This window comes from Nelumbo lutea, chromosome 8 (genome assembly GCF_056320005.1).
Source record: "Nelumbo lutea isolate HS-2025 chromosome 8, American lotus-T2T, whole genome shotgun sequence".
Taxonomy (NCBI): Eukaryota; Viridiplantae; Streptophyta; class Magnoliopsida; order Proteales; family Nelumbonaceae; genus Nelumbo; species Nelumbo lutea.
The window spans coordinates 55,498,541-55,642,719 of NC_142691.1; the positions used below are offsets into that span (position 1 = coordinate 55,498,541).

General features: G+C 38.6%; 5 protein-coding genes, 1 long non-coding RNA gene and 1 pseudogene across 7 annotated transcripts; 4 read left to right on the forward strand and 3 right to left on the reverse strand.

The window, feature by feature from the left end:
- Nucleotides 1-20,420: 20,420 nt before the first annotated feature.
- LOC148844273 (uncharacterized) lies at nt 20,421-22,279 on the reverse strand. Its single transcript, XM_088957044.1, has 2 exons — nt 21,710-22,279; nt 20,421-21,405 (listed from the first exon to the last, which is right to left on the reverse strand). Exons 1-2 carry the CDS (start codon nt 22,274-22,276, stop codon nt 20,521-20,523), a joined length of 1,452 nt encoding a protein of 483 aa, XP_088813170.1. The 5' UTR covers nt 22,277-22,279; the 3' UTR covers nt 20,421-20,520.
- A 19,466-nt stretch (nt 22,280-41,745) lies between these two features.
- Nucleotides 41,746-42,803, reverse strand: LOC148844274 (uncharacterized). The gene has a single exon (XM_088959528.1). The coding sequence runs from the start codon at nt 42,801-42,803 to the stop codon at nt 41,910-41,912; it is 894 nt and encodes a 297-aa protein (XP_088815654.1). The 3' UTR covers nt 41,746-41,909.
- Nucleotides 42,804-53,875: 11,072 nt separating this feature from the next.
- LOC148844275 (uncharacterized) lies at nt 53,876-58,357 on the forward strand. Its single transcript, XM_088959529.1, has 4 exons — nt 53,876-54,611; nt 55,834-56,805; nt 57,586-57,667; nt 57,823-58,357. The coding sequence occupies exons 1-4, from the start codon at nt 54,006-54,008 to the stop codon at nt 58,335-58,337; spliced, it is 2,175 nt and encodes a 724-aa protein (XP_088815655.1). The 5' UTR covers nt 53,876-54,005; the 3' UTR covers nt 58,338-58,357.
- Nucleotides 58,358-72,604: 14,247 nt separating this feature from the next.
- Nucleotides 72,605-75,659, forward strand: LOC148844276 (uncharacterized). The gene is made up of 2 exons (XM_088959641.1): nt 72,605-73,361; nt 74,585-75,659. Exons 1-2 carry the CDS (start codon nt 72,756-72,758, stop codon nt 75,500-75,502), a joined length of 1,524 nt encoding a protein of 507 aa, XP_088815767.1. The 5' UTR covers nt 72,605-72,755; the 3' UTR covers nt 75,503-75,659.
- A 5,330-nt stretch (nt 75,660-80,989) lies between these two features.
- On the forward strand, nt 80,990-83,557 carry LOC148844277 (TMV resistance protein N-like; the record flags this gene model as incomplete). Its single annotated transcript, XM_088959530.1, has 4 exons — nt 80,990-81,193; nt 81,440-81,724; nt 81,845-82,596; nt 82,696-83,557. Coding segments are annotated over 4 exons (2,103 nt in total), but the record flags the coding sequence as incomplete, so codon positions are not given.
- A 5,956-nt stretch (nt 83,558-89,513) lies between these two features.
- LOC148844278 (uncharacterized) lies at nt 89,514-93,887 on the reverse strand (annotated as a pseudogene).
- Nucleotides 93,888-136,496: 42,609 nt separating this feature from the next.
- On the forward strand, nt 136,497-142,555 carry LOC148844279 (uncharacterized). 2 transcript variants are annotated; one of them, XR_016103632.1, is made up of 4 exons: nt 136,497-136,701; nt 140,513-140,558; nt 140,932-140,973; nt 142,353-142,555. It is a non-coding gene; the product is annotated as an uncharacterized LOC148844279 (long non-coding RNA). The 2 variants fall into 2 exon arrangements; XR_016103633.1 differs by lacking the exon at nt 136,497-136,701 and adding an exon at nt 138,293-138,408.
- The last annotated feature ends 1,624 nt before the right edge of the window (nt 142,556-144,179 follow it).

Here is a 144,179-nt window from a genome sequence, read left to right on the forward strand (position 1 = left end):
AAATCTAAGAAGGGATAACTTCTAGTAACAACCATTATGGTTTTCATTTTGGGCTTGCTTTAATTACCATGGTATAGGAATTATCGAAGGAGAGTGATTGCGTGCTGCCTTGATATTAGAGTGAACAAACAAAAAACAATGAATTAGGGTGAAGGGGGTAATTGCAAGCAATAATGAGGCTTCTTTGAGAAAGGAAAACACCTCCAACTATAAATTAACTCTAAGAGTTTTAAACAAACAAAAATTTCACAGAATTACTGATTCTTTAACTTTTTGTGTGCACCCATGAGTTTTGATACAAATTATTCTACAGAAAATTGTGACACCACATAAAGTATAGAAAATTGTGTGCACCCATGATTCTTTAACTTTTCTTTGCAGGTTGTAGAGGAAGAAAGGATTGGATGAAGATTACAGAGAGCTTTTTTTTTTGAGATGTTAAAAGGAATTTCTTTTGGACTACTCTATATTTAATTAGTAGGTTGTTAAAAAAAGAAGACATCTAGGAAGAATGAATATAATGAGGGCTGAATGTTGTGTTTTTTCTTTTTTTGTTCTTAAAATGATGATGGAAGTCAATTGGAATTTTATGGATAAGGTGTGATGAGGGGGGATTTTGCCCTCTAGTGAAATTGTGACACCTGGCACCTCATGCAAACCAAGTGCAGCCTCTTGACAACTGGGCAGCTCAGGCAGATCGGCAAAGCTCGGGGAGTTCGGTATAGCTAGGGGCAGCTCGGCATAGGCAACTCGCCATAGGCAGCTGGCCACTCCGCAAGCAGCCTGGCATCTTACGAAGAGCTCGCCACTAAGGGGCAGCTCGGCACTTATAGGTAGCTCAGCATAGGTAGTTCAGCACTTAGGGGCAGCTCGGCGTATCGCAGGAAGATCTCCTGCCTGACAACCGTACCTGACAGATCCGGAGGCCTGCGCCCACGTCTCTCACTAGGCGGCGTCGTGCCTGCCAGTCTTGAGAGTTGTCCCTTGACTGGCAGAGCCGTACTTTGCAGCAGCCGCCTGCACCCGCCACCTCAGCTCTGGCTGTAACGACTGCGGCAGAGAGACAAAGGTAGTTACGCGTAACTTGACAGAGGCTATTACGCCTGATTTGACAGGACACCACTATATAAGGACTCCGACCCCCAAAGACAGGGGGGAGAGAATGAAAAAATGGAGGTAATCCCTACTCTCTAGCTCTCTCATTCCTCTAATATCATCTTCAAGCTCTCGACAATCAGAGTGCTAACTTAGGCATCGGAGAGTCCCTGTCGGGTAAATACCCCCGGGCCCCCTGGTTCAGTTCTCGTAGGTTCCTCAGCTGTCGCCGCCTAAAAAGAGGAGGAAAAGATGTAGTTCTCATAGGTCCCTCAGCTCCCGCCGCCTACAAAGGAGAGGAGATCACCTCATGCAAAGGGCAGTTGGGTTGCGCTACACCAGGGAGCTCCACCATCCTCTGAGTTACAGGCCGCGTAGGAGCAGGTCAAATGACGAGTCCACCAAAGTAGCTCTCCACCAGGGAGCTCGTCACCAAGTAACTCTCCACCAGGGAGCTCGTCACCAGGTAGCTCTCCACCAGGGAGCTTGTCACCAGGTAGCTCACCACCAGGGAGTTCGCCACCAAGTAGCTCATCACCAGGCAGTTCGCCACCAGGGAGATCCATCATCCTCTGAGTCACAGGTCACCTGTGAGCAGGTCAAATGACGAGGTACTTAGCCAAAAAATTGGTACATCACAAAAAAATTGGTATGTGACAAAAAACGGTTACATCTAGGTGTATCTTTTTGGATTTTATATATATTTTCATATAGGTTTTATGTTTTGATTGAATATATTTTCATACAGGTGTATTAATTGAATTTTTTATGTAGCAATATTCACAATATATTGCACTTTTAAACAAAATTTTGGAACATTTTTAGAGGCGGCCAAAAGTGCCTCTAAATATTAAAGCATACATATTTTTCCTTTTCTTAGATTTCTTTTAAAGGCACATAAAATTGCTGCAAAATCATTTAGAGGCATTTAAATGCACCTCTAAATTGAACTTTTAGAGGCACTTTTAAATGCCTCTATACAGGACTTTTAGCGTCAATGCAATAGAGGTAGTTGTATGTGCGTGTAAAAGTCCAATTTAGAGGCAGATTATACTAATGCTCAACTAAGCACCTCTAAAACATTTAGCAATAGGGCTTTTAGAGTCACTTACCTGGCCGCCTCCTATAACCTTTAGAGGCATTTTTAAGCTTTTTGAGGCAGTTATGGCCACTTCTATAGATGAATTTTCTATTAGTGAAAATTTGAAAAATCTGAATCTGAAATGTCATATAGTTGTCATTATAAGTATATTATAATATTAAGTCAAATCACTTTAAATGCCCAATCAGCCTGCATCTTGATCTTTTTAGTGTTTTTTCAAAAAAAAGGGGGAAACGAAACACTTGTGAATCCGAGCCCGCTTGTGAAACGAAACACTTGTAAAATGCTTCAGTGCCAAACAACCAATTAGTGGGCCCATTTAGGATTAGGAAGGTGAATTACAAAAAGAGAAAATGTAATGAGATTTGAGACCTAGTCTTCAGTTCCATGAAAAAGCATTTTTAGGGAAAATTGCATTTTAGTACCTATACTTTGGGCATAGTCTCACTGTGGTCCCTAAACTTTAAAACGTGCCAATCCAATACTTAAACTTTCAACACGTGCCAACTTAGTACCTACTGTTAGTCAACCATAAGTTTCGTGTATCACATGACATCATGTGGGACTTAAAAATTTTGGAAATGTCAAAATTACCCTTTTATTAAAACAAACAGGGCTTTCAATCTACAGCGGACGGAATTTCCCTTAAGTATGACCTGACCTAGGAATCGACACAAGTGGGATCGTATGTGTAAAATATCTGTGGATGGAAAGGGCTATTGTTGGGAGAATTCGATACAGTTGATAGAACCGGAGAAGTGGAACCAAGGAAATCATTCTTGTGAGTATTAGAGAGTTGGGATGACTAAACCACGTCATTCTGCAACTATCAATCTTGGGGCTTCACTCAATGAGATGATCGCGCTTCGAGGACTCATCCCTTTGTACTTGACTGTAAACTAAAGGCTCCCCATCTTTGACAATACTCTCGATCTCATCCACACAACAAGATTTCTTGATGGTTGGATCAATTTTGTGCTCTTGAACTTCATCTTGTAGGATTGGGATAGGATTCTGAAGCTCGGATGTCTTATCTGGGTTGACATTTTCTTCTACTTAAAAGAAGATTTGAATGATTGTTTGAAGAGTCAATTTAGAACATATGTCCACCAAGAATACGAGATATTTGGAGACCTCTTTTGAACAACATTCATGTTTGGAGTTCTAAAACAAGTGGGAACTAAGCTAGAAATGCAACAGGAATGAAAAGAAGCAAACCCATAACAATTCCATAAGCACGAGCAAGTGTTCAAACTGATCCCCAAAAACCAACATTTTGGACAAGTGGTTTAAGAGCTTGGGCAATCTATAAATATAGGGTGCTGAAATGAATGGAGCCCCAAGATTGACGGTTGTAGAATGACATGGTTATAAGGCAATCTGTAAACAAAGCTTGGGCAAGCTATAACAATTTCAATAATTTCATAAGCATGGGGAAGAACCATCATAGGCTTTGGTTACAAGGCAATTCAAAACACACATGGACAAAGAATAAACAATGCTGAAATGATTTACTGTTAGAAAATAATAAAGAAGGTAGAAAGGAATTTATTGGTAATCACTTTCCAAATTGAAAACTTGCAAAACTATAGTGTTGTAGAATTATGAATTAGAGAAATTGTAGAGAGAAGGAAGGCTGAGTCGTGCCACTTGGTCACTCTCCTTAAAACCACATTTGCCACCTACGGTGCAGCCGAGTGATTGTAAATTAGTTGCCCAGATAAAACAGCTCATAGGCCACTGGTAGGTATGCACTCACTTACCAAACCTCCGCAAACCACCAAGAATGATGCTAAAAAAATTGATAGTCAGCAGAGAGAGAGAAAACTGTGTTGTGAGAATTGATTTGTGTTTTTTGGGTCGACCAACACTCCTTTTATAGAGTGTTCTTAGTCACCCGAATGGACATAGAAGTGTCCTTTCAGAGAGATATTTCTTCAGAACAGTGCACATGTTTGTAGATGCATAAAACAGAAAAAGAAAACGTTTAAAAATAAACTTTGAAATTCAAAATTCAAACTGTTTAAACCGACCAAAACCAAAGTGATTTGGTGTAGCGCACATATACCCATACATGTATTCATGGTTTTCAAAACTGGACTGGACTAGACAGAAGGACCAGAAAAACCAGGAACCGGTCAGGTGACCTGTTCTGTTCTTCTCCAAAACTGGGATTTCTCAAAAAACCATTGATTTTGGTCAGCAAACCGCTGACCGGTTAGGTGACCGGTTCCATTCTTCCCCAAAACTAGGATTTCTCAAAAAACCGTTGATTTTGGTCAACAAACCACTGACCTAGGTGGTTAACCATTCAAACGGTTTTGACCTTTTTTATTTTTTATTTTTTATTTTTTGTCAGAACGGGCAGGCCTTTCAGTTCCGAACTATCGGACCATTCGACCTGGTAACCGGACCCCTGACCAGTTTAGTCTCTGTGTTGGTTTTAAAAACCATGCCTGTATTTGTACCCATGCCCTAATCCGTTGACTTGATGCACATGTGAGAAAAACACCCCCAACCCCCTCACATGCATGTGAATATCTATAGTTCTTTCCTGTGAGTCCCTACCTATAGAGAGAGCAAGTTTATAGAAATCTTTTCTTGCATTCAAAAGAAGGAAGAAAAAAAGACAAAACTCAAAGAAAACAAGGGAGGGAGGAGAGATTCTTGAAATTTTGAATCTCCCTCCAGCATTTACATACCAGAACCGCAATCACCAACCACGTGGTATGAATGCAAGTAAGTAGACTATAATGTCATGCAAGGTCGTGTAGAGAAGTGATATCAATGTGATAAGAACATAAACAAATGTCAAGAAAATAAGTCCCTCGAATTGAGTGACTATTTGATCATATTTAAGTGGCTGAGGTACAAGAAGCATAGGTGGGTGGTTGTACCAAAGCTGGACAAAGATGATTGAGAAGTGTTCTTTTCTGCAATTCTAGAGAAGCCATTAAGGTCATTCCAATAACCTCGTATTGGGGTTGTAAAACTTATTTAGGCATTCATTTGTTTGTTGCTCAAGGAAAAAAAGGAAATTTTTATTAAACATCAATAGCTCTGTTTGTAGATTGAGCAATGAAGAACTTTGCTTAATTTCATTCCCAACAAAAATTAGATACTTGTGCACTTTGTTTTTGGATTTTAATGACTAATGAGTAGCTTTGCTTAGTTTCATCCTTAACCAAAATAAGACATCCCTCAGCTTTATTTCTAGATTGACTAATGGGTGGCTTTGCTTAATATCATCTCCAATCACAATTAAACTCTCGTCAGCTCTGTTTTTAGATCAAGTAGCGAGTAGCTTTGCTTAATTTCATCCCCTACCAAACCTGCCCTGAGCCCACCTACCACGCTGAGTTTCATCACCTCACTACAAAAACACAGGTTTTTGCCGGTGGTCCCAAACTGTCGACAAAAACTACATGACCACTAGCATTGACCAATGCCGACAATCTACTGGCAGTCTTTCTTTCCCGGTATAGCCACCGTCAAGGAAACTCAAGACCACCATCAAAACTGTACAAAATCGTCGGCCTAGGTGTCATCAATTTGGACGATTAAATTAATTATTGCCGCTGGTACAAGTAAAAGCAGACCACCGGTATGATTTTCATTGTACATGTGTGTCAGCGGTGTAAACCACCGGCGTAGACACCATGGACAGCCGATGTAGGTTTTGGTAAAAAAGTCCTACTCTTTTAGGTGGCGGTCGGAACTGCCAGCTTTAGTTTTGTCAAAAATTGAATTGCTCCTTTAGGTGGCGGTCTGGACCGTCGGCCTAAATTTTGCAAAAATTGTCTTGCTCATTTTATTGGCATCGTGAACTGCTGGCTTAGATCATATTTAAGTCGCCATTTAGGCCTTATGTATAGTTACGCCGGCGATTAGGTGACTGCTGACTTTGATCACTATTTTTTTTATGATATGTTATTTTCTACACCCATCATGGTGGTGCTTTTAGAAAGCCACTGCTTAAGCCTGTGGAAATACAATATATCTCAACCAAGCAAGGAAAGGCATCCGAGTAGAAAACTTGGACTTCTCATGTGCCTATCTCAAGATGAATTAAGCTTTGAATGGGTATTCTGCAATTTCAGTCCCACTATTCAACTCAAAACACCACCATAAGTACTGTTACAAACTCAGTGGAGACCCTTCCTTTACACTCTATTTGGTTCCTCTAGCTAGCTCACTAGAATCATTTTCATGTTGCCAATCAGCTTTTGCATCTGTTCCTTGGAATGCAAGGGTGATGAATACCCACAAGCACAGTCCAACTGTCCATTGAGAATTGTATCAAATATAACAATGGAGGGACCAACACTATGAACTGAAGAGCAACCTATGTAATCTTCCAGTCCAACCTCTTGGCACTAATCATTTAAATCATCGACCAAAGGGTTCTCAAAAATAGAGATGAAGCAAATTCTCAACAACAAGGATGGGGTAAAGCCAGGGTTATCGATTGCCTTGCACATGAGGTAGTTATGGTCACCCATGTTTGAGAAATGCTTGTTGCGATCGATAGAATTACTCAAGTTCATGTAGCATCTCTTTGCCAATTCCCATAGATCTTCTCCTCTCTTTATGTCATGTGTGTTTAGGATGGCAGAGTGATAAAATCCTGAAATGGAGTAACACAAGTTTGGCTAGTTCATTATGCATAGAATATAAGTATTTCATAAATGAATATTTAAACACATCATCTAAAGGGCTAGTTTTCTTCTGACCGACCATTCATGCACCCAAAAATGCAGAAAGGATTATAAAGCCAATTCTTTACGGATTACAAGTGATTTGGATCCTGACAAGCATACAATTATATCATATTCTAAGGAGAAAACTTTGGCTATCCATATTCCACAGGGAGAGCCTTGTGGATAGCACGAGTTGTTGATTATTCCACAGGGAGAGTCCTATTGACAACACATGAGCAACTTTTTAATTTTCATCACTAGGTGCCTTGTTTCATTGGGGCTCACAAGGGAGTCATAGCAGCAGAGAATTCAAATCTCCTATGACCCATAAGAATCCTAACCATATGACACTACAGTTGTACACTGGGAACATCTCCTCATGAATGATAACATGCAAATATGAGAGATACTCTCAATGTATATCTATAGTGAGGCATATAGGTGCAACAATGTGTTCCGAACTCAGCAGCAGATGTGTTCTCAATTAGGATTTAGGAGGTGCATCAATTTTAAGAACACGCAATAGACTTTGCTATTTGTTCTTGCAATCAGACATTATTTTTACAAATCAATATGCATATTCATATTTCCATTCTTAACCTCATATAGGGATGCAAATAGATGGGATTGGATTTGAATCAAGGTATATCTGAATCAGATTTGACAGAAAATGTATATGATCTAAATTTTAATCTATCAGATTCTCTAACCCTTGATTTCGGCAATTAGATTCAAATCATTTTATCAGATATTGATGAGGATCCGAACCAATTCCCTTTGCACTCGGAACCTTATATTATGGCTGATAAGCCTATATTTGTACATATTTTCATACCTCTAACTTGATGATTTTGGTAATAATATTTTTATAATTAGCATGGTATTGCACTAATTATGATGAAATTGACTTGCAAGATGATTTGGAGCTTAATTGTGCAATTTTAAGGAGGAGTTTGATTTAGTTGATCAAGATAATCATAGAGGAAGAACCATGCAGCAATGATGTTCCATAATGTAGCCATGAAGGAGAGACTCCATTGAAATCGGATTTGATATGTGTGTATAAAAATCGGGAAATTCATCTACCTTACCTGTGATTATTTCTACCTACTTGATAGGTCTTGAAGAAGAAAAGCTGATAAAGGTGCTTAGAGAACACAAAAGGGTGATTGGATGGAGCATTAACGACATTCAAGGAATACGTCCATCAGTTTGCATGTACAAAATTATGATGGAAGAAGGATTCAAGCCTATGGTGCAGCCCCAAAGGAGGTTAAATCCTAATATGAAAGAGGTAGTAAAGATAGAGGTGATAAAATTGCTTGATTCAGGTATTATCTTTCCCATCTCTGATTCTTCTTGGGTAAATCCTATGCAAGTTGTGCCAAAAAAGGGTGGGACCACTGTAGTTGAAAATGAAAATAATGAATTAATCCCTACAAGGACAGTAACAAGTTGAAGGGTATGTATCGACTATATGAAATTGAATGATGATACTAGAAAAGATCATTTCCCCTTCCCTTTATTGATCAAACGATTGAAAAACTTGCTGGTTAGGAATTTTATTTATTTTCTTGATGGTTATTCTGGTTATCACCAAATTACATTGCTCTTGAAGATCAAGAGAAAACTACCTTTACATGCCCTTATAGAATATTTGCATTTAGGAGAATGCCTTTTGGTTTGTGCAATGTCCCTGCTACTTTTCGAAGATGCATGATGTTTTTATTTTCGGATTTCATTGATGATTTTATGGAGATGGTTATGGATGGCTTCTTTGTTTTTGGATCTTCATTCGATGCATGGTTGCATAGTTTGTCTTTGGTGCTTAAAAGATGTGATGAATTTAACATTATTCTTAATTGGAAAAAATGTCATTTTATGGTTAAGGAAGGAATTGTTTAGGCCATAAAGTATCTTCTAAAGGTATTGAAGTGGATAGAGCTAAAATTGAGTTAATTGAAAAACTTCCCCCTCCAAAATCGTTGAAGGAAGTTAGAGGTTTTTTGGGACATGCAGGTTTTTATAGAAGGTTCATTAAGGACTTTTCTAAAATTGATAGGCCTCTAACTAATCTTTTAGTGAAGGACACACCGTTTGTAATTGATAGTGCTTGTTGTTGGGTTTCCCTCTTATGTGGAGGATGGCTCAAGAAACCCATGTGGTATTTTTGAGCCCATGGATGAGGGTAATTTTGTCCAAAATGAAAATAGTCAAAGGAAATAACCTTTTAGTGGTGTTGGCTGCCAAAAAGATTAGAAGAAGAAAAGAAAAATGAGGGAATCCCATGCAAAAACGGAGAGAGAAAAGGAGCAGACTTTTCAAATTCCAGCATGCACATTTTCATCGTGTGCTTCGATCCTAGTTCATTTATGGTCCGATTGAGCTGAAATTTCGCAGGCATGTTCGCGACTTAAGGTTCTTCAATCTGAACGGTGGAGATCTGGTTTAATTCACTGGTTTGTGAGATCTGAGTCAGTGAACAGTACCTCCATTTTGGGTGAGATTTCTCCATTATCTTGAAATATTTGTTAGTTCCCAAGGAATATATTTTCTTAATGATTTTCTGATTGAATGCCTCTAGTTTTATCTAGAGAGAACCCTTGTACAATCACTTTCTTGATAGTGAAAGTTTTTGGGTGACCGTGGTTTTTCCTTCCCACACCGGGAAGGTTTTTCTACGTAAATTTGGTTGTGTTCTTGTGTGCTTATTCTTTGGTTTTAAGCTATACTAAATTGTTTCCTAATAGATTCACACAAAGAGGGAGAAAAATATTATTTCTGTTATTTTGAAACTTTGTTAGAGTTTGCTTGATTTCGTGATTCTCCCAACAAGTGGTATCAGAGCTTGTGGTTATTGTTACTGAATATCTTGTGTTGAATATGGAAACTAATTTGAGTAGAATGATTACTTTGAATGGTGCAAATTACCATACTTGGAAAGGAAAAATGGAAGATCTCCTTTATGTTAAACAATTTCATTTACCGGTGTTTGCCACTGAGAAGCTAGAAAATATGTCTAAGGAACAATGAACCTTGTCACATCGACAGGCTTGTGGGTATATAAGGCAGTGGGTAGATGATAATGTTTTGAATCATATTAGTGGAAAAACACATGCACGGACACTTTGTAATAAACTTGAAGAGTTGTATGCTCGGAAAACGGGAAATAATAAAATGATTCTCATCAAGCAATTGATGGCTTTGATGTATCGATATGGAACTTCGTTGACAGATCACTTTAGTATGTTCCAAGGTATAATTAATCAGCTAGCTGGAATGGGTATCAAGCTTGATGATGAGATTAAGGGTTGTGTCTACTGGGTACATTGCCAGACTCTTGGGAAACATTCAGAATGTCATTGAGTAACTCAACTCCGAATGGTATAATCAATATGGATCTGGGTAAGAGCAATATTTTAAATGAAGAAACGAGAAGAAAGTCACATTGATCTTCTCAGCAGCCAGAGATTTTGGTTACAGAAAGAAGGGGGCAGAGTAAGAGCAGAGATTCTAGGAACAAAGATAAATGAAGAAGTAAGTCCAACAGGTTTGCTAATGTTGAGTGTCATCACTGCGGCATGAAATGACACATCAAGAAATATTGTAGACAGTTGAAACGGGAGAACAAGAAGAAAGGCAAAGAACAAGAGGGTGATGATACCAAGGAAAATGATAGAGTTGCTACCATTTCTACTGAAGACTTTCTTGTTGTTTATGATAATGATGTTGTCAATATTGCATGTCATGAGACTAGTTGGGTTATTGATAGTGGAGCCTCCATTCATGCCACATCTCGAAAGGAATTCTTTACATCCTATACGGCAGGTGACTTTGGTACAATAAAGATGGGCAATGATGGCTTAGCCAAAGTCGTTGGTATTGGAGATGTGTGCTTGGAGATGAATAATGGCACGAAGCTACTTCTTGGAGGGGTAAAGCATATTCCTGATATTCGCTTGAATTTGATCTCTATAAGTAAACTTGATGATGAAGAATATTGCAACACCTTCAGTAATGGTCAGTGGAGCTTACTAGAGGTGCTATGATTGTTGCTCGTGGAAACAAGCATTCTAGCTTGTATATACTGCAAGTAGGACTCTCACAAGACATTATCAATGCTGTGAAAGATAAGCTTACATCAGAGTTGTGGCATAAGAGACTTGCTCACATAAGCGAGAAATGCTTGATAGTATTGGCTAAGAATAGAGTTTCTTTTAGCAGTTCCCCTTTTTCAAGAAAATGCGGTATACTTAATCTAGTACATTCAGATGTGTGTGGTCCTATGAAGACAAGAACTCTGGGTGGTGCCTGTAATTTTGTGACCTTCATAGATGATTGTTCAAGAAAGTTATGGGTGTACACTTTGAAGAGCAAAGATCAAGTGTTAGACGTGTTCAAACAGTTTCAGGCTCTAGTTGAGCGACAGACTGGGAAGAAATTGCATTGCATCAGAATAGATAATGGGGGAGAGTATTTAAGTCCTTTTGATGAGTACTGCAGGCATCAAGGCATTCGACATCAAAAGACACCTCCCAAGACTCCTCAGTTGAATGGTTTGGCTGAGAGAATGAACAGAACTCTAGTTGAAAGACACTACCAAGATCTTTCTGGGGTGAGGCTTTGAATACAATTGTACATGTTCTTAATCTCACACCATGTGCTCCTCTTCAGTTTGATGTTCCAAATAGAGTTTGGACTGGCAAAGATATTTTCTTATGATCATCTGTGTGTTTTCGGTTGCAAGGCATTTGTGCACATCCCAAAAGACAAGAGGCCTAAGCTTGTGTGAAGACACGACAATGCATCTTTGTTGGTTATGGTCTAGATGAATTTGGGTATGGATTATATGATCCAGTTGAGAACAAGTTAGTTAGGAGTCGTGATGTGTTTATAGAAGATCAGACTATACAAGATGTTGAGAAGACAGAAAAAATAGTCCATCAATATAGTGATGATTTGATTGACTTGGATCCGATTCCTTTATCAGCACATACAGAAAATACCCAGGATGATCAACAAGGTACTGATGATGTAGATGCTTCTATGCAAGTCGAGACAGATCATCAAACTATTGATCAGTTGCTAGAACCAGAAATTCAACTCAGAAGGTCTACCAGAGATCGACGTCCTTCCACATGGTATGATGCAAATGAGTATGTATTATTGATAGATGAGGGACAGCCTCAATGTTATGCAGAAGCCATGGAAGATGAAAATAGGGCACATTGGGTTGGTGCTATGGAAGATGAGATGCAATCTTTATATGACAATCACACGTTTGAGCTGGTTAAGTTGCCTAAGGGTAAGAGAGCTTTGAAGAACAAGTGGGTTTACAAGGTGAAGCAAGAAGAACAAACTTCACAACCACGATACAAAGCCAAATTGGTTGTCAAGGGATTCAGTCAGAGAAAAGGTATTGATTTTGGTGAAATTTTCTCTCTTGTAATTTTTTCCATACATGTTGTTTTATGCTTACCAGCTAGCCTAGATTTAGAGATTGAGCAAATGGATGTGAAAACTACCTTTCTTCATGATGAATTGGAGGAAGAGATCTATATGGAGCAACCAGAGGGTTTCGAGGTAAAAGGAAAAGAGGGTTATGTTTGTCGGTTGAAGAAAAACCTTTACGGTTTGAAACAAGCACCCAGACAATGGTACAAGAAGTTTGAGTCAGTTATGGGGGAGCATGGCTATAAGAAGGCTGCTTCCGATTACTGCATTTTTGTACAAAAATTCTCTGATGATGATTTTATTATCTTATTACTTTATGTTGATGACATGTTGATTGTTGGCAGAAATTCTTTAAGGATTGAGAATTTGAAGAAGCAGTTAAGTAAGTCCTTTGCCATGAAGGACTTGGGACCAGTAAAACAAATTCTTAGCATTCGAATTTGTTGAGACAGTAAAAAGAAGAAGTTGTACATGTTACAGGAAAGGTACATTAACAAGGTACTTGAAAGGTTCCATATGGATAAAGCTAAAGTGGTTTCTTCTCCTTTATCTAACCCCTTTAAGTTAAGATCAGATCAAGGCCCTTCAATAGATAAAGAGAAGGAAGATATGGAAAATGTTCCATATGTGTCAGTAGAAGGAAGTTTGATGTATGCAATGACATGTACAAGGCCAGACATAGCTCATGCAGTCGGAGTTGTTAGTCGTTTCCTTTCGAACCCAGGAAGAAAGCATTGGGATGTAGTAAAGTGGATAATGAGATATCTTCGAGGTACTTCCAATTTAACACTTAGTTTTGGCAATGGTAAACCAGTGTTAGTTGGATACACAAATTCAGATATGGCAGGAGATGAGAATTCTTGTAAGTCAACTCCAGGTTATCTGATTATTTTCTCTGGTGGTGTTGTTTCGTGGCAGTCAAGGTTGCAAAAGTGTATTGCTCTTTCTACAGCAGAGGCGGAGTTTATTACAGCAACAGAAGCTTGTAAAAAATTGTTATGGATGAAGCAGTTCGTAAGAGAGCTTGGTTTCAAGCAACAGAAGTATGTCTTGTTTTGTGATAATCAGAGTTGATGGTGCGCGATTTGGTCACTCCTAGATGGCACTCACGTGGCTTCTGAAAGGTACCTGAGATGAGGAAGAAGAAGAATCTCTGGGGGTTTGCCCGGCGGGAACACTCCGACGATTAAGTTAGTATTCTGTGTAAGAAGCAAGGAGATGATGAAGGCTAAGAGTGAGATAGCGCAAGTAATCCAGAAGATACCAGTTTTCTGAGAATAGGCTCCTTATAACAGAATTTCGTTGCATCAGGCCTACTAGCCTTTGATAGGGCGGGTACAACCGCCACTGTCGGCCTGCCACAGCCGTTACAGGCTGGGCTGAGATGGCACGCGCGGGGTTGATACTACCAGGTTCGTGCCTGTCACGTAAATTTGATTGTGTTCTTGTATGCTTGTTCTTTGGTTTTAAGCTCTAATAAATTGTTTCCTAATAGATTCACACAAAGAGGGAAAAAAATATTATTTCTGCTATTTTGAAACTTTGTTAGAGTTTGCTTGATTTTGTGATTCTCCCAACACTTGTTTGCATGCATTTAATTGTTTAAAAGAGAAATTGATCCAATCTCCCATAGTTTCGGCCCCCATTTGGAATTTACCTTTTGAGATCATGTGTAATGCAAGTGATGATACTTTAGGTGCAGTTTTAGGATAAAGAATATACATGAAATTTCATACCATTTATTATGCAAGTAGAACCATGAATGAGGCACAAAGAAATTATACAACAACAGAAAAAAAAAAAAAAAAAACTACTTGCTATAATATTTGCTATTGAAAAATTTAGACCTTATTTTATCTTGTCTAAAGTGATTGTCTATACTAACCATTCTGCAATAAAGTATTATTTGCTAAAAAAGATACAAATCCTAGGTTGATAAGATGGATTTTATTGTTGCAAGAATTTGACTTAGAAATCAAAGACAAGAAAGACATCGAAAACATGGTAGTTGATCACGTGTGTATATTGAACAGGGAGTATGTGGAGAGAATGGATGAACACCCTTTGCATGATTAATTTCCTTATGAGAAATTATGTTTTGTGCATGATTATGATGAACTGCGGTATGCTGATTTTACTAATTTTCTTGTAGGTGACGAGTTGCCCCCTAACATTTCTTTTTATCAAAAGAAAAAAAAATTTATCTGATATAAGTCACTATCTTTGGGAGGAACCGTATTTATACAAGATTTGAGCAGATGGTATGGTGAGAAGATGCATACCAAAGGAAGAAGTGTGGAATATACTTAGCTTTTGTCATGAAAAAGAAGCAGGTGGACACCATGAACCATCCAAGACGGCGGCGAAGGTTTTACAAAGTGGATTTTATTGGCCGTCATTATTCAATGATGCTTATGCCTATGTAAGTTATTGTGATCAATGCCAACAGACAGGTAATATATCAAGGAAAAATGAGATGCCCCTAAACAATATTCTTATTTGTAATATTTTTTATGTTTGGGGCATTGATTTCATGGGTCATTTTCCAAAATCCTTTAATAATGAGTATATACTTTTTGTTGTTGATTATGTGAATAAATGAGTGGAAGCAATTGCATGTCCCATTAATGATGCTAAGGTTGTAATCAAATTATTGAAAAAAATATATTTTTACTAGATATGGTACACCAAGGGCTATCATTAGTGATGGAGGTAAACACTTTTGCAATAAACAGTTTGATAATTTATTAATTAAATATGGTGTAACCCATAAGATTGCTACCCCCTATCATCCGCAAGCTAGTGAACAAGTAGAAATTTCAAATAGGAAATTGAAAAGTATTTTGGAAAAGACTGTGAATTTATTTAGGAAGGATTGGTCAATGAAATTTGATGATGCACTTTGGGTCTATAGGACAATTTTCAAAACATCCATTAGAATGTCTCCTTATTGGTTGGTGTTTGGTAAGGCTTGTCACTTCCCTGTTGAATTAGAGCATAAAGCATATTGGACAATGAAACTACTTAACTTTGACTTGCAAGTTGCAGGTGAACAAAAAAAGATGCAATTGAATGAACTTGAAGAATGGTGGCACCAAGCTTATGAGAATTTTAGAATTTATAAAGAAATAACCAAGGCATGGCATGATGCACACCTTAAAAAAAAAGAATTCACAATTGAAGACAAGGTTCTTCTTTAAGTTGATGACAATGTTAAATTTAAGTTTGGGGGGAAGAGATTGCAATATTTGCAAAAATTTTTGTGAACCCGAGAGCATAAGCATGGTATGATTGAACTAATTTTTTTTTTCGAAATATGCTTTAGCTTATGTTTGTGATTGCTGGATTTTTCTTGATGAATAAAAGCCTATGATAAATTCTTGATTGAAATCGAATATGACTTAGAAAAGGAAGATAAATGCTAATCATGAGGATTGACTGATTCTCGTGTTAATGATTATGTGAGTTATATGGAACAATATGATCATTATGTGATATTCTAGAACTTGTTTGATTGGCCGTTGAGGTGAAATCCTAGACAACATATTACTCTGGAGATGATTTAGGCCATATTTGGATCGTTTGAGCCTTTTCAAGCCAACCTTGATATATTTCAATCCTTAGTTACCCTTTTGAGCCTTTTCAAAGCATATGATTAGCCACCATTCGAATTATTTTCTTTAACACTCATTGTACTTAACCTGTCAAACCCGAAAAACCATGATCTACCCTTTAAGAGAGTTTAAATTTGCACAATGATGTTGATGAATGAAAGAAGGGAAGATGAAAGAAAAAGAAAAAAAAAAAGTGTTGAGGAAGAAAAAAAAGAGACTTCAGAAATATATCATGAGCCTAAAATTATGTGTTGAAAAGTTTATTCACTACCCAAGAAAATCAAAAGAAATAAGTTTGGGGGTTGTAATACATGTGAAAAATAAAGAAAAATAAAGAATATGGGTATATCTAGAGAGTACATTTTTATGTGCATATCCTTTTATGCTCTTTTGCTTTGTAATTCCTTATCTTTTCTTTGTTAGACCCTACATAGGCCTTACATTACAAACTTAATAAAGACCTATTGAAATAAAGTTTTATGATTGTCTATATTAGTGGAGAAGGACTATGAAGAGCAAGCCTATGGAATATCCAAAAATTTCAAAGTTCCATTGGTTTGCATAATTTAAACTAAGAAGCATGCATGACATTCGAAAATTGACAAAACACACACACATACACACACACACTTCAATTTTCATGATGAGATTTTTTTGGCTTAAGATTCATGATAATTCTTGGATGGTATTTTGAATGCTTTCTAACTTGATGATTTTGGTAATAATGTTTTTAGAATTAGCATGGTATTGCACTAATTATGATGAAATTGTCTTGTAAGATGATTTGGAGCTTAATTGTGCAATTTTAAGGAGGAGTTTGATTTAATTGATCACTCAACCTAATTGTGTTTATCACTCAGATTGGGGTTACAACTCTTGTGTTTATCACTCAACCTAATTTTGCCGCCAACCAAGTGCAATTCGAACTACAAGTTTCGGGTCTAGTAGTTGGCAGTGCAGAAGAGATAAGAATTCAACTGAGATAAAGACTAAGAGCCCTAATTTGTGTTGAATTAGGAATATGCATTGAGAAGCAATTGAGGGGAGGTTGCATTATAAAAATGACCATAGACTCAAGGCAAGGAGGCACATCCTTAGAGAGAATTTAGTAGACAAGAGAAGGGGAAGCAGGCTCAACATATCAGAAGAGAGGAGGAAGTAATTTCAGCATGCCAGAGAAGGAGAAGAAGAATCTGAATTCAAGAGGGAGAAATGCTTAGTTGTTGCACTTGTCTCTTACCTTCAAAGGATAAAGTTTTCTTGTTATTCTATTCATTCTTTGATGTGTTCGTACTGTGTTTCCACTTAAATTTCTTGAGTATGGTGAATTTAATGATGTCTAGTTAAATTTTCTTACCTAGAGTTTAGATGGATTTTGATCTTAAGATTATATAATTATTTGTTTAATTCAATTCAAGACATTTATTATTTGCATGAGGAATTATTTTTGTTATGCTTAATGCTTTAAAAGAACTGGCCAATCTTTTAATGATTTGATGATTCATGCAAGACTAACCAAAGAATTGTTATGAATTAGATCCCTAGGCAATAAAAATTGCATGATAGACTATGATATCGAAAGATGATTATCTCATGTGTGGGAATCAAGGAAGTTTAGTGAGTCAAATCCCCTTCTACGATTAGAGTTTTCCAATGAAAATAATGCTTATTTTTCCTTTTGATAACCACTTAGAAATTTGATGGTAGAATTGGATTAATAAAGGATTAATATAACTTAAAAAAGCTTATTAATTAATTTAGGAAAATCCACCATTACATGCAAATAACTTTATTATACCTTAGGATAATTTCGGTCTTGAATTGGATGAAATAGGCAATTATATAACCTTGATTTAATGAAATATAAACCCTATCTGCATTCATCCATCAATTCATTTTTTATTAAGTTCTTCAATTTGCATTAATTCTTTTAGTTTTATTCATTCAATTGATTCACGATTTCAACTTGTTTAAAATTGATTTGGTACTGTAATTTAGTCTCTGTGGGATCGACAGTTTTCTCATCATTATACACACATTTGATTAAGGTACATTTGCCTGAATTAACTGTGCATAAATTACACAACAATGGCCACTCAGAAAATATGAATCAAGATTGTTGATTAATTAAATTCCCAAACATTGCAAAAACAAGAATATTTATTTGTTCATAAATTTTCTATCATTTATTTTTCTAATTAAATCCCCAAACAGCCACAACCTTAATTTAACCATAATTTGTTGTTGCCAATCTCTATTCTTGGGTATATTTATCCTAATTTTTTCCAGTCTGTATTAATTGCTAGAGACATTTCAAACTGCTTTTATTCTTCGTATTAAACAATGCATGATCATTTCGTGTACTATGTATTTGAAGTCAGAAGAGCTTACGAAGATGACAGCTATGGAGAACTGGGTCCAAAAGGCTTCGGCAGTCAATGAGAGTAACAACAGCGTACTTCTCCGGGTGGTGATTGAGGAGGTCTTTAGATGAATGTGCGGCAATCAATCCAGCAGCGGCTAAGGCTCCAGATAATTTGATCCCTCGTTCCTTGCACACCTGCATTACAAACCCAATCCTTTATTGTCACTATTTATACAAGACTGGTGTTGCTCAAGGGAAGGTCTCACAAATTCCCTGTTGTCAACTACTCAAATTGGTAAGCCAAAATATTTAGGTATTAGCATATTTAAATGTTAAAGCATGGTTTCTTTGCAGTGCAAATCCATTTTCATTGGTGCAGATGTATGATAGTGCAAATGAAATGAGAATATTGAGCATTGATCAAGACTAAGGATAAACTTATCCTTCCACACATGAATCGGTATACAAGACTAAGGAACTTGAACATTGATCTAAAAATGAAAAGAACATCACTAAATAACCACCACAAAGTTAAGGATGATACGAAAATTCACAATGGGCTGCTGCTGATGGACCATTCAGTGAAAGTGATTCATATGCCATTTGAAAAAAGGAATGTGATAACAGTTTATCAACTTTAAGCAAGCACCATTTAACAATTCTATACATAGAATGCCATCTTAGTGTTCAAGTGTGTTGGATAACTATTATTCAAACTTCAAAATCTAAAATTTCCCAATAGAAAATCAAAGTAAAATTTCAGCCATTAATATGGAAGCAATCCAAATTTCAGCCAAAAGATCAAGTAACACAGAATGGATTGTCCCAAATGAATGTAAGTGTCCATGCTAGGGTGCATCTCAGATTCTGACACCCCATGGATTCTTGAGGAATCTCTTTGTTACAAAGTTTAACTTTTATACAATTTTCAGGGATATAGTCTGTAAGTCCTTTTTCAGCTTACCGAACTGGACTTCTAGACACACATCAGATCCTGATTTCCCAATCTGTGTTCAAGAAACATATGAAGCATGTATCAGAAATACAAGAGAAGACTATTGTAGAGACTATTGTAGATACTTGGAAGAAGTGGCTGGTTTAGCTAATCAATGAACAGCAACGATTCAAGAGAAGACTGCACCAGAAACTGGGATGATCAAGCTTAACTTCGAAAGTAGTTTTCTAGGTAACCCTAAGTCTACGGGTGGAAGGAGTGCTCAGAGATCACACTGGCACCATTTTGTTGGGTTTATGTGATCCTGTTCATTAAGGGAATTTTACTCGCCCCACACTGAGGACCGGTTGGTTATGGAGAATCTCCTGAGGCTAAAATATAGGCTGTAGTTGGAAAATCAATGCACTACAAAGAAATTTTGGTGGAAAGGAATTCTCGTTTCATTATAGGATGGCTAAGTAATTAAGCAGAATCCGCATAGATACATATTAAGCGAAATCACAACGGTAGCAATGGGAAAGGAAAATATACATATAGACTCCAAGATCAGTTAACAATATTGCTGATAGGATGGCAAATGGAGAGGTAAAAGAAGCCAAATGTATTGCAATCTAAACCTCCAAATTGTGGTACTAAATAGAAGTCCCTCTAAAGTCAATGCCTTGGTTTGGGGTTTGGGGCTAGATAGAAATCCCTCTAAAAAGAACCTAATCAGGCAAGGAATCAAGATACAAGATATGATGTGTGTGTTGTTTGGTTAAGAAGAAGTCATGTCCAACTTCAAATCTTTCAAACCAGCAACCAGGCTTTGGCAATCCGATTTATCCAACACCCTCGTGAAGCCACAAATCTTTCCTGAATGCAATTGCTTCTGCCTGTACATGAGAAGTATTGATTAACAAAGAAAATTAGATGACACCCGAAGGGCATTTGTGTCATTTTACATGTTTAACGTAGCTATTAAATTAGCACGTTTTGAAAATTTGATATTGGATTGACACATTTTAAAGTTGGGAGACGAAAGTGAGACTAGACCCAAATTACAGGGTACTAATAATCTGCAATTTTTCCTTTTTTTCTTACTGAACATTTGAAGAGATTAAGAAATAATTTTTGTAAAAGAGAGTGTTGACTGTTGATACAATTAGCTAGTTTCATTCAACAAGTAATCAAATAACTAAGGTACATAGCAAACAAGCTCAAGTTTCAGAACTACTCCTTTCCCGGACGAAGCATCAGACTCTGTTGCCATGGTTTCCACCTCTGCGGGATCTCCACATTCCCCAACTTTTCATCCATGTATATATCAATCGAATGCCGTGACTGAGGATAAGCAAGGTCATCAGGGCCAGCCAAGTGATAACTGCTACTTTCAGTTGACGATCCATGTCATGTATACCAGTTGGTGTCAAGGCAATTATGGAAAACAAGTACGTCAATACCATAGCCGTGATGGCAATCCACATTGTTCCAATCATCACCCACATGTAAATCCTATTCTTCAACGGCAACCCACTAATGATCAGTAGGATTACGCTTAGAGAGGCAAGGAAACCCGTGGTATTGCAGCGGTAGAGTCGCCGGAATTCTTTCCGAGGATTAGGACCATAGGCCAATATGGACTTCCCAGCATTGTATTGATAATCTGGTTGAGGTGGTGGTGCAATAATTCCAGCTGAAGCATCAAATTTCTGGCTATTGTCTTGCCAAACACCACCAGGAGGGTTTACTCCGACTTGAAAAGCGATGGTTGCAATCAATATTGCCACCACGATCAGTGCCTGCTCCACCTCCTTAACTCTCTCTTTTTGCTTTCCGTAATGGGTGGTAGTAGTTCCCTTTTTCGAGGCAGCTGGTTGGCCATGTGCAGGAGCTTGTCGATCATGTTCATCAGCCTGAAGAAAATGGAGGTGATGATTGGCCCATATAATATCATTGCCATTTCGTGCTGCCGGCGGGATTTCCCTAGCTCTTAAAGCTCCGGAACCTCGAAGAACCTCCTCTATCTCCATGTCTCTCATGTCTCTTGGACTTCTTGTCAGAACATCCAACGCCGTGACGGAGTTGACATTCAAAACGTTTACTTTATTTGCGGTTTCGCTAAGCAGATATCTAATGGTCTGCACAGTAAGTGTTCGACATTTCATCAAACATTATTAGCTTAATGTGAGTCTACGACTAGCAAGTATTACAACTTGATATATTTTAGTTTCAAAATCAAACAAATTGGGCATGTGCAACCCAGAAGGTCATAACCCGCTCTTGTTTTTCAAATCTGTTAGTGGAATCCACTTAATTAATGAATACTGGTTTCAAGCAATATGCCAATTGATATTGCTCTTGGAAGAAAATTAAACGAATGTCGTGTATATCTAACCAAAATCAAAAGCGATCGAAGTTAGGTAAGAAGCATGAAAAACTTACATCAATCTGCCGATCAGCTACTGCAAGATGCAGGATTGTGTTGCCATCATCATCTTTGGAGTTCACAAATTCGTGATCACCAGTTGAATTCACCAGCAGCTTAAACGCCTCTAAGCGGTCATGTTTCACGCAGAGGTGCAGAATAGTCTGCCGACAATCCACAAGGGCTCGGGTCGCTTGGGGTCTTAGCCGAAGTAGCTCTTTTACCACCTCCACTTGGCCTTGGACTGCTGCTAGATGGAGAGGGGTATTGCCATCCCGATCTTGAGCAAGACAAACATCTGGGTTGATGAAGAGCAGCTCTCTTACCAGGTGAAGATGCCCATTTGCGGAGGCCAAGTGAAGGGGTGTTTGTCGCCGTCGTATGTCAGGTTGGGTAGCGAGATCAGGCTTGCAGCGGAGAAGCTCTCTAGCAAAATCGAGGTGGCCGAGCACAGATGCTATGTTCAGAGCAGTCTCGGCGGCACAAACCACGCTGGCTCTATGAAGAATGAACTCGTCCTGCCAGGGCAATTCGTGCATGGAATTTATACTCCCTTCTAAGGCTGCTTCCCGAAGCCTCTGCATTCTCTTGATGTCAATGAACTTTATCTCAGCACTCCTGAATTCCATCGTTCTGACTGATTAACTGATCAAAACACTCACTATAACAGGTGGAGTTGTAATAATAATCTACTGCCTGCTTTGCATTAAATACTAGTCTTGTGGGAAAGACCGAGTCAAGTCTTTCTGCGTATTCTAAAAGAATTAGAGAAAAGTCTTGGAACTATTTTCTCTAAAATCCCCACTCTAGAGGAAAAGGGTAGAGGGGGCCCGGGGGGAGGGTTTGAAGAAAAATTGGGTGATTCGGGAACAATGGTTTCTATGCCCCTCTGTCACGGGCATTCAGTCTATATGGTTGAAGTAGCTTTGTTACTGCCCTGTTGAAATCTTCTACACAAACAAAAATAAGTCATTTAGCACGAAATGACTCCTATTTATCAAAAATTGGCATGTGCTCAACCCCAAAAGTTATTATAGTTAGTAGTTTCTAAGGCACACCATATCTTCTGCTCAACACAGTGCGCTTCACACCAACCTCACGGGCACATCTCCCATGTGAGGTCGGTGTGAGACGCGTTGTGTGAGCAGCAGATCCCAATTCTTTCTAACGTGGCATATTCTCATAGGTACACTACCACCTGGTAAGTAACTCTTGAATTTATCAATATTGTTGATTGTGAATCTTCGAGGAAGAAGAAAAATTCTGTAGAAATTGTCGTGGTACATGAATCTTCGAGGACAATTTGAACGTTTTGACCATTTGAGACAAGGAGGCAAGGCCAAGGCTAATCTCCCTTCTCAATGCTGCTGCCTTATCAAGGGGATTAATAATTGCAGGTTTTCAATCAATCAGAATCCTTAATTGACAATGCTGAACCAACCACGAGATGGGAACATGTCCTTTCGGCCGATGTTTATTCTATTTATTCTATTTAATAAATCTATGGAATTCCCAAAATAATTGATTTATGTTATTATTCTTAGCAATTCTTTTGAATGATTTTCTTCTTTCTTTGTCTCTTTGAATAGATATCATTTAAATGATTTTTATCCATTCATATGTCCCTATATATTAAGCAGTATTGGTGATATTTTTCTAAACATCCATCTAACTTTACTATTTTATAAATAGATTAATGATTTCAAAGTTATTGATGCTTTTTTGGGGTGGGTTGCTCAAAAGACATTGATTTTTTATTGTTAAATAGTAAATTTCAAATTAAATGATAGTGTAGTAGCCCCTTACTTAGTATGGGGTCATTGCCTAGATAAAACATGGTAAGTCTCTTAAATCAAATAAATAGACTACCCTAAATGTCTATTATAAATAATTAAAAAATAAAATAATTCAAATTAAATAAAAAATTACTTGCTGAAACTTACTGAATTAAGTAAATAATAATAACAATCAATTATTTATAGAAATAATAATAATAATAATAATAATAATAATAATAATAATCATCATCATCATCATAGATGTAACCGTTTCTGGTCACGTACCAATTTTTTGTGATGTATCAATTTTTTTTTGCTAAGTGCCTCGCCATTTGACTTGCTCCCAGGAGAGGATGGTGGAGCTCCCTAGTGGTCAGCTACTTGGTGACGAGCTCCCTGGTGGTAAGCTACCTGGTGACGAGCTCCCTGGCATGAGCTACTTGGTGAGGAGTTCCCTGACGGTGAGCTACCTGGTGACGAGCTCCCTGGCGGTGAGCTACCTAGTGACGAGCTCCCTGGTGGTGAGCTACTTTGTGATGAGCTCCCTGGTGGTGAGCTACTTGGTGATGAGCTCCCTAGTGGTGAGCTACCTAGTGACGAGCTCCTTGGTGGTGAGGTACTTGGTGACGAGCGCCCTGGTGGTGAGTTACCTGGTGACGAGCTCCCTGGCGGTGAGCTACCTGGTGACGAGCTCCCTGGTGGTGAGCTGCTTGGTGACAACCTCCCTGGTGACGAGCTCCCTGGTGGTGAGCTACCTGGGTGGACTCGTCATTTGACCTGCTCCTAGGCGGCCTGTAACTCAGGGGATGGTGGAGCTCCATAGTGTAGTGCAACCCGACTGCCTCTGCATGAGGTGATATCCTCTCCTTTGTAAGTGGCGAGAGCTGAGGGACCTGCGAGAACTCCATCTTTTCCTCCTCTTTGTAAGCGGCGAGAGCTGAGGAACCAGCGAGAACTGAATCAGAGGACTCTCCGATGCCTAAGTTAGCATTCTGATTGTAGGGAGCTTGGAAACAAATTGAGAGAGCTAGAGAGTAGGGATTACCTCCATTTTTTCATTCTCTCTCTCTTGTCTTTGGGGGTCGGAGTCCTTATATAGTGGTGTCCTGTCAAATCAGGCGTAACAGTCTCTGACAAGTCAGGCATAGCCGCCTCTGTCTCTTTGCCACAGTCGTTACTACCAGAGCTGAGGTGGTCGGTGCAGGCGGTTGCTGTAGAGTACGGCTCTGCTAGTCAAGGGACAGCTCTCAGGATTGGCAGGCATGGCACCGCCTAGCGAGAGACATGGGTGCAAGTCTCCGGATCTGTCAGGTACGGTTGTCAGGCAGGAGATCTTCCTGCGATATGCCGAGCTGCCCCTAAGTGTCGAGCTACCTGTAAGTGTCGAGCTGCCCCTAAGTGTCGAGCTCTTCGTAAGACGCCAGGCTGCCTGTGGCCAGCTGCCTATGCCGAGCTACCTGTAAGTGCCAAGCTGCCCCTAAGTAGCGAGCTCTTCGTAAGATGCCAGGCTGCCTGCGAAGTGGCCAGCTGCCTATGGCGAGCTACCTATGCCGAGCTACCCCTAGCTATACTGAGCTCCCTGAGCTATGTCGAGCTGCTTGTGGTGAGCTCTGTCGTGCTGCTTTTGGCGAGCTTTGTCGAGCTGCCTATGGCGAGCCATGCCGAGCTGTCTGTAAGTGGCTAGTTGTGGCAAGCTCTACCGAGCTGCTTGAGCTTCCCGAGCTGCCTAGTTGTCAAGAGGCTGCACTTGGTTTGCATGAGGTGCCAGGTGTCACAATTTCACTAGAGGGCCAAATCCGCCCTCATCATTTGCCCCCCACTCCCGAGCTGAGAGTAACTCAGCGAAGGGAGTAGATTTCTTCTTTTGGCTCGTAAGTCGACGAGCTAGTAAGTGCTGATCCAATTCCTTAAGCTTTGGGAGCTGCCAGTATGTGGCGAGCTGCCTGCCAATGGCGAGTTGCCTGTAAGGTGAGGAGGTCTCTGCCAGTTCAGTAGTGTAGCCCTTAGGCTCTAGGGGCAACTTATAGTTCACTTTTGCTGAATTTGGTCATGTTGAGGAAGCGATTGGGTATTTAGCAATAGTGTGGCCTGTAGGCTTTGGGAGTGACTCGTAGTCCACTCTTTTTGATTTTGCCCATGCCGAAGAGGCAACTGGGTCTTTAGCAGTAATGTGGCCCATAGGCTTTCGGACCAACTTGTAGTCCACTCTTCTTTGACTTTTCCCGTGCCGAACAGGTGACTAGGTCTTAAGTAGTAATGTGGCCCGTAGGCTTTTGGGAGTGACTCATAGTCCACTCTTTTTTGACTTTTCCCATGCTGAAGAGGCGATTGGGTCTTAAGTAGTAATGTGGCCCGTAGGCTTTTGTGAGTGACTCGAAGTCCACTCTTTTTTGACTTTACCCGTGCTGAAGAGGCGATTGGGTCTTAAGCAGTAATGTGGCCCATAGGCTTTGCATGTGAGTTTACAAACTGACTAGGTGTCGAGCTACCTGTGAGGTGTCAGACTGACTAGGTGTCGAGCTACCTGTGAGGTGTCAGACTGACTAGGTGTCGAGCTACCTGTGAGGTGCCGAACTGACCAGGTGCTGAGCTGCCTGTGAGGTGCCGAGCTGACCAGGTGTTGAGCTACTAGTGAGCTACCAAGCTGACTAGGTGTCGAGCTACCTGCAAGGTGCCGAGCTACCTGTAAGGTGTTGAGCCGACCAGGTGGGTGCCTTAGAGCTATGATTGCGCTGCCTCAGCTTCGTAATGTCGGTCACCCACTCCTACAAAAATCTACTAGGAGCTCGACCTTCGGGGGCAGCACTACTAAATTTAGGTCACCAACTCACACGGGAGCCTTGGAAGGCTTGACTAGAAAGGGCGCCTATGTAGTCTGTTGGCCGCCAACTCCCGCGGAAGTCACGAAGAGCTCATCTTTGTAGGGGGGACCTTGCGAAGAGGACTGATGAGGCTTTAACTGAATTGAAAGTAAACTTAGTCTGTTAGCTCCCTGCGTAGTCTTTGAGTTCATAAAAAATGTAAACTATAAAGCGAGAGCTTCAATTTCTACAAAAGTGAGGACTTAGCTTTCTAGGAGAAGAGGACTTGGCGTTTGTAGGATGAGAACTTAGCTTTTTGTAGTGTATTCCCACAGATGGCGCCAATTGATGTAACCGTTTCTAGTCACGTACCAATTTTTTGTGATGTATCAATTTTTTTGGCTAAGTGCCTCGCCATTTGACCTGCTCCTAGGAGAGGATGGTGGAGCTCCCTGGTGGTGAGCTATTTGGTGACGAGCTCCCTAGTGGTGAGCTACTTGGTGACGAGCTCCCTGGTGGTGAGCTACCTGGTGACGAGCTCCCTACTGGTGAGCTACCTGATGACGACCTCCCTGGCGGTGAGCTACCTGGTGACGAGCTCCCTGTGGTGAGCTACTTGGTGACGAGCTCCCTGGTGGTGAGCTACCTGGTGGTGAGCTACCTGGTGATGAGCTCCCTAGTGGTGAGCTACCTGGTGACGAGCTCTCTGGCGGTGACCTACCTGGTGACGAGCTCCCTGGTGACGAGCTCCCTGGCGGTGACCTACCTGGTGACGAGCTCCCTGGTGGTGAGCTACTTGGTGACGAGCTCCCTGGTGATGAGCTCTCTGGCGGTGAGCTCCTTGGTGACATGCTCCCTGGCGGTGAGCTACCTGGTGGTGAGGTACTTGGTGACGAGCTCCCTGGTGGTGAGCTACCTGGTGATGAGCTCCCTGGCGGTGAGCTACCTGGTGACAAGCTCCCTGGTGGTGAGCTACTTGGTGACGAGCTCCCTGGTGATGAGCTCCCTGTGGTGAACTACCTGGGTGGACTCGTCATTTGACTTGTTCCTATGCGGCCTGTAACTCAAGGGATGGTGGAGCTCCCTAGTGTAGTGCAACCCGACTGCCCTCTGCATGAGGTGATATCCTCTCCTTTGTAGGTGGCGAGAGCTGAGGGACCTGCGAGAACTCCATCTTTTCCTCCTCTTTATAAGCGGCGAGAGCTGAGGAACCAGCGAGAACTGAATCAGAGGACTCTCCGATGCCTAAGTTAGCATTCTGATTGTAGGGAGCTTGGAAACAAATTGAGAGAGCTAGAGAGCAGGGATTACCTCCATTTTTTCATTCTCTCTCTCTTGTCTTTGGGGGTCGGAGTCCTTATATAGTGGTGTCCTGTCAAATCATGCGTAACAGTCTCTGACAAGTCAGGCATAGCCGCCTCTGTCTCTTTGCCACAGTCGTTACTACCAGAGCTGAGGTGGTCGGTGCAGGCGGTTGCTGTAGAGTACGGCTCTGCTAGTCAAGGGACAGCTCTCAGGATTGGCAGGCATGGCACCGCCTAGCGAGAGACATGGGTGCAAGTCTCCGGATCTGTCAGGTACGGTTGTCAGGCAGGAGATCTTCCTGCGATATGCCGAGCTGCCCCTAAGTGTCGAGCTACCTGTAAGTGTCGAGCTGCCCCTAAGTGGCGAGCTCTTCGTAAGATGCTAGGCTGCCTGCGGAGTGGCCAGCTGCATGTGGCGAGCTGCCTATGCCGAGCTACCTGTAAGTGCCAAGCTGCCCCTAAGTGGCGAGCTCTTCGTAAGACGCCAGGCTGCCTGCGGAGTGGCCAGTTGCCTATGGCGAGCTGCCTATGCCGAGCTGCCCCTAGCTATACCGAGCTCCCCGAGCTATGCCGATCTGCCCCTAGCTATACCGAGCTCCCCGAGCTATGCCGAGCTACTTGTGGCGAGCTCTGCCTAGCTGCTTGTGGCGAGCCATGCCGAGCTGTCTATAAGTGGCAAGCTGTGGCATGCTCTGCCGAGTTGCCTAGTTGTCAAAAGGCTGCACTTGGTTTGCATGAGGTGACAGGTGTCACAATTTCACTGGAGGGCCAAATCTGCCCTCTTCAATCATCATCATCATCATCATCGTGTACTTAATTAAGTAAATAAAAACAAAATAACAATCATTAATTATCATTAATGTTTATTCAAAGCATGCCCCATAATAATTACCACCGAATACAATAATTAATCCTTAAATAAGAATCAATATTTATTACCAATCATTAAAATTGTTAAGCCAAATCATTAATGTTTATTCTTAAATTAAAAATATGAATTAACAAATCTATTATATAATAAAATATTACAAATTTAGTTAATATTATTACTATATAACAAAAATTTTAAATTAAATACTAAAATAATAATAATAATAATAATGGCTAAATTAAATTTATAAATGGTTCAAGTTGAATTTAGTGACCCATATAATTTTACGGGTTTGACAAATAAGGGTCAATTTATATGGACCCATAGACTGTATGTCTTAAAAAATGGCAGTTTATAAACAATAATAAAAAATGGTAATAAAAATCATTAATATTTATATATATCTACATTTATATATTAACTTTCACGTACTTAGTATGGGGTCATTCACTAGTTTGAAAGAGAAAATAAGCAGTTCATTGAAATGTTAAATACCCCCACCCTTTACATCAATGCCCGCCCGTGATATTTTGAGCTAATACCTACCCCAATTCTACATTGGGCCTAAGAATTCTGACATTGGCCCGAACCGTTATTCTCCCTATTTTAAATCTATTATTATGGGAGTTTGCGCCTTACAAAGGACACCCCACTGGCACCCCACAACACATACTAGAAATGTTTTCAATGCAATGCTAAGATGTGCATGTGGGGCGTGGTGTTTGGGGTGTAAGATAATTTTTTTAAGGTTTAATTAATTGACTAAGTGTACCCCTACTCTTTAAAAATTGACTATCGCTATTATTACTGTTTCTACAATTGTTTATTACTCCTCGTCAAGACTGTTTAAATGTAACTTCACGTTTTGACATAATATCCAAAGTACCCCACGCATTCTTGTACATCAAACCAAACCGGTGCTTGGACAGGCAATCCGGAAGCATCAGATTTCTAAACTAGAGAGGAGGGGGAGGGTGGCAGAGATCTCCGCCCGCCTACGCATGCTCCGTCGTTCGGTAATTGTAGCTGCCTTTATGATGTTCCTTTACGGGTGCATTAAGGGGGAAGAAGAGAAGGGTTACGGTTGCAGCTGCCTTTTTTGTTCCTCTCAAGTCTTTACCGTTCGGTAGTGATTAGACACAAGGAGAAAACCAAAGAGAGTTGGACATTTCCAAAAAAAAAAAAAGTGGTGAGATTTCAGACAAAGGTTCAAAGGGTCTGGGTTTTATAGGGAGACCGAGATTCCTCTGAAACCCACCACACAAACATTTAAGACCCTCTACATTCTCGTCCATCGAACCAAACTGACCTCTACCCAGTTCCTTTCCGAGCGTGTAATGAGCTTTAATATCTTCGAAAGGCTTTCCCAAGATCGTATCTTGCTGAACAAGGGAATGTGGAGAAGGCTTTACTGGCGCGGCGGCCGGCAGCTGAGGCTGGCGCCTTTCGGGTAATGGGTGGGTCTGATGGGCAGGAATTTTGGGTTGTGCATGAACAACAGGCTCTCGTCTTCTTTATTGATGCCTAACAACATTCGCTCCTAATCTATGCCCGTTAACATCTGGCTTCGGCACCTAACAACATTTTCTCATGAACAACATGCCATTTACATTCTCGTCCATCCAACCAAACCGGCGCTTGGACATGCAATCTGAAAGGATCAGATTTCTAAAGTAGAGAAAAGGAGGCGGAGGGTGGTAGAGATCTCTGCCCGTCTGCGCACGCTCCGCCGTTCGGTAGTTGCAGCGACCGTTGTCGTTGGTGATGGCGATGGCCGCGTCGATGGATGGCACTCCCTCCCTCTTCCGACGCGGCCATCCATTAGTCGAAATGGTCGCAAGTCATTTCCAACATTCCACCTTTCCCCTTCATCTCGCCGACGACCATTTCCAAATTACTCTTATCCCCTGTTCCCTGGTTACACGAAGGCAATAATATTATCACCGCATCTTCTCATATTTGTTTTCTTAGTTTTTGGTTTCATTTTTAGTCATTTTTCTATGAAGTAATGACCGTCTGGGTGTTCATCGGAGTCGGCAATAGAGCCTCTACCGAATTTGGCTTCTTTGTAGTCTTCGGATCCCATCTAGACAAGCTGTGGTTTTCTTCTGTTCTTTGGTTAGGATTTTCAACCTGATTTATTGCCCATAATAATACTCTTCTTTTGATGTTTCATGGGATCATCAACTTATTTTTTTTTATTTGATCGTTGGCCTCATTTCATGGCTACCGTTAATGAACTTTTCAGAGAAGCTATTAAGTGCCTGTAATTGAACCAAAAAGGGGTTCTCGATTACATGGTAAAAATGATAATTCAGCAGAAATAAGAGAAAGAAACGAAAAAATCAACAAAGAGAATTATAGACCTTTAAGGGCTTGAATTTGGGTTGCTAAACGTATTTAGAAGTAATAGAGAGTGAAGCTTCTATTTTGAAAAATTGAAGAAGAATAAAGGGTAAATTAATATTTTTTGTGAACACTAATGATAAAGGAAGTATTAGTCAATTGTCAGGGTAGCATTAGTCAATTTTCAAATAATAAGGATACACTTAATCAATTAGTTAAACCATAAGGGTAGTTTAAAAAATTTACCCTTCTTATTATAAATGTATAAGCTTGAAAATGATAGGCAAGTCCATTCTTGTATGAATGAAGATTCTTCTTGCTTTTTAGTATTTCTTTTGGTTTTGGATCAATTTATATCTATAGAAATGAAACACTTGATTTAGCTAGATTGGAAAATAATTGATTGTGCTGGTTGTTTCTAATTTAACTCATAAAGAAATGTTAGTGATTTAATTACATCTATTAGTATATATTAAAACAAAACATGCCATGTCGCATGACATCTTTCTCCCCTTACCCAATCGGAGTTTGGATCTTCTACCACACCTATCAACGCCTCACTATAGTTATACAGGAGATTTGAATTCACCAAGAGTTCGGATCTCCTACCCACAAGAACCCTACCTAATGTACAGATGAAGTGTCATTTTGGTAAGTGTAGGTAAGAGATCTGAATCAACCCAATTGAGGCTTCTCCTTGCTCTTCAAAGCTTATCCCTCCGTAGGACCTCTTTCCCTTTTCCACCCTTAATTTTTTGGTTTATACTGATTCATGCCTAAAATTGATAAGAATAATAATTTACTCAACAATCTCCTAAACTTCTTAGAAAACCTTCCTTCCCCACCTTATCCCCTTGGCTTCATCTATTCTTATTGTTTGTTATTGATGTTCGTTTGATATGTATGCACCCATTCCACAAGGGTGGTAGCTCTGATTTCTATTTGGTAAGGGTCAAGGGTTAAAGTATCTTATTGGACCACTTGTATATAGATACAAATAAGGATACACTTTGAAAATGCATGAATATGGATGAAAAAAAATGCTTGGATACACTGAAAAATGCATATAAATTTCATAAATATATTAATAACATTATGTTTAAGGTCAAAATGTCCATAATTGGTGTATAAATACATAGGAAAAGAATAAATAGCCATGTTGACTGGATTCCAATGATTTCTGATCTTTCTTTACTCTTTCTTTTTCTTAAATTTGACATGGGTACTATTCTTTTTGTTCAAAGACAGGGAAGAGATAGAATGAAAAAAAAAAGTGATCTAGATCAAGTGTATACCTATTAGGGGTGTAAACGGATCGAATTCGAATCGGATCAAGCAATATTTGAATTTGAATCAGATTAGAAAATCCAATATCTGAATCCGATTTGATATTTGGCGGATATTGAAAATTTATCTGAATTCGAATCCGATTAAATATTCAAATATTCGGTTCGAATTTGATTAATTAATTACTTTAGATAATTAGTAAATGTATAAAATAAATATTTTATTGATAGAGTATATAAATATATATATATATATAAACTATATAAAATATTTTATATATTATATAAGAATTAAATAATCGGTCAAATTCAGATATTTATAGAATCGAATTAGGTCATATCCAAATTCAAATCCGATTAACTATTTGGTATAAATAGAATATCTGAATTGGACAGTTAGATATACAAATTATCTAAATTCAATTCGATTATATTGAATATCTAATTTGAAATTGAATTTTCAAATACCGTTTATTACTGCCTATGTTCTCTACTTCACGCTTTGCCACCCTTATCTTCACCTTCTCCCCTAAACAAAAGTTTGTTTCAACTCAACATCATTCACTCTTCTTCACGGGAAATGAGAATAATGGGTCAGATTGAGTAGCCATCCTTTTATAAAAAAACCGTATTCTAGCCATACAACTAAAATGTCACACACGTTTATTAAAAAATGCTACCTTTCAATTACATTCCACTTTCCAAGCACTTGGATTGGATTAGTGGTGAAACTTATGACAACTTGTTCACCTCCTTTAACTGCTGTAGAAACCAAAAAGGCATGTTGCCATTGGTCACCTGAAAATGTAAAAGCCCAAGCACATTGGGACAAATCCCGTTGAAAAGTTTGTCGGAAAGAAACACCAAAAGTAGTAGTCCAAACGTCATATCCAGCATCATTTTGTTGTTGAGAACATTTATGATGCCAATACCGTCTCCTCAAATGCATCCTAAAGAACCAGAACAAATCAAGATCTAGCACTTCCCAAGTGTGGGCCAAGCGGAATATGCACTTCAAAAACCTTTCTAACCATTTTCTCTGACACCAAGAGAAAGGCTCAGTGTTTGCGTTGGCTACGTATACTTTGTTTGGCTTCTCGGAAACTGGTGAAGCTATGCCGGCCGCAGAGTTTGTGTTACCAGACTCGGGGTGAAAGAAAGGGCAGGCTGGCTTTGAAAGATGTTTGATAGGGGAAATTGAAGGGGAGAATCATCTATCATCAGATGTCGTTGTTGCCGGCTTAGGTAGTTCAGTTGTGGCATTGCTGGAGTTGCAGAGGAGAACCTTCAGTGCAGGGACCCCATGAGGCTGTGAGGCTAATGATTTGGGTGGGAGCGCCGTATGACATCTGAAAGGCCTTAACTGTGGAAATAATCGGGGAGATCTTCATGGTCAATCTCGTGGTAGAAAGGCTGGAGACATTGATCGATTGACCCAAGTGGGTTGCGGTGGAAGCTGAAACGGAAGGAACAAGGAAAGTAAAACTGGGGGTTGATAGACTTGTCCATCAGGGGTGGGAGGAGAGAGGAAGTTCAAGCTTAGATGCCCAACGGGAATAAGGCCGAGGGGAAGATCATGTTGACGCCGGTGCTGGTGTAGGAGAAGGGCGTACTCTAACTCAGGTGGAACTCGGCATGTGTCATCATCTGAGTCGAGGAAACTCGATGCTGTTACTGGAGAGTTCACATCTACGCCCTACAAGGGGGCGCTCCACAATGTCCTTTATTGAAAACATCTCTCGACGAAATGATAAGGTAGGAATGTTCGTGGGGCATTGGGGCGCGAATTAGAAAAGAGAGCATAGTAAGTTCGGGGGAGCCCACGTGCGCTTTAGGCCCAGAAGTAGAAACGGAATATCTCCCGTTCTTATTAATTATTATTTATGCGAGATGTTTTCAATGCACTATGGATGTGCATCTGAGGTGGATGTGCATATGAGGTGCTCATTTGTGAGGAGAAGATCCCGTTACTCAGAAGTGAATTTTCTTCCTGGGTTCATGGGCCACTGTCTTCAAGAAGGTCTAAGTGTCTGACCTTGTGCTGACAAGCTCATTAGGGCCGCGGGCTCCTAGAACCGAGCAGAGGTGTTAATTGGACTGGATTTGGTCCAATCCAATTTAGTCCGATGTGAGTCCATTATAAATGGACCAGGTACAATCCAATTTTAGATTGGTCTAATTCAATGTTTGAATGGTTGAATTTGTTCAAATTTGTTTTAATTTAGATTTGTTTCAATTCAAATTAGATCCATTGATGTTTATATTCTTATCTTTATATCAATAGACCAGATATTGACTTAATCAAACACAGTCCAATATAAATTTATTATAGACAGATAGGTCCAATCCAATCTAATAAATATTTTAGACGGGATTGGTCCAATCTAATATGTTTTGTTGGTCCATCCAATCCATTAGACCGAACGGGATAGTCCAATCCAAAACTGGTCCATTGACACTTTTAGAACCGAGTCTTGTGGTGTTGCTTGTATGGGCCCTTCAGTTGGACAAGGAGAAGGGTTGGCTGAGAAGGATAGAAGGCCAGTCTCAAAGGGGTTTCTTAGTCCTGGTTTCTTCGTTAGTTTGGGATCGACTAAAAACAGCCATTGCACCTAGACGAGCCAGTCGCATTCCATCTTAGCTAGAAACCTGAGAAGCTTAATCCTAGCTAAAAGGAATGTAAAGAGAACTGGGTTGAGGTTGATTTGTAAGAAAAAGTCCCTTCTGAACTCGATGGCAACAAAGGATACATGACAAAAGGAAGTGGAGATGTCTACAACTATTGATGCCCGAGCGGAGAAGAATGTTCAAGTGGGAAAGTCTTTGGGTTTGCAGATCTGGGGTGGGGTGGGGTTGGGAGGAATAAGGGGTAGAGGGAGAGGAGGAAGGGGAAAGGTCAGCTGCTAGTTGAGAGTTTTTTGTCCCCTTCGGTTGATGAGTTCTTAGGTTGTTGAGAGTTTTGTTCTTGAGTTTGGCTGATGTTCCCTTGGTTTGGGGTATCTAGTGGTGCTCTTGTTGTAATTTAGGTTGGAAGTAATGTTGTTTGCCTGAGTGGTGTGGAGCCCAGATTTTCTACTCACTCTCTATCCGTGTCACACATCTCTCAATTTATAATAGAAATGTGTGGCTAAAGAGTGGATAGGAAAAGTGAGTAGAAAATCCCGAATGGTGTGGCTGTAGATCTTTTTGAGTTTTTGTTTTGTCTCCGTTGCAGAGCTTTTTGAGCCATTTTATTGGCTAATTTTGTTGTAATTCTACCTTTCTGTTTTAATAATTTTTTTCCTTCTATCCTTAAAAAAGGACTCAAAGCTTATATTCGACTTGCAACTCCAACAAACGTAGAACAAAGTAAAAAGAAGTTTGCTCTTAACTAACCACTGATGGAAGATTAATGTACAACAGATGTTACCTAATAGAAAGCAGAGCTACCACCCTGCAGTGGGTGCATATCAAACGAATACCAATAACAAACAATAAGAGTAGATGAAGCCTGGGAGAGAGGTGGGGAAGGAAGTTTTCCTAAGAAGCCTAGGAGTTTTTTGGGTAAATTCTTATAATTTTAGAAATGTTAATGGGTTCAAACCAAAAAATTAGGGGTGGGAAGGGAAAGAGGTCCTGCTGAAGTGGCAGGCTGAGAGTGTAAGGAATGGTATTTTGAAGAAAAAGGAAGATAAAGAGGAGAAAGGAGAAGGTATGTGACTTTGAGATTTATGTTGTATTTATGTGCTTATGCCTTGTTTTAAATTATTCAAGCCTTTAAATTAATGCTATTAATGTGACTTTGAGATTCATGTAATTTTCATTACAAAGAAAAAAACGAAAGGAAGAAAAAGAAAGAAAAGAGTATCGATCAAATTAGTCTCTTGACTAAGTAACATGGGGATAAGTTTCAAGGTTTGTGCTTTGGGCTTACATGTATTTTGGTTTTAGATTATTGTGATTTTAAAATAAATTTTTATTAAACACCCAAGACATTTTTGACTCATTTTTGTTTCATACAACTTAAAGCTCAAAGGTTGAAGCTTATCCAAGCAAGCACATATTTAAAGGCTTAAAGGTTATCAACAATCCAACATGCCTATTTAAAATTTATTTAAACCCCCCAATGGTTTTAATGCCTATTAACACTTCTTTTCTAAGTTTATACACAAAAGTTATATTTAGTCTTAGGACTTGCAGTTTGGGATGTAATTGGATCGGATTCAGTAAAACCTGAATCCAATTGGATTATTAAAAATTTGCATATGAGTCTGCTCCAAAATCCAATCAGATTTGAAGACCATGGGTTTGAATTTGAATCCTAATTTTAACGGATTCCATTTGGATTTGGATTTAATTTGGCTCTACTTTAATTTTTTAAAATACAAAACATAAAATTTTAATTATTTTTCAACTTTTATATTAATAAATTAATGTAAATATACATACTGAATTTATTATATATATAAATTCATATATAATATAATATATAAAATAAAATTTTTATAATTTTAAATATAACTATATAAAATTTTTATATTAAAATCATTAAATTTTATAATATAATCAAACTTCGATTTTAATCAGATTTGCTCATATTGGATGGGGTCAAATTTAAATCCGATTTAATTATTTATTGGATGCAGATTGTGAAATCTAAATATGATATGATTAGATAATACATCATCTGAATCCGAGATAATTAAATCCAATGTTAAATTGGGCCTTAGATTTTCAGGTATCATTGACAAGCTTACTCGAAATCTTAAACCTAGGTTACTTACGGCATGCCTGATAGTTAATAATCTTTAGCATGTACAGCATATATTAGAAGAACATTGCAGCTTGGGTTTGGGTTTAAAATTTTGGATTTGATATCAATTTGTGTCCAAGTTAAAGTCCATGGCTTGGCCTTGGATTGGTCTTCAGGATTAAATATCCTTAATCCTTGCTTTATGAGTGAGAGAGAGAGAGGGAGAGAATTTTGTTAGTCCAAGGTCCATATTTAGGGTTGGTGATTAGCCCAACTAGACCTATCTAAATTATACATTATTAGAGAGGGTGTTGTTGGCTTATGGTATACTATAAGTATGATCGTTTCTGTGCAGGTCATAAAAATTAAGGCCCCTAGTTCATTTGAATAGGGGTCTGGAATTGGAATCGGCTATTCCAATTCCAACTATCTAGCTGTTGGAATCAAAATCTCATTTCCATTCCTGTTAGAATGGTATTCCCCCATTTTAGAGAATGGCCATTTCCTGCTCCTCTTAGGAATGAAATTCTATTCCTGCTAATTTCAATTATTATTCCCGTATTTGTCTGAACCAAACAAACTATGGAATGGACCATATTTCCATTCCTACTCCGGATCATTTCTAATATGAAGATTTTTATTGCGACATTATATTTTTAATAATTTAATTTAAAAATAAATAACCGTCAGAAATGGGAAGAGGAGGAGGAGGAGGTCTGCTCAACTGAACGATGCAGCTCGTCCTTTGACTCACCCATGTATAAAACATATTTTAAACATTATTAATAATTTAAAATTTTTATTTATTTTATAAAATACTATTACCTAAAAACATTTTAGGGATTTGGGTCCTCACGGGGAACCCATCCCCGTCAAGGATCGAGGATGGAAGTTAATTTCAAAGTTGAGGTTAGGGCTTTAGGCCCATGATTTCATTAAGGAGTGTTTGTTTTGCCCTTAAGCCCATGATTTTTTATTCCAAAATACCCCTAACAAATGTTTTATATAAAAAATAAAATTGAACAAATGTAGCCAATAGAGTGGTTGCCCATGTCTTATTAAGGGCAAAAATGGTATTTTTTATTTTTTATTTTATTTTTATTAAATTTATTTAAATGAACATTAGGGTCAACACCGTCATTTTCTACTATCATCTAATGAAAGATTGATTAAATCCATTGCACATTATAAGTGTTGTTTTAGTAAAATGCAAACATAAGATAGATTTTAGTAAATCCATGAAACTATAAGCGGTATTTTAGTGTATAACATTTTAGTAAAATGTTAACTATAAGGTAGATTTTAGTAAACCCATGAAATTATAAGTAGTGTTTTAGTAAAATGCTAATCATTCCTTATCTTGATTAGATTAAACAACCAATGATACACACTTTCCAAAAACCTAAATAATCTCTTCTAAACTACCTCCCCCACTTTCTCCAAAATTATCACTAATTCCTATTTATCTTTTAAGATAAATAACTTTTCAATCAAGTGTGTTGGTGCAATTTCTCATGTAATTGACCAATCAAACCCATTGGATTTAATCTCTTATGAGATTAAAATCCAACAATCACCCACATCGATTGATCAATTACATAGTTCTCTCTCAATCCAAACTACTATGACACAGTTATGCATACAAAAGTTGTTTATCAACTTAAACTTTTTGTTAGTATAGATATCTCAAAGTCTTGTCAAAGTTATTGGTGGTAAGACCTTAAACCAATTACTTTCAAGACAGACTGGAGACACCCATACACACAATAATGTCTAGTCTCTACAAGAGTTTCAAGTTTTTCTCAACACTGTTATGGCTATGTGCTTCTTTCCTGGTTTAATGAACATTCCAGAGAGCAAACCCAAACTCTCATATGAGAAGCGACACAACTTCTATATTCACATAGGTGAAGCTCCACTATGTGTTCCATTATTTGACCCATTTCAGAATTTCATTAAGAGTTTAACTCAACCTCTCATCATAACGGACAACACTGTTTAACTCCATATTGAATTAGTTGCCTAACAAATTCATGTCTCAGACTTATACTGTAGGTTCTTGATAGAGTTGCCTCACTATCACATTAAATAGAAATTGGAGGCATAGGACTAGGCCAAAGCTTTATAACCAACAACAAATTCCTAATCCATTCAACCTCTTTTCTATCGCTAAGTTTACAAATTCGGATTCCATGGTCGAGTGAGATATATAAGTTTGTCTCTTGGATGCCCAAAAGATCGCACCCCCACCAAGGACAAAAATCCATCCAAAGGTGAACTTGTTATCTCCATTACCGATAATCCAACTTGTAAATCGACTGAGTTTACTTAATGCAAATGCAATATCAGGTTTGGTACAAAGCATAGCATACATTAAGCGCTTCATTGCTTTGCACACGCACGCACACACCATGCGAGCAAAGTGCACCTCTAAAGCGCCTTATTGCGCCGCACACACATGTGCACATGCGTGCACGCGCGTTGTACGATATCAAACCCTCATACTCTCCTCTACTATTTCTAAGGAGTGTAAATCAACTCTTATTAAAATACTAAAAACAAAGCTTATAATTTTCCAATGTGGGACAAGTTCAAAACTGGGTTTTGAAAGAGAAAAATTAACTTTTCAATCAAGTGTGTATGTGCAATTTCTCATGTAACTGACCAATCAAACCCATTGGATTTAATCTCTTATGAGATTAAAGTCCAACATATACTTTCTATACATATACATATTTGCTTAAATGCATATACCATGGCAGAAGTACTTGAGTATAGTGTTCATGAAGACATCTCGTGATAGCCTTATCGACCCGACAGGGTGGCTCAAGTGGAGTGGAAATTTTGCGTTAAGCACTTTGTATTATGGGGAGTTCTTGAACACCGGACCTGGTGCAAGCACAAGTGGACGAGTAAAGTGGGCAGGTTTTCACATCATGAGCAAGGCTGACGCCCAAAAGTTCACCGTTGGGAGTTTCTTCGGAGGAAGCTCTCGAGTTGCAGCTGCCGGAGTTTATTAGCAATAAAAAAAAGAACAGGGGTTCCATATGAAGAATGAAGGCTACAATAGGGTTTATTTTCAATTTTGGAGAGAGAGGACTAGGATTTCTTTAGGAAGAAGAAGAATGGGGTTTCAAAAGTTTCAGTCGATTACCAAGAAGAGAAGGTGGAGAGATTTCTTTGGGTATTCGATGCATTTTGCAGAAAAAGAGGAAGAGGGGCAGTTTTGCCATAAAAAGTGCATCAAAGGCATTTCTATGGTGGACAGTCCGAATTTCCTGCTAACTTCCCTCTACTCCCCTCTCTACTAACCCATTAAAATTATTGCAGCTGTCACTAAGTCCTATCTACCGTAACGATTGGATAATGCCTTAATTAACCCCTTGTTAGATACTATTTTAAAGAAATACCTATTTTTATACAATAATTAAATATTTCTAAAAATGAAAATATAATAATTTTTGGGTGGTCTGTATTCTGTAACTCTTTTTCCAAGCATGAATTTGCTTTATTAGGCTTAGAGAATTAATTTGCATATAATTAAACAGAGAATGGGAAATTTGCATATAATTATAATTGATATTTTATTTTTATTTTTTTCTAAACTTAGTAAAGCAAATTTATGCATGGAAAAGGAGTTACAAACAGGGGTGAGCAAAAAACGAAAAAACGAAACCAAAAAATTGGTTAATCGAACTAGTTGGTTCGGTTTTAGTTTGGTGTTTTTAAAAAACTGAAGGTACTGGTTTGGTTTTGGTTAACCAATTTAAAAAACCGGTGGTTAACTGAACCTATCGGTACACATGTTTTTCTATATATTTTCTATATATTTATGTATATTATATATATTTTATATATTATAAGTTAATAAATATGCATTATATATAAAATATATATTTATAATATATTATATATTATTTACTATTTAAAATATAATATTATATAGATATATATTTATATTTATTATAAAGTCATAAAAATAAAAAAATAAAAATCCAATGACCAAACTGGTCAACCGATTAACCGATTGGTTTCGATTCGGTTCTGATTATTGGTTTTCCACTGCCTGTTCGATTCACAAAAAAGGCCCACAATTCGGTTACCTGAACCATGAGCATCCCTAGTTATAGACCACCCAAAATTATTAGATTTTTATTTGTTGAACTATTTAATGAATGCATAAAAATAGGTATTTCTTTAAAATAGTATATAACAAAGGGATTAATTAAGGCATTGGTCAGTAGTTATACTAGATACGACTTAGTGAAGCGGAATAGTTTTAATGGGTTAGTAGAGAGGGGAGTAGAGGGAAGTTGGTACAAAATCCGGACTGTACGGTGGATGCACCTCATGATTAATGGCCTTCTATGATATTAACTTGCAAAACATGCCTTGTGTGTGATATTTTATAAAAGAGCTACTTTTTGTTGCTAATAGATGTCAAATTCCATTATTGCAAGTATATAAGTACTCATTTATTAAGGGGTATTCTATAGTGCGGCAAGGATCAATTCATACTATACTCATGGTGGTATTGGATCGGTCTATACCCATGGTGGTATTTTGTAGGTGTGTTGTATGTCAGTCCATACCATACTTTTGATTTTATTTATCTCATATATATTTATAAATGATCTACACCAATGTAATAAAAAATGATCCAAAAATGGAATGATTTGAGCCACCGGTTCGATCATCTAGTTTGAATGAATGGCCTATTCTGACAAACAGATTAAAAAAATCCACCCACGAGATGAACACAATGTAATTTTCCGATAAAAAGAGACATAGTTTTACTTCTATCAAGAAAAAAGAAAGGTATAATTTTATCTCAGAACATCCAGCTGATTTCCAAAACCATTTGATTAGTTGAACATAGTCATTTCAAAATAATAAGATACTTTAAGAAAAACATTTTAAGAGACTTGCACAGGAGCTTGTGGACAGAGGGGGTAGTGATTATTAATACAAGATATGCCTGGACTCAAGAAGCGACCAATTAATGCCAAAACACAAAGCACAGAGATAAATAAATGCATGCATGCATATGTATGCATATGTTCCACAAATGTTTCTTAAATTCTAGGAGAAAACATTGTTCAAACTTTGTAGTCCTGGTGGCTCCCTTTACTCTGCTTTCTCTTACCTTTCATCCTCTTGTATGTTAAACGAATGCTATGGCTAAGAACGAGCAAGGTCATCAGGCCCAACCATGTGAGCATTGCTATTGCCAATTGACGGTCCAGTTCTCTTAACACAGTATGTGGTGTCAAGGCTGTTATCGAAAGCATGTAAGTTAAAGCCATTGATGTGATTGCAAGCCACATGATCACCATCAAAAACCACATAAAATACCTATGACTGAATGGTAATCCGCTTATCATAAATAAAATTATACTCAGAGAGGCAACGAAACTTGTTGTGTTGAAACGGTAAAGACGACGATATGTTATACGGTTCTCGTGAGCCATTACAGACTTGCCTGCTTTAGGACTGCTTGGAGATGAAGCTAGTTCAGATGCATTACCACCATTATTGCTCAGCATGTCGCCTAGCGTCGAAACACCACCCGGGGGGTTTACTCCCACTTGAAAGGCCATGGTTGCAATCAATATCGCCACCACCATCAATGTGTTGCGCATATCTTCCATCCACGTTTTCTTCTTAAAAGTCTCATTATTTTTGGAGGTGTCTTGTTGTTCTGCCTGGTCGTCTGGATTCTTTCGGCCGACCAGGGGCATATCACTTCGCCCTGTAAATCCAGTATCATATGGTGTTGGGAGTGTATATCTGTCTCGTATTGATGCTGCAGGTATATTCCTAGCTCTTAAAGCTCCCATACTAAGAAGGGTCTCTTCGATTTCCACATCTTTCAGGTCTCTTGGACTTTTCATTAAAACATCCAAGGCCGTTAAGGAGTTGGCGTTCAAAGAGTTCACCTTAATTGCAGTTTTGCTAAGCAAAAATCTGATGGTCTGCACATTTGTCAACATAATATAGTTGAGATAAGTCTTGGACGAGGATGATGAATTATTTATCCTCTCAAGTAAAATTAACTAAAAAATTAATCGGGTGAAGGGAACTTTTTGGCCTACAGCGAGGTTTACAAAGCAATTTGGACGAAAGACTAATGGAAGGGAACTTTTTGTCTGATTACGTCACTCCACATCGAGGTTTTAGTTGAATTTGAAAATAGAGGGGAAGTGTTAAGATTAAGGGGTAATAGCATATAAGGGAAATCTTTGGGGTTTAATATCATAATATATTTAAAAAAAAAAATTGAAAAATAAGATAACTTTATAAAAATAATATTAATAAAGGACAAAAATACCATTCGTCTTCGTCTTAACATTTGTTCACCAGAGCCACCATCCGCTGCTCCCCACCACTACCTGCCACTACTGCCCGCCACCTCCAGCAACATTGTCGGAGGTGGCCGGAGGCAGAGGTGGTGGTGGTGGTGGCGGCGGTGGAGGCGCTGGTGGTTTCTCTGTACAATGTTGCCACCTCCACCTCCACCTCTGGCAACGTTACCAGAGATGGGTGGAGACTGAGGTGGCGGCAACAACGGGTAGAGGAATGACCACCAGCACCACCGCTACCTCTGCCTCCGGCCACCTCTAACAATGTTGCCAGAGGTAGAGGCGGAGGTGGGCGGAGGTGGTGACAGGCGACAACCCCAAATTTGAATGTGTTTTAAATATATTACTTTTATTAATATTTATTAAATGTTGGTATACATTTTCAGAAGTCATTAAATGAACTCTCTCGAAGATCAGTAAAGATAATCTATTTTCAATGTTTTGTTTCATTCCAATATAACTCGTTGTATCTTCCAATTCTAGTTAATTCTCAAGGTCTGTCGATTCTTCTCCCAAGGTATTTAATGTCAGCCCAAGTCCAATGTAAGTCGGTTCACCTTCAACCGACTTCATCTAGAATAAATAGACCTCTGTACTAGTTCGATACAACAGAGAGAAATATCAGAATACTACAAAACCTTTTTTTCATTCAACCAAGTTCTATTCTGTTTTCTATCTTATTTTTTTTTTACAGTATTTGCTGTTACTATCATTATCAACCATCAGTGGTATCAGAGCCCGTTCGATCAAATCACTTGGGCGTGAGTTCTTCTAAACAATGTGTGCAGAAGCCAATCGTTCCATCCTTTCTCTTCCAATCTTCAATGGAGAAAACTATGACTTCTGGTCTATCAAAATGAAGACCTATTTTTGGTCACAAAGTTTATGGAGAATCGTTGAGGAGGGATTCTACATTGCTGAAGACACCTCTACTCTTTCAGTAAGTCAAAAGAAGATCTATGAAGAAAATCAACAAAAGGATTGTCAAGCACTATTCTGCTTACAGCAAGCAATGGCTGAGAAGATATTTCCTCGAATCATGGGCGCATCAACTGCAAAAGAAGCATGGGATACACTGCAAGAGGAGTTCCAAGGATCTGTCAAGGTACGCACTGGTAAATTGCAGAAGTTTAGAAGGGATTTTGAAAATCTTAAGATGAATGATAATGAGACTGCAAAAGATTACTATTCTAGAATAAAAGGAATAGTAAATCAAATGAGAGCCTATGGGGAGACTATTTCTGACAAGAAAATAGTCAAAAAAATTCTAATCTCTTGCACATAGAGATATGATCCAACAATTTCGGTGATAGAAGAAACAAAGGATCTAGAAACACTATCACCAACAAAATTGATGGGCTCTCTCGAGACATATGAAAATAGGCATGACAGGCAGAATGAAAATTCGGTTGAATCTGCCTTTCAGTCTAAAGTTAATCTGCGGTCTCATAAACCAAAAGTTGATGGAAGAAAGTCACAAGGAAAACCAAAAGAAAATAATGACAAGTTTTCTTCATGTGGTATTTGCAAGAAGAGAAATCACTTGGAGAAAGATTGCTGGTTTAAAGGAAAACCACAGTGCCAAAACTGTAAAAAATTTGGCCATGTTGAAAAAATTTGTAGATTCAAGAAAACCCATCAAGCTAATTTTTCAGAAAAAAGAAAGATGAGGAAAATAATCTCTTTTATGCTTATCATTCTGCAATAGAAGAAAAAAAGGATACTTGGTATCTTGACAGTGGGTGTAATAATCACATGACTAAAAATGAAAGCATCTTCCATAGCCTTGATAAAATCAAGACAAAAGTCAAAATTGGTAATGGCGACTTCATGGAAGCAACCGGCAAAGGCACCATTGTTGTTGACACCAAATAAGGCAAGAAATACATAAATGATGTACTTTTGGTCCCTAACATTGATCAAAATCTACTTAGTGTGGGCCAAATGATAGAAAGAGGCTACTCTCTACGTTTTGAGGGAAACTCTTGCACAATCTATGATAAGTAAGACAAATCCCTTGAAATTGCAAAAACAAAAATGACAGAAAACAGGTGCTTTCCCATTCAATGGAAAGATGCAAGTTATATCGCAATGCAAGCACAAGTGGACGAGTCGTGACTGTGGCATAGAAGATTCGAACACTATAATTTCCATGGATTAAGGATTCTTCAGCAGAAGAACATGATGCGCGACCTACCAGCCATCAAGGAGTTCAACAATGTCTGTGAAGGGTGTATGCTCGAAAAACAACATCGACAACCCTTCCCATCCGGCAAAGCTTGGAGAGCCAAAGCACCATTGGAGTTAATTCATACAGATGTTTGTGGTCCAATGCGTACTCCATCAAATAATCAAAATAGGTATTTCATCCTCTTCATTGATGATTATACTAGAATGACATGGGTTTATTTCTTGCGAGAAAAATCGTAGGTTTTCGATATTTTTAAAAAATTCAAAGCCCGTGTTGAGAAGCAAAGTGGTCACAACATCAAGACCATAAGAAGTGACAGAGGCAAAGAATATACCTCTAATGAATTCAACAAGTTCTGTGAAGATGAAGGCATGGAGCATCAACTTACAGTCGGGTACACTCCAGAACAGAATGGAGTATCTAAAAGAAAAAACAGAACTGTTATGGAGACTACAAGAGCCATGCTCATGGAAAAAGGTCTTCCCAAAATTTTCTGGGCAGAGACAGTAAGCACTACTGTCTATCTGCTCAACAAATGTCCTACTAAAGCTGTGCAAGATAGGACACCAATTGAAGCTTGGAGTGGGCAAAAACCATCAGCTAAGCATCTCAGAGTTTTCGGATGGATATGCTACACACATGTCCCACAAGAGAAAAGAGGAAAACTGGATGAGAAGACTGAGAAAGGAATTTTCTTAGGGTATAGCACTCAATCAGAAGGCTATTGAGTCTATAGCTTAAGGAAAGAAAAACTCATAATCAGTCGAGACATAAGTTTTGACAAAGATGTTGCATACAATTGGGAGACAAAAGAAGTTGAAAGAAAGACTATCAACTTGCCTCTATTACCAAGTCAAAGAATTGAAGAAGATCGTAATCAAATCAGTTCGCCAAGGTGAAATAAATCCTTAACAGAAATATATGAGACATGCAACTTGATGATCATAGAACCAGAAAGCTTTGAAGAAGATTTTAAAGAAGAAAAATGGAGAAAAGCTATGAATGAAGAGATAAAAATGATTGAAAAGAATGAGACTTGGGAACTTGTGGATCGTCCACAAGACAAAGACACTATTGGAGTTAAGTGGGTCTACAAGACAAAGCTTAAATCAGATGGCTCAATCCAAAAGCTTAAAGCAAGGCTAGTTGTCAATGGATACTCACAACAATACGGTATCGACTACAATGAGACATTTGCTCCAGTTGCTCGCCTTGACACAATCAGGGCATTGATAGCACTTGCTGCACAGAAGAAATGGAAAACTTTTCAACTTGATGTAAAATCTGCATTCCTCATTGGCTATCTTAAGGAGGAAATCTATGTGAAGCAACCTCAAGGGTTCGTGGTGCAAGGACAAGAAGACAAAGTTCATAGATTAAAGAAGGCATTATATTGCTTAAAACAAGCTCCGTGAGTTTGGTACAGCAGGTATCACCATTAGGTTTCATCAAGGAGCTATTACAAGATCAATGCCTGGTTAGCAACGGCAACTTCAATATATATCCATGGTAGCAAAAGTGATTTGTAATTGAATAAAGTCGTCAGATCAAGTACATGTTATCTAGTCGCTAGGCATGCTCTGGTGAGCACACTGATTTGCACATAGCATTGTAGCCACGCATTTGAATATCTCATCCCCTACATAGTATTATGTAGGGAGAGATGTTCCTAATTCATGGGGGTAGTGCGTTGTGGGAAGATGTGGGCAGAGTTCTCGTGGGCAGGAGATTCGAAGTTTCATGCTATGGCTAATGAGTTTGATCTACACTTTGCTTCATCCTTACCCGACCCCTTGCAACTTGTCTAATGGGCATCACTAAAGGTAATTTTCTTTGAAAGTTTCAAGTTTTGTTCCTTTCATAAAGCAAGTTTGCAATTTTTCGTTAATGACTCTATAGTGGTATTGTTCAATCAGCACCAATCCTTAAAAGAGACACGGTTTTGAAGTTTTGTAAATTGTAATATAGGCTTTTCATTCTATGAGTCCATATCTCTTGCCCACACAAACTCTATCCACGTCTACCCACATAGCATTGTAGCCACGCATGGAGAATATCTCATTCACTGTATAGTATTATGTAGGGAGAGATGTTCCTAATTCCCTGGGGTAGTGTGTTGTGGGAAAACGTGGGCAGGAGATTCGGAGTCTCATTCCATAGCTGCTGAGTCTTATCTACACCTTGCTTCTTCCTTACCCAGCCAGCCCCTTACGACTTGTCCAGTGGGCATCACTAACGGCAATATCTTTGAAAGTTTCAAGTTTCTTTCTCTTCACAAAGCAAGCCCGCATTTATTCATTGATGACTTGATAGATGTATTGTTCAATCAGCACCAATCCTTTAAAGACATGCGATTTTGAACCTTTGTAACGTAGGATTTTCATTATGTGGCTAGTGAGAACCTTATCTACACCTTGCTTTGTCCTTACCCGGCCCCTTGCAACTTGTTTGATGGGCATCACTAACGGCAATATCTTTCAAAGTTTCAAGTTTCTTTCTCTTCACAAAGCAAGTCCGCGTTTATTGATTAATGACTGGATAGATGTATTGCTCAATCAGCATCAATCCTTTAAAGACATGCAATTTTGAACCATTGTAATGTAAGATTTTCCTTATGTGGCTAGTGAGAACCTTATCTACACCTTGCTTTGTCCTTACCCGGCCCCTTGCAACTTGTTTGATGGGCATCACTAACGGCAATATCTTTCAAAGTTTCAAGTTTCTTTCTCTTCACAAAGCAAGTTCGCGTTTATTGATTAATGATTGGACAGATGTATTGCTCAATCAACATCAATCCTTTAAAGACATGCGATTTTGAACCATTGTAATGTAGGATTTTCCTTATGTGGCTAGTGAGAACCTTATCTACACCTTGCTTTGTCCTTACCCGGCCCCTTGCGACTTGTTTGATGGGCATCACTAACGGCAATATCTTTCAAAGTTTCAAGTTTCTTTCTCTTCACAAAGCAAGTCCGCGTTTATTCATTGATGACTCGATATATGTATTGTTCAATCAGCACCAATCCTTTAAAGACATGCGATTTTGAACCTTTGTAACGTAGGATTTTCATTATGTGGCTAGTGAGAACCTTATCTACACCTTGCTTTGTCCTTACCCGGCCCCTTGCAACTTGTTTGATGGGCATCACTAACGGCAATATCTTTGAAAGTTTCAAGTTTCTTTCTCTTCACAAAGCAAGTCCGCGTTTATTGATTAATGACTGGATAGATGTATTGCTCAATTAGCATCAATCGTTTAAAGACATGCGATTTTGAACCATTGTAATGTAAGATTTTCCTTATGTGGCTAGTGAGAACCTTATCTACACCTTGCTTTGTCCTTACCCGGCCCCTTGCAACTTGTTTGATGGGCATCACCAATGGCAATATCTTTCAAAGTTTCAAGTTTCTTTCTCTTCACAAAGCAAGTCCACGTTTATTGATTAATGACTGGATAGATGTATTGCTCAATCAGCATCAATCCTTTAAAGACATGCGATTTTGAACCTTTGTAATGTAGGATTTTCCTTATGTGGCTAGTGAGAACCTTATCGACCCCTTGCTTTGTCCTTACCCGGCCCCTTACGACCTGTTTGATGGGCATCACTAACGACAATATCTTTGAATGTTTCAAATTTCTTTCTCTTCATAAAGCAAGCCCGCGTTTATTCATTAATGACTTGATAGATGAATTGCTCAAACCCTTCATAATGTAGGATTTTCATTACGTGGCTAGTGATAACCTTATCTACACCTTTCTTTGTCTTTACCCGGCCACTTGTGTATGCATTGCTGTATTCATTAGTAAACAAGATGTGATGTTTGGTTGGGCCACGGTGACCAAGGCCACAATTCTATAGTACAATTATATTTTTAAACCATAACCCTTAACGGCCCGAACTTTAACTTAAATTTTGGAGTTGGGTTCAAGCTATCGCCTGGCCACTAGTTTCTGGTTCAGCAGAAATTAATAAGCAGTTGTTCTAAATTAAAAAATAGTTAAAATAAAAAAGGTTAAAAATCGTTGTCTTACTCAAACGGGTTGACGATTCAACCATTTCCAAATTAAAAAATTAAAAAATAATTAAAATAAAAAAGAATCGAAAACCGTTGTCCGAGTCAATCGGATAAATGATTCAATCAATAATTTTTACCCTAACAACATGTAGTGCAGCCGTCCAGGTCAAGGAGAATGACAATTTATCAGTTGGTGAATGTGGATGACGACCAACTGTTGGACGTTCAATCAATATCACTCATAGAAGACACCATTTTAAACCCTTAGAATAGTCGCAGGCCGTCAATAGTACTTTAAGTATACCCCACCTCCGCCCTGCTCTGTCAACTCTAATACCCAAAACAGTAGAATTCAGGTATTGCCGATCTCTGCGGAATATTTAATTATTTATTGAAACGGCCAAGGCGTCAATAGTACTTTACGTTACAATTACATTCTCGGTCACAATGGGGTCCCATGAAGACGTAAGGAATTCTGATGAAAGAGAATGAAGATTGGATGAGATTGCATGAGACTCCAAATTAACATGAACTTATCTCCAATCAACAAACGTAGAGATTCTAATACAAGAGGTTTAAATAACCAATTGAAAATATGTTTTTGAAATCAGAAATCAAAGAACATGTTTTTTTGGAAAACAAAATTCAAACACACAATACGTTTTATGTAAGTTGGGACTATTCTAACATACATAAAAAGCAGAAATGATGCTATTGACCCATCTTAGAAAAAAATTATCAATATAGTATAATCACGGAAATTCTATCTTAGTACGTTTCTACCAAATTGATGTCATCTCAGAGTTTTTTTCTTAGTTTGAGTTTATATTCAATTAAAACTTTTCTTTTGAAGGATTTTAATTGGATTCTATTTCAGAGTGTTTTTTTTAGATTAGGATTTTATTTTTGAAAGAGTTTTAGTAAGATTCTATTATGAAACATTTCTAAATTAGGATTTAGTAAAACTCTATTATAGAGTGTTTGTAGATTAGGATTAGGAGACATAAGGATGTATACTTACATAAAAAGTAGGTAGGGGAAGGCTAAGGCAATTCTTTTGTTATCGATTTTCTTTTAATTGTTTAATGAAGAATTCTTCTTCCTAAAATTCGTCTTCTACTGTTTTCTTTGAAGCATTTCTCACGTGTTTCATTTCTGTTTTATATCAATGATTTTAATTTATTTATAAAAACAGCAACAAAGAAAAAGAATTCACCTTATAGAATGCGCCTTGGGTATTTATATATGTAGACAATTCCAATAAATATCATAGACTTTTATATCTGAATTAAGATATGTCGCCATGCTCATGGATTGCTTGAGGTTTGCTACCTTCCAATGTATATTCCGTGTAGTATCTTTATATGGCATTTTCATCACTTAACTCATCCCGAAAAATAATGGTGACCAACACAAAATATTTGTATAGGAGCAAAACTGAAATCGACCCAAACCAACCCAACCCGATTCAAACCGACCAGGTCGGTTTTGTCTATCAGTAGGTCGGTTTCGGTTTTCACCTCATGTAACCCAACCAGGTCGGGTCGGTTAGGAAAACCCTTGTAAACTGACCCAACCCGACCCATAAACAACCCTAAAATGTAGTACTGCATTCACCATTCAGCCACCAGCCCACAGATCTAATTCCATTGCTGCTGCTCTAAATTTAGAAAAAAACAAATATATTATAATAAAACACACTAGACAATGTCAACTCTTTAACCAATAGCACCATTGCTAGCGTAAGTTACCCAATGTTTTTTTTTTCTCTTTTTTTTTCAATTTGCCAACTTTCTTTATAGCATTACGTGTGTAATAAAGCCCAACATTAGCTAATAATGTGCTTTATCTTGAAGCTACCCAAAGTACCCGGTCTCAGTACCTCTGCAGAACAGCTGGCAAACCAGATCCAGTCCGTCCAAGATGCCGTAAAGCAGAAACTGGAGTAAACCAATGCAAAGTACAAGATGGCGACAAACAAGCATCGTCGGCACCAAGTGTTTGACGTCGGTGATGAAGTTATGGTGTTCTTGAGGAAGGAACGGATTCCCGTGGTGAAGTATAACAAGCTGCAGCCTCGGAAGTACGGTCCATACAAAATCATGAAGAAAATCAACGACAATGCTTATGTCGTGGACGTACCAGATCATATGGGTATCTCTAAGACATTTAATGCTGCTGACTTTCATCGCTACCTACCAGAGATAACACTTGCATATCCTAGCCACGACTCAGGGTCGAGTTCTTTCCAAGTGGGAGAGAATGATGGATGACCATCTCATCATCTAGGCGACAACTCATAAGATAGGAAGCACATGCAGGATAAGGATAATCTCAAGATTCAAGATAAATCCAAGAAGACAGGATAACCCATGCATGGATAGACCCAGGGAGATCAGACGGTAGACATCAAGGCAACATTAAAGAAGACTTTGATCCTAGCTAGAAGATTAGATGTTTAGATCAATTACAACTCTTCTTTCCTAGTTACTCTACAATTTTCCAGATGTATTATAAATACTGCTATTTCCTAGTTAATGGACACATTCAAGTTTTCACCAACTTTTCTCTCTCCTCTAGAGATTCACGTCTAGCTTCGCTACGAAGCTTGTGTTCGCCCGATGCTTGCATAGCCAACCCGGTTTAGTGCTTCCACGCTGCGTCAGGATGGGTTGTAATTTATCATGTAGATGTTTAAAAAAAATGAGTCAGTTTCCATATCCCTGCTTCATTAGTTTTGTTACAATTAATAAACAGAGAATTTTGATCAATGTTTCCTTACAAGAACATGTTATCTCCTGCTGATATTTTTCTGGAGGGTTATGGCCCCAGTACCGGAAAGCAGTTAAGCGGCAAGGATGCCACCCTGATTCTGTTGTTGACACTCAAAGGGGATCATGTGTTTAGAGCTTAGTAAGAGGGCAGAGCAGCATCATTGGTGATTCCCCAGGCCATGATTTGGGCAACATGGTTTGTAATAAGTTGATAGGTTTTTTAGGAGAAAAAGAATTATGTAGATGTAATTAATCTTTCTCTTGGTTTGACCAGGGACTGGCTCTCTCACCATCATCCAAGCCTTATCCCAACTATTTGGGTCGGCTACATGAACTCCTATTTCGCCAGTCTGTTCTGTTCTGTCAGGAACTGGCTCTCTGCAAGCAGAACTTTTAGAGAAATCAGTCACACTTTTCTGTGTATAGGTTTTCTTGGTTCTTTCTGATCTTGCTGATGAATGTGCAGAAACTTTTTATACAAGGGGGTTCGTATTTTGAACAGTTAATACAATACTGTAGCCCTTTCAACAAATTATAGTAAGAAAAGCAATACTTGTGTCATTAGCTAAATGATTTGTATTGCACCAAAAGCTCACGGAGGCAAGAAGTTGGGACCCAAAAATGGTGGACTGATGATCAACATTTAAGATTTTAAAGGGCTCTATGGTAAAAAATTAATATGAAAACAATATAGGCCAATGTCTCTCAATCATGGGTCCAGTGGCCTCAAATTCAAAAGAGAAAAAACAAGGGTTGTGGTCTGTGGTGATGCCCTAAAAAACTTGTAGTAGGGTCTATTGGTCTCAAATTCAAAAAGTGGACAGTAAGTAGTGATCGATGGAAAGAGTTTCCTTTTGTTTTTCACTTTGTTGTTGTTTCCTTCCATCCAACATCCAACAGAGATCTTCATTCCAACCGTGAGATGACTGACTCCTGCTAATGAATCTGAAATCCTTCATTAATCCTGCAACGAAAATTGAAAATCAAAATAGAGAACTTTCTCATTACTTTCTGAGTCGACATGGGTTAGGACCATGGGACTTTGATCATAGAGCCAGATTGATAGAATCTCAGATAGACAGACAGTGTTCTAATTCAATTCCTTAGTGTGACCCCATTGTGTCAGTATTCTTCCTTGGGTGAAGCTTCTATACATAGCTTTTCGGAATTTATCTTGTTGTTACTGTGAGATTCTTCTTTGCGGGCACGGTTTTTTGTAATTCTTCTTACCTCCTTTACAACCTCCTCACAACTTCTGTGTTGCTACCAGGGTCCCCAAATGGTCAAAGAAGGAAAGAAAGACAGAATATTTGGAAATTTCATGGAATCAACCAATGCACAAGCAGCCACTAATCAGTAATCACTGTATCTCATTTTTTTGCCTGTTTAGGAGAGCTGAAGTGTGGAAGCTTCTGGCTTTCCGAGGAGGGCCCCACACGGACAGATCAAGCTACTCTTAAAGCCACAAAACAGTAATACCACAGAAGCTAGTTCCTCACCATGGCCATGGCCAGGAGCAAGTCAACAATATATTTTTTTATCGATTGCTTCCACCGTGTCGGAATATTATAATCTGTTCTTTTTTTTTTTTTGTTTTTTGCGCCAATGAGTGATGAATTAATAGATATGACAATTTGATGGGCCCAGATGCTAATAATTGCTTTTGCCAGCCGCTTTGTCTGTTTCAGATGAGCGACAACTCTCGAGCTGTCTTCTCTTCAAGCCAACGACTTGACTCTGATGAGTGGTGACTTCCGGTTTTGAATTGATCTATTCAACGGAGGAAGCCAGAGGAATAAACATATATATCAATGGAGATCCACGCAGCTTCTTGAGAGCAAGAACAAGAGAATGGAGGAAGGGCTTCCTGAAAGCATGAAAATAGAGAGACAGCTTTGTGAAGCAGCATTGCAGGGGAATGCAAAATCTTTGTCTGGTTTGCTTGAAAAAGACAGTCTAATTCTTGATAGAGTGATTGTGGGTTGTATCAGGGAGTCTCCTTTGCACACAGCAGCAACGCTCGGTCACGTTGATTTTGCTAAATTACTCTTGAGCTGCAAGCCTGAACTTGCTGGCCTCAAAGACCCACGAGGACATACTCCGCTTCACTTGGCATCAGCAAGAGGGCACCTTGAAATCGTGAAAGCTTTGCTAGATCAAGATTCTGGCCCTGGACTCTGCCTTGCTCGCGATGCAGATGGAATGATTCCTCTCCATCTAGCAGCAATTGAAGGCCAAGTGGATGTCACTAAAGAGCTGGTTAAGAAGAAACCTGGAACAGTTCTTGAACTTGTGGGTCGTGGTGAGACCATTCTACACCTCTGTGTTAAGCATGGGCGTTTGAATGTGATGGAGCTGCTGCTGGGTTTAATGGGTAACCCCAATAAGTATGTAAACGTCGGGGATGCTGATGGCAATACTGTCCTGCACCTCGCCGTAGCAGACAAGCAGGTTGAGGTAAGATCTTATTCATGGCTTCTAATTATCACAGTTTTGTGTTTTGTATAGAGATTCCTGTAAGAGCAATTAGGAATAGAAGGGATTGATTCTGATTTTGGGAGGAGATGCAATTGGAATTGGTCTCAAATTCCCAATTCTAAGCCTGGAATTAAACAATTCGTAGAACAAAATATAGGCCAAAACCAATGCTTGCGGAGAGGAACGTTTTTTTCCCCCAATTTCCGTTTTTGCTCCAGCATGTCTTTCTTTTTTTTTTCAATTTTCCCTTTTGCTCCGGCATGTCCTTTTCCTGTTTTTCTTTTTTTTTTTTTTCCAATTTCCCGTTTTACTCAGGCATGTCACTGCTACACACTTGTCGTCTGTAACTTTCTGTTTCTCTTTCTTGACCTGGTTCTTGTTCTGTGCAACTTCCGGCCATCTACAGCGCTGCATATCCATGTTGCCGACGATCTAACGTTTTTGGTCCTTTGGTTTCTTGGTGACGGTGGAAAATTCCTCTCGATTGTTCTTTACAAAAGTTACAAGGATCTTTTTCACACCTCTCAACTATTTGACAAAATGCCGTTAAGAAGTCTATTCGATTGCAGTTCAACCTTGTAACTAATCCGAACAATAACATTTCGGGGTTCCTGTATCTAATTCATTCCAATTCCAAGCAAATCAGACAAAATAATATTTAGGTTTTCTTTTTTCGCGTCTAATGCCTAACCCAGCCTGGGCGGGCTCCTGTAGCGCCAGCTCTTTCCGGAATTCCGGGCATCAATGCTAAGCCCATCCTGGGCCCAACCCCATTCCGGCATCATAAAATAGGGCGATTGAACGAATGGGATTTCCACAATCCCAGCTTCTTCATCAGTGGCGTCCTCTTCCAAGATGCTAAGCCCATTTCGTTCCCGCCCATGATATATCACTAGTTCACTACTAACAACTTAACACGGAAGCGCACATGACCAATTGCCTATGGTAAATGAATCACGGGCCTAGCCCATGATCATCCCCCTGTTACTGTGGCCTGTGGGTAGGGTCTTTGCACCAAGGAATGTAGAATGCCACCAATGTCTCAGTGGTTCGGCTTAATTGGGTAGCCTGTCCCAACCCCTACCCTAATCGGGATAGGGTTTTAGCCCAATTGTACCAAATGTCAATTCTTTTTGTTCCAGACTCTTATGTATCATATAGTTTAATTTCTGGACTAAAACGTGTTGCTTAAACTGCGCAGATCATCAGATTTTTGCTTAACAAAACAGATATAAAAATTGATTCTGTGAATAAAAACTCCTTCACAGCGCATGATGTTTTAACACAAAGTCCAAAGGACAACTCCAAAGACGAGGACATCAAAAAGGCTCTACAAAGTCGAGATGAAGACCCGGCACAGGCCGGCACAACCACACAAGTCCAAGCCCCCGCCCTAGCTGGGCAAGGTCGAGCCATCACAGAACCATCGTCACCACCACCCCCAGGCGGCTATATGATGACCACACAAGGCCAGCACAATCCCTTCCAAGTTGTACCAAATGGAGCCATCTCAGAGCCCAGAGATACGACCGCCCTAGACCAAGTCCGCAAAGTACAGGAAAAAGAGGACAGAAGGGACAAGAGAAACTGGATGGAGAAGAAGAGAGAAACGTTAATGGTGGTGGCGGTACTGATCGCCACCATGGCTTTTCAAGTGGCAGTAAATCCTCCAGGTGGTGTGTGGCAAGATGACAGTCCAGGGGATCCTCTCACCAATCCAAGTTGGCATAAAGCAGGCAAGGCCATACTAGCCTATAAGAACGGAACAAATTTCCGGCGACTATTCCGTTTCAGCACGACAGGCTTTGTTGCCTCTCTGAGCATAATCCTATTGCTGGTAAGCGGGTTACCATGGAGGAATAGGCCGTTTATGTGGATTCTGATGGTGGTGTTGTGGGTGGCGATCACATCCATGGCCTTTACTTACCTGTTTTCGTTATTGGCCTTGACCCCGAAGCATGTGTCGCGAATAATGGATAACCAACTGTCCGTGGCAATCGCTGCTTGGTCGATTGTGATGACATTGCTTCTCTTGGGCCACACTATTCGGCTCATCCTTTTATGGTTTAATGTGGACATGGCTAACTTATCCAAGAAACTGATTCCAACACGGCTGAAAAATTTTGCAACGCCTCAGAAAAGGAATCGCAACGATGCTTCTGGTGATAATGAAGCCTAAGAAAAGAAGAAAGGTTTATATATGTATTTTTGTATATTTGTTTATTTAGGAAGTTGATTGAGTGTATGTAGTTGAGTGGAGCTCTGGTTCAGATTTTTTTTTTTGGTTTTATTTTTGTGCTTCATGGGGCTGATGTTTTATTAGTTGGCTTGTCTTGAGGTCAAAACCACATCAAACATTACCCATTCGGTTGTGCTTCCTTCCAAATGAAGAAATCCTTTTGCTTTTGTTCATTTTTAAGGTTTTGGGGGTGTTCATTTTAAGGGGGGAAAGTTAGTTGATGGGATTTGTTTTCTATTGACCAAGAATTCTATGCGTTTTATTTTTTAGATTTATGTGGGGATTTCCTAGGTATACTCATTTCCTAGGTAGGTAAATAACTTTAACATCTAGGGAGAAAATTGTCAACATTTGAATGAGACAAAAATGCCTTTTTTAATAATAGATTTTTATGACTAAAATGGTCATTATCTTATTTAAATAAAAGAACATGGATAAATACATAGTAAGTATTTCTCAAATGCCTCCACTTACCAAAAAACGAACATGGCCTTTATGCAATCCAGTTTTTCATGAATTTTACTGCTGAACCAGTGCCGATGTCTTGAGGTTTTCTCATCATGCTCAAGTGATTAAGCTGAACAAGTAACTGTCCTGCCACAAACATCTAATACCATGTCCTGATTTTCATTCATTTTTTGGTGGTGAATGAGCAAAAATCTTTACTGCTTTGAATCCATGATCTTGATTTTTCATGTGTAAAATGGGTTCTAGGTTAATACAAACAATTTCCGAGAAGCAAATCCCAACCGATTCCTGGTTAATACAAATAATTCCATATATGTTCGTTCTTTTCGTTACAATCTTTTATATTAATACCCTATCAGATGAGAGCTGAGATTGATTATTGCAGTCTTTTATATTGTCCTTCATTTCATTTCGTGTGGATTGGGCTACAGCGGTAGAGCTCCATGAAAGGGAAAGAAGAAGAAGGGTACTTTTGAACTTCAGCCCCAGTTACCGAAGCAATTTCCTTCCATAGGAGTAGGAACCATTTGCAAGGGAATGCAGAGTCTTTGTCCGATTTACTTGTAAAAGACAATCTAGTTCTTGATAGAGTGGTTGTGGGTTGCATCAAAGAGTCTCCTTTGCACATAGCAGTAACGCTCGGTCACGTTGATTTTGCTAAACTGCTCTTGAGCCGCAAGCCTGAACTCGCTCGCCTCAAAGACCCACTTGGACATACTCCGCTTCACATTGCATCAGCAGCAGGGCACGTTGAAATCGTGAAAGCTTTGCTGGATCGAGATTCTGGCCCAGGCCTCTGCCTTGCTCGCGATGCAGATGGAATGATTCCCCTCCATCTAGCAGCAATTGAAGGCCAAGTGGAAGTAATTAAAGAGCTGGTCAAGAAGAAACCAGGAACGATTCATGAACTTGTGGGTCTTGGTGAGACCACTCTGCACCTCTGTGTCAAGCATGGGCGCTTGAATGTGTTGGAGCAGCTGCTGGATTTAATGAGTTAACCCCAATAAGTTTGTAAACGTCCGGGATGCTGATGGCAATACTGTCCTACATCTTGCTGTAGCCGACAAGCAGGTTGAGGTAAGATCTTATTCATTGCTTCCAACTATCACAGTTTTTGACTTTTGTATAGGTAAGATCAATTAGGAATAGAAGAAAGTGATTTGGATTTTGGGGTGGGCTTACAATTGGTATTGCTCCCAAATTACCAATTCCAAGCCTGGAATTTGTATAGGTAAGATCAGAATCTCTCTCTCTCTCTCTCTCTCTCTCTCGCCCTGGTTCTTGTTCTATGCAAGTGCCGGCTATTCTACACCTATCCATGTTGCCTAGTGATTGGTCTTTGATTTCTTTCTCATAGTGAAGTTCCTCTTGATTGATTTCACAAGTCAAAAAGAGAAATTTGCTCCTGAACCATTTGACAAAATGCCGGTAATACTCTATTTAAGAAATTTCATATTTTTATGTAAATTGCAATTCAACGTTGCAGTTCATCCGAAGCATAACATTTTGGTTTCTCGATCCCATCGTGTTCTAATTCGTTCCATTTATTTTCTCTTTGGTTGAAAGATGCTTCATTTCTCTGAACACAGGACAAGAAACAGGGACAGCCATCAATACTGAAAAGAGAAACAAACAACAGAACAAAACTGAACTGATCCAAAACTTAGAATAACACCACCTTCCTCTAACAGCCTTTCATCTTCATCCCCAACTCTCAACAACCAATCAGGAAAATTTGTGAAGAAAACACCAGTGTCTGTAAGGCCATGCTTTGCATCAATATGTGCAGCCTTGTTGCAGTCTCGAATCTCAATTAACTCTTCTAAAAACAACATTTTGATCGAAGTGCTGCAGTCACTTTGAAATTCTAAAATTGAATTCTAAGTGCATAAAACAAATAGACACGTATTTCTTTTACCAAGTGTTATCGAAAATGGAGTCCTTTTAATAATTTAAAAAAGGGATAATTCATCACAACCAATGGAAACATTATTCAATGATTCAGAGGGAATTTTTTCTCAGTTTCTACTTGCCGTGAATTGCAGCTACATGCGGCTTCAATTTCTACCCACTTAATGATTTTGTGCAGCCTTTGTGTGTTTGGTTCCATTGGTTTTTATTGAAAAAATGCCACGACATTAGCATCACACAAGCGTTAGTATTTATTGTATATGAAGTAAAACGTTAGTGTTTATTGTATATGAAGTAAAATGAAACAATTGTTTAATTTTACCATTTCTCAAATAAACAATACATTTGGAGAAACGCTATAATCTTATTTCTCCCAACGCCCAGTGTTTCCTGAAATCAAATGTAACCCATGATCACCGTGTAGTGCGGTCAGGGACGTAAACTAGGCTTTAGGTTTTATTGGTGCAACTTGGGGTTTGGGACCAATAGCTCGTAATGTAACAGTAAAATTTTGTTCCATACTTGTGTCATGCATCTAGCTTTTCTAATTTATTTTTACTACTAGAACGTGATGTTTAATTAAACTCTACAGATCATCAAATATTTGCTTGATAAAACGGAAATAAAGGTTGATTCTTTGAATAAAAACTCCTTCACAGCGTATGATGTTTTAATGCAAGGCCCAAAGGATGATTCCAAAGACGAGGACATCAGAAAGGCTCTACAAGAACAGCAGCCATATGGCCACAGCAGAGCCCTAGGCCAAGATCCCACGGAAGAGCAACGAGAGAACAAAAGGGACAGAAGAAACTGGATGGAGAAGAAGAGACAAGTGTTAATGGTGGTTGATGAGGGCAGATTTGGCCCTCCACTGAAATTGCGACATGTGGCACCTTGTGACAATTAGGCAAACATCCAGGCAACAACTTACCAAATTGGTGTCCCACCTGGGCACTGGTCTGACCGGCCTGGCGTGGCCTGCGTGACCTGGCGCGGCCTACACGCGACCTACGCGCGGCCTGGCGCGGCCTGGCGTGGCCTGCACGGCCTGCGCAGCCTACACGACCTAGCTGGATCAGCCTGACACATGATTCGATCTGGCCGACCTAGCAACCCATAAGACACCCACCGATGAACCATAACGGCATACCCCGCGAGCTCGGTAGCTCACCAAGGAACTCGCCAAGGAGCTTGGTAGCTCACCAAAGAGCTCGCCAAGGAGCTAGGCAGCTCTTCAAGGACCTCGCCACCAAGGAGCCAAGCAGCTCGGCAAAGCTCACCACAAGCAGCTCGGCATAGCTCCCCCGGGTAGCTCGCCACTTGTAGGGTAGTTCGGTACAGAAGAGTAGTTTGGCATATTGCAAGAAGATCTCCTGCCTGACAACCTGGCCCAGACACTGACCGGCCGACTGACACAGGCGCCGACATGACAACTTGGCCCAGACACCGACCCACCGACTGACACAGGCGCCGACCTAACAACTTGGCCTAGACACTGACCCGCCGACTGACACAGGTGCCGACCTGACAACCTGGCCTAGGCACCAACCTGACAACTTGGCCCAGACACCGACCCGCCGATTGACACAGGCGCTGACCTGACAACCTGGCCCAAGCGCCGACCTGGCCGCCTGACACAAGCGCCAGCCTGACAACCTCGAGGAGTTCACCACCGTACCCCGGTTCTGACAGGATGTGATGAATCTTACCGTTTGGAGGCTTTTCACCCACCTAACCCGCGAGGACTCCGGTATATAAAGACCTCACCCTCCAAATGGGAGGGAAATGGAAAAAATAGAGGTAATCACTACTCTCTAGCTCTCTCATTTCTCCAATATCATCTTCAATCTCTCTACAATTAGAGTGCTAACTTAAGCATCGGAGAGTCCCCACTGGGAAAATACCCTCGGGTCCTCTGATTCAGTTCTCGTAGGTCCCTCAGCTCCCACTGCCTACAAAGGAAAGATCACCTCATGCAGAGGGCAGTCGGGTTGCGTTGCACCAGGGAGCTCCACCATTCTCTGAGTCACAGGCCGCCTAGGAGTAGGGAGCTCGCCACCAGGTAGCTCTCCATCACGCAGTTCGCCACCAGGGAGCTCGCCACCAGGGAGATCGCCACCGGGTAGTTCTCCACCAGGGAGTTTGCCACCAAGCAGTTCGTCACCTAGTAGCTCTCCACCAGGCAGTTCGCCACTAGGCAGGTCGCCACCAGGCAGGTCGCCACCAGGCAGTTTGCCACTAGGGAGATCACTACCAAGCAGTTCGCCACCAGGGAGCTCACCACCAGGCAATTCTCCACCAGAGAGTTTGCCACCAAGCAGTTCGTCACCAAGTAGCTCTCCACTAGGGAGCTCACCACCAGGCAGTTCTCCACCAGGGAGTTCGCCACCAAGTAGCTCATCACCAAGGCATGTCACCACCGGGTCAAATAACAAGGTACTTAGCCAAAAAAATTTATACATCACAAAAAATGGTACATGACCAGAAACGGTTACATCAGTAGTGGCAGTATTGATCGCCACCATGGCTTTTCAAGTGGCAGTTAACCCTCCAGGTGGTGTGTGGCAAGATGACGTTCCAGGCGATCCTCTCAACACCAATCCAAACTCACATAAAGCAGGCATGACCATACCTAGCCTACAAGAATGGAGCAAAATTCCGTAGGCTATTTCGTTGCAACACGACAAGCTTTGCTGCCTCCCTAAGCATAATCTTATTATGGTAAGCGGATTGCCAAGGAGGAATAGGGCGTTTATGTGGCTCCTGATGGCGGCATTGTGGGTGGCGATCACAGCCATGGCCTTAACTTACCTGTTTACACTACTGGCCTTGACACCAAATCATGTTTTGTAGAAAAGGGATCAGCAACTCATAACGGCAATCGCTTCCTGGTTGGGCGTGATAGCACTAATCGTCTTCGGCCACAGTATCCGGCTGATCCTAATATGGTTGCGTAATTTTGCAAGGCGTCAGAGAAGGAATCACAACGTCGATGCTTGATAATATATAGTCTAATTAAAAAACAGAAATTAATTGTACCACTTCTGTCATTGTCTCTGTCTTTGTTTTTGCAATTTCTTATTCCTCTGTCAAGGTTCAAAATGTCAATACGTCCGGTATATATATATTTTCTAATTTTTTTTTAAAACCGGTTTAAGGGGGCTGGTTTAGGTCTCCTCCATCCCCTGAACAACATGTTCATTAAAAGACAAAAGTAACAATTAATTAGGTTTTGTTCAAAAAGATAATTAGGTAGGAATCCTGGTCTATTGTAGTCTACCAGGCTGTTAATTAAACAAAAGATTTTAGATGTGAGGATTGATACTTGTTAATGTTTGGCTGCTTTGGGTTTCTTTAAGCTTTATGGGACATGGGTGTTTCCAGTTTCCCATTTTTTCATTGCTAAATGGCAAGATATTTAAAATAAATGGTCTAATGGTCTTTCAAAAACCCGGCCGAAAGATTTTCTGTAATAACTCTTACCAAAGATGCCGCCTATATATACATTTATCAAAATTTACAAGACAGTTGAATTTGAAAGAAAATAACAGAAATTAATACAAAAGTGAGGGAAAGTTGTTCAAAATTTCTGTTTGTATTCCGTTAGACCAAACGCAGCCCAAGGTACCCATAATCCCTATCACCACATCTTATGAGGGACTATTAATTTATACTAGTAAGTACTAGTGTCTAGGATGACCATCATCACTGTAGAAGACTACTTTCATCAAATAAAAATTTGTAGTATGAATTTATTGGATGTAGTTGACTTGTCCTTTCACGCTTCCACATTACTAGTTATTAAGGCTCAGTTTGGGGATTATAAATACAAATATCTACATTGTAAATACATATAAAATACAAGGTTTTATATTCTACATATTTATATTTGCATTTTTTCTAGGAGTATAAATATAAATATGTATTTAGGCTCAGTTTCAAAGAAGTACAAATACAAATATGTAGAGTGTTAAATAAAATCTTGTATTTTATATTATTTTGCTTGTGTTTGTAGTGTACATATTTGTATTTGTACTCTTTCTAAACTGAGTCAGGCTGTCTTTGTTCGCAACATAAATAAATTTGCAGTGATGCAAAATTATGGAAATGCAAATGATTTGAGTGTAAATTCATACCTATTTGTATTTCAAATTTTAGCTTATTTTCTTTGATTGCAGTGTAAATAAAGTAAATCAAGATATGAAATAGAACAAAGTAAAACCCAAAACAAAATTAAACCAGAGTTTGCATTTAACTGCATCCAATCACAGACTTAAAGAATAAATCAGTTTGCACGTATTAATCAAAATAAAAAACCCACTTTTGAAAAAAGGGAAGAAATTTTTCCTTACATTCGGTGGACCTATTATACATTCATTGATGAAATTGCTTTACTAGAAGGCACTGATCTTATACTACTTCTACCTGCAACGTATCATTACTAACACAATTTTCTACAGTATAATTGAAATGAAGGAGATACAACATATGGCCGGCCAAGACCTCACCCCGGCCTATGACTTCGTCTATGGCAATGTGGTAGACAACAAATACACCATCGATCAACATCAAGTATATCGTCCAAGATTTCCCATATGTCCTCCCCGCCATGAAATACATCCAGGGAGCAGTAGAGGAAGCTGGTTTACAAGACAGAGTGAAGGTGACAACAGCCACTTACACAGGAGCCCTTGCCATGCTAATACCTACCCTCCTTCGGCCTCTGTCTTCAGAGATGAAATCAGGCCATACCTGCAGTCCCTTAGTAGCTTCTTACCACATAATAATTGGGTTGTGCTTACATTCACACTTACTTCAGTTAAATGCTCTACTCACATAATATTAGGCGTGATTATGCTGTGTTCATTGCACCATTTTTCATGGAAGAAGATGGCATCGGATTCAGCATTCTTCGACCTCGGGATCTGCTGGATGAAGTACGACCAGAAGTTAATGAGAGTTTCTCTTATTTTAGCCAAGTATGCAATCATTACTGGTTCGCGAGCTTCATACTCTCCCGTAACCTGGTTGACGACAAGCTGAGAATCGCTACAAACAATGATATGTTTGGCCTTCACTTCACTTGCTAAAGCCAGCCCGGCTAATAAGGCCTCATACTTTGCCTCGTTATTGGATGCCGCGAACTCGAAACATAGTGCATACTCCAACTTCACACCGCTTGGTCCGCATAGAACGATTCCAGCTCCACTACCCTGCTGGTTTGACGAGCCATCTACGTGAAGGATTCAGGGCTCCTCATCCCAGTTCGTGCCTAGCCTAACTAGGAGAGATACCACACTGGCTTCTACCTCACGGTGCTCGAGTTCAACCAGCCCGGGAGCCTCGGGCTCACCCGAACTGAGGGCCTCGTGCTCAACCGACCTGGGGACTTCAGAGCTGAACATGCATTCTACGACAAAATCTGCTAAGGCTTGGGCCTTAATAGCAGTTCGCGGCTTGTAATGGAGATCGTACTCGCTGAGCTCGATAGCCCATTTCGTCAACCTACCAAAGACCTCGGGCTTGAGTAACACTTGGCTCAAAGGCTTGTTGGTGAGGATGATAATGGTGTGAGCTTGGAAGAATGGGCGGAGCTTTCGGGCTGCGGTAAAGAGTGCATAGGCCAACTTCTCAATCTCGGGATATCTTGTTTTTGCTCCCTGCAACACCTTGCTAACATAGTAGATGGGTCGTTGAACCCGATCTACCTCTCTTGTTAGTACCGAGCTGACCACCTCGTCGCTTGCCGAGAGGTACAGCTCCAAGACTTCACCCTCTTTGGGCCGGGTTAAAGTTGGGATGTTGGCGAGGTACCTTTTAAGCTCGTCAAAGGCGAGCTGGCACTCCTGGGTCCACTCAAAGTTTTAAGTTTTTAATGCCTTGAAGAAAGGCAGGCAGCGGTCTACCGATTTGGACATGAAGCAGCTCAGAGCGGCTATACGACCATTCAGCCGCTGAACCTCCTTCAATTTCCGAGGTGGTCTCATGTCTAAGATGGCCTTTACCTTTCCAAGGTTGGCTTCAATGCCACGTCTGCTAACGATGTACCCTAGGAATTTCCCCAAGGTAACACCGAAGACACATTTGTTCGGATTCAATTTCATATTAAATTTGCGCAGGATTTCAAAAACCAAATGCAAATCTTTTATTAATTCACATGAAAATTGCAAGCTCGGGTAATGTACTTCCCTGATGAAATTGACTGCGATGAGCTTCCCGACCTCCTCATCAACTGCTCTCTAGCGTTCTGGGGCTAGGTTGCGTTTCTTCTGTCTAACGGGCCTAACTATAGGATCAGTATTAAGTTTGTGAGTAATGATGCTCGGGTCTATGTCGAGCATTTCTGCCGCAGACCATGCAAACATATCTAGATTGTCAAGTAGGAAGCTTACCAGTTGGGCGCGCAGAGGCTCCTCAAGTGATGCTCCGATCTGGAGTATCCGAGCTGGGTCCTCAGTGGATACTGGGATGGAGACAGTTTCTTCTATAGGGGCAGCTCGCTCTTTGTTTCACTCTTCGGGTCGCTCTAGCTTGATGTTATCTGCTACCTTGGCTTTCCCCTTGAGCGCAGAAACATAGCATTTGCGGGACTCCAATTGATCACCTCGCGCCACCCCAACTCCGAAGTCCGTTGGGAACTTCATCGCCAGATAGTAGGTAGAGACCAAGGCATGCATGGTGTGTACGATGGGTCATCCTACTATGGCGTTGTACGGGGAGGGAGTCGCAACCACTAGGAAGTCATGGTTGAGCCGCACAATGCTAGGCCAAGTGCTGACCTCAATAGGTACGATAATCCTTCCCAAGAGCCTGACTTCTTCACTGCTGAATCCTATCAGGGGAGTGCTCGTAGGCTTCAGATCACTCTCCCGAAGCTGAAGTTTGTTAAATGCCTCTTTGAAAAGGATGTCTGCTGAACTGCCTAAATCTACAAGGATACGCTTGACCTCGAAGTCATTGATCCTGATCTTCACAACAAGCGCATCATCATGGGGGTAATGGACCCCTCGTGCATCATCCTCTGTGAAGAAGATCGGCTCTTCCACCCTTGGTCGCTTTGGTGGATTCTTCTCTTCCTTCTCGACCTCCCGAGATGATGTCCGAGCTGCGGCCGAAGTGTAGCCTGCAACAATGGAGCCTCCGACTATTACATTTATAGTTCCCCGAAGTGGCCTCTCCTCGGGGAACTGCCTCTGTGGCTGTTCTACTGACCTGTTACTGGGCTCGGGGGCATCTCGACTCTACTCCCCTTGCCGACCTGTTTTATTATTCTGTACAAAATTCTTTAAGTATTCACGACGGATGAGCTCCTCTATCTCATTGCAGAGATTTTTACAGTTTTCGGTGTTGTGACCGTGATCTTTATGAAAGCTACAGTACAAATTCTTGTTTCTTACATTAGGGTCCCCTCTCATACGGGGTGGCCACTTTACATGGGGGCGTCCTTAATTGCCATTAGAATTTCTGACCGCTTCGCATTCAAGGGTGTGTAGTTGGTCCTCTCTGTCTGCGGAGCTCAGAAAGGTTGCCCTGGCCTCGTTCCCTTCGCTGCTTCCTTTTTCTTCTTGTTGTCTCCCTCAGTTGAAGGTTCTGCTTCCCTTTTCCTTTTCTCTGGGGCCTGCTCACACTTCTGGTTCATCTCTTCTTTCGTCCCTATAAAATGATCTGCGAGCGCGAGGAACTCGGTCACAGTGCTAGGTCGGTTGACAGTCACATACCATTTGAATTCTTTATGGGTGATGCCCCTCTTAGCGGTTGTAAGCTGAACTGCAAGGTTCAGGTCGGGTATCTGTAAGTAAGTATCGTTAAACAACTTGATGTAGCTCCTGATTGATTTACCTTCCCTCTAGACAACACCGAGGAGGCTCTCCTGCGTCTTTGGACACCGCTTGCTGGTGATGAAGTGGGAAGTGAACACCTGCACGAATTGTGCCCAACTTTTTATACTTCCGGGCGCAAGATTTCTGTACCATGTGCGGGCCACTCCTTTGAAGGTGGTGGAGAAAGCCACGCACATACAAGATTCGCTAGCTCTTGCCAAATGCATCTGCGACTGAAATGCATCCACATGGTCATTGGGATCAAACAACCCGTCATACTTGTCTAGCGGGGGAACCTTGAAATCCTTAGGCATCGGGACAGCAAGGATCTCTGGTGATAAGGGGGACGAGAGTGTCAGGAGAGGAGTGGTTGTTGCTTCACCCGAGCTCGCTTCGTTTTTTCCTTTCAACTCGGGCAAGTTATGAGTGGTAGTCCGGCAAGATCGGCGGTGTCTTCTATGCCTTTTTGCCGGCTCAGCATTAGTGCTGCTCGCTTCGGTGTGACTGAACTCGCTGGGCCTAGGGACAGGCCCGAATTGCTGCTTGTGTCTGTAGTTTGGGGCCAGAACCCCGAACTGGTTGTTTTCCAGGGGGAGCTCGAGTTGGGAAGGCCGAGGTGAGGCAGGCCTGGTAGGCTGGGAACCCCCCGACTTGGCAACAAGCTGCGCGGCTGGGGGCTTGACTTGCTTCTTACCCCTGCCGTGGGGTGAGACTTGGCTCCCCAGGGGGACCTGAGCCCGGGAGGTCTCTCTTCGGTGCGAGGGGCGTTCAGATCGGTATTGATGCCTGTTCTGCTACGAAACTGGATACCGAGGTGGGATCTACGACTGATTCATGGGCAATGGGGGAAACTGGGACTGGTACTACTGCTGGTACACCTGCTGGAGGGCTTGCTGCTGATACACCTGGAGTTGTTGAACTTGCTGCACCTGAGCCTGAATGGCCCGCATGCAGTTCACCAGGTCTTCCATTTGGTTTGTCCCAGTTGCCGGGGGCAGAGAGGGCTCTGCAAAAGTTGTGACAACCGCAGGGGGAAGCGGTACGCTTACCGGTGCCGCGACTGGGGGCAGACTTAGTACTGGGACCTCGTCCACAGAGAAGGGGAGAATGAACTGTCCCACACAGACTGTGGGGGACTAAAGCTCCGGTGGGGTACTTACGCCTGAGTGTTGACCTACGTTGCTAGAGGAAGCCATTGGTTATATTCAGAGATAAGATTCCGGTGGAAGGCTTTTTGCTACGCTTCCCACAGATGACGCCAAATGATGCCGTGCAGTTCAGTCACTCCTAGCTGGCAGTGGCTTTGATCCTAGCTAGCCACAAGTACACTTGAGAAGGAGAATACAGTGAAGGATTCCCGAGGGATATGCCCGGCGGGAACACTCTGATGCTCAAGTTAGATTTCGGAAAGTTTGTATGAATGTGAGAGAGCTAAGAGTGTAGAAAAGCGCAATACCTCGGGCCCCTGAAGAGGGAGCCTTTATATAACGGAGCCTTCGCGTATCTTGCGGAGTCGTCCCGAAATTACTGCTGAAGTGGGGTGCGTTATTCGGAGAGGTTATCTATTAGCGCCAACTACTTCCGCCCTAATTGGACGGGGGGATAATGCTGAGCTTTACGGAGTGTAATCCCGTAAAATTAGGGAGCCGTTGAGGGCTCTTAAGACTGTTAGGAAGCTAGATCGGCGCACTTGAGCTAATATACCCGAACTGACTCTGAGTTGTTGCCTTATCTGTTGTCCTTACGACCTGGTACCGGGGTTCTTTCAGCTCGGGGTAGTTCCTTAGCTCTTAGCGATGGTCTCAATTCAGGGCTGCCTTGCGGTGGTCTCAGTTCGGGGTGGACCTAGCTTGGAGAAATCCTTAAGGTACCATCCCACCGAGCTTTCGGGCCAGGTACTCATTAGTTCGTTCCGCCGAGTCATTACCGAGCTGTCATGCTGAGTTGTCACTTTGGTCAGGTCATGCCCACGTGTCACCCTTGTTATAAGGTTGGGTCAAATCACCCTCCATCATATATATATATGTATATATATATATATATATAACGAGCCGATATCTAGTAGGCTCGAGCATGGCTCATTTAATAATTGAGCCAATGAATTGAGCTCGAGATCAAGCTTGAACTCGGTTAAAACCGAGTTGAGCTAAGTCTGAACCAAGTTCAAGCATCTCGTGAAAAGCTCAACTCATTATATATTTGAAGGAAGGTTAGTACACCCTTCTTTTTTTTTTTTTTAATTTTTTCCTTCAAATCAAACACTACATAGAATTTTATTAACCATTATGAAAGGTAATTAAGTAAATGAATACATGAAAGGGTTTAGCTTACCTTGCCCCAAACCCAAAGATACAAACCACTCGATCGATCCCTTTCACATTCCAATACCCCAACAAACAAAATCAATACAAAACGAATAAAGAATGATTAAACATTTCGAATTTTGTTTTTGATAAAGAAACATTAATTAAGAAATCTAACCCTGGGGCTGGGAGTGGGAAGACCTGAAAGATGGACTGATATGACTAAAAACAGTGAAATCATGACAAATGGAGAGGCCACCATTGACAAATTGAAAGCATCAGCGACTCCATTAGCTTCCCTGTAAGCAGGAGAGAAAGCAACATTAATTCTTGTAATCAGTGTAGTAATTAAACCGGCCAAGAAGGAGATCATTAATTTGTCAATATAATTAAGATTCCAGTTGGCGCAGCATTGAACGCCTTCCAACAACAGAGCGAGCATATATTTTAGTCTAGATCTCTTCTGCTTTCATGGCTTTTTGCTACTCTCTCTCTCTCACAAGTAGTGTCAGTGTTTTTAGCTGATTAATTAATTCTTAAACCCATGAGGCCATGACCATGCATGTCTCTTATTCTTTTCAGTTTCTCATTTTTCATTTAAGTTTTTGAGTGGGCCATTTTATATCTTCACATTTCTTTCCTATTTTTCAGTTCCATAATCATAACCATTTCATATTTCACACACGTCACATTTGGCATCGCTCTATGAAATGATATATTTTGTAGTATGTCCCTGGAGAGACGATTTGAAGAGATATAAAATTAATTAGTTATTTTAATAACCATGCACGTAAGTTCTGTTAAGTGATAGATTTCTGAACGGTGCTTTATTTGCTAACATTCCTTCTTCATAAAAAGCTTATTTAGCTTGTAATATGGTCAGGATGTCAAGAACACGTCAATTTATTTCTTGCGCTAAAATTTCATTTATTATAATGACGATTGAACACTAAAAACTTAATCTGTAAATTGAGATTCGTAATTCATTAGTAGGTTATTGGTTATTGGGCATTAACCGTGATTTTACTGAAAATAAAAGCCCGTTTGGTGCGTTTTTTTTTTGGGAAGATCTTCTCGTAGGTAATTTTGACGGTCAAAAGGCGAGCTTTTAAACGAAGGTCGGAGCAGCCCGAACCCGAATTATGTCTGACAGATCTTTAATTGATGATGATTGCTTATACTTGCTACAAACCTAGACCAGATTATATTTGTTACAACTTAGAAGATTTGCATGCTTCTAATCTAATAATAAAAAGAGAATGCCAACTAGGGCTACAAATGGTATCTGTTAGTATGAAATCTGAATTTGATCCCTTTATTATGGTACCAAGTATGAATCCATGCACCCCAATATATTCAATCCAAAATATTTTATTCGCTCCATTTTATATTTTATGTTGTATCATCTATTTAGTAAACCTGGTTTGGATGCTCTACTACTGTTTTTACTAATTTCCATAGGTTTTCATGAAATACAATATCAAAGTTATAAGAGTCATATTTGGTCATTTTTAGTTTAACTTGATAATAATACTCAATATTGATGAATTAAATTTTTGGTGAAGTATCAATTTTTTTGTGCTAATTCCCTTGTCATTTGGTCTACTTCCAAGTGGTCGATGATTCAGAGGCCGAAGTGGAGAACTTTTGCTGGATGATGACCTTGATGTCGAATAGACCAGGCCGAGTTGGAGGCAGATTGGGTGTCGAGCTGATTGAACCGAGCTGGGCAGGTTAGGTGCCGAACTAACTGGGCCGAGCTGGGCAAGTTAGGTGCCGAACTGACTGGCTGAGCTAGGCAGGTTAGGTGACGAGCTGACCAGAGTGTTGAGCTCCCTGGCGGCAAGCTGGATTGATTGTTGAGCTTCGTAGTTCTTTAGAGACCTACAAGGAACCAATGTCAGAGGACCCGAGGTGGCTAGCCCAGCAAGGTCGCTTCGATGCTTAAGTCAGTATTCTCACAGTAGACTGCGAGCTAAAAATCACAAAGTATGAGACCTAGAATATGCTTACTTGCCCCCCATGCCATTGGGGTTGGTGCCTTTAAATCGGCATTGTTTGGCGTGGGCTTCACGCACCGCATCCGAGATTTTTGAAAGGTTGCCAAAGTGGTCCGAGATTCTCGTAGGCAACCGCCATGCATGTTGACCACCCTCCGGATCGTTCGGCACGTGGGTCAACTTCCAAGGATCGTGGGAGTGTTAGGATATGCATGCTGAATTCATCGTCGAGTATGTCTTGCAGGTCACCAGGTCGGCGCCTCTGCTAGGTCGCTAGGTCGGTGCCTGTGCCAGGCCGCTAGGTCGATGCTTGTGCCAAGCCGCCAAGTCGTGCCTAGGCTAGGTCGCTAGCTTGGCGCCTGGGCCAAGCCGCCAGGTCGGCACCTGTGCCAGGCCACTAGGTCACGCCTAGGCCAGACTGCCAGTTTGTGCTTTGGCCAAGCCGCTAGTTTGCATCTGGGCCAGACCGCAAGGTCGACGTCTTTGCCAGGCCGCCAGGTTGCGCCTATGCCAGGTCGCCAGGTCGGGGCCTGTGCCAGGTCGCTAGGTCGCACCTGGGCCAAGCCACTAATTCGTTCCTGGACCAAGTCGGGCCTAAGCCAGGCCGTTAGGTCATGCCTAAGCTAGGCTGCCAGTTCACACCTGGGCTAGGCCGCCAAATCACGCCTGCGCCATACCGCTAATTCGCACCTCGGCTAGGCCGCTTTTTGGAATTTATCTTATTACTATGAGATTCTTCTTTGGGGTACTACGGTACACTACGGGCACGGTTTTTTGTAATTCTTCTTACCTCCTTTATAACCTCCTCACAGCTTCTGTGTTGCTACCATGGTCCCCAAATGATGAAAGAAGGAAAGAAAGAATATTTGGAAATTTATGGAATCAACCAATGCACAAACAGATACTCATTTTTTTGTCTGTTTAAGAGAGCTGAAGTGTGGAAGCTTCTGGCTTTTCGAGGCGGGCCCCACACGGACAGATCAAGCTACTCTTAAAGCCACAAAACAGTAATACCACAGAAGCTAGCTCCTCGCCATGGCCATGGCCAGGAGCACGTCAACAATATATTTTTTATCGATTGCTTCTACCGTGTCGGAATATTATAATCTTTTTTTTTTTGTTTTTTGCGCCAATGAGTGATGAATTAATAGATATGACAATTTGATGGGCCCAGATGCTAATAATTGCTTTTGCCAGCCGCTTTGTCTGTTTCAGATGAGCGACAACTCTCAAGCTGTCTTCTCTTCAAGCCAACGACTTGACTCTGATGAGTGGTGACTTCCAGTTTTGAATTGATCTATTCAACGGCGGAAGCCAGAGGAATATACATATATATATATCAATGGAGATCCACGCAGCTTCTTGAGAGCAAGAACAAGAGAATGGAGGAAGGGCTTCCTGAAAGCATGAAAATAGAGAGACAGCTTTGTGAAGCAGCATTGCAGGGGAATGCAAAATCTTTGTCTGGTTTGCTTGAAAAAGACAGTCTAATTCTTGATAGAGTGATTGTGGGTTGTATCAGGGAGTCTCCTTTGCACACAGCAGCAACGCTCGGTCACGTTGATTTTGCTAAATTACTCTTGAGCTGCAAGCCTGAACTTGCTGGCCTCAAAGACCCACGAGGACATACTCCGCTTCACTTGGCATCAGCAAGAGGGCACCTTGAAATCGTGAAAGCTTTGCTAGATCAAGATTCTGGCCCTGGACTCTGCCTTGCTCGCGATGCAGATGGAATGATTCCTCTCCATCTAGCAGCAATTGAAGGCCAAGTGGATGTCACTAAAGAGCTGGTTAAGAAGAAACCTGGAACAGTTCTTGAACTTGTGGGTCGTGGTGAGACCATTCTACACCTCTGTGTTAAGCATGGGCGTTTGAATGTGTTGGAGCTGCTGCTGGGTTTAATGGGTAACCCCAATAAGTATGTAAACGTCGGGGATGCTGATGGCAATACTGTCCTGCACCTCGCCGTAGCAGACAAGCAGGTTGAGGTAAGATCTTATTCATGGCTTCTAATTATCACAGTTTTGTGTTTTGTATAGAGATTCCTGTAAGAGCAATTAGGAATAGAAGGGATTGATTCTGATTTTGGGAGGAGATGCAATTGGAATTGGTCTCAAATTCCCAATTCTAAGCCTGGAATTAAACAAGTCGTAGAACAAAATATAGGCCAAAACCAATGCTTGCGGAGAGGAACGTTTTTTTCCCCCAATTTCCGTTTTTGCTCCAGCATGTCTTTCTTTTTTTTTTCAATTTTCCCTTTTGCTCCGGCATGTCCTTTTCCTGTTTTTCTTTTTTTTTTTTTTTCCAATTTCCCGTTTTACTCAGGCATGTCACTGCTACACACTTGTCGTCTGTAACTTTCTGTTTCTCTTTCTTGACCTGGTTCTTGTTCTGTGCAACTTCCGGCCATCTACAGCGCTGCATATCCATGTTGCCGACGATCTAACGTTTTTGGTCCTTTGGTTTCTTGGTGACGGTGGAAAATTCCTCTCGATTGTTCTTTACAAAAGTTACAAGGATCTTTTTCACACCTCTGAACTATTTGACAAAATGCCGTTAAGAAGTCTATTCGATTGCAGTTCAACCTTGTAACTAATCCGAACAATAACATTTCGGGGTTCCTGTATCTAATTCATTCCAATTCCAAGCAAATCAGACAAAATAATATTTAGGTTTTCTTTTTTCGCGTCTAATGCCTAACCCAGCCTGGGCGGGCTCCTGTAGCGCCAGCTCTTTCCGGAATTCCGGGCATCAATGCTAAGCCCATCCTGGGCCCAAGCTCATTCCGGCATCATAAAATAGGGCGATTGAACGAATGGGATTTCCACAATCCCAGCTTCTTCATCAGTGGCGTCCTCTTCCAAGATGCTAAGCCCATTTCGTTCCCGCCCATGATATATCACTAGTTCACTACTAACAACTTAACACGTAAGTGCACATGACCAATTGCCTATGGTAAATGAATCACGGGCCTAGCCCATGATCATCCCCCTGTTACTGTGGCCTGTGGGTAGGGTCTTTGCACCAAGGAATGTAGAATGCCACCAATGTCTCAGTGGTTCGGCTTAATTGGGTAGCCTGTCCCAACCCCTACCCTAATCGGGATAGGGTTTTAGCCCAATTGTACCAAATGTCAATTCTTTTTGTTCCAGACTCTTATGTATCATATAGTTTAATTTCTGGACTAAAACGTGTTGCTTAAACTGCGCAGATCATCAGATTTTTGCTTAACAAAACAGATATAAAAATTGATTCTGTGAATAAAAACTCCTTCACAGCGCATGATGTTTTAACACAAAGTCCAAAGGACAACTCCAAAGACGAGGACATCAAAAAGGCTCTACAAAGTCGAGATGAAGACCCGGCACAGGCCGGTGACACAACCACACAAGTCCAAGCCCCCGCCCTAGCTGGGCAAGGTCGAGCCATCACAGAACCATCATCACCACCACCACCAGGCGGCTATATGATGACCACACAAGGCCAGCACAATCCCTTCCAAGTTGTACCAAATGGAGCCATCTCAGAGCCCAGAGATACGACCGCCCTAGGCCAAGTCCGCAAAGTACAGGAAAAAGAGGACAGAAGGGACAAGAGAAACTGGTTGGAGAAGAAGAGAGAAACGTTAATGGTGGTGGCGGTACTGATCGCCACCATGGCTTTTCAAGTGGCAGTAAACCCTCCAGGTGGTGTGTGGCAAGATGACGTTACAGGCGATCCTCTCACCAATCCAAACTCACATAAAGCAGGCATGGCCATACTAGCCTACAAGAATGGAGCAAAATTCCGTAGACTATTTCGTTGCAACACGACAGGCTTTGCTGCCTCCCTAAGCATAATCTTATTACTGGTAAGCGGATTGCCATGGAGGAATAGGGCGTCTATGTGGCTCCTGATGGCGGCATTGTGGGTGGCGATCACAGCCATGGCCTTAACTTACCTGTTTACACTACTGGCCTTGACACCAAATCATGTTTTGCAGAAAATGGATCAGCAACTCATAACGGCAATTGCTTCCTGGTTGGGCGTGATAGCACTTCTCGTCTTTGGCCACAGTATCCGGCTGATCCTAATATGGTTGCGTAATTTTGCACGGCGTCAGAGAAGGAATCACAACGACGATGCTTGATAATATATAGTCTAATTGAAAAACAGAAATTAATTGTACCACTTCTATCATTGTCTCTGTCTTTGTTTTTGCAATTTCTTATTCTTCTGTTTTATAATCAAGGTTCAAAATGTCAATACGTCCGGTATATATATATATTTTTTATTTTTTTCTAAAACCGGTTTAAAGGGGCCGGTTTAGGTCTCCTCCATCCCATCCCCTGAACAACATGTTCATTAAAAGACAAAAGTAACAATTAATTAGGTTTTGTTCAAAAAAGATAATTAGGTAGGAATCCTGGTCTATTATAATCTACTGGGCTGTTAATTAAACATGTGCTTACATTCATACTTCAGTTAAATGCTCTACTCACATAATATTAGGCGTGATTATGCTGTGCTCACTGCACCATTCTTCGTGGAAGAAGATGGCAATCACAAATACCAGAACCTTTTTGATGCCATGTTGGGTTCTGTGTATGCTGCTATTGAGAAGATCAGCGGGTCCTCTGTGAGGATTGTTGTGTCCGAAACAGGTTTGCCGAATGTGGCTGATTTTGTATCAACCACGGGAAATGCACATGATTATTTGAATGGGTTGATCAAACATGTGAAAGGATCAGGAACTCCCAGAAAACCCAATTAGCCTATTGAGACTTACATATTTGCAATGTTCGATGAGAATTCCAAGGATGGACCAAAACTCGAGACACTAGGGGCTACCAACTCAGTTTTAAATTAGTGTGTTGTCATGAGCTGATGTTTTGACTTGGATTGTGATGAATTTGAAGTTCAATTGTAATGTGAAAATAAATGCTAGTACTCTTTTTATTAACTTATGATATTCGACCCAAATCCTTACTGCAATGTTAGATTCAGTGTTTTCGAACCGTTGTAGACCTGGAGGGAGGGTGGGGCTATTCGGCCCAGAAGCCATCAAGTCAACCGGTTCCATTTCACTCTTAATCCGGTCTTGGTAAAAAAACTGATGATTGGATTAGCCATCCACTGACTTAGGTGGTCAAATTGTTGATTTGTTTGACCAATTCAATAATTTTGATCATTTTTTGTTTTAATTATTTTTTAATATTTTATTTTATAACTTATAGTGGGCCATCAATTCAAATCAAACGATCAATTCACTTACCCAAAAACTGGTGGTAGAACGATTCCAGTCCCTGATCGGTTTTGAAAACCTTGATTAGATCAGAAGACGCTAGAAATAGAGTCGCCCATTCACTAAATTCATGACCCACCAATTTAAAATAGAAATTAAAATAGTATTAGCTTTCTACTTTGTACTTCCATCGGTTCAACTTGGTTTTGCAACTGCAGGTCAAAGCTAGCCCTTGCTGATAGTACAATAGGGATTCAAATGATATAATGTGAAAATTCAGGAACTCTTCTTAGGTTTGGATACGGGGCCCAAACTTCTTCAACAGCCCAAAGTGGAGGCAATTTTCTACCACAACTAGAATTGCTAATAATCAATAAAGGTTAAGGCTATGTTTGGTTTGAAGGAGAGGTAGGGAAAGGAGTAGTTCTAGTGTATTCCTCAATATTTTGGATTCTATTTATAGACCCTTTTATGACTGTTGAGTTTGTTCCAATCATGGTTTTTAAAACCGAACAAGTCAGGGGTCCAGTTACCGGTTCAAACGATTGGCCCATTCTGACAAAAAAAATGAAAAATATTAAATAAATTGAAAAATAGTCAAAACCGTTCGAATGGTTAACCAGCTGGTTCAGCAGTTTGCTGACCAAAATCAATAGTTTTGGGGAAAAAGATGTTTTGGGGGAAAATAGAACCGGTTAGATGACTAGTTGATGGGTTGTCGAAGCCCTCAAAATTAATGCTAATCCCACAATAAATTTTTTGTAGTAATAGTGGTACTAGGTCGAATCCCATAGGGAGCTAGGGAATAATTTCTTAGCCGAGTGTGCAATATAAAGAGTGGGAAAATTAAATAATTAAAATTCTAAAAGAACAAGAGAGCAATATCAATTAACAAGAGAAATCAATCTTACCAAGCAAAACTTGGTAAATTTGAACTAGAATAGAAATTCTGTGTTGTTGCTAACTTGGTAACTTCGAACTAAGATAGAAGTTTCATGCAAGCGCCAACTTGGTAATTGATTACTCGGTTGGATCAGTGGCGCAATTCAAGCTTCTTATGTATTTTGGAGTAGTCCCAATTTGCATAGAACTTATTGGCATTTTCTTGTACTGTATCGTCCTCTCCGGGTTGGGGGGAATCCATCATCGGATTCAAATCATCATTTGACTGCTCACCAACATATGGTACCAAGTGTTTAATATTAAAAATATCATGAGACGTATATAGTCTATAAGTATTCTCATTGATGACTTCAACTATCTCGTATGGTCCAACCTTCCTTGGTGCCAACTTTCCACGTTGTGCAACCAATAAGCGTTCCTCTATTAAATGGCCCAAACATAGCCTCCCACATCAAACACTAATTTCCTCCTATATGTATATGCTAAGATGGGTCTTTCAAAACCAATTTTATAAATATTTACTCAGTTGATTCAAATCCCATACTGCATCAATATACTTGTTCTATTATTTTAGTAATATATCATCTATTGATATATTATCAATAGATTCCATTTCTATTGATAATAAATTAATTAATTATCTTAGAATAATTAATCAACTATTTAATTACTTTTATTAGGTAAGATACATTTTTCCAAAGCAATAATATAATGCTTGAATTTCATTTTAACCCCTTCTGTCATTAAATTGAATATAGGCTATCCGGTATTCCTATGTAGAAGAGAAGTATCTAATAACAGAAACCCTCAACATGCAATTTAAATTTTGCTATCCTATCAATCCTTTAAAACCTTGTGGCAACAGAAGTTGATTTAATCTTATTGTATCATATGTTGCGTGGGAACCTCTGTGCTTGGCGAAAAGTCTCTCCCCTCACTCCATACAAGAAAGTAATTTGTTAGTTGAGCCACTATTATGCAAAGTACACGGTATCATTATTTATGCATCTAAGCTTAATTTTTAAATAATTAAGTTAATATTTATAAATTTATTATCAGGGTCCTTGTGATACATAGGAATACCGGATAGCCTATATTCAATTTAATGACAGAAGGGATTAAAAACAAATGAAGAATTTTTCTTCCTAAAATTCGATTTGTACGCTTTTCTTTGAAGCATTTTTCACGTATTTCTTATCTGTTCTATATCAATGATTTTAATTTATTTATAAAAACAACAACAAAGAAAAAGAAAAATTTTGGAAGCCTTAGATCCCCCGTTTTCATTGATATCTTATGATATATACACAAATTCGATCATGCCTTTCCTAATCTAAAAAAGAAATACAAAGCTTTCTAAAACTTCTAAATCCTAACTGTACAGGGAATATACAAATCCAGGATGAGGATGAGGATGAGCCTTCAAATCTGGGATGAAAGCCATGAAAGCCTTATCTTCATCCAATACTCCCCCTCAAGGTGGTGCATGAGGATTGCGAGTGCCCAGCTTGGGAAGGAAAAAATCAAACTGTTTTGTCTGAGAGCCTTTGTGAAAATTTCGGCAACTTGTTCATTGGTATGGACATAGGAAGGCACAATGGTGACGGCTTGCAGCTCATTGCGAATGAAATGACAATCAACTTCAATATGTTTGGTTCACTCATGGAAGACAGGGTTTGCAGCAATGTGCAGAGCAGCTTGATTGTCACAAAACAAGCGTATAGGTTGAGGATGAAATATACTCAAAGACGACAGTAGACCTTTTAGCCACTTCAACTCACAACTGGCAGTAGCCATTGACTGGTATTCAGACTTGGCAGAGGAATGGGAGACAATATTTTGTTTCTTAGTCTTCCAAGAGATAGGGGAATGTCCGAACATGACAAAATACCCAGTAAGAGAGCGACGAGTTAGAGGACAACTCGCCTAGTCGGAATCACAATAGGCATACAATTGCATATCACTATCAGAGCGCAAAAATATTCCTTGACCAAGACGTCCTTTCAGATAATGAACCACATGTAATGCCACATCCCAATGATCAACACGATGACACTACATAAATTGAGCCATGGCATGAATGCAATAACTGAGCTCTGGCCATGTAATGGTTAAATAAATCAAACGGCCCACAAGACGTCGATATCGTTCAAGGTCATCCAGGAGTGCTCCGTCAACAAGGGCAAGTTTATGATTCTAAGTGATAGGAAGGTGAACAGGTTTGGATCCCAATAAGCCAGCTTCTGTAATAATATCAAGTGCATATTTTCTTTGGCAAAGAAATATCCCCGATGATCTGCGAGTCACTTCGATGCCTAAAAAATATTTAAGAACACCCAAGTCCTTCATGCGAAAACACCGGTTCATATACTGTTTAAATTTGCGTATGAACTCCGGGTTATTCCCACCAACGATTAAGTCATCAACATAAACTAGGACGTGCAAGACAACCCCATTCTTGCGATTATGTAAATAAGGAATAATCGAAATAGGATTGTTCAAATTCAAAAGTTTTCAAGGCAGCACCTAACTTTGAGAACCGGTTCCAGGGGGCTTGCCGCAGACCATATAACGATTTCCGAAGTTTGCATACCTTTTCAGTTCCGGAGGCCGAAAAACCTGGAGGAGGTTTCATATAGACCTCCTCATGGAGATCACCATGCAGAAAAGTATTGTGGACATCCATCTGATGCAATTCCCAATGTTGGGCCGCAGCAACTATTAAGAGGGTTAGAACTGTAACCATTTTAGCCACAGGGGCAAAGGTATCGTTGTTATCAAGACCTTCAACTTGAGTGTTGCCCATGACTACTAACCGTGCTTTAAATCTTTTAATGGATCCATTAGAGTTGTACTTGATTTTGTACACCCATTTACACCCGATTGCCTTTTTTCTAGGTGGGAGGTCTTCCAAGGTCCATGTCCCATTGTCTTCCAAACCTTGTATCTTTTGGCGCATAGCCTCGCGCCACCGAGCATCAGTCATTGCTTCAGAGAAACGAGTAGGTTCTCGGCCTGCAGTAACAACTGCCAAGAAATGTTTGTATTTCATAGAAAAATTATCATACATCATATAATGAATTATGGGATAAGGAGTACCTGAGGACTAAGATGATGCAGGAGAAACAACGGAGGGGTCTAAGCGACGAGCTGAGTGTGTGATAAAGTAATTTCCTAGTTGCTGGGCCTTAGGTGCATCTCGCTTTGTCTATACCCCCTTGTTTCACATTGAAAGCTTTAAACAATTTACTTCTTCAAATTAAGTAATTTCCTAGTTGCTGAATGCCATTTACCGATTAATTGAGATTTTCAATTAATATCACTCCCCTTACAAGCGACACCATTTTAAACCCCTGCTTGGCCTTGCTAGACCCATGCCAATGGCCAAATTCAGGTCTAATATATAGAAAGGAAAGGGCTAGACTCCATTTTCCAATTTTCAAAGGCTGGCCTTGATTTTGTCAGGGTTGACCTCAATGCCACGTCGGTTGTGGCTTCTATCCAAAAACTGAAATTCCTGATCTCATTTCCAAGTCTCTTGTAAAGATCGATGAATGGAATCATTTAAAGATGCAACAAGTACTTAAAGACATGGGGAGAGAAATTGTTCGCAAAGAATCGCCTAATGAACCTGGAGAGCGAAGCAGATTGTGGTTGGAAGGTGATGCCCTTGATGTGTTGAGAGAAAACAAGGTAATTAGAACTAGCTAAATCCATGAGCTAAATAAATAGATGGATCGCTAAAAATTGTGCTAAAAGAATTGCAAATTGGTTCATTTTAAGGATTTTGCAAAAGCATTAGGAGACATAGATACGCCCACGCATAGATGATGTCAAGACCGGCCATGACAATGCTATTTTACTAGTATCGTGTATCCAACCATATGATGTGGCTTTGATCACCTATTCTATGATTTCTTTTTGACCTTTTATTTGTAGGGAACCAATAAAATTCAGGGGTTCAGCCTTGAATTATTCTTCAAACGAAAAGAACCATTGCGCGTTGGTACTAAAGCATTTGAGAAGATGACCAATCTTAGACTGCTCAGAATTGATGGCGTAATTCTCGAAGGAAGCTATGAAAATATGCCGAAAAAGATAAGATGGCTCTATTGGCATAGATTCCCTTTGCAGTCTATACCAATAGATTTTTATTTATCGCATCTTGTTGTTCTCGAGATGACAAGTAGCCATCTCAAAAAAGTTTGGGAGGACGGAATGCAAGTAAGAGACAAATTTTGTTTTCATTTTTACCATATATATATCACTAATTATTATTATATCTTTTACATGCACTACACCTAATTAATTTCTTTATTATTCACTCCTAGTTTTATCTTACAGCGTCTCATGCAGAATTTGAAAATCCTTGATCTTAGTGACTCCGAGTCCCTAATAAGGACCCCTGACTTCTCAAAGCTCCCTAATCTAAAGAGGTTGATCCTTGGAGGTTGTTCAAGTTTGGCTGAGGTTCTTGAATCCATTGGATGCCTTGAGAAGATAGTTCATTTGGGTATGAATCACTGTGTTCGTCTTGTGCATCTTCCAAACAGCATTGGCAGTTTGAAGTCTCTAAAACAACTTTCGCTCTCTCATTGCAACCAACTCAAAAAGTTACCATCTTCAATTGGACAATTGAAATCTCTTGAAAGTTTAAAGATGAATGGTTGTAGGCGATTTGAAGAATTACCAGAGGAATTGGGGGAGATGGAATCTTTAAAGAATCTTCGTTTAAGTGAAACTGCAATAAAACGGCTACCATCTTCAATTGGACAACTGAAATCTCTTGAAACATTAGAGATGAATGGTTGTAAGCAACTTGAAGAATTACCAGAGGAATTGGGGGAGATGGAATCTTTAAAGATTCTTCATTTAAGTGGAACTGCAATAAAACGGCTACCATCTTCAATTGGACAACTGAAATCTCTTGAAACATTAGAGATGAATGGTTGTAAGAAACATGAAGAATTACCAGAGGAATTGGGGGAGATAGAATCTTTAAAGATTCTTCGTTTAAGTGAAACTACAATAAAACGGCTACCATCTTCAATTGGACAACTGAAATCTTTATACCTGCTCGGGTTATGTGGGAACTTGTTTGCTAGCCTCACAAACATCGTCCGCCTTTTTAGGCTTAGGAAACTTGATGTAAGTGAATGTGAGAATCTTGAAGCACTTCCAGAGCTTCCATTGAGTTTACCTACTTTGGGTGTGAGGGGGTGTAACTCATTGGAAATGTTGGGGAATCTTGGATGCTTAACCAATTTGAAGGGCACACTGGATCTAAGTTGCGGCAAATTTCGTAGCCTACCAGACACCATCGGTCAGTTTTCACATATCAAGGAGATTAATGTAAACAATTGTATGAACCTTGAGAGGCTTCCAGATGAGCTTCCTTCAAGTTTGTGGGTATTGAAGGCAGTGGGTTGTACATCCATTGAAAGATTCCCAAATCTCTCCAACACAAGGGAGTTAAAAGCATTGTATCTTGGTAATTGTAAGAAGTTGGTTGAAATTCCCACTGATATTGTACTCTTGAATGGCTTGAAAGAATTTGTTATCCATGATTGCACACAAATTGAACAACTACCAGAAGAATTGTGGGGTATGGAATCGTTAGAGAGGCTTGGTGTAACTTATTGTAAAATAAAACAAATTCCATCTTCAATTATTGGACTGTCAAAGAAGCTTCAACAATTGAATTTAAGTGGGAACTTGTTTCATGGCCTACCAAACAGCATCCGTCACCTCTCTAATCTTCAGATACTCATTGTATGTGATTGCAAGAACCTACGGACACTCTCAGAGCTTCCTTCAAGTTTGATGCGTTTGTGGGCAGATGGTTGTACATCCCTAGAATGTTTACCGAGTCTCTTACACACACCAAACTTAAGAGAGGTAGACTTGCGAGGGTGCTACAATTTGGCAGATGGTTGGGAAAACACTGTCAAATACCAGATTGTGAAGACAATGATGATGGATAAGAGAGGGATCAAAACGTACCTTCTCTGTAGTAAGGTTCCATTGTGGTTCAGTCATAAGAGAAAAAGGGGATGAAATATATATTGACGTTCCTCCGGATCGTGCGGTAAATGGGTTAATTGTATGCGCTATTTGTCCTGAACCAACATATATAAGAACTCTTCAATATCAGCATATATATGAATTAGAATTATTTCCAGAAGTTCCGTTTTGGACAAGACCTTACGGAGGAGAAGGCGAACAAATGTGGTTGTATTTTATTCCACAGTCATCACTTTGTGATAAAATGTTAAGCACAACTATTTCTATAAGATTAGGGAACAAGAAGGAATTGGTGAAGGAATGTGGAGTCCATGTCTTATACGAGGACGACGGAGAATGGAATTTCTTCCAACACCCTATCCTCCATAAAATGACGAAGAGGAAATTTCTTCCAGCAGTTCCAACAACACCCACAATACATGTTCAAGGTGTGATCCCATCCATATACCCTTAATCTTTTCTTCTGTTTTTTCCTAATTAATTACTTCTCTTTTTTGCCATTAATTAATTAAAAAAAGGCAAATGCAAGGCTTGTAAAGAAACAGGGGACTGACAGTAATTGGAATTAATGCTCAGTTCCTCCAGGTGATTGTATTTTAAAAACCTTTAATAAGTGATTGTATTTTAAACTTGCCGGGTGATGTATCTGAGGCTCAGCCTCAGGCTCAAAGTGGTGACCCAGTAACAACTGCGGCAGAGATTTATTGTGAAACTGATGACCCATGTGGAAGTGGAAGTGGAATTATCTTGTAGGATAGAGTACTCTATGTGGGGTTGGGGCCATCAACTGAAACCGAGGACAATGACTTGCTGCATTCCCTTCCCGATCTCAATGAAGTTCCGCCATCACCGGTAACAGACGACAACGACGACTTGCACTTACACCATTCCCTTCCAGATCTCAACTACATTAATCCACCAAGTTCCATGCTTTCACCTTCAACAAGGGATACTTCGTTCCTCCATCTGGATGATATAGATGGAAGTAGGTCTGTAGCAGTCAACAGAGGCATTAAGAGAGGCCACGGTGAAGATGAGGCAGGGCCCAGTAGTAATCCGCCATCTAAGAGATCCCATGGTGAAGAGAATCCCGTAGGTTTGTATTGTGTTTTCACAATAGGCTTCCAATTTGCCATGAGGATTTCCATTGCCTTTACTTAAATATAGGACTATCATTTTATTTGGTCAGATTTTTTAATTTTTTGCAACTGAAATTAGTTTTTTTGTTTAACTTGCTCCCCCAGTGGAGACTGAAGAAACCAAATATGCTCTTCTAAAAGAAAACAAATCTGTGGCCTGTTAAATGGATGAATGATTTGCTTAGATGTGGTTTAAATTTTCAAATACCCAATAGTACTTGCCTTTTAAATATATCATTGCAAAATTGAATTTCTAGCATGTATGGAGTCATTTCATCTCAAACCCAAAAGTATATTATACAAATTGTTAATCTTTTTAAGGACTTTTTTGCAAACAGGTCCACTGAATGATACGGACAGGAGAGTGCAGATTTTCAATTTCCAGAGCTCTCACTTTTTTTAATCTATGTAAGTCTGTTGAGCTCTTTGTCTTACATCACTGGAGTTACTTTATCTTCTCTTCTCTGTTGGAATTAACTCCTTCTTTTCTTAATTGAATGAACCAACCTAACTCAACTAAGGATATTACTAGATACTGATCCGACCAAAATTTTATTTTAGATCATGACCATGAACCTGGATCCTATCCACTGTAAAACATGTCCTGTTTTGAAAATGCCAGTCCCCCAGTTCAAACAAATTTGAAGATCCTATCCACTGTAAAACAGATCCTAGTTGAATTTTATCTGTCGTAAAAATTTGATATCATACACCTTTCAATCAATTACACCAAAAATTATTTGAAATTGTACATATTATAAATTGAGATAACCAGAAAAGGCTTTAATACCATATTCACAAAATGAGTTAAAAATAATTCCCTCAACGCCTCATCCTACAACCCTGGCTGCGTCCCCGGTGCCCCCGAGAACCGGTGGATATAGCCTCATGCTTTAGCAAAAGACGATTGCATCGTCATCGAGTGAGTGCAAGAAAGATAATTGCTTCAGCTCTGGGTGATGATCGCCCATAACATTTGAAGGCGATTGATTCACCTATTGTTGATGGGCGCGCAGTATGCCTCTCCTCTTTTTCCTTCTCCTTCTCCCTCTTCTTTGCAGTTCTATTCCTCGCCCGCTCTCGCCTTTACCCGGATTTCAAACCGTTAAAGAGACAAAACCGAATCCTAACTGGTCTCCAAAGTACTGCTACAATCAGATTTTGACAAGGAAATATGTTGCTTTGTTGTTGCTGATTAAAAGGGTCACATTCTAATTCAATCTCGGTGGGGTCGAATTTGGGTTCGAAAGTGCTGGGCCTCTTTTCATCGCTTGGCTGTTTAGGAGTGGCAGGGTCGAATCTAGGTTCGGCAATGGCGTCGGCGACAGCTTTAATCAGCCACTCCATTGCTTTACTGGGTTGATCATAACCCAAACGATCCTGAAGGGTGTTGATCCATTTGTCCAAACATGGGTTTCCTCTATATTTGATTGGCTCCGTGTTTTGGGCCTACAACACCGTACATGGGTCTTGGGCCCTAATTGCTGTGTTAGGTTGCATATCAGGTTGGTCAGGTTGGTTGATGACTACAATTCGTAGTTTGATGATATTTGAAGGTTTTTTTTTTTTTTTTTTCTTTTTTTCTTTTTTTTTTTGCAGAAGGGCTACATAAGCTAGCGAGGAATAAAAATAAGTACGTGGTATGGAGACCGGATCTGCTCCTCACAAAGGGGCGCCTCATAAACACATCCATTGTGCATTGGGAACATCTCCTGTGAATAATTAGTATGGGAGATGTTTCCAATGCATGATAGAATGTGCGTCTGAGGTCGGTGTAAGGCGCCCTATGTGAGGAGAAGATCCAGTCTCCATGATATGAAATTCATCCACTGCTGACTGAATAAAATGCAGTACAATCTTGCTAGAGATTTATTTTTTTTTTCATTTCCGGGAATCATTAAAAGTTTTTTGGTCAATTAAGTATTAAGAATGAACGGCAAGAAAAAAAAGTAGAAAAGGTTTAATAGGGTATTTTGATAATTTAACACCTACCATTATCTTACTTAACAGCCCAAGGAGTATTTGCCACAATGTAAATGTTCAGGGGGGTCTTTGTCACAAATTAAAGTTCAGGGGGTATCTGTCACTAACCCCATAGTACAGGGGGTCTGTGCAATTTACCTTTTTCTTGTTACTATGATTTATACTTCTACCAAGCGCAAAATTTGCTCTTTTTGTCTCATTTGCAATTATTGACAATGCAAATTTTGCATCTAAAAAACTGATTCAAAATTTTCACCACTTTTCTCGTATCTTGATTCTCTCTGTAAATTGTGGACCATATTGTTTTGCTGCCTACCTTAATTTCCTCTTGCTTCCTTTTCCTTTCATATGAAGTTGGAACCATATCATTTTATTTTCTATCTTCTCTCAAACAAACCTCACAACATCAAATATGAATTTAAAGTAAATCAGATTTTACAGTCAGCCCATTTGCATTCCCCTTCATTTTCACTAATGCAGATGAAATTCGCATTGCGAACAAACTGAGCCTGAGCTTGAGCCTAAGGGAAAAATTGTAGAAAATACTTATGACATGTGATAAAATAAGCAACACAGAATGGTTGATTTGAGTTCCAAAAAGGAGCTATTCTAGAGATGACCAAAGTTGTTTGCATATATGGGTGCAAATTAGGTACTCAATTTTAATAATTCTACAATGAGGGCATTCTTTTTTTGGATTTTAAGAGGGGGGAAAGTTGGCCAATGGGATTTTGATTCCCACTAACCAAGAAATGCACGTTCTTTTTTTAGATTTATATGGGGATAGGGAAAGTTTATTTTCTTGAATGATACCCATCTCTTATGTGGATAAATAACTCTTCCACTTAGGGGGAAGTTGCCAACACTTTGACTAAGATAAAAAATACCCCTTTTAATAATGGATTTTTATGGCTAAAATGGTCATTACCTTATTTACATGGAAAATAAAAGAACATGGGTAAATACATTTACCCAAATAAATCTTAGTTTCTTGGGAAACACATACCCAGGTAAAATAGCTGTACTGACTGATTTATTGCCTTTTATTTTAATGAGTAAAACAAATGAAAAATAAAATATTTGAGTACAAAAATCAACCCGATTTCAGTTTCAACTAGTAAAATAGCGATTTTCGGGGTAACATTGAATAGAGATTGCCCTCCTATATTTCATTACTTGTATCTTCTCTACTGCTAATATTAAGAGAGGAAGCAATACCTTTAAGGCTATAAAGGAATATGAGGAGAAATTGGGGTAGAAGGATAATCTTGCTAGGTTGGAAGTTGTGCACAGTAGAAACCTTCATGGTAGTCTATAGAAAATTGTTTCTAGGGCCTTGGGTTTTGAAAGGGTGGAGGGATAGATAAAAGACACTTTATATTGACTAGTGAAGTCAATATGACGGAGAAAATCCAACAACCAAGACAATGGATTAACCCATTGCTGCTGTTTGGGCCTAAAAGATTTAACCTTCTGAGTGCATAAGCTGCTTTGATCAATATCCTATTAATAATATATACAAATTTGATAATATCAAACTGCAAAACCAAAAGTTTGATTTCATCCACTAAATTTACACAATACAAAGGAATCCATCATCCTTTATAATGGTGTTAACATGTAACAGAGTTTGATTGAATCTCCACCCTTGCTCTTTAACAAAATTTACGACATATAGAATGGAAAATATTTAATTTGTATAATTCCTTGCTGCGCCATTAAAACATCCCCTACAGCCATAATAAAAATTTCAGCATTAATATGAACTGCATTTCCATAAACTCCATTTGGGAAGAGTGCAAATGCTGGTTCAATGCATATATGCATTGTAGTTTAGTTTTGTTAGTGCTTGGAAATAACACATTTATGTATTGCCAATAACAGAAAATGAAGCATGTTTGCACCTAAAATGTTTTTACCTTAGCTTTGAAGCAACAAAACAATTGTTAAATGTTAGATGAGACACCAAAAATTCCTAATTGTTACTCCACACATTGAAGGACTAAGACAAAAACTACTTGTGAGATTTTTTTTTAGTTGTTCATAAAAAGAAATCATCTTGTTTCTAACTTTCCATATATAATAGAAGACTATAGCCACCTAAGCTAGAAACTGATCCTTTTCAATTTGGTCATCAAATAAAGACAAACTTTCTTTGTTAAAATTCAACACAGATATGGTATCTTGAATACCTTGATACCAAAGTGAAGCAAACAATATAGTTCTACAAAAATGACATATACAGAATTTATGAACCAAAGATTCATTTGCTTCATTCAAGAACAATGGATATGACATTAAAAAAACAGAATGGCAAAGCAGACTTCATGTAGCCAACCCCATATGGTTGGGATAAGGCTTTGATGATGATGATGGTTTATTCTCCCCGATTGATTTTCTTTCTTTTACTAGCAGGTATATCTGAGAAAGAAGAGCGATGAAGTCTACAGATCATGGAATGAGCCATGAAACTTCTGTTGAGAGGTTTTTCTTGTATCGCTACATGAAGGACAACCCAAGCTTTAATAAGCACTGAATTTCGCTAAAACAAAACTTTCTAAGAGGTTTTTCTTGTATAGCTACAAAACTTTCTAAATAAAAAACTTTCTAAAACAAAAAACTTCCTAAAAGCAACTTTCTATAACCAAAAAGACTTCCTAAAACTGCTAACTATCCAAAAAGAATATGTACAGAAAATATACAGAATATCTTCCTAAAAACAAAGCTACTAAAAACAAAACTTCTAAAAACAAAGCTTCTTAAAAAACTGCTAAGAGCCTGTATAGGAAATATACAGATTTTCTGTGAAATTTCTTGCCTAAAATAGGTGAAGAGGATCTCCTAGGAATCTCGCCCAATACTCCCCCTCAAGTTGGTGCATGAGGATTGTGAATGCCCAACTTGGGAAGGAAAAGATCAAACTGCTTCTATCCGAGAGCCTTTGTGAAAATTTTGGCAAGTTGTTCATCAGTACGTACATAAGAAGGCGCAATGGTGCCAGTTTGGAGTTCATTGCGAATGAAATGACAATCAACTTCAATATGTTTGGTTTGCTCATGGAAGACAGGGTTCGCAGCAATGTGCAGAGCAGCTTGATTGTCACAAAACAAACATATAGGTTGAAGGTGGGATATACCCAAAGACGACAGTAGACCTTTGAGCCACTTCAACTCACAACTGACAGTAGCCATTGACCGGTATTCAGCCTCGGCAGAGGAATGAGAGAGTATATTGTTTCTTAGTCTTCCAGGAGATGGGGGAATGCCCCAACATGACAAAATACCCAATAAGAGAGCGACGAGTTAAAGGACAACTCGCCTAGTCGGAATCATAATAGGCATACAATTGCAGATCACTATCAGAGCGCAAAAATATCCCTTGACCAAGATGTCCTTTCAAATAACGAACCACATGCAATGCCACATCCCAATGATCCACACGAGGACACTGCATGAATTGAGCCAGGACAAACTAAGCTCCAGCCATGTAATAGTTAAATAAATCAAATGGCCCACAAGATGGCGATATCGTTCAGGATCATCCAGGAGTGTGCCATTAGCAAGGGCAAGTTTATGATTCTGAGCAATAGGAAAGTGAGCAGGTTTGGACCCCAATAAGCCAGTTTTTGTAATAATATCAAGTGCATATTTCCTTTGACAAAGAAATATCCCAGATGGTCCGCGAGTCACTTTAATGCCCAAAAAATATTTAAGAACACCCAAGTCCTTCATGTGAAAACAATGGTGTATATACTGTTTAAATTTGAGTATGAACTCCGGGTTATTTCCACCAACAATCAAATCATCAACATAAACCAAGACGTGCAAGATAAGCCCATTTTTGCATTATGTAAATAAGGAATAATCAAAATAGTATTGAGCAAACCCAAAGGTTTTCAAGGAAGCAGCTAATTTAGAAAGCCAATTTCGGGGGGCTTGTTGTAGACCATACAAAGATTTTCGGAGTTTGCATACCTTTCCAGTCCCGGAGGCCGAAAATCCTGGAGGAAGCTTCATATAGACCTCCTCATGGATATCGCCGTGCAGAAAAGCATTGTAGACATCCATCTGATGCAATTCTCAATGTTGGGCCACAACAACTGCTAAGAAGTTTCGAATTGTGACCATTTTAGCCATAGGGGCAAAGGTCTCGTTGTAATCAAGAACTTCAACTTGAGTATTGCCCAAGATCACCAATCGTGCTTTAAATATTTTAATGGATCCATCAGAGTTGTACTTGATTTTGTAGACCCATTTACACCCGATTGCCTTTTTCCTAAGTGGGAGGTCTTTCAAGGTCCATGTCCCATTGTCTTTCAAAGCCTGTATCTCTTGGCACATAGCCTCGCGCCATCGAGCATCAATTATTGCCTGAAAGAAACGAGTAGGTTCTTGGCCTACAGTAACAGCTACCAAGAAATGTCTGTGTTCGTTAGAAAATTATCATACTTTATATAATGAGTTATGGGATAAGGAGTGCCTGAGGACTGAGATGATACAAGAGAAACAACTGAGGGGTCTAAATGATGAGCAGAGTGTGTGACAAAGTCCTGTAAATAGTTGGGGGTCCACTCTTCTCGATGTGCACGGCCTAATAACTCCGTGGTAGGCTAAGGAGTAGTTTCAGTTTCACTATTCCTGTAATCTGTATGGCTCATTGTCTCATCAAGAGGACCTGCCTCAACATCATTACCCGTGTTCTAATGTCTTTCTTCATCCATTGTGTCGCTCCCCCTCACTTCTATATGGGGTGAATCAGATACCATGTCAAGAGGAGTGGTCACAAAGTTCAATGGTTGAACAGTCCAAGGCAACACAACATTTTCCATGGCAATGGGAGAATTGGTTACTGAGGTTTGATGTTCTGGAGTGGAAAAATGAAACTCGGCCTCACTAAACACCATGTCTCGTGAGACGAAGTATTCATCGGACTCAAGATCGTATAATTTCCATCCCTTTTTCCCAAAAGGGTACCCAACAAAGATACATTTCCTATTCCTAGCGGTGAATTTGTCATGGTCTTGAGCATGCGAAAAACACAAACAACCAAAATCTCTGAGATGTTTATACGAAGGACTTTGTCTAAATAGCATCTCGTAAGGTGTTTTACCACAAAGAAGGGTTGAAGGTATCTGGTTAATCAAGTACCCTACGGTCAAAACACACTCACCCTAGAAATTGATAGGAAATTGTGCTTGAAACCTGAGTACTCTGGCTACATTCAAGATATGACGATGCTTTCTCTCCACACGACCATTTTGTTGTGGTGTTCCAATACAAGAAGTTTGAAATAAAATTCCTTTCTCGTCAAAATATGATTTCAAGGATTTAAACTTTGTTCCATTATCACTCCTCACCACCATAACTTTCTTATTAAATTGTCATTCAATCATTGCACATAAATTTTTGAGTGTTCGACTAAATTCACTCTTTTTAGGCAGCAAATATATCCAAACCGCTCGAGAAAAATCATCAACAATTGTCCGAAAATATACAACACCACAAGATGCAGGTACTCTATAAGCACCCATAAGTCACAATGAATCAATGCAAAACAATTAGTCACTTTATTGCCACTTTGAATAAAAACATCTCTAGTTTGCTTTGCCTTTAAACAAACATCACAAGTTTTATTCTTATTACTATTACTGATATTAAGAAGCAAGTTAACCGTTTGATAAGAAGGGTGTCCCAATCTCTGATGCCATAAATCACATGACTCAATTTCATCTGTCTTGTAAGCACGAACTGACGCCACATTCTTGAAGACATAGACCCCATCAAGCTATTCACCCGCATCAATCAGAGTCCTCGAGATGTGGTCGTGGATCACACACAACTTATTAGTAAATGTCACAATACAATCTGTGTCATTTAGTAACCGACCCACTGACAATAAATTACAATTGAGTTTTGGGACATATAATACGTGCAGCAATTTAAAATTATTTCCAAGTTCAACAATGCCTTCTTTCATAGCCTCGGTGTGTGCACCGTTGGGTAACCCAACAGGACAAGGTGCAACATCATAGGTGTCAACAAGCATATTTAAATTCCTCGTCATGTGATGTGACGCCCCAGAGTCAATAATCCATTGAGTGGAATATTTCTTACTAGAGAGTTTTTCATTAGTCCCGGTTTTGTAAGCATTAAGCATGCTTACAAGAGTCTGCCATTGCTCGTCATTAAGCCCGTTCAGTCCAGTCTGATCTCCATCAATCACAGTTGCATTAGTAGCCATCTCACGCCCCATTGATGGCTGAGCAGCATGAGCTTTTTCCGTACCTCAGCCACGTCCACCAGAGGGTCCTCCCCCTCTTCCTCGTCCCGCTCCACGCCCGGCTGATGTACCGCAGGGTCTGTCTCCCCACCATTCAGGGTATCCAATCAATTGGAAGCAATTCTTTGCTTCATGGCCAGATCGATCACAATTGTTACACATAATTGATTTGTCTTTTGAAGTAGCTCTACTGTCTTGCGATATTTGCGATGCTTGTGCTGCAAAACCAACAGCATTTGCACGTACCTCCTTACCTCATGCCAACGATCGATGTCGATCTTCTTGTATGATCATTGAGTAAACTTTATTCATATTTGGAATTGGCTCCATACTCAATATGTTGGAATGCACAGTTTCAAATATATCGTCATCCAAATCCATCAAAAATTGATGATTTCCTCTTCTTCTCTTTCTTTAACTAATTCAGTTGTTGCTCCACATTTGCACCCGCATGTACACATTGGCACCTTAGAGTAGCTTCCTAATTCGTCCCACATTACCTTCAGTTTTCCATAATATGCAACCATTGTCTGTTCATGTTGCTTGTAGTTAGCAAGTTCGGATTTAATCTAATAAATCTATGGTCCGTTGCCAATTGAGAATCGTTCCGTCAAATCATCCCAAAGTTCTTTTACCGTTTCCATATACGTGATAGTTGAACGCAGTGATGGATCGACGGTATTGAAAACCCAAGTCACCAACGTCGAGTTCACAATCCACCAGAGATCCATCTCCGGAGCATCGTTCTCCGGCTTTGTGACCTTGCCTTCGATGAAACCGATCTTGTTTTTGGCATGAAAAGCAGTTCTCATCGCCTTTGTCCATTCATCATAGTTATCTCCTCTCAAGACTACTGGACTGATAATAATTCCAGGATTATCTGAGGGATGCAAATAGAAAGGAGAAGTCGGTCCAACAAACTTACTCGAGCTCTTACTGTTATTGTCGTTGTTGGCAGCCATGGTGACCGATTAGCAAGATTTGTCTGAGGTTGGGTAGGTCTCCAGGTTTGGCTCTGATACCATGAAAAATTTTGGGAGCCAAAAGTTCTACCTTTTCATTGTTATCTTGTGGTATATATGCAAGTTCGATGGAGTCTCTTGCTACGAAACTTTCTAAATACAAAACTTTCTAAAACAAAAACTTCCTAAAAGCAACTTTCTATAACCAAGAAGACTTCCTAAAACTGCTAACTATCCAAAAAGAATATGTACAGAAAATATACAAAATATCCTCCTAAAGACAAAGCTGCTAAAAACAAAACTTCTAAAAACAAAGCTTCCTAAAAAACTGCTAAGAATCTGTATAGGAAATATACAGATTTTCTGTGAAATTTCTTGCCTAAAATAGGTGAAGAGGATCTCCTAGGAATCACGCCCAATAGTATTTGAGATATTCTTTTGGAAAGAATGTTAATTAAGCATACATTATAATTTTCTTGTAACACTTACAAATTACGACGTACGCCTAAATTGCATGATGAGACTTAAAAGGCTTTAAATAAGTTGGATCATATCCGATTTGACTTTGAATCCCATCCATCAGAAGCTGGATTAGAATCATATTCTTAAAAATCTGATGGATTCTTATTGGATTTGAATCATTAGATTGAATCAAATATATCCTTGATTGAATTCAATCTGATCCATTTACAACCCTAATGAGAATGAGGCACACTCATACTGATAGAGGATTCATATGAAATGATGCAATATTCTATATATTTTGAGTAAAGTGAATTCCTAAGATACAGGAGAAAACAAATTTGTATATTGAGCTAAGATTAATTAAAGATGTTCTGGCTGAGAAAATGTAATAGATGGATGAAAAACAACCATGCCATAATAAAATTTTGGATAAATTTCTGAACCACACTTGTGGTTTAGATAATTGACTAAATGTATTCTTAGTGTTTGAAAATTGGTTAACATTACCCCTACTGTTTTTGACAATTGAATAATACTTCCCTTACCGTTAAACGTTCATTAACAAAAAAATGAAAAAAAACTATTTCTCTTCATTCTTCTTTAAATTTTCAAAATAAAACAGGGATTTGAGAAAGAAATTTTTTCTTTGCTTTCGGTCCAAGTCACTAATTTAAATGACCAAATCTTTGGAGGATCCGAAGCACAATAATTTTTTCCCTCCATTACCACAATAGCAGTCCCGGTTGTGTGGCCGGGATCCCCGATGAATTTGAGCGACAAGCAAGTCATCACCTCCAGAGAGAGAAAGAAAACTCCAATCGGTCCAGCATAAGACATGAACTTCTGAGAAGGCCTCCCTTCATTGCCTTCGCTTTTTCTTACCACCCCAGCCTCATCCTGCTTTTACCTTAGTTTGCCCTATCTGACATCTTTCAAAGTCAAACTGCAACTAACACTTAACAGGATCTACGTCTCTCTCACTCAAGCTACATATCCATCTTTCACAAGTGAATAGTGGACCATCGAAAATGGGTCTAGCCATTGATGTGCAGTTGTTCATCTTCATCGGTTTCCTCATACACATCTCAGCAAGTCTTGGAGGAAGCCAACACACAAGGTGCAAACATCGTGGCTTTGCTGTCAAATTCCCATTCTAGCTAGAAGGTCAATAGTCAAATCCTAATTTCCTGTAACTTTCTTGGGTTCGAGTTGTGTTGTTATGAGAAGAATGAAATAGTGCTTGAACTTCCATTTTCAGGAATCTTCTCTATAAAGTCCATTGATTATACATTTTGACATATAGAAATTTGTGATACCAATGTTTGCGTCATTAGACGGCTTCTAAACCTCAATTTATCATCTTCTCCCTTTCAACAGTATCAAGGTTTTAATGTATACTCCTTATTCAATTACTCATTGGCCACAAAATCAAGAGATGAGTTGTGCCAATCAATTGTCAGGGAGATTCAGGTTTCGTTGATGACTATACAGCAGGATGAAACTCATCGTGAAGAAGAGGAAGAAAAAGTAGAGATTCATCTCCCTCACAACAGTTCTCTGGTCACAACATATGCTAACGGAAAGGGAAATATTGGTCAATTGTCAGAAATATTAGGGATAGTGTCAATCAATTTTCAAAAAATAAGGATACACTTAGTCAATTAACTAAACCACAAGAATAGTTTAAAAAATCTACCCTAAAAGTAAGGATACATTTTGCGAATATTATTTTAATTCATTTTTCTTTTCTTCTTATGCTTTAAGAGGTTTTCCGTCCTCGATAAATTTCTCAATTGCCAATGACCAAATAGTTGTGCATTGTTCAGTGATTATCTCTTTCTCCATATGTTGTTTTGTCATTGTAAGTTTCAAGCAATTTCCCTTCAATAAAGTCAACTCCTTCATTGCCGATCACCCATTAGATTGTGTGGTCAAAGCAATATTTTGCCCTCTAGTATGAGAGGGTGTTTACCACGCATTAGTGATAATATTACCGTATTGCCAGTTAGGTTGGTTTAAATGGATTATTAATTGTCGGTGACTCTACTTTAGCAACCGATTGGCTAATGGATCCGGATGAGGTTGGTTTTAATGGATTATTAATTGTCGGTGACTCTAAGTTAGTAACTGATTGGCTAATGGATCCAGATATGATGGCTTGGTCCTTTAGGGGTGTTGCAAAAATTGAATTGACTAACAAGTATAGTAGTTGCTTATCATTCTTTTTTTATTCATACAATGTTGATAGAGCATTAATGGAGTTCATATAATTCTTTTCCTTTTTTATCTAATGCACCACTTGAAAAAAATCAAAATATAAGGCTTTCAATGAAAGTTCTTGAAATTGACATATTATAGTTCGGTTGTACAACTGCAATGAAGTGCCTAACTCTTGTAATTACATCTTCATCCACTGTAGTTTTAGTCATCAGCTTTGGGAAATGACTTGGTCTTTTTCTGGTAATTGTTTTGTGTGCTTGCTTCAATCCTTTAGCTTCTGCAATGGTAGACTCTCAAGGGTTTTAATGTTCGACGCAAGGTGCTTTGGAGGACTTTTCCTATTACTATTCTATGGGCTCTTGGGAAGTGAAGGAACAGCCATATTTTTGTCTATATGTATAATGATGTATATTCAGTCTTGAACGGAGTTATAGGATATCTGTGTTAATGGTCAATTGTACAAAGGGCTTTTAATGGTGCCTAACTTTTATTTTTTTGTAAGTTGGACCATTTCTTAGCTGACTTATAGATCTTTTTGTATATTCCAAATGTACATTCTCTCATTGTACAAGGGCTGAGGCATTTTGTTATCTTTATTTTGCAATACAATACCTTAAAAAAGAAGATTAGCTCATCTTAAGTGGATGAAGTATTCCTCATTTTAGGTGTTATTGGCTTTTCTTGAAAATGTGAAGAGAGCAGTGGTCACTCAACCCCTGCATACTAGGACATCCATCATCGAATAACCTGGGGATATGCTTAGTTGGGGCATGTAAGACCTTGTCAACTTTTCTTGATTATAAAAAACTAGGTAAATTTGTCAACTAAAGAATGGGGAAAGTCTCAACTGTCAAACCTGACCCCTTGGGGATCCTTCTTGATCCTTTACAAATTCATTGTGTTTGTCCTTGGTTTAGAAGTTAATCAGGCATGACTGAGGCATTTTCTCTTCACGGGGGAAGCTCACAATTTTCTTCTCTGATGAAGAAATGCAAAAAAATTGTTTTGACCATCACCTAGCCCTTGTGGGAAAATGTTCATATGGAAGGCCATTGATTTGGAAGATTTTTTTTAACCCCAAACTTTGATGCACGTCTTGTTTGTCTAGGCAACTCTTGGTTCAAATAGATCATACCCTCATTTCTCTCATCACAACCTAAGTTGGCGAGTGAATCAACCACTATATTTCCTTATTTCAGAATATTGAATGACCCTGATTTCAAAATCTTCAGTGGCCTTAGTAATTTGATCAACAATGCCTAGCACCTGCCATGGACAGGAGTAGTTTTTGTTTGGAATTTCTATAGAAAACTTTGAATCACTTTCAATCCAAAGGGATCTCAGGTTGAGATCCTTGGCATATAAGACAACTTATAGAAGGTATATTAGCTTGGCCTTCATATTTGAAAAAAACCCAAAGTAGCGGGCAATATCAAAAAGAAAGGTTCCCTCATGATTTCTATAAATATCACCCCCAACACTCTCCCTGGAGTTACCCCTAGAGGTCCCATGAACATTGAATTTAACAATCCTCAACTGCCCATTGTCAAAGGAACCCACTTATTCTATATGAAGCTTAATCTCCTAGGATTCAACCATTTCAAATGGTCCTTGGATATTGAGAAGGGTACTCTCTAATCATTTTGTCTGGATTACTTTTCCCAAGCTTGCATGATGGTACATCGAAATCATCTATTGGGTGTTATTTATAATCATAGGAGAAGAATGGGACTCTATTCTATATTGCAAATTGGGATTGCTCCATAGCAGAATGGAAACATGAGTAGGTTCAACTCAACGGACATAGAACCACATAAATCCAGCTAAAACACCAGAAACTCACAATATGTATTGGTCAAGTCGCCGTGTTTCTCTATGGGTTCTTAGTTGCCAGGTCTCTGCTGCATGTTACGTATCCAACAAAATTGGTCATTCATTCGTGTTGATCATCATATAAATGTAAGAACCAATACAATCTTGTAATTTGTTATAAATACATATTAATTTCAAAATTGATAGATTCTTTTGCTTGTACAATATATGTTCGCTTCACAAATGCCATTTTGGGAACTATTCCTTCATCAGCAAATAATTTCCATTCTTTGGATAGCATTTGTACTTCAACATTCTGGAGTGAGGTTAAGATATCTTAACTTCTAGAGTGCCACAAAGCAGAAATCCCAAGCTATTTGGAAGCGTTGTACTCACTGTTTCACGAAGAGCTAAGGGATTGCTTGATCCAAGAGAAGTCTTGAAGTGCTCATCTGTAATGTGCATTGAGTTGAGCATCTCAACATCTATTGATTCATCTTTCTAATCAAGGGCATCCATCTTTTCTCTGATGCACTTAAGAGCAACTTCAGTACACAAAGTTGTAAGGTCAGCATTAACATATCTGCATGTATCCTTAGCAATTCTTTCCAAATCAACCTGCACAGAGGAATCATACCAATAATTAAATATAACTACTGACAGACATATCAACAAAATTCCTTTTGGTAGCCATACAAAAAAATTCCAGAATTGGTTTGAAAAGTTGTCTCAGAGGAAGTTCCACTAGTTCTTGTATTTGAGTTATCTGCTTTTCGACTCCACTAACTTCATCATAACATAATTCATCTAACCCATCTTCATCATCCCTTACTAACTCCCCCTCACAAAAGATGTCAATGTCTGGAGTAACCATACAATACTCTACTGGGTCTGTCTTAATAACTTTAAATCCAATACTCCTCATTCCACCTCTAACAAGGATTAAGCTACAAATGCAACCGCTCAAATCAGATCTGGTAATATGCTGTGTTGGGAGAATCACGAAATCAAGAAAATTATAATCAAGTTTCAAAAACAGCAGAAACAATTTTTTTCTCCCTCTTTGTGTGAATCTATTAGGAAGCAATTTAGTAGAGCTTAAACCAAAGAACAAGCACACAAGAACACAACCAAATTTACGTGGAAAAACTTCTCGGTGTGGGAAAGAAAAAAACCACGGTCACCGAAAAACTATCACTATCAAGAAAGTTATTGTACAAGGGTTCTCTCTAAATAAAACTAGAGGCATACAATCAACAAATCATCAAGAAAATCATCAAGAAAATACGTTTCTTGGAAACTAACAAATATCTCAAGATAATGGAGAAATCTCACCCAAAATGGAGGTACTGTTCAGGGACTCATATCTCACAAACCAGTGAGCCAAACCATATCTCCACCGTTCAGATTGAAGAACCTTAAGTCGCGAACATTCCTGCAAATTTTCAGCTCAATCGGACCACAAACGACTTTCACAAACTGGAATTTAAAGAATCCATTCCTTTTCTCTCTCCGTTTTTGCACGGGATTCTCTTCCCTTTTCTTCTCTTCTTCTCCAAATCTTTTTGGCAACCAATACCACTAAAAGGTTATTTCCTTTTCCTATTTTCATTTGAACAAGAATACCCTCATCCATGGGCTCAAAAATACCACATGGGCTTCTTGGGCCATCCTCCACATAAGAGGGAAACCCAACAAATCTCCCCCTTTCCCGACTAGGTGGAGGGATTCGCCAACCCGGCGACCAAGTGACAAACCTCAAGTTTTTCTCTTGGTAATGACTTTGTTAATATATCAGAGCCATTATCATCTGTGTGAATTTTTTCAAGTTCAAGTAATTTGTTGTTTAGAGTATCTCTTATCCAATGATACCTCACATCGATATGCTTTGACCTTGCATGAAATGCTGAGTTCTTAGCCAAGTGAATAGTACTCTGATTATCACAGAATAGAACATATTTTTGTTGCTTGAAACTAAGATCTCTCACGAACTGCTTCATCCATAACAATTCTTTACAAGCTTTTGTTGTTGCAATAAACTCTACATCTGCTGTAGAAAGAGCAATACACTTCTACAACCTTGACTGCCACGAAACAGCTCCACCAGAGAAAGTAATCAGTTAACCTGAAGTAGACTTATGAGAATCCTCATCTCCTGCCATATCTGAATCAGTGTATCCAACTAACACTAGTTTACCACTGCCGAAACTAAGTGTTAAATTGGAAGTACCTCGAAGATATCTCACTATCCACTTTACTACATTCCAATGCTTTCTTCCTGTGTTCGAAAGGAAACGACTAACAACTCCAATTGCATGAGTTATGTCTGGCCTTGTACATACCATTGCATACATCAAACTTCCTACTACTGACGCATATGAAACCTTTTCCATATCTTCCTTCTCTTTATCTGTTGAAGGGCCTTGATCTGATCTTAACTTAAAGTGGTTAGATAAAGGAGAAGAAACCACTTTAGCTTTATCCATATGGAACCTTTCAAGTACCTTGTTGATGTACCTTTCCTATGACATGTACAACTTTTTCTTTTTCCTGTCTCGACAAATTCAAATGCCAAGAATTTGTTTTGCTGGTCCCAAGTTCTTCATGGCAAAGGACTTACTTAACTGCTTCTTCAAATTCTCAATCCTTGAAGAATTTCTGCCAACAATCAACATGTCATCAACATAAAGTAATAAGATAATAAAATCATCATCAGAGAATTTTTGCACAAAAACACAGTGATCAGAAGTAATCTTCTTATAGCCATGTTCCCCCATAACTGACTCAAACTTGTTATACCATTGTCTGGGTGCTTGTTTCAAACCGTAAAGGCTTTTCTTCAACCGGCAAACATAATCCTCTTTTCCTTTTACCTCAAAACCCTCTGGTTGCTCCATATAGATCTCTTCCTCTAATTCACCATGAAGAAAGGCTGTTTTCACATCCATCTGCTCAATCTCTAAATCCAGGCTAGCTGCTAAGCCTAAAACAACACGTATGGAAGACATTTTCACAACAAGAGAGAAAATTTCATCAAAATCAATACCATTTCTCTGACTGAATCCCTTGACAACTAATCTGGCTTTGTATCGTGGTTGTAAAGTATGTTCTTCTTGCTTCACCCTGTAAACCCACTTGTTCTTCAAAGCTCTCTTACCCTTAGGCAACTTTACCAACTCAAATGTGTGATTGTCGTACAAAGATTGCATCTCATCTTCCATAGCACCAACCCAATGTGCCCTGTTTTCATCTTCCATGGCTTCTACATAACATTGAGGCTCTCCCTCATCTGTCAATAATACATACTCATTTGCATTATACCGTGTGGAAGAACGTTGATCTCTGGTAGACTTTCTAAGTGGAGTTTCTGGTTCTAGCAACTGATCAATAGTCTGATGATCTATCTCGACTTGTGTAGGAGCATTTACATCATCAGTACCCTGTTGATCATACTGGGTATTTTCCGCCTGTGCTGATAAAGGAATCAGATCCAAGTCAATCAAATCATCACTGTATTGATGGACTGCTTTTTCGATCTTCTCAACATCTTGTATAGTCTGATCTTCTATAAACACAACATCACGACTCCTAACTAGCTTCTTCTCAACTGAATCATATAATCTGTACCCAAATTCATCTAGACCATTACCAACAAAGATGCATTGTCGTGTCTTCACATCAAGCTTAGACCTCTCGTCTTTTGGGATGTGCACAAATGCCTTGCAACCAAAAGCACGTAGATGATCATAAGAAATATCTTTGCCAGTCCAAACTCTGTTTGGAACATCAAACTGAAGAGGAACACATGGTGTGAGATTAAGAACATGTACAACTATATTCAAAGCCTCACCCCAGAAAGATCTTGGCAACTGAGCCTGCGAAAGAAGACATCTTACTCTTTCAACTAGAGTCCTGTTCATTCTCTCAGCCAAACCATTCAACTAAGGAGTCTTGGGAGGTGTCTTTTGATGTCGAATGCCTTGATGCCTGCAGTACTCATCAAAAAAACCTAAATACTCTCCCCCATCATCTGTTCTGATGCATCGCAATTTCTTCCCAGTCTGTCGCTCAACTAGAGCCTGAAACTGCTTGAACACATCTAACACTTGATCTTTGCTCTTCAAAATGTACACCCATAACTTTCTTGAACAATCATCTATGAAGGTCACAAAATATCAGGCACCACCCAGAGTTCTTGTCTTCATAGGACCACACACATCTGAATGTACTAGATCAAGTATACCGCGTTTTCTTGAAGAAGGGAAACTGCTGAAAGAAACTCTATTCTGCTTCCCTACCAAACAATGAATACACTTTTCCAAATGTGGATCATTCATGCCAGGAAGAAGATTCTTCTTAGCCAATACTGTCAAGCCTTTCTCGCTTATGTGAGCAAGTCTCTTATGCCACAACTCTGATGTAAGCTTATCTTTCACAGCATTGATAGCGTCTTGTGAGAGTCCTCCTTGTAGTATATACAAGATAGAATGCTTGTTTTCACGAGTAACAATCATAGCACCTTTAGTAAGCTTCCACTGACCATTATTGAAGGTGTTGCAATATCCTTCATCATCAAGTTTACCTGCAGAGATTAAATTCAAGCAAATATCAGGAATATGCTTTACCCCTCTAAGAAATAGATTCGTGCCATTGTTCATCTCCAAGCACACATCTCCAATACCAACGACTTGGGCCAAGCCATCATTGCCCATCTTTACTATACCAAAGTCACCTGCCATGTAGGATGTAAAGAAGTCCTTTCGAGATGTAGCATGAATGGAGGCTCCACTATCAATAACCCAATTGGTCTCATGGCATGCAATGTTGACAATATCACTATCATAAACAACAAGAAAGTCTTCAGTAGAAGTGGTAGCAACTCTATCATTTTCCTTACTATCACCACCCTCTTGTTCTTTGCCTTTCTTCTTGTTCTCCTGTTTCAACTGTCTATAATATTTCTTGATGTGTCCTTTCATGTCACAGTGATGGCACTCAACATTAGCAAACCTGTTGGACTTACTTCTTCCTTTATCTTTGTTCCTGGAATCTTTGCTCTTACTCTACCCTCTTCTTTCAGTAACCAAAATCTCTGACTGCTGAGAAGACCCATGTGACTTTCTTCTCGTTTCTTCATTTAAAATACTGCTCTTAGCCAGATCCATATTGATTATACCATTCGGAGCTGAGTTACTCAATGACATTCTGAATGTCTCCCAAGAGTTTGGCAATGTACCTAGTAGACACAACCCCTGAATCTCATCATCAAACTTGATACCCATTACAACTAGTTGATTAATTATACCTTGGAACATATTCAAGTGATCTGTCAACGGAGTTCCATCTCGATACCTCAAAGCCATCAACTGCTTGATGAGAATCATTTTATTATTTCCCGTTTTCCGAGCATACAACTCTTCAAGTTTATTCCAAAGTGTCCGTAAATGTATTTCTCCACTAATATGATTCAAAACATTATCATCTACCCACTACCTTATATAGCCACAAACCTGTCGATGTAACAAGGTCCATTGTTCCTCAGACATATTTTCTGGCTTCTCAGTGGCAAACACCGGTAGATGAAATTGTTTAACATAAAGGAGATCTTCCATTTTTCCTTTCCAAGTATGGTAATTTGCACCATTCAAAGTAATCATTCTACCCAAATTAGCTTCCATATACAGCAAAAGATATTCAGTAACAATAACCTGGCTCTGATACCACTTGTTGGGAGAATCACGAAAATCAAGAAAATTATAATCAAGTTTCAAAAACAGCTGAAACAATATTTTTCTCCCTCTTTGTGTGAATCTAATAGGAAACAATTTAGTAGAGCTTAAACAAAAAAACAAGCGCACAAGAACACAACCAAATTTACGTGGAAAAACCTTCTCGGTGTGGGAAAGAAAAAAACCATGGTCACCCAAAAACTTTCACTATCAAGAAAGTTATTGTACAAGGGTTCTCTCTAGATAAAACTAGAGACATACAATCAGCAAATCATCAAGAAAATCATCAAGAAAATACGTTTCTTGGAAATTAACAAATATCTCAAGATAATGGAGAAATCTCACCCAAAACGGAGGTACTGTTCACGGACTCAGATCTCACAAACCATTGAGCCAAACCAGATCTCCACCGTTCAGATTAAATAACCTTAAATCGAGAAAATGCCTGCAAAGTTTCAGCCCAATCGGACCACAAACGACTTTCGATCGGAGCACAATATGAAATACTATGCAGACTGGAATTTAAAGAATCCGCTCATTTTCTCTCTCCGTTTTTGTACGGGATTCTCTTCCCTTTTCTTCTCTTCTTCTCCCAATCTTTTTGGCAACCAATACCACTAAAAGGTTATTTCCTTTTCTTATTTTCATTTGAACAAGAATACCCTCATCCATGGACTCAAAAATACCACATGGGCTTCTTGGGCCATCCTCCACATAAGAGGGAAACCCAACATGCTGAAGGGCTAATGATAGAAAAAAAAATCTACAAGAGAATATCCTGATCTAGTAAAATCAAAATGAATTTGAATATCAAGACTACCTGCCTTATATATGTGTTGAAATTATAGGAAGATGTTTTCAAATGTACAATTAGATAATTGTACTTGTAAAGTGTGTACTGAGTTGTTACTTGCTAGAACTCTCCCCATGAATGACAAGAGAAACATTACCCAATGGATGCATCAGTTAGGCCACCCTATGTATTTTATTTTAGATCACATCATGTATGTGTATGTCTAAATATGTGATGTAGGCTTCCATCTCAAAACAAGGAACGAAGGACACCTTCATTTTCTGTAACTATATTGAAAAACTGGTGCCATTAAGAGCTTCATTTATAGAGAAAATAAAGCAAGAGCTGAGGATATTTTGGGGTAAGCATGCTTGCAGGTGGTTTATTTATTTATTAACTTACAAAAGGGAACTTATTTATTTATTACCTGACCTAATATATGAATGAGAAGGCCACCATATCAACATTCAGAGCAGCTATTCAATCTCAGAACTTAAAATTTCACCAGCCATCTTCCACCGCAAAATGCTTATATCACTGTTAAATAAAAGTTAATGGGATTTTAACAAGGATTAATAGTAATTATCTTTAAAGAAAATAATAATTGCATATTTAAATACTAAGCAACTGCATAAATACCAAGCTGAAATCCCAGTTACATCCTCGACATAGGCAATCCATATATTTCATTACAAATACCCCACAATGGGTGCTACAAATAAACAAGTCAAAATTTAGTCGTATGAGTTATCAATTCAATGTTATCATTGTAGATAAAATATAAAATCTAATTCATTGAAAAAAAATGATACCCATTGTCTTCCTGAGATGGGGCATCCGTGCTTGCACCAAAATCCCATGTATTAGGCCATCCCACACCAATAAGTTGGCTTTTATAATAATTTGCCTACAAATGCAAAGTTGTTATCACAATTTTGACTGGACAAGCATAAATTAAATTCATAAAGATATGAAAAGAAGCCATCAAATTCACTTACCACTTTGATCGCCTTGTTCTTGTATTTGGATACAGTCAAGGAGCTATATCACTCAAAACATGTTTTGCCCTCATTTATGACTAATAAATGCCAGTGATTCCTACTTTGGATGAGTAAGAATATGATGGAGGACCAACCCAGGGCCAACCAGGCGACAACTCACAGATTAAGAGGCAAGATAACAAGATAACAGGATAATCCCATGACAACTCATAGATAGGTAGGACAAACTCACAGATAGAGAGGCAGGATAACAGGATAACAGGATAATCCCATGCATGGGATAACCCAAGGGAGATCGGACGGTGGAGATCAAGGCAACATTAAGGAGGACTTCGATCCTATCTAGAAGACTAGGTGTTTTAGTTCCTTTACAAACTTTCTTTCCTAGTTACTCAATAAGTTTTCTAGATGTATTATAAATACCATTATTCCAAGCTAATGAAAACATCAAGGGATTTTCGCCAACTTTTCTCTCTCTTCTTCCTAAGGCTTACGCCTAGCTACAACCGGCTTCACGACGAAGCCTTGTGTTCGTCTGGTGCTTGCATAGCCAGCCCGGTTCAGTGCTTCCATGCTACGTCAGGTGGTATCAAAGCGGGAGATCGCCCAGTCAGATGGCCAACCAAGATGGTAGCAGTCGCAACCCACCCGATGACGGAGATTAGGGGTTACAAACTATTTGGAGAGCAATCGAAGAGTAGCGCATAGCCACGCGTAACATTGAGCAGCAGTTGGCAGAGATCGCTAGACAATTGCGGACTATTGCAGGAGGATGTTCCAAGGAACCGGGAGAACCCGTACCCAATCGAAGGAGACGACCACGGTAGACCCCTCGTCAATCTTGTACCCCGACATCCTGTTCTTGATGATGATAGTGATGATGAGCTAGAATTCGACATTGCTCCAGTTATTCCCGGCGACGGCAGAAATGGTAGGAAGTGGCGCAACCCCGACAACTTTAATTCCCATCGGAATAATGATGAGTTTAAACTTAAGGTAGATATTCCTACTTTTAGTGGGGATCTGGATATAGAGGGCCTTCTGGATTGGATCACAGAGGTCAACCGCTTCTTCGAGTACATGGAGATCCCGGAAGAAAGAAGGGTGAAATTAGTAGCTTTCCGACTGAAGGGAGGAGCACCTGTCTGGTGGGAACGAATGAGGGAGACTCGAATCAAAGAAGGAAGAGGTCCAGTTCGAACATGGAGACACATGAAGCAGCTAATAAGAGGTATATTTTTACCCCCTAATTATGAGCAATATATGTTTGAATCATATCAACGATGTGCACAGGGTACAAGAAGCGTAAATGAATACACATCTGAATTCCTGAGATTGGCTGAACGAAATCAGCTATCTGAAATTGATAAACAGCAGGTAGCCCGTTATCTGAGTGGTTTGAGACCGGCTATCAGAGACAAAATTGGCATCCAAATGGTTCTCAGTGTGCATGAAGCAAGGAACTTAGCTTTGAAAGCTGAGTTAATGTTCCAAGAGAGGACCCAAGGCAAAAACTATCGACGGTACAGTGGGAGCGATGACAGACTGGCTGCAGTCGACAAGAGTAAGTCAGCCCCAGGAGTACAACCCTCCCACCCGCCGAATACAACTAACGCCAGTAAGGCCACCACGAGAGGAAACACTCGAGGTAACACTTCAAAACCCAATAATCCCTATACAAAACCTGCTCCTTTTAAGTGCTTCAAGTGCAATGAAGTTGGGCATAGGTCTAGTGATTGTCCCAGAAGAAAGGCAGTTAACATGGTAGAGAGGGAGGGTGAAGAAGATGTTGATGATGAAGTATATTGTGGACCTGATGGAGAGGATGAAGAAGGTCCCTATGAACATGAAAAATACATATGTGTTGTGAGAAAATTAATGTTGTCCCAAAGAAGCAAAGATACCACTTAACGACACTGACTGTTTTGCACTAGATGTACTGTACAGGGTAAATTGTTTGATTTAATTATTGATAGTGGCAGTTAGGAAAATATTATTTGCAGGGATGTGGTACGGAAATTACAACTACTTCCTAAGAAACACCCGAACCCATACACAATTGGGTGGATCAAGGAAGTCGGTGGCGTACGGGTGGAGGAACGCTGCAAGGTCCCATTCTCCATTGGTAAGTACACTGATGAGGTATATTGTGATATTGTGGATATGGATGCTTGCCATATTTTGCTAGGTAGGCCTTGGAAGTTTGATACAGATGCAAAACACCTGGGTAGGAAGAATACCTACCAACTCGAAAAAGAGGGTGTACGCTACACCTTATTACCCATGGAAGAAATAGAGGAGAGAAATTTTCTCACCATTACACATCACCATGCTGAATTTGTAAGAGAATGTAAGGATACCCGCGAGTTCACTTGTTGGTAGTAAAGGGAGAAAGCATGAATGAGCCACTGGAGGAAAACAAAATTCCAGTGGAAGTGCAGGGACTACTTGATGAGTTTCATGACGTAGTTCTAGATGAGTTACCTAATGAACTCCCACCCATGTGAGATATCCAACATCATATTGATTTTGTTCCTGGTGCTAGTCTACCTAATCTACCACATTACAGGATGAGTCCTAAAGAAAATGAGATCTTACGGGAGAAGGTAGAAGAATTATTGAGAAAGGGGCATATTCAGGTCAGCATGAGTCCTTGTGCAGTACCAGCATTATTAACACCCAAGAAAGATGGGAGTTGGAGGATGTGTGTTGATAGCAGGGCCATTAACAAGATCACTATTGGCTACAAATTTCCCATTCCCAGGCTGGACGACATGCTGGATCAACTTGATGGAGTTTTAGTCTTTTCCAAAATCGATATCAGGAGTGGTTACCATCAGATCAGGATCCGTCTCGGAGACGAGTGGAAGACAACCTTCAAGAGTAGAGATGGACTGTTCGAATGGTTAGTCATGCCCTTTGGACTAACCAACGCACCCAGCACCTTCATGAGGCTAATGAATCAGGTACTACGCCCTTTTATTGGTAAATTTGTTGTGGTATATTTTGATGACATCTTGATTTATAGCAAATCTATCATTGAGCACCTAGGACATATCGGATAAGTCCTGAATGCATTAAGGGAAAACAAATTATATGCTAATTTAAAGAAGTGCACTTTCATGAGCGACAATTTGTTGTTCTTAGGATTCATTATAAGTAAGGATGGAATTAAGGTGGATGAGGAAAAAGTGAAAGCCATTAGGGAGTGGCTGACCCTATCCAACGTCACGGACGTGAGACGTTTCCATGGGTTAGCAACTTTCTACAGGCGATTTATCAAACACTTTAGTAGTATTGTAGCTTCTATACTGAGTGTTTGAAAAATGGAAAGTTTCAATGGGGAGAAGAACAAGAGTAGAGTTTTGCTCTCATAAAAGAAAAGTTATGCACTGCTCCTGTCCTTGCACTACCAAGTTTTGATAAACTATTTGAGGTTGAATGTGATGCCAGTGGAGTTGGCATAGGGGCTGTATTGTCCCAAGAGAAAATGCCAGTTGCTTTCTTTAGTGAAAAGTTATGCGAAGCCAGGACGAAGTGGTCAACTTATGATAAAGAATTCTATGTTGTTGTTAGAGCACTGAAAACTTGGGAACATTATTACCCCGACCACCAAGCTCTTAAGTATCTCAGTAAGCAAAAGCAGTTGAGGAGTGACCTGCATGCAAGATAGTCTACTTTTATTGATAAATCCCCATACAAAATTGTGTATAAGGTTGGGCAGCACAATATAGTGGCCGATGCTCTAAGTAGGCATGTAGCCCTCATCAAGACTCTCAGCATTGAAATTGTGGGCTTTGAATGCTTGAAAGATCTGTACACCCAGGATGAGGACTTCAAGCATGTGTGGGAAAATTGCATAAATCGATAGCCAACAGGTGATTTTTACATTCATGATGGATTCCTTATGAAGGGAGAACAATTGTATAACCCTTGCACCTCCCTTCGCGAGAAGATCATCAGGGATCTGCATGGGGGCGGATTAGCAAGACACCTCGGGAGAGACAAAATGATGGAAGCAGTCAAGGGACGTTACTACTGGACTAAATTAAGGAGAGATGTGACCACTATTGTGAGTAGATGCTATATCTGTCAGACAGCTAAGGAAAGGCCCAGAATATTGGCCTCTACATGCTTCTACCTGTTCCTACTGCGATTTGGGAAGACCTGTCCATGGATTTCGTGCTAGGCTTGCCAAAGACTCCAAGAAATATAAACTCCATCTTCGTAGTGGTTGACCGGTTCTCCAAGATGGCTCACTTCCTCCCATGCAAGAAGACCGCGGATGCAACAGCAACAACTAAGCTATTTTTCAGAAAGATTGTCTATTTACATGGGGTACCTAAGACCATCACATCGGACCGAGATACGAGGTTCTTAAGTCACTTATGGATGACCCTGTGGAGATTATTCGACTCATCATTGAATTTCAGCAGTACAGCTCATCCACAGACAGATGGACAAACGGAGGTGGTGAATCAGACCCTAGGTAACTTGATTCGCAACATCTGTAGGGAGAGACCAAAGCAGTGGGACTTTGCCATAGCACAGGTAGAGTTCGCCTACGACAATGCAGTTCATAACTCTACAGGTAGATCCCCGTTTTCCATTGTTTATATGAAGGTACCTAACCATGTGTTGGACTTAGTGAAGCTACCTAGGGTACCCGGCCTCAGCACGTCTGCAGAACAACTGGCAGAATAGATCCAATCCATCCAGGAAGCAGTGCAGCAGAAACTGGAGCAAACCAATGCAAAGTACAAGATTGCAGCTGATAAGCATTGTCGACACCAAGTGTTTGACGTCGGTGATGAAGTCATGGTGTTCTTAAGGAAGGAACGCTTTGCCGTGGGAAAGTATAACAAGCTACAGCCTCGGAAGTACGGTCCATACAAGATCACGAAGAAAATCAACGACAATGCTTATGTCGTGGACTTGCTAGATCACATGGGTATCTTCATAACATTTAATGTTGCAGACCTTCACCGTTATTTGCCAGAGACGACACTTGCATATCCTAGTCATGACTCGGGGTCGAGTTCTTTCCAAGTGGGGGAGAATGATGGAGGACCAACTCAGGGCCAACCAGGCGACAACTCACAGATTAAGAGGCAAGATAACAGGATAACAGGATAATCCCATGACAACTCATAGATAGAGAGGCAGGATAACAGGATAACAGGATAATCCCATGCATGGGATAACCCAAGGGAGATCGGACGGTGGAGATCAAGGCAACATCAAGGAGGACTTCGATCCTATCTAGAAGACTAGGTGTTTTAGTTCCTTTACAAACTTTCGTTCCTAGTTACTCTATAAGTTTTCCAGATGTATTATAAATACCATTATTCCAAGCTAATGAAAACATCAAGGGATTTTTGCCAACTTTTCTCTCTCTTCTTCCTAAGGCTTACGCCTAGCTACAACCGGCTTCACGACGAAGCCTTGTGTTCGTCCGGTGCTTGCATAGCCAGCCCGGTTCAGTGCTTCTACGCTGCGTCAGAATACCTTGCTGTATATATTTTCTCTTAGAGGTGCTAAAAATGGCTCCATACTATGATAGTTGCCTTTGAGAATATTTTGCTAAGGTATAACATTAAATATAAATTATAAATCAGAATTGATAGAATAAAAAATACCCATACAAGTTTGATGCTATGCAATACCTGTGCATATGTTGGTATATACAAGAATGGGAATGAGGCACCATCGTCTAACTCCTTGCATTCTCGGTCAATTAAAAGGAAACCATAAGCATTAATTACCTAAAAAAAAGCAAATAAACCAATTCTTAATGGGTTAATCCTCAACTATCAAATTATAATATCAAAAGATTAACATATCAATAATTTAGCTTACACCATCATAAACCAACCCGCTGCTTAACAAAGTATATAGATGCATAGCAGTCAAATAATGATTCTCGTTCATCCACACCACGTTATTACAAAATTAATAAATTAGAGTTAGCAACTATCTAACTAACTAGGACTATGTATTGTGAGTTTCTGTGTTTCCTTTTTGAGAATTGATAACATGAAGTGAAAAATGTACAAGAAAGTAAGCTATATATTAAATTTATATTTAATTTTAATACTGAAATTTAGTTAAATGAAAATTTACCTCTTCAGTCTCATCAGGGACTGCGGCACTTCCTACCTCAATTGCTGTATTTTGCTCTCCACCTATGTTTAAGGTGGACTCATAAGGAGACAATAAAACTTTGAGATTTCTTTCTAATTCTCTTCTCTGCCTTTGCCGTTGTAGGCCCATCATCACAAGTGTTATGCTTTGAAGAAGAAGCAGTTTGATGATGCAATAATTCAACCTCCTTTGTCAAACACGAGTTCTCTGCCTTAAGCTCGACAAGTCTTACCCGCATGGATCTACAAGCAAGATTCCTACACTGCTCAACGCTTTGATCGGCCAACAAGTCCCGCTCCTCATCAGTACAAGGCTCCAATTCATCAATTATCTAACATGAGAAACAAGATACATTAAAGAAAGAAGAAAGCAGAAGGTGTTAACTTCATCTCTGGGTGCCAATTCATAGAGGAACTAAATGATGCTGGCTCCATTAATGACTTATCTATTGTTTCCTACTGTTAGTTTAGTTCCTGTTAAATATAATTCTATTAAATCTCTGTTCCAAAGTTACAGGTTTGTTTTTATGATTCTATATTCTTGCAATTAGAATTATCTCTTCAACTGTTTTCAGACCTCTTACGTTCCATCTATCTTTCCCCTCTTTCCCTTTGCAATTTTATCTACTACTAAATTTCTGCAATCGTCTCTAGAGAATACAGCAACCATTCTCACTAATTATGTTTTATTTTTCCAAAACTGAAAGCATCATTTGAGACCCTGTTTACCCTAGTTCCATTTCTGTTTCACTGGGTTAGTGACTATTCCACCTCTTTCAGTTCTGTCCACCGGACTTTTCAAAGCAATTAAAGACCAATTTTTAACCAACAAGCTGAGGCCGTTGTGGGCTTGTTTCCAGCTTTTTTAGGGCCCATTTCAGCTGCCTAACTTGGTGGCCATTTGGGTGGATTGGTGCATCAACGGGCTAAAAGAGCAAGGGGTAGACCAAAAGGACATGGGTGAAAGTAGTAAGAAATGATCTAAGGCTTTTGATGATGATGATGATGACACAAGTTTCTCAGTTACCTATCAGATGTAACAAAGGTCTTGTGAATCCGAAGTGTTCTGAAAAAAAATAATGACCATTCTAACAATAGGGTGTCATCAGTGGACAGAGTTTCAATGTAGTCATTTTAATATCTGGTCAATTTTAGACTTGTATTTAGTTTATTTAATTACAGTGTGATTGGATGTGGGTAGTCAGAGCTGCTTTAGGAGTTCAAATCAGAATTTTTATGCTATTGTGGACTGTCTATTAGTTTGTTGTATTTATGAAGAAACCTAGAGTCGTTCCTGGTTAACTCTTGGCCTGAATTTAGAGTCTATTAGAGATTCAACCAATTTGAATCTACAAATGTGATCAGTAGTTGGAAGTTTGGGTGCAATAACTTTTTAATAGGAATTTGTAAGACTTCATTTGATGTAACAGTTAGTGAATTACTGAATTGGAGTGTCTTTGACCTTACTCCAAGTATCTCTCTCTCTCTCTCTCTCTCTCTCTCTCTCTCTCTTCTGTAATGATTTTCTGTCTTTCTTCAACCCTTTTTCTATCAGTTTGTTCTCCCCTCTAGTACAGTGACCTTCATTCTCCATTCTTTATATTTGATTTTCTTAATTTCTTCACATTCCTCATTTCTGAAAACTTCATTTTACTACCATACAGCTGCCAGCCAACTGTATTTCATCTTTGACCTTTAATTCTTAAATCTTGACCATATTATTTTCTACTTTCACCACTTCACCATCAAGCAATGTGATGGTAATTACCATTTCATAATTTCAAATAGGTGATATGCTACCATGGGTTCTTCAATTATCTCATTAGTACTACTTGATATTTCCATAATATCGATACAGGATGGGTTATGGGTGATGTATACAAATGAAATTACCTCTGCAATTGTCAAGTTTGAAATAACTAGGCCATGGGTTCTTTGATGGCGTAGAGTTGCATTTATCCATTTTCCCATCCAAGGGAATGCGCTAATCATTTGGTCTTGGAAAACTGTTGTATGCTAAAAAAACCAAGCCTGTCAGATCAATCAAAATATATTAGCACCAAACATCATAATTAAACATTTTATAGCATATTAGATATTTACAACAAACATAAACTTACTAATAATATTGTAGAACATCTGTACAGCCATCCACATTTAGCAGTATAATCTTTCAACAACGTAAAAGCTAACTCATTCAAACTTTTAACTAACTCTCTATATACAACACTTGCCTAATCATATTCTTTTAACTCATCAATGTTCTCAGCAAATCTAAACCACTTATTATCAATTTTGCGGACACTTCGAGTAAAGAGAAATTGACCTAATATATATAATACCAAAATATCTGGAATATAACAATCCAACTCTGTTCCACTTTTGCTCAACAAATCTTCAATCTTTCCCTCAGCATCAGTCCATTCCACCATTGCACCATCAAACACTTTTTCTTGTAGCGTGGTGGTTATCTGAGATATATACAAATCTACAAACTTTCCCTTAACAGGGAGTCCAAATATTAAGGCAACATCAACTACAGTAAAAGGAACTGCATGGTTGACCGCCAAAACAAATGAATTTGTATGCATATCCCATCTATGCACCATCTCATTTAATAATGCCTTATCATTATTAACTGCTGGCATGTTTAAGAAGTGATAAAATGGGGTTTGACTCATTTTTTCAATCACATCCTCATGCATATTCAACTTTATCTTATTAATAAATTGGGCAAAATGCGTCAAACTATTCCTGCTTGATATTTGCATTGTCTCATAGAAGTACCTGTAATGAAATATAGAATTCAGCAAATTAGTCAAACAAATTGGTTAAGGCAAAACACGCTAGACAAATAAAGAAAGGCAATACATATCAAATACTAGATGTATGCGCTATCAAATGATCTCTGAATCAATAACAAAGTATGCAACGGAACAATTGAGTTTTCTGTATCGGATGATAATCAAACAAATACAATTTACCCTAAGTGGGAGTAGTTCACACTTTCTCAATTTATCCTAATTGGGAGAAGGGGACAAGTGAAAATTTCTCAAATCGGTTTCGTAAGATATAGGGGCCAAGTGAGGCCTCAATCCGAAGTTGTAGGGGCTAAGTGAGAGTTTCTTTGTTTGTGCTTTGGTTATTAATCTGGGTCATTTAAACTTCGACAACAGTAGCCAAATTGGTGAAAAATTACTCTAACTTGGCCTTAGATGGTTTCCATAAATTTTCTTGGTTTTTAAAAATCAAGAAAATTTCTTAGCCCTAAACCAAAGATCTAGGGGACAAGTGACACTTACTCTCTAATCATTCGGGTTAATAATAAATATAGTGCATACCTTGAGACTTATGGCCAATGAGACAATTTTTTTTCTAATATGCCCACTTTGGGGTTCAGTAAAAACCAAGAAATGTTCTGAACCCTAAATACAAAGATGTAGGGGCCAAGTAAGAGTGTCTTTCTTTTTGCTTTGGTTACCATTCCGAGTCATGTGAACTTCGACACCGGTTGTCAGATTGATGAAAAGTTGGTTTAACTTGTACTCATATGGGTTCAATAAATTTTCTTGGTTCTTAGAAACCAAAAAAAGTTCTCAACCCTAAACCAAAGATCTAAACGACAAGTAGCAATTTCTCTCTACTCATTTGGGTTACCAATCCATATAATGCATACCTTGACACTAATGGCCAATCTGATAATTCTTTTATCTGATGTAGTCACATTTGGGTTCAGTAACTTTTCTTGGTTTTCAAAAGTCAAGAAAGGTTCTGAACCCTAAATTCAAAGATGTAGGGGCCAAGTGAGAGTTTCTTTCTTTATGCTTTGATTACCATTCCGAGTCATGTAAACTTCGACACCGGTGACTAGACTGATGAAAAGTTGGTCTAACTTGGCCTCATATGGATTTGACAAATTTTATTGGTTTTTAGAAACCAAGAAAACTTCTCGACCTTAAACCAAAGATCTAGACAACAAGTGACAATTTCTATCTATTCATTTGGGTTACTAATCCATATAATGCATACATTGACACTAATGGCCAAGGTTATATTTTTTTTTTCTGATATAGTCACATTTGGGTTTAGTAACTTTTCTTAGTTTTCAAAAACCAAGAAAGGTTCTGAGCCCTCAATCCTAAGATGCACTGGCCAAGTGAGAGTTTCTTTATTTGTGCTTTGGTTATAAATCTAGGTCATTTAAATTTCGACACTGGTGGCCAGATTGCTGAAAAATTACTCTAACTTGGCCTCAGATGGGTTCCATAAAATTTTTTGGTTTTCAGAGAACGAGAAAAGTTATTAGCCCTAAACCACAGATCTAGGGGACAAGTGACAATTACTCTCTACTCATTTGGGTTACCAATCCATATAATGCATACCTTAACACTAATGGCCAAGGTGATAATTTTTTTTCTGATGTAGTTACATTTGGGTTCAGTAACTTTTCTTGGTTTTCCAAAACCAAGAAAGGTTATGAACCTTCAATCCTAAGATGTAGGGGCCAAGTGAGAGTATCTTTGTTTGTGCTTTGGTTACTAATCCATGTCATTTAAACTTCGACACCGATGGCCAGATTGGTGAAAAATTAGTCAAACTTGGCCTCAGATGGGTTCCATAAATTTTCTTGATTTTGAGAAACTGAGAAAAGTTCTCAGCCCTAAACCAAAGATCTAGGGGACAAGTGACACTTACTTTCTACTCATTCGGGTTAATAATACATATAATGCGTACCTTGAGACTAATGGCCAATGAGACAATTTTTTTTTCTAATATGGCCACTTTGGTTTTCAAAAACCAAGAAAGGTTTTGAACCCTAAATCCAAAGATGTAGGGGCCAAGTGACAGTTTCTTATTATGTGCTTTGGTTACCATTCCAAGTCATGTAAACTTCGATGCCGGTTGCCAGATTGATAAAATGTTGGTCTAACTTTGCCTCAAATGGGTTCGGTAAATTTTTTTGGATTTTAAAAATCAAGAAAAGTTCTCAGCCCTTAACTAAAGATCTAGTCAACAAGTGAAAATTTCTCTCTACTCATTTGGGTTATTAATCCATATAATGCATACCTTGACACTAATGGCCAAGGTGGTGATTCTTTTTTCTGATTTAGTCACATTTGGGTTTAGTAACTTTTCTTGGTTTTCGAAAACCATGAAAGGTTCTAAGCCCTCAATCCTAAGACGTAGGTGCCAAGTGAGAGTTTCTTTGTTTGTGCTTTGGTTACTAATCTAGGTCATGTAAACTTTGACATCGGTGGCCAGATAGAAGAAAATTTGGTTTAACTTGGCCTCATATGGGTTCGGTAAATTTTATTGGTTTTCAGAAACCAAGAAAAGTTCTCAACCCTAAACCAAAGTTCTAGGGGACAAGTGACACTTACTCTCTACCCATTTAGGATAATAATCCATATCATGCATACCTTGACACTAATGGTCAATGTGATAATTCTTTTATCTGATGTAGTCACATTTGGGTTCAATAGCTTTTCTTGGTTTTCGAAAACTAAGAAAGGTTCTGACCCCTAAATCCAAAGATATAGGGGCCTAGTGAGAGTTTCTTTCTTTGTGCTTTGATTACCATTCCGAGTCATGTAAACTTTGACAGTGGTTGCTAGATTGAGGAAAATTTGGTCTAACTTGGCCTCATATGGGTTTGGTAAATTTTCTTGGTTTTCAGAAACCAAGAAAAGTTCTCAACCTTAAAACATAGATCTAGATGATGAGTGACAATTTCTCTCTATTCATTTGGATTATTGATCCGTATAATGCATACCTTGACACTAATGGCCAAGGTGGTAATTCTTTTTTCTAATATAGTCACATTTGGGCTCAATAACTTTTCTTGGTTTTCAAAAACCAAGAAAGGTTTTGAACCTTAAATCCAAAGATGTAGGGGCCAAATGAAAGTTTTTTCTTTGTGCTTTGGTTACCATTCTGAGTCATGTAAAATTCGACACCGGTTGCCAGATTGATGAAAAGTTGGTCTAACTTGACCTCATAAGGTTTTGGTAAATTTTCTTGGTTTTCAGAAACCAAGAAAAGTTCTCAACCCTAAATTAAAGATCTAGACAACAGGTGATAATTTCTCTTTACTCATTTGGGTTACTAATTCGTATAATGCATACCTTGACACTAATGGCGAAGGTGATAATTCTTTTTTATTTAGTCACATTTGGATTCAATAACATTTCTAGGTTTTCAAAAACAAGAAAGGTTTTGAGCCCTAAATTCTAAGATATAGGGGCCAAGTGAGAGTTTCTTTGTTTGTGCTTTAGTTTCTAATGTAGGTCATTTAAACTTTGACACCGTGGCTTGATTGATGAAAAATTAGTCTAACTTGGCCTCATATGGGTATGGTAAATTTTCTTAGTTTTGAGAAACCAAGAAAAGTTCTTAGCCCTAAACCAATGATTTAGAGGACAGGTGACAATTACTCTCTACTCATTTGAGTTACTAATCCTTATAATGCCTACCTTGACTCTAATGGCCAAGGTGACAATTTTTTTTTCTGATATGGCCACATTTGGGTTCAGTAACTTTTCTAGGTTTTCAGAAACCAAGAACGGTTCTGAACCGTAAATCCAAAGATGTAGGGGCCAAGTGAGAGTTTCTTTCGTTGTGCTTTGGTTACTAATCCGAGTCATGTAAAGTTTGACACCGGTGGCCAAGTTGATGAAATATTAGTCTAACTTTCCCTCATATAGGTTCTGTAAATTTTCTTGATTTTTAGAAACCGACAAAAGGTTCTCTGCCCTAAACCCAAGATCTATGAGACAAGTGACAATTTCTCTCTACTCATCTGGGTTAATAATACATATAATGCATACCTTAACACTAATGGCCAAGGAGATAATTTTTTTCTAATATGGCCTAATTTGGATTTAGTAACTTGTCTTGGTTTTCAAAAACCAAGAAAGGTTCTAAACTCAAAATCCAAAGATGATGGGGCCAAGTGAGAGTTTCTTTATTTGTGCTTTTGTTACTAATCCGGTTTTGTTAACTTTTTTTGGTTTTCAAAAACCAAGGTTCCCAAATCTAAATCTAAATAACAACTTGTGTTGCAATATCCCTACTATACACTGGTTTTTTATGCGATACTTGTTTATAGAGAATATGCACCTATGACCTCCTTCAAATGAGTGCAAGACTTTCACGAAGAAACCATCCAATTAAGCCTTGCAAGTACCCAAATCTCTCCTTGTTAGTTTGTGCAAGACTTTCATGAAGAAACCACCAAATGGAATGAAAGTTACCAAACCCAAAAGGATTTAATATTTGCTATTTGTCAAAAAGGGCTAATATCATGGTGGATTTCAACCTTAAGCCTTTTATGACACTATTTGCAATTCTCCTCCAATCCTTTTGTGATTTTAGGGAAAGAAGTGAAAGTATTCGACATTCTTGAACACTCAAAAAATAAAATATATCATTAGCCCTATTTGTGAGAAAAATAGAGATATCAACATTCTTGAAGAACTCAAAAAATAAATTATATGATTAGCCCTAGCTGTGAGAAAAACAGAGATATTGACATTATTGAAGAACTCAAAAAATAAATTAGCCCTAAATGTGAGAAAAATAGAGATATTGGCATTCTTGAAGAACTCAAAAAATAAATTATATGGTTGTCCCTAGCTGTGAAAGAGAGATGTTATTGAAATAGATGTCTCGATAGAAGGAGAGAAGAAAAACATAGTTACCTTCCCGAAGTGCTTTGTGTCTAAAAGAGCTATTTCTTGGTACTCGGTTGTACCTCTATGCAACATTCTGTAAGAATTATTATCACCATTATTATTTGAAGAGTGCTAGTTGATTTATATGTAGCAAACTTAACAAAACTAATGTGTAAAGCTGCAAAGCTAACATTATCGGTAATTCTGATGATAAAGCGCTTGGGGTTGAACATTAGAAGAGAAGACTTACTTCTTATGAATCTCTTTTCTTTTCTTTTTCCTAAATATTTGGCATCTTGTTTGTCTTACAAGTATCACTGTATAACTTCCAAGTTAGAAAGGAGAAGGAAAAGAGACAATTTAATTTAAAAAAAAACCCAGTTGGCATCGATTGCCTATATATATTTTTATGTAGTATTTATATGTACAATAATTTCAAAAGTAAACCCATTTGAAATTAAATAACGGAGATCTAAATAAAAGAATAAGGCAGTGAAATATCATTATATTTTGTAGAGTTTTCAATTTCCCTAGAGATGGGAAAAAAAATAAAGGAACAAATAACCTCTTGAGTCTTTAATGGAGACAATTCCCAGACTTGTTCACGATTATTTTAACCATTATTACTGAATACATTGGAATGGAAAAACCCTAGTAGTTGAAAGCAAGGCAAATAAACCCAGAAAAGTAGCGAAGTGAGGTAGAAAAAAGAAACTGATAAAAGAGAATAAATAAATACCTTACCAGGCAGAGGTGAAGAGAAACTCTCGAGTAGAGAACCCAAGTGTGCAGACGTTCACTTGAACGAGCGATTAAGAACTAAAAGACGCAGAGAGAAGCAGAGATTCACTCTCACGAACTAAGAACGATGCAAAGAGAGTCGAGTGATTACAGAGAAGGAGAGAAGATTGGAGACTCGAGAGAACGAGAGATGTAGGGAGATTTGAGCGATTACAAAGTAGGGAAGAGATGGATACTCGAGAGAGAAAAAAACATTCGCACGTAGGAGGGAAAGAGTATCGAAAGATTTTGTTCAAAATTAATAAAGGGGCAATTTTTTCATAAAAAATGGAGATACGAATTGTATCTCATACGATGCTCTCCTTTCATAAACAGCTGCTCTTTTTTGATATTTCTTAAAAAAAGTTGTCATCTTTTAGTTATTATATGAAGTATGTTTCTTTAATTGATATTAAGGCCGAAAAGCTACCCTTATTGGCTAGAATCCCTTTTTTAATCAAAACTTTCTTTAAATAGATTTTGATAAAAAGTAGGGAGAGGATAAATAGGAATTAGAGATAATTTAGAAGATAAATAGAATTAGAGATAATTTAGAAGATAAATATGAATTAAAGATAATTTTGGAAAAAGTGGGGGATATTGGAGGAGGTAGTTTAGGAGAAATTTTAGGAGAAAAGATTATTTAGGTTATTTGAAAGTGCATCTCATTGGTTGTTTCAAAAATGAGATGGAATTAAAAAATAAAAAATTCAAAAATTCAAATTATTAAAAAAAAGAAAAATTCTTGACTTCCTTGTTTTAATTAATCATAGTTTAAATATCATGTTATGATTTTTTTATCTTAAGATTTTTTACTTTATTGCATAATTTTTTTATTTTAATTATTTAGAATATTGTGATTATATTTAATATTTTGTAATTTAAAATAATTAGTTATTTAAATGTTTAAATAATATATAAAATATTTAAAAATACTCTTTATCTGAATTTTAATATATTTATTTATTAAAGTGTTTAAATAATTAAATATTTTTCTATGTTAGTATTTTATTATTTAAGATATTTAGCTATTGAAATGTTGAAATAATATTTTATTTTTTAATGTTAAATTTTTATTATTTGAATAAAATTTAATTTGAATAATCTGAAAAATCATAATTTATATTGTTAGTACACAATTTTGTGATAAATTTTGTAGAAATATAAAACTATTAATAATTTGAATATTATTAAATCTGTTATATTTATTGTTTTTTGTTTTTAATAAATATTTTATGTTATTATATAATTTTTTAAAATATTTAAATAATTTTGAACATTTTAATTTAAACTTTCTTTAAATAGAAATATGTAAAAAGTGGCAAAGGAGATAAATAGGAATTGGAGATGATTTAGGAGAAAGTGGGGGAGGTTGTTTAGGATTAATTTTAGGAGAAGAAATTGTTGAGGAAGGAGTGCATATCATTGGTTCTTTAAAAAATGACATAGAATAAGAAAATTCAAAAATTCAAAAAAAAAGAAAAAATTTCTTGACCGCTCCAAATGGAGATAGTTGTGTTTGGAAGATGATCTGAAAATAGTAAGTGACCCCAAACTGTTCACTGGAAGAGTTTCAAACTTATAATACTTTAAAAATTTTAGGAGTTTGAATCTGCTGAATTAAAAGAAAAAAAATAATATGTTCAAGGTTGATAATCTGCAATCGAAGATGCTTAAAACCTGCAATGGTATCTTTGGTAGACTTTGAAAAGATTGGTTTTGAGAGGCTGTGAGAATTGGGTTCGAGATGTTTGAAAATGAAGAATTTGAGAGTCTATAATTTCGGTTTCGAGAGGCTGTGAGTTTGGTTTTGACAAATCTAATGCATACTTTTGAGACGTTTGTTTTCCCAAAATGTTTTGGGAATCCAAACATAATTATGTCCAACTTTAATTACATTTTTTGGATAATAAATAAAATCTTTTAATGAGAATGAAAAAAAAAATAGTTTCTCAAAGGAACCAGAGAACAGTAAAGTACGCTCTCAGGTCAACCACATTGCATCAATGTGTCAGTGGTTTATTCTGCAGATATAGATAGCAAGATTGGAATCCGGATCTTTGCCGGGATTGATTGATCCCTTTAAGCTGCGCATTGGAATATAATTAAAAACATATAAGTATTGAGATATTTCCAATTCTAACAATATATTTACTACTGGGTGGCCCCTGCGTTGCAGGGGCTAACGAGTGTATAAAAATAAATCTTATAAATACTTTCTCGAAAGAAATTAATTAAATATTTGGAAATGGCGTAATAAGCAATGCCCATATGAATTTAAAGAGAGAAACATTAAGTTGTAAAGTTTCGACCCAAAACTCGTTCTTTAAAAAAACATGCTCTTCAATGGACAAGATTAATGGTATGTGATTAAAGGGAAATGTAAGGGAATCTTTATAAATCTTGTATAGGTTTTCTTATTTTTCCCTTCCTTTCCCCACCTTTTCCTTCAAACCAAACATAACCTAAATAAAAGAAAAAAAAAAAAGAAATGACATTTGATAAAAAACTATAGATTCTAAAAACTAAGAGCCAACTTTCCCAATTCTTATTTCTTTGAAAAATCTATTGGTAATTTTATTCATTTGGGAGGAAGAGGACTAAAAAGGTCCATTGATGTTCATTTGGCTATGAGGCTATTCTCTTTTCACTGGAAATTCTCAAACAATTAACATACCATGTGGTCATTGGGCAGAAGATCAGTCCCAACAAGATTACATATAGGGAGAGCTTAATTATCATTATCTAGAAAATTTCGCTGCTTGATAAATAGATGATCATGATTAATCACATAAAGTTAGAATGACTAATCAAGGAAATGAAAAAAATAATAAAGAACCAAGTATTAACCCTAAAAAGGAAAACTAAATAGCAGTAATAATTGCACTTTGAAAGTTGCAATGACTCATTACGGAAAGAGTAGAAGAATATACCTAATTAAAACAAGAAGACTTAAAAATTAACAAGAAATCAGCATGTAAAAAGCAGGAAAATCTTTTTAATTACAGCAAGCGCGGAAGAACATACATAATTAGAGCAATTGTAGAAAAATATACTAAATTCAGATATTACAAAATAAATTATAAAAAATGAACAAATAAACAATTTGTAAATGACAACTCCCCAAGTACTGTTGGATTGCAGTTTGGAGGTCGTTGTCAAGGTATCTGAACCAAATAACAAGGATTGTTGGCTGGTTTCAAGGACTTATGAATACTAAACAATAGAAATCCATTAGTTCACTGGGGAGTCAATAAATTAAGTAAATCAAATTAAAAATCGATTGACTGGGCTAAGTCAAGGGATTGATGAGCTGAGACTGAGCCACTCGAGTTGCACTAATAAGATAATTAGAGAGCAGTAGAAGAATGGTGAGCATGGGGTCAAAGCATTGCATTAGGGACAAAGAATAGATGGTAGAGACCCACAATCTCACATGGGATCGGAACCACTCCCCAGAACCACAATGGCCACCCATACCTCAGCTGGCAAAAGTAAGAGGAACGGCAGAAGCAGAGCTACCACTCACCACAACCACGATAGCCACCATACGTTTTGTTTTTACCACTTCTCTCTCACCACCTACTCACTAGTCGAGGCTCAAGGTTTGAGAGAGGCGGAGATTATCGAGAAGATGGTGAGTATGGGGTCAGATCATTGTGTTGGATTTTAATCTCATAAGAGATTAAATCCAATCAGTATGATTGGTCAATTACATGAGAAATTGTACCTGTACATTTGTTTGAAAAATTAGTTTTTCTTTTATAAAATCCAGTTTTGAAATTTGTCCCACATTGGAAAATTATAAGCATTGTTTTCACTATTTTAATAGGAACTGATTTACATTCATTAGAAATAGTATAGGAGAGTATGGGGTTTGATATTGCTCAATGTGCATCTACATGTGTGTGCAGTGCAATCAAGTGCATTTCGCATGCACCCGCGCGGCTTTGGTTTCGGCTCACATCGATTGCACAATATTTGAAATTGTGGCTGTTCAAGGTACCTTCTCTGAACCAGATTTGAAACAGGCAAAAACAAGTGAACAAAAACTACAATAGTAGACAGAAGCCCAAAAACCCTCTTCGCAACACCCTAGTAGCAAACAGAACCCCAAAAACCCTCTTTGCATTCCACAACACCCAACCCTCGAAAACCCTCTCCTGCAACACCCTAGCTGCAGATAGAAGCCCCAAAACCCTCTTTGCAACACCCAACCCTCAAAAACCCTCTCCAACAAAAAACCTTGATGAGACGGAAGCACAAGAGCTCTCTCCACAACACTCAGTTCATGAATTTTCGGTTAGAGTTGATCAGAGTGGAGGGGCATCGAAGGGGAAAACAATAGGGAGAGACAGAGTGAGAGTGGAAAGAGAGACAAAAGTGAGGAAAACGATGAAACGGGAAAAGAGGTAGAGAAGAAAGGGAGAGTGGGAAGAGAAAGTGGTTCAAAGAAAAAGGGAGGAGGGGGAAAGAGAGAAGGAAAAAGAGACAGAAAGGAAGATAGGGAAAGTGGTTTGATAGAATGAAGGAGAAAGAAATGCTTGGAGAAGTGCCGTAACTCGTATCCTACAATTAAGAAGTGTAGGCACGTGAAAGGGTTTCTAATTTGAGTGGTGCCATGTGTTAGTCATGAATTTACTTCTTCCTCGAATTGTTTATAGGTGTAGATGCTGATGAAGCAAGTTACCCTTCACACGAGTTGGTTACTCTCACGTGGGACTTTGGATCTACTCGCATGAGTAGATTCCATTTCTTGCATGAAGAGAGCATCCCAATCATATTAGTATATATATATATATATATTATGAAGAAACATAAGAAAGGGAAAACCAAAAAAATACTTTTTAAGGGCTTTTAACAAATACATACGTGGTGTTTGGCACTTCTTTTAATTTGCAACTAGCAGGGACTCGTGCGATGCATGGGGTTTATTAAGCAAAAGATAAATAATAGAAAGGGTTATTTACTAAAATACCCTTATAGTTTCATAGATTTACTAAAAATTTACCCTGTAGTTAGCATTTCACTAAAGCACCACATATAATTTGTAATGGATTTAATCAATCTTCCATTAGATGATAGTGGAAAATGACAATGTTGACCCTAATGTTCATTTAAATAAATTTAATCAAAAGAAAATACAAATAAAAAATATCATTTTGCCCTTAATAAGACACAATCAACCACTCTATTAGCTAAGTAAATAAATTGTAAAATATATGGGATATTTTAGTAAAATGAAAATTATAACCTAGGTTTAAGTAAATATGTAAAATTATAAGGTGTGTTCTGGTAAATGACCCTAATATAAACACATAAGAGTGTACAATTGTATTATATTTTCAACTTTTTAAATAATTAATAATTATCATATTTTATATACTATTTTTAATAATTTTTTTATAATACAAATAATAACAATAATTAATTTCAGCTAGGTTTATTCATCAAACTTATGAAACCGACCAACTTGACCAACTCAACCCGAGTTAGTCGATTTTCTAATATTTTATGTTGACTTTGGCTCAAAAAATTCCCAATTCGACCAAGTTGGATCAATTTCACTTTGGCCATTTGTAAACTGTGGATATATATATATTAACATTTTATATTTAAAATGTAATTTTTACTATTAAAAAGTGATAAATTTCTAATATTTTTAGTCTAAAATGTTTCATTTCATAAATCTAATATATAAATTTAGTTTTTAATAATTGTTGTGAGTGAAGTGGTTAGACTATATACAGGAATCTCCTTGAAGGACAAAAGAAATTGAGTGTAGGAGGTAGGCTAAAGGCTTGGGCAAATGAGGTGATAGAATGATTACCTCGTTATCAATTAGACCCCTATTTATAGGGAGAGATTTCAAGGTCCCAAAAGGAATGGCCAAAAGTGTTTGATTCTCATTAGGAAAGGGAATCTTGGATTTGGTGTTAGTTGTTAGGGAACACTATTAGGGTTTCGCCATGTGTCTTATGAGATTTCTCAAGGACAAATTTTCCTTTTATATGAGAATTATCATAATACACGTGTACTACTTTCTTTCGTGACCCTTTTGAAAAGATGTGGCATACGTAACGTCACAATTTAGTTTGCTCACCCTCATTAGGCTCATGGGGTGTTCCGTAACGTGTATTATTTAATGATGCACATGCTTCTATTATTTGTTTCTAATCTGTGGTGAGTCTATTCTCATCGTGATTATGTGATGACTTTAAACTCATCGCAAGTCCACATGGGTCCGGAGCCCATCGCGATTCTGCGATGGATTTAAACTCATTACAAATCTGCACAGGTCCAAAGTTCATCGCAACCTATTACATCTATGAGTTCATCACAAATGTGTGATGAGTTATGAACTCATCGCAGATGTCCAATGAGTTATGGACTCATTATAGGCATTCGCATAGTATTAGTTTGACACCTCCTCTATTTTCATGGTTTAAGTGACCACCATGTACCTATAATTGCACTGTAATTTTTAAAATAAAATTTAATTTTTAGCTTCAAATCTTTTGAACTGATTAACCTTTTGTAAAAACCGACCCAAACCGATACAACTTGAGTGGGTCGGTTTTTACAAAATGTCAGTCGACTTCGGCTGACCAACTCTCCAACTTGACCATGTCAATCTGTTGGCCAAATAGCCTACGATCGGTCTGAGCCAACTCATAAACACTCATAATTTTAGCTAAATTAATAGCTTTATCTTTGATAAATAACAATAGTTTAATCTCCAACAATTATTAAAAATTTATAGAAAAAATACACAATTATTGAAAATATATTGATAATGGAAAAATACAATAATTACAATAATTACAAAAATACAATAAGTACTAAAAATATATTAACTTAGTCAATAGATAGTATAATCTCAAATAATAGTTTAATCTCTAATAAATATTAATTAATCAATAAGTTATAACAAAAATATAATAAGTACAATAAATTAAATTTAAGAAAATTCTATAATAGTAGTTTATTCTCCAATAATTATTGAAAGTTTTCTATTAAATAACAATAAATAAATAAATTTATACATAACCATTGAAAATACATTTATCACAAAAAACTATAAATAATTATTGAAACAATAAATATTAATTTTAGTATATATAATTATGTAATAAATATAGATTAAGAGTTTAAAATTATTATTAATAAATATTAATGTTTTTGAAAGTTATTTTCTCGAATTATTACTTAATATAAGTGAAATTAGTTATTTACAATATTATGTAAAAATATTAAATTATTATTAATTTCAATGTTATGTTATAATTATTTTTCTACTTTGAAGAAATTTTTTTAAATTTATTACATAGTTTTGTTGTTTTAACTATTTAAAATCTAGTTATGATAAATATTTAACTAATCTATAAAATATTTAAAATTTATTGTTATTTGAACTTTATTAATTTAAAGCCATTACATATTATTAAACATTTTAAAAACATTTAAATTGGTAATCCAGAAATATATAATTTAAATTGTTAGTACATAATTTTGTGATTTATTTTGTAAAAATATGAAATTATATTTTCAGTTTTTAATAAATACTTTAGAGTTATTATATAATTTTTTTAGAATATTTAAATAATTCTTAAATTTTTTAATCCAAACTTTATTTAGATAGGTATAGATATAAAGTAGAGGAGACGATAAATAGGAATTAGAGATAATTTAAAAGATAAATAAGAATTAGTGATAATTTTGGAGAAAGTGGGGGAGGTAGTTTAGAAGAAGAGATTATTTAGGTTTTGGGAAAGTGCGTATTATTGATAGTTTAATCTAATGAAGATAGAAGATAAGGAATGATTAGCATTTTACTAAAACACTACTTATTGTAGTTATGAACAATTTTACATGGATCAACTTTGTTAATTAATATATATATATATATATATATATATATATATATATATATTATTATCCATTATATAAACGACGTAACTTGAGTGCAGATATGATAATTACTTTGATGTTTTGTTTGTTTGTTTGTGGGGTAAATCTGTACTGGATATAAATTTTGTACCCGATTCAGTTTTGCATCCATTTGTTTATATCCATTTACACTTTTTGTCTCAAAATGTGTCACATTTGCACTTTTTGTCTCATTTATGCCTATTGCACGTTTTATCTTATCTTTGATTATCTCTCTCATGAAGTGAGAACCACATCTTCTGAATCCCTGCTTTGCTCTTCCCAAACAATGAAATTAACTTCCTCCTGCTTTCTTTTTTTCTTTCTAAAATGGGAACCATATAATTTTATTATCTCAAATAAGTCAGGCAATATGAAATATGAAGCAAAATTAAAGCAGAACTTAGTACAGTCCCCTTTGCATTCCTTCATTTGAACTAATGCAAACAAACTGAACTGGAAAAATTGCAGAACAAATTTATGAGAAAATCAATTTTCATACTAATGATGATAGTGTAGTATCTAATGTTGCATGGCAAAGTTATCACTGCAAAATCAGGAAGCAATTAATTGTTGTACGTTGTCATCTTAGAATTTGCTTCTCACCATGGCCTTCTTTGGTTGTCCTGAAAAATCATCTTGTTAATTTCTAACTTTCCTCGTATGGTAGAAGACTACAGCCACCCCAAGCTAGAAAGTGACTATGTTTAGTTTGATGATCAAATAAAGACACTCTTTCTGTTAAAAGGCAATACAGAGACATAGTATCTTGAATACTGTGATACCCCAAAGTAAAGAAAATAAAACAGTGCTAGAAAAACAACATGCATGAACAGAATATATAAACAAAAAGATTCATTTACTTCATTACAATGAACACAGTAAGTTATGCCAATTCTATTAAGTGCATCTAACTCTTTTGTCTTATCCCAACTATACTTAAAATAACACCTATCATTAGAAATATCTCGAAACTTAGAAACAAATTTTAATTTTACAATGTATATGGCATTAAATAGAACAAAAGGATAATGCAGCAGGTTTCATTTTACCGACCCCATGATGATAATGATGTGGTTGAGTGGTTTATTCTCCCCCATTGATGTTCTTTCGTCTATTAACAGGTATATCTAAGAAATAAGAGAGATGGACTCCAAGGATTATGGAGATGGAGGGTCACTCTTATGCTGGCAAAGTGTTCGCGTGTTGCTTGTATCCACTACATGAAGGATGGCTCTAGCTACACCAAAGGGTTGCATAGTTTGGTGTCAATGTATGAAATAGTAGAGATTCTCTCAGTGTTGCTAAGTATGGCAAGAGTAGGGCTTTCTTTTACATTTCATGCCAAGGTGATCAGCATGCTCATGGGGGGCCTGGAGTCAGTTGCCAATTTTGTTTGGATCAGCTTTTGATCAAAAATGATTGCAAGGATTTAGTTGATGGATTGAGGAGCAGCAGAAGATATTGGCCTTTAGATGGTTTTCTTGATATTCAAGATGTTCTATGTCTTATTTGAGATCAATCAGTTTTCTTTTCGTTTACTGAAATGGATGGTAATAATATATGGCTCATGAATTAATCAGTAGAGGTGTCTCTGAGTCCAATGTTGTGTTTCCTGTTGTTTGTTGGTTAAGATTGATTGATGGTTGTGATAGAGAAACCTTTTGTTTGTAGGTCGGTATGCTGGTGTTTCCTTTTTGGTTTTAGCTTTGTTTCTTTGTATCTGTGTTTTCCTCCTTGTATTTCTCTTCCTTTTGTAATGAATTTCTCTATTCAACCCAGCCATGCCCAGGGTGGAGTTACTCCCTACCAAGGAACTTGTAGGTCTTTGAAAAAGCATTAGGCATAGGTATGAGGTATAGTTATTTGAAGCTACTAAAGTTGTTGGTAAGCTTAATGGCCAATAAAGACAGTGATGGCAACAATCTCCTTCATCTACTAGTAGCTGATAAGCAGGTAGAGATATGATATTCATGGATTAATGTGGATTCAATATTTCCTTATACATGGTTTCCGATGTGACCCCTTCCATGAAGAGGTATATAGGTGCACATGGCAAGGCCCAGGATTGCATCATGCGCCATGTATGCCTAGCTTAAGGTAAATCCATCTTGCTTTATCCTTGCTCTCTAGCTTTCTTACTCTCAAGTAACCTTGTTTGAACCCTTGTCACTAACCTGGTCTGATCCCTCTCAAGCACTTGAATAACTTGACTATCGGAGTCTCCAACCCTAGGATAAAGCCCGGGGCCTCTGACCTGTGCTCTCATCTTACTCTCAGGTTGGACTCATTAGCCTCAACCAGAAGCGGAGTTACCTTGTTGTCCTCGGCCCCATCCTTGGCAGCAACAGGTATCTTGATCAAGAAAACGGTAATGGACAATGTTTAATACAAGGATTTGTTATGCTTTAGGTTCTATTTTCATCCCATGCTTCTCTACCATGCTGTTGACTCAAACTCTCTTTTCTCTTACATACATTTTACAAGCCTTTTGTTAGTCTTTTAACCCATCAGTGGCATCCATCTTTCTGTTTAACTAATTGAATCCATTAGTGAGTGAACTGTTAGACCTCGTTATTCTATCAGATAAGAAAATGAACTACATATACAAAATCATTGGTTGGTGTAATGGTTAAATATTGAGTTGATAAGCGATTAAGCCAGTTTGAGTTTGATGAACAGTTTGATAACTACTAAAGTGGGCATACTGAATACCAATCTGACATGACTCACACACAAAAGTAAGTAACTTATCCAAACTAAGAAATAACATGTTGTACAATCCGAAGGGTTATGTGTCCCAACTGCAAATGCCATCCTTGAACTAAGGTTCGTTTTCTAATCAAAACCTACAAAGATGATGTGGAAATGGTAGCAGATGTTGGAAAGTAGTATAAATCTTCTCTATTAACCCCTCATAGAAGAATTGTCTTGTATAATCCTTCGCAAAGCAACAAACACAGTGGAACTCAAAAAAACACGTCATTATCTCTAGTGAAACTACTAACAAATAACAGATTTTTGTAGACAGTAGGAACATTATAGATGTCATTTAAACTAAAAGCAAACTGATTGAATTGAAAATAGGAATTGCCATTATGAAAAGTGCATAGACCTTTCCTATTACCAACTTTAGCTTGACTAGAGCCCATGTACCCTGACTGATTCTATAAGTTGTCAATTTTTGGAGTCATGTAATGAGTGGCACCTGAATTCAAATACCAAGTTGGGTCAAACATCAAGTTTCCATTATAGGGACCAGATTAGTATTGAGGAATTTGCAACCCTTCATAAAATGCTAAAGGATCATTAGATAAATTATCATTCTGAAAATCAAAGGTATACTTGGCTTTGCGGCATTGCAATGCGCCATGACCATTTTTATTGAAGATTTGACAAACAATACTAGGACTTTTATTACTATGACCTCCAAAATACTGAAATGGAATCTGATGTTGTTGACTATTATGATAAAACTGCTGATGATTAAATGGGAAGGGTCCTCAACCCCTACCCCTATTGCAGCCACTATTGAAATTAGAAAATTGCTAAAATTATTGATTGGGTTTTCCTTTTTGTGAAGAATTCTTATTTTTTATACCATCAAAATAGCATTAACAGATCCATCATTCAGAGAGAGAGATTGTTCCTCAAGCCAATTTTCATGGTTGAGTAACCACCCCATAGTGTCTTGAACACCAAGATTATCAGCATCAGGAGAAATGGTAAGAGTAGTAACAACTGATGCATATTCACTACCAATACCAGCCAGAATGAAAAGAATGAGATCAGATTTGGTTACCGGTTCATAAACAGTGGAGAAACTGTCTACAATTGATATTTCCCGCTAATTGTAAGGAGAGATGGATAGGGATCCCTTTCTTAAACTCTGAAGTGGTCTTCTTAACTATAGAATCCTCAACCTAGAGTAGGTCGAATAGTTTTTTGCAAGTGTACCCAAAACTTCTGTTGATGTGGAAAGTCCAACTACTTGCACCATGACGCTTACAAGAAGTGACGAAATCAACCAACTCAACATGAGCAAGTACAGAACACACCATTGTTCGAACTCTGGATTTAGGATGGTTCCGATACCATTTGGATTTTCAACCTCTGGGGGTAGAAGTTTCTTATTAGCTTCTACCATTTTCATCAGGTGATGATGCCCAATATTGGGTAGAAACTATTTTCGCGCCAGAGAGTATAATTATGACTCCCTAATTTGATTGGGAGGCAAAGACATTATGAATTGAGGGGACTAAGGAGCTTCCATTCGGTATAACACCACTACTACCCATATTGGAGGCAACATTGCTTTCACTAGATCTGTGGCCATCAGCTCTAACACCATTTTGAAAAAAAGAGAGAAGTCAAAAAATAATTGATGAAAGTGTTCTAGGATTCAGAGAGTTTCAACTAATCCTATGTATTTATTTGTAATGATTAGTAGTAGTGATCAATTACAACTGTAGCTGTACAAGATAATGAATAGGTAACAATTAAGTAGGATAAAATAGGACTCTAGAGAGAATGATTATCCTAAACTTATAGAGTTTACATTGAGATCAACTTAGGATTATTATAATCCTGATCTAATATTGTTAGCATTATGATAAGTATCGTGAACCTTCATTAATGATAGCAAACTAATTATGGAAACATCTGAAATACTACTTAAAAAATAAAGAGAAAAAGAATGAAACATTCTTTTCCTGTTGATCTTTTGGACTTGTGCTAACCTTACAGTATTTGGTACTTTACTAGACGTTGTTACAATATCTGAGATACTACTTAAAATAATAACTCATTGCTTTTAAAAGGTACAAAAAATGGAAAAGATAGGATTGACACTAAACATCCATTCAAAAATGAGGTTTTCTTTCAATTTGTTTAGCACCATTGCTTTTAGCATGCAGAAGGAATTTGTAATTAGCAACACAATAAGCTAAATCTTGGTGTGGTTAGATTTTGCTTGAAGGGCAGATTGATTATTCCCCAATCACCTTAGAAGTCAAACAGATCTAATAGATCTCAATTTCCAGTTAAAACTTGTTTTTAACTTGAATGAGTTGAGGTGTAAAAACGAGGCGGTGCACCGAGCAGAACGTGCAACCAACTACGATTAAGACTCCAAGGTGGTCCCCGGAGAAGGCATTTTGATGCTTAAATCAATAATAGGTGTTTGAGTTGTCATTCATGGATGCATAATTGCATTCATTCCCTTACCCCAATTTACTAGCGCAATCTTGCCTTTTAGGTTGGCTTGAGGCTAACCTGGCCAAATTTCAACCCTACATGAAATGTCTGGTGGGCCTCACTAAAGGCATTTTTTTTTGTAAGTTTCTTGTATCTTTGCATTCATAAAGCAAGCCTGCGTTTGTTTGTCATTGACTCAGTAGTTATATTTTTCAGTCATCATCAATCCTTAAAAGAAACACAGTTTTGAACCTTTGTAAATTGTAATATAGGCTTTTCATTCTATGAGTCCAGATCTTTTGCCCACACAAACTCTATCCATGTCTACCCACATAGCATCGTAGCCACGCATAGAGAATATCTCATCCCTTGCATAATATTAGGTAGGGAAAGATGTTCCTATTTTACGGGGGTAGTGTGTTGTGGGCAGACATGGGTAGAGTTCTCATGGGTAAGAGATCTGGAGTATCATTCTGTGATTGGTGAGCCTTATCTACACCTTTCTTTGTCCTTACCTAATCCCTTATGACTTGTCTGGTGGGCATCACTAAAACAATTTCTTTGAAAGTTTCAACTTTCTTTCCCTTCATAAAGCAAGTCTGCTTTTGTTCGTTAATGACTCGGTAGCAGTATTGTTCAATCAACATCAATCCTTAAAAGAAACATGGATTTGAACCTTTGTAAATTGTAATATAGGCTTTTCATTTTATGAGTCTAAATCTCCTACCCACACAAACTCTATCCATGTTTACCCACCAATAGCATCGTAGCCACGCATAGAGAATATCACATTCTTTGCATAGTATTATGGACGAAGAGATTTTCCTAATTCACGGGGGTAGGGTGTTGTGTGCAGAGTTCTCGTGTTTAAGACATGAAGAGTCTCATTCTATGGCTGGTGAGTCTTATCTACACCTTTCTTCATCTTTACCCAGCCCCTTGCGACTTGTCTAGTGGGTATCACTAAAGGTACGTAATTTCTTTAAAAGTTTCAATTTTCGTTCCCTTCATAAAGCAAGTCCGCATTTGTTCATTAATGACTCGGTAACGGTATTGTTCAATCAACATCAATTGTTAAAAGAGACGCAGTTTTGAAACTTTGTAAATTGTAATATAGGCTTTTCATTCTATGAGTCCACATCCCTTGCCCATACAAACTCTATCCACGTCTACCCACATATCATCATATCCACGCATGGAGAATATCTCATCCCTTGCATAGTATTATGTAGGGAAAGATGTTCTTATTTCACAGGAGTAGTGTGTTGTGCACAAACATGGGTAGAGTTCTCGTGGGTAAGAGAACCAGAATCTCATTCAGTGATTGGTGAGACTTATCTACACCTTGCTTTGTCCTTACCCAATCCCTTGCGACTTGTCTGGTGGGCATCACTAAAACAATTTCTTTGAAAGTTTCAACTTTCTTTCCCTTCATAAAGCATGTCTGCTATTGTTCATTAATGACTCGGTAATAGTATTGTTCAATCAGCATCAATCCCTAAAAGAGACATGGTTTTGTACCTTTGTAAATTGTAATATAAGCTTTTCATTCTATGAGTCCAAATCTCCTACCCACACAAACTCTATCCATGTTTACCCACCCATAGCATCGTAGCCATGCATAGAGAATAACACATCCCCTACATAGTATTATGGACGGAAAGATGTTCCTAATTCACGGGGGTTGTGTGTTGTGTGTAGAGTTCTCGTGGGCAAGACATGAATAGTCTCATTCTATGGCTGGTGAGCCTTATCTAAACCTTGCTTTGTCTTTACCTGACCCCTTGCGACTTGTCTAGTGGGTATCACTAAAGGTATGTAATTTATTTGAAAGTTTCAATTTTTGTCCCCTTCATAAAGCAAGTCCACGTTTGTTCATTAATGACTCGGTAGAGGTATTGTTCAATCAGCATCAATTGTTAGAAGAGACACGGTTTTGAAGCTTTGTAAATTGTAATATAGGCTTTTCATTCTATGAGTCCGCATCTCTTGCCCATAAAAACTCTATCCACGTCTACCCACAAAGCATCATAGCCACGCATGGAGAATATCTAATCCCTTGCATGGTATTATGTAAGGAAAGATGTTCCTATTTCACGGGGGTAGTGTGTTGTGGGCAGACATGGGTAGAGTTCTTGTGGGTAAGAGATATAGAATCTCATTCTGTGATTGGTGACCCTTATCTACACCTTGTTTTGTCCTTACCCAATCTCTTGCGACTTGTTTGGTGGGCATCACTAAAACAATTTCTTTGAAAGTTTCAAAGTTCTTTCCCTTCATAAAGCAAGTCTGCTATTGTTCATTAATGACTCGGTAACAATACCATTCAATCAGCATCAATCCTTAAAAGAGACATGGTTTTGAACCTTTGTAAATTTTAATATAGGCTTTTCATTCTATGAAACCAAATCTTCTACCCAAACAAACTCTATCAATGTTTACCCATCCATAGCATTGTCGCCATGCATAGAGAATATCACATCCCCTGCATAATATTACGGATGGAAAGATGTTCCTAATTCATGGGGGTAGTGTGTTGTGTGCAGAGTTCTCGTGGGCAAGACATGAATAGTCTCATTCTATGGCTGGTGAGTCTTATCTACACCTTGCTTTGTCTTTACCTGGCCCCTTGCGACTTGTCTAGTGGGTATCACTAAAGGTACGTAATTTCTTTGAAAGTTTCAAGTTTCGTTCCCTTCATAAAGCAAGCCCACGTTTGTTCATTAATGACTCGGTAGCGGTATTGTTCAATCAGCATCAATCATTAAAAGAAACGCAATTTTGAAGCTTTGTAAATTGTAATATAGGCTTTTCATTCTATGAGTCAACATCTCTTGCCCACCCAAACTCTATCCACATCTACCCACATAGCATCATAGCCACGCATGTAGAATATCTCATCCCCTACATAGTATTATGTAGGGAGAGATGTTCCTAATTCATGGGGGTAGTGTGTTGTGGGAAGATGTGGGCAGGAGATCTGGAGTTTCATTCTATGGCTGGTGAGTCTTATCTACACTTTGCTTCTTCCTTACACAGCCCCTTTCAACTTGTCAAGTGGGCATCACTAAAGGTAATTTTCTTTGAAAGTTTCAAGCTCCATTCCTTTCGTAAAGTAAGTCCACGTTTGTTCGTTAATGACTCGGTAGTGGTAATGTTCAATCAGCATCAATCATTGAAAGAGACGTGGTTTTGAAGCTTTGTAAATTGTAATATAGGCTTTTCATTCTATAAGTCCATATCTCTTGCCCACACAAACTCTATCCACGTCTACCCACATAGCATCATAGCCACGCATGGAGAATATCTCATTCCCTGCATAATATTATGTAGGGAGAGATTTTCCTAATTCATGGGGATAATGTGTTGTGGGAAAATGTGGGCAGAATTCTTGTAGGCAAGAGATCCGAAGACTCATTCTATGGCCGGTTAGTCTTGTGTACACCTTGCTTTGTTCTTACCCAGCCCCTTGCAACTTGTTTGATGGGCATCACTAACAGCAATATCTTTGAAAGTTTCAAGTGTAATTTTCTTTGAAAGTTTCAAGCTTCGTTTCTTTCATAAAGCAAGTCCATGTTTGTTTGTTAATGACTCGGTAGCGGTAGTGTTCAATCAGCATCAATCGTTGAAAGAGGCGCGGTTTTGAAGCTTTGTAAATTGTAATATAGGCTTTTCATTCTATAAGTCCATATATCTTGTCCACACAAACTCTATCCATGTCTACCCACATAGCATCATAGCCACGCATGGAGAATATCTCATCCCCTGGATAATATTATGTAGGGAGAGATGTTCCTAATTCACGGGGATTGTGTGTTGTGGGTAGATGTGGGCAGAATTCTTATAGACAGGAGATCCAAAGTCTCATTCTATGGTGGTTAGTCTTATGTACACCTTGCTTTGTCCTTACCCAGCCCCTTGCAACTTGTTTGATGGGCATCACTAACGGCAATATCTCTGAAAGTTTCAAGTTTCATTCTCTTCACAAAGCAAGTCCGTGTTTATTCATTATTGACTCGATAGATGTATTATTCAATCAGCATCAATTCTTTAAAGACATGCGATTTTGAACCTTTGTAATGTAGGATTTTCATTTTGTGGCTAGTGAGAACCTTATCTACACCTTGCTTTGTCTTTACCCGGCCCCTTGCAACTTGCTTGATGGGCATCACTAATGGTAATATCTTTCAAAGTTTCAAGTTTATTTCCCTTCACAAAGCAAGTCTGGGTTTATTCATTAATGACTTGATAGATGCATTGTTCAATCAGCAGCATCAATCCTTTAAAGGCATGCGATTTTGAACCCTTATAATGTAGGATTTTCCTTATGTGGCTACTAAGAACCTTATCTACACACCTTGCTTTGTCTTTACCCGGCCCCTTGTGTATGCATTGTTGTATTCATTAGTAAACAAGATATGATGTTTGGTTGGGCCACGGTGCCAAGGCCTCATTTCTATATTACAATTATATTTTTAAAACATAACCCTTACCAGCCAGAACTTTAACTTAAATTTTGGAGTTGGGTTCAGGCTATCTCCTGGCCACTAGTTTCTTGTTCAGCAGAAATTAATAAACAGTTGTTCTAAATTAAAAAATAGTTAAAATAAAAAAAGGTTAAAAACCGTTGGTCTAACGGATTGATGATTCAACCACGCATAGAGAATATCTCATCCCCTGCATAGTATTATGGAGGGAGAGATGTTCCTAATTCATTGGAGTTGTGTGTTGTGCACAGAGTTCTCATCGGAAAGACATGAATAGTCTCATTCTATGGCTGGTGAGTCTTATCTACACCTTGCTTCGCCCTTACCCAGCCCCATGCAACTTTTTTGGTGGGCATCACTAAAGGCAATTTCTTTGAAAGTTTCAAGTTTCTTTTCCTTCATAAAACAATTTTATGTTTGTTCATTAATGACTCGGTAGTGGTATTGTTCAATAAGCATCAATCCTTAAAAGACACGTGGTTTTGAACCTTTATAAATTGTAGTATAGGCTTTTCATTATAAGAGTCCATACTAACACTGGATTTAGAATGATTCTGGTACCATTTGGATTTTCAACCTCTGGGGGTAGAAGTTTCTTCTTACCTTCTACCTTCTCCATCAGGTGATAATGCCCGATTATGGGTAGAAACTATGCTTGTGCCAGAGTAGATAATTATCACTCCCTTATTTGATTGGGATGCAAAGACATTATGAATTGAGGGGACTGAGGAACTCCCACTCAGCATAACACCACTACTACCCATATTGGAGACGGCATTGCTTTCACTAGCTCTGTGGCCATTGGATCTAATACCATTTTGAAACAAAGAGAGAAGTCAAAAATAATTGATGAAATGTTGTACGATCCATTGTGCTTCAACTGATCCTATCTATCTATTTATAATGATTAGTAGTAGTGATTAATTACAAATGTAGTTGTACAAGATAATGAACAAGCAACGATAAGTAAAATAAAATAGGACTCTAGAGAAAATGATTTTCCTAAACTTATAGAGTTTATATTGAGATCAACTTAGGATTATTATAATCCTGATCTAATATTGTTAATATTGTGATAAGTACTGTGAACCTTCATTAATGATAACAAAATAATTATGGAAATATCTGAAATACAACGAAAAAGAATGAAACATGTTCTTTTCCTATTGATCTTTTGGACAAGTGCTAACCTCACGGTATCTGGTACTTTACTAGATGTTGTTACAATATCTGAGGTACTACTTAAAATATTAATTCATTGCTTTTAGAAGGTACAAAAAATGGAAAAGGTAGGATTGACACTAAACATCCATTCAGAAATGAGGTTTCCTTTCAATCTGCTTAGCACCATTGTTTTTAGCATGCAGAAGGAATTTGTAATGCAACAAGCCAAATCTTGGTGTGGTTAGTTTTTGCTTGAAGAGTAGAGTGATTATTCCCCAATCACCTTAGGAGTTAGACAGGTCTAATAGATCTCAATTTTTAGTTAAAACATATTTTTAACTTGAATGAGTTGAGGTGTAAAAACGAGGTGGTGCACCGAACAGAACTTGCAACCAACTATGATCATGACTCCAATGTGGTCCTTGGAGAAGGCATTTTGATGCTTAAATCCATAATAGGTGTTTGAATTGACATTCATGGATACATAACTGCATTCATTCCCTTACCCCAATTTACTAGCACAATCTTACCTTTTGGGTTGGCTTGAGGCTAACTAGCCAAATTTCCACCCTACATGAAATGTCTCATGGGCCTCATTAAAGGCAATTTCTCTGTAAGTTTCTTGTATCTTTGCCTTACTGAAGCAAGTCCTTGTTTCTTTTTCATTGACTAAGTTGTTACATTATTCAATTAGCATAAATCCTTAAAAGAGACACAGTTTTTAACCTTTGTAAATTGTAATATAGACTTTTCATTCTATGAGTCCAGATCTTTTGCCCACACAAGTTCTATCCACATCTCATGTATGGGCAAACATGGGCAGAGTTCTTATGGGTAAGAGATCCAGAGTCTCATTATATGATTGGTGAGTCTTATCTACACCTTGCTTTGTCCTTACCCAAACCCTTGCGACTTGTCTAGTGGGCATCACTAAAACAATTTCTTTGAAAGATTCAAGTTTCTTTCCCTTTATAAAGCAAGTCTGCTTTTGTTCGTTAATGACTCGATAGTAGTATTGTTCATTCAATATCTATCCTTAAAAGAGATATGGTTTTAAACCTTTGTAAATTGTAATATAGGCTTTTCATTCTATGAATATAGATCTCTTACCCACACAAACTCTATCCACATCTACCCACATAGCATCGTAGCCATGCATGGAGAATATCACACCCCCTGCATAGTATTATAGTGGGAGAGATGTTCCTAATTCACTGGGGTAGTGTGTTGCAGGTAGAGTTCTCATGGGCAAGAGATGCAGAGTCTCATTCTATCGCTGGTGAGTCTTAGCTACACCTTGTTTCGTCCTTACCCAACCCCTTGCGACTTGTCTAGTGGGCATCACTAAAGGCAGTTTCTTTGAAGTTTCAAGTTTCTTTCCTTTCATAAAACAATTCTGCTTTTGTTTGTTAATGACTCGGTAGCAGTATTGTTCAATCAGCATCAATCCTTAAAGGAGACACGGTTTTGAACCTTTGTAGATTGTAATGTAGGCTTTTCATTCTATGAGTCCAGATCTCCTATCCACACAAACTCTATCCATGTCTACCCACATAGCATCGTAGCCACACATAGAGAATATCTCATCCCTTGCATAGTAATTATGGAGAGAGAGATGTTCCTAATTCATGAGGGTAGTGTGTTGTGTGCAGAGTTCTCATGGGCAAGATCTGAAGAGTCTCATTCTATGGCTGGTGAGTCTTATTTACATCTTGCTTCGTCCTTACACAACCCCTTGCAACTTGTCTGGTGGGCATCACTAAAGGCAATTTCTTTGAATGTTTCAAGTTTTCTTCCCTTCATAAAGCAAGTCCGTGTTTGCTCATTAATGACTCGGCCGTGGTATTGTTCAATCAGCATCAATCCTTAAAAGACACGCAGTTTTGAACCTTTATAACTTGTAATATAAGCTTTTCATTGTATGAGTCCAAATCTCCTATCCACACAAATTTTATCCACGTCTACCCACAAAGCATACCAGCCACACATGGAGAATATCTCATCCTAAAAACTGCTGCTAAAACTCTTATCCTTAGAAGTTCTAGCAGCATTTTTTCGACTGCAGATACAGCCACTAAAGAGATGCACCAACTACCATTAATTCCCTCTAATCTCCTGCAATTAAATATAGTGGCAGTCAGGATTTTTTTAGATAAATTTTCCCCACTTACCCAAATAACCTTTAATTATTTTCAAATATTAAATAAGCATACAATTTGCTTCAAATAACTTGCTTTCTATTTATTCATCCAAATTTAAATGAAATACAAAATACAAGACATCATATACAAATAAATTTTAAAGTCTGCTTTCCATTCAAAATACTACTTTTGTCCATTTATTCATTTATTCTAAAAAATACAAATTACATCCATCCATTCGTTCATTCTCAAAAGTATCTAATTTCATTCAAAACACTTGATTTACAAAAACTGCTTCTGCTTCTCCCAAAGTCCAATAAAAATGAATTCCTACACAGAAGATGAAAACAATGGTAAATAAACTTAAATCAAAATCATAAATAAGAATCAATCATTTAATTCACTATTATATAAAATATCTGAACACAGTCAAGTTTGATAACTGACCCAAATCAATTCAAGTTCAAATAAGCCACAATAAAGAATTCACTAGCACACTTGGTTGTACAATAGTCTAGCAATTTTTGGGGAATCCAAAATTACAATAGTTCGGATTTCCTCCTCTGACCTGCCTCACTGCTTGTTGCCTCACTGCTTGTTGTAGTCACACATGAGGAATATCTCCTGTACCTCTATGTTTCATTCATGGGGAAATGTTCCCAATGCATGGCTGCAACTTCTGTGACCTGTGTTTTAGTATATAACAGTCAAAACATTTTTATTGTACTGTACTGGACACTACTTAATTTCATTCAGCATGGTCAGAGATGAATATTTTTCACCTTAATGCAGATATACAGTTGTTTCTCATTGAAAATATGTGAACATGTTTCTGCTAGATATTTTTGTTTAAAATTTATATTATGACAACTACAACTTTCTTGGTCAAGGATTGTAGTCCTTGCTGTCTAAAGGCTTCAAGGCATATGCAGGTGATAATTCGATTGGTTCCATGGGTGCCTAAAAGCATAGCTGATCATCTAGCAAAGCAAAGAGATTTATTGAGAGAAGTGTTTTCGGACTCAGTTGTAATTTCCAAAAAGTAAAGTTGTAGTCTTTGTTTTCGATTAAGTTGTATTTTGTGGCTACCCAAGAGATGTAATGTTTTTCTTTGCTAATTTAATGAATTCCTCTGTGTTATTCCTCAAAAAAAAACATTAGTTGTATAGGGTCATTATACTGTACAAAAATAACACATGGCTAGGCCTCCAACCCTGACCTAAATCAAATTAAAATAATTCTTTCCTAATACTTACACAAGTAGAAAAGACATTGTATCAGAATCATCCAACATAGAAGCCCATCAATGAAATATTGAGCATTCTATTAGATCCGGAGTTTCATTTTATGGCTAGTGAGTCTTATCTACACCTTGCTTTGTTTTTACCCAGCCCCTTGCGACTTATGTGGTGGGTATCACTAAAGTTACGTAATTTCTTTGAAAGTTTCAAGTTTTGTTCCCTTCATAAAGCAAATTCGCATTTGTTCATTAATGACTCGGTAGCGGTATTTTTCAATCAACATCAATCCTTAAAAGAGACGCGGTTTTGAACCTTTATAAATTGTAATTTAGGCTTTTCATCCTATAAGTCCATATCTCTTGCCCACACCAACTCTATCCACGTCTACCCACATAGCATCGTAGCCATGCATGTAGAATATCTCATCCCCTACATAGTATTATGTAGGGAGAGATGTTCCTAATTCACGGGGCTAGTGTGTTGTGGGAAGATGTGAGCAAAGTTCTCGTGGGCAGGAGATTCGAAGTTTCATTCTATGGCTGGTGAGTCTGAATTACACTTTGCTTTGTCCTTATACGGCCCCTTGCAACTTGTCTAGTGGGCATCACTAAAGGTAATTTTCTTTGAAAGTTTCAAGTTCCATTCCTTTCATAAAGCAAGTCCGCTTTTTCATTAACGACTCTGTAGTAGTATTGTTATATCAGCATCAATCCTTAAAAGAGACACGGTTTTGAAACTTTGTAAATTGTAATATAGGCTTTTCATTCTGTGAGTCCATATCTCTTGCCCACACAAACTCTATCCATGTCTACCCACATAGCATCTTAGCCACGCATGGAGAGTATCTCATTCCCTGGGAGAGATGTTCCTAATTCATGGGGGTAGTGTGTTGTGGGAAGATGTGGGCAGGAGATTTGGAGTCTCATTCCATGGCTGCTGAGTCTTATCTATACCTTGCTTCGTCCTTACCCAGCCCCTTGCGACTTGTCTGGTGGACATCACTAAAGGTATGTAATTTCTTTGAAAGTTTCAAGTTTCGTTCCCTTCATAAAGCAAGTCCACACTTGTTCGTTAATGACTTGGTAGCGGTATTGTTCAATCAGCACCAAACCTTAAAAAAGACACGGTTTTGAACATTTGTAAATTGTAATATAGGCTTTTCATTCTATGCGTCCATATCTCTTGCCCGTGCAAACTCTATCCATGTCTACCCACATAGCTTCTTAGCCACGCATGGGTAGATATAGGCAGGGAGAGATGTTCCTAATTCACGGGGATATTATGTCATGGGTAGATATAGGCAGAATTCTCGTAGGCAGGAGATCTGAATTCTCATTCTATGGCTGGTTAGTCTTATCTACACCTTGCCTTGTCCTTATCCGGCCTCTTGCAACTTATTTGATGGGCATCACTAACGGTGATATTTTTGAACCCTTCACAAAGCAAGTCTACGTTTATTCATTAATGACTCGATAGATGAATTGTTCAATCAGCACATGCGATTTTGACCCTTTGTAA

Excerpts from the sequence above, each read along its gene's own strand:
- LOC148844273 (XM_088957044.1), bottom strand. The coding sequence starts at position 22,276 with ATGCAGAGGCTTCGGGAAGCAGCCTTAGAAGGGAGTATAAATTCCATG. Across the intron at positions 21,406-21,709 it reads TAGCTGATCGGCAGATTGAT|ACCATTAGATATCTGCTTAG; the intron begins GTAAGTTTTTCA and ends CTTACTGTGCAG.
- LOC148844275 (XM_088959529.1), top strand. The coding sequence starts at position 54,006 with ATGGAGGAAGGGCTTCCTGAAAGCATGAAAATAGAGAGACAGCTTTGT. Across the intron at positions 54,612-55,833 it reads TAGCAGACAAGCAGGTTGAG|ATCATCAGATTTTTGCTTAA; the intron begins GTAAGATCTTAT and ends TAAACTGCGCAG. Across the intron at positions 56,806-57,585 it reads ATGCTTCTGGTGATAATGAA|GTTAATACAAACAATTTCCG; the intron begins GCCTAAGAAAAG and ends AATGGGTTCTAG.
- LOC148844274 (XM_088959528.1), bottom strand. The coding sequence starts at position 42,803 with ATGTTGACAAATGTGCAGACCATCAGATTTTTGCTTAGCAAAACTGCA.
- LOC148844276 (XM_088959641.1), top strand. The coding sequence starts at position 72,756 with ATGGAGGAAGGGCTTCCTGAAAGCATGAAAATAGAGAGACAGCTTTGT. Across the intron at positions 73,362-74,584 it reads TAGCAGACAAGCAGGTTGAG|ATCATCAGATTTTTGCTTAA; the intron begins GTAAGATCTTAT and ends TAAACTGCGCAG.